Here is a 134,798-nt window from a genome sequence, read left to right as displayed (position 1 = left end):
CATAACGGATGCCTACCACATCTGAAAAAACCAGAGCAACTCAGTGGGTTTTTACAAGCAGTGAAGCCCACCACTCCTGACTGAAAAGACCACATCAGTTAAATGTATTCCAGCTGATGAGCATAAACTGTCTTAGAAAGAATATTATATTACATTACATTTATATTCCCCCACTACAGAAGGTTCCAAACTATAGCTGCTACTCTGAGAGATGTCTTCATTGCAACCTAGAGAAACACACAAAGTAATTGACATAAGAATGCAGTAAAAATGTCTTCCATTAGAATATTTTTATGTGCTGAGATCAAACTCAATTATGCCTTGATGAAACTAAAAGTAAAGCAGTTTCTTTTTGCTTCAGAATAGGGAGTATTCCTCATGAATTAACACATTGTGACACATGGAAGACATCTATCTGTCCTGAGTCTTGAACCCTTTGAGATCTGCCACCTTGCATCAGCAAACTCAAGTGCTGATAGCATCATCATAGGCAAGCTTTAAAATAAATAAGTAAATTTCATTTTAAAAAACTCCTTTTAACAAGATTTTACTTATGTCTAGATCTGCTGTCACCTACGAGGGGATGCAGAACAAACTCACACAACCTGGGGCCTAATATTCTACATAAGAGTTCTGGCCAAGGTGAAAAAAACACTCCACATTAAATAATATTTCTTTCAAAGTCTTACCAAAAATCTGTAAACATTCAGTTTCATCATACTGAGAACTTGTATGGTAGTTAACTAGAATATACAAGAAAGTGAGCATTGTTACAAATTAAAAGCTTTGGAAGAATACAACATAGTATAGTTCTCCTACCTTCTCAGGCATGCCTTCCCATACGAGAATCCTATCGCTTAGCAAATGTAGATCTAGGTAATAGTTTTCCTGATGATGGAAGTGTTCTTTACTACTAGAGGCAAACTTCTATTCCTGATGCTAGTGACTGACAAACTCATGGAAGACTTAAGTAGCCAGGGGAAAACGAGACTTTAGAACTGCCTTCAACTGTTTGTTGGGTGATGCTACGCCTATTTTACACTCAAGAAAATGGAGATCTTTAGGGGCAAATGTGCCTCAGAGTGTGTGTGTGTTACACCTAAACACCGATTCTTCCAGGTTAGCCTTCTCCCTTTCCATGCAGCCTACAGCACGCTGCTTTACAGATAACAGATACTGCTTCCTATACACAAAACCACGTAAAATGAGATCTCAGGAAATAATGGATTTTTCTTTTTAATCCAAAAAATAAATCCCACACACACTCCCACCAACTGGTTTTCTGTTTAAGACTCAGACTCCCTGCAGGTACTGCTGTGCTCTCTCTGCCTCCAGGAAAGGAGATAAATCTTATCAAGAAGTAATTAGAACTGGGAGCAAACTGTACTGTCAGCTGAGCCAATGCAGGTATACCCTGTTACAGTTCCTTCGCTTACCACTGCTTACTTGCTAAATAAACTGACCCAATGAGTCAGTCATTGCAACAAAATGATGTAATGCGTAAAAATTCTGAACTAGTAACCTTCAGTATTCTTTGAACACTCGGGAATAACCCCTGCATTAGTCAGGGAGCAGCAAGTACAAGCTGCCACTGCCTTGGTGAGTCATGAACAAAAGAGACTTGGCATCTCTTACAGCTTTGTGTAACCCTCCTCCTCATGTTCTTCCACTACAAGCCAATGTTTCCCAAACTGGACACCAAGTACAAGCACATCCAAGATGCTGCTACATCCCTACCACATCCTGCCAATGACTCATCTAAGTGTGCCCCAATCAACAAGTGCTCCGTGATCTGCCCTCCTCTGTTTACATATATCTATGCATTAAAACAAATGCATTTCTGCGTTGGATCTTTATCCAGCTAACCTCCACCTGAAGACAATTCAAGTGTCTAAGTTAAGCCGTCTAGTCTTATACTTCCTGTAGGTGTTTTGCATCAACAGAATTCATTTCCAATCCTTCATTAAATCTGCTGAATTACAAACAGAACTTTTCCAATTATGCAGTCTTCACTGGCTTTGTCAGTCCTTCCGTCAAAAGGCAAACTTCAAAACCTACCGTCTTGGGAGATGTTTCTGAAAGCTTTTCCTCCAAGCAATAGGCACTGTAGATTAACACCAGGCCTACTCAAAACGTCTGGATATTTGTCAAGGCCAAACACCCGCCAAATTGTCTCCCAGAGGTCTTTCCCTGCAGGAATTGCCAACTGAACCTTTTGAAAGCTTCTAATTCACTTAAAATAAGCACTAAATGCAGTCTAGAGACATCTGCCAGTGTCTAGGAAGGAAGGGCCTCTAGAAATGCAGGATGTACACTAGAGTTACACAATATTAATAGTTTTAGGAAGCATAAGGCAGGATCGCCCGTTGTATTTAATTACAGACTAAAATGGGCTCAGCCAACGTTTAGATGCATGTATCGCTGGTAAGGTCTGAAAAGGAGGGGGTCAGTTTGTTTGGTTTGGGCTTTAGATTTTTTTTAAGTCAGAACTGGTTCAGGAGCTGAGCATGAGAGAGTTAACATCTCCAAAACAGACAAAGAATGCCAGCTAGAATAGATGTTTACTTCCTACCAGTGCAAGTACTCTTCAAGTTGGTATTTGTCTCCTTCACTACACATAGCAGATCTCAATGGACATGCGTAAGAATTTATAGCTATTAAATTGAAAAATAATTAAATAAAACTTCCTCTCTCTACACAAAACAAAAAAAAAAGCAAAGGTTTACTCTACCACCCTTCCTGATATTCTGTTGCTGTATTTCTCTGCGTGGATCACCAAGATAACAAAAAGACTGAATCTGCAGCGATCTCTCAACATTCCCAGCAGGCAAGTTTATGCAAGGTAACTCTGTGCAAGAAGCTCTTATGAAAAAAGCAGAACAGAGAAGAATGAAGTGTATCATCGAAGCCAGCAGAACCCTTGGCAATGTGATCTGCAATTCAAACAGCTGATTCTTCGCAAAATGAACTCCCTTGTTTCCTCCCAAATCCTCTGTAGCCGCTGGCATTACCTAAGAATTTCCCATTACACTTTGTGATAATGTACCTAGATGCACTGCAGAGGGAATGTCCATCTCTGTGTCTAGGAACTACAGCTGCTTTCTCGCACCAATATACACCAACAATACTAATCATACTTTACTTGTGATAATTGGATTCACATACATTGCTTTGTAATCATTCACTGAAGATGCATAGGACGATAAAAGCAGAAATGGGAAATGCATTATTCCATGCAGGAATCTAGTAAAGAACTGAAATGCTGTTTCCTACAGGATATTTAGAGAACCTTTACTGTGAAAGCAGAAGCTGAAGCTGGTTCTACCACCACTTCAAAAACACGTTAGAAAAGAACTGCTAATTCTACCCCTAGCTTCTTTCTTTCCAATTATTCTTCCCATTGAACCCCAGCTCTAAACTGAATGTAGGAATTCCAGGTATGTTGCAGAGGGCAAGCAACTTCCCCCTTGCACTTTGAAATGGAGAATCCTCCTTTTGCTGTTCCAGGTCACAGTTAGTCTGACAAAACCAGAAAAGCCTTCTCTGATCCCAAGAATGCTCCACTTTTCTTCTTCATACAAAACATAAGAGATTTTAACCTCTAATTACTAAGAATTTAACTCAAAATTGCAAACAGCTTTCATAAAAGATGCCTGGCAGAAAACACCTTGGTATTTGCTGAACTACATAAACATGTATTCACTTATTTTAAGGCTAAATACTTGAAAGCTGGCAAGGCCAGGATGCAAGGCAAGCTGTGCTGTTTTACCTGCCAGCTCCAGTAAGCCCAGAGAGTTACCTTCTCAGCAACACAGGCCCAGATCTCTTAAATCTGGGGTGGAAAAAAACAGAATTAGCATGGTCAATTAAGAAAAATAATTTGCTGTTATCCATGCAGCTGGCAATTTGTGTGTATTTGGACAGCAGCCCTGGGTTAATGCTTCTTTAGCCTCTACAGTTTATACCGTTAAATCAGAGTGGTAAATAAGCTTAAGTGAAAATATTAATTTGTTATAATAATAACAAATATTAATGGATAAAAATCTCAGACCCTCAGCAAGCAGTTTCTTACACTGCTAAACAGAGTACCCTCACTAACTGTGTGTGCTCTTTGCAGTGACATCTGCCTGACACGTAAGTGGTTCCCAATATCCTCTGAGTCACCCGAGCAAAGCTGTGGCTTCTGCACAGCCCTGATATCCGGTGTTTGCAACAAGGCTGTGGGAGCAGACTAATGAGGGGGAAGGGCAAACAGCTGAGCAATTATTTCCCCTCTGATCAGTACACACTGGGCTATATGGATCACCTCCCACCTAGAGACAGGAGCCTCTGAGAACCCTCGGCTCTCCATCACTGGAGACTGATCTTAAAGGTCCCTTCCAACCTAGACAATTCTATGATTCTATGATTCTATGATCTCCAATTTTTGCTCTGCATTTGTGCAACACTCTTTCTCTTCCTCACCAGCAGCTTTGTGGACTTCCATTTTATTAGTCTTAATGATGCAGATAGTTAGCCTGACAGTGTTTCAGCTTTATAAATATCAGCTCAGGACCTTTGCACTGCTGGGCCTTGATGGGCATAAGCACATTCTAGAAAGGGTTGGAGGAAGCATATCTTGTCTTGCCAACTTTCAATAAAAGAAGAAAACACATTAACCTCACACTGACTATTCCTTACAGAAGTTCTCCATTCCCTTAGTCTCTTTTCTAAGTAAGAAGCAGAAATGGCTTGTCCCCAGAATCACTGGTGGCTCAGTAAGCATTCCAGCTTTCCCTCTCAGCATTCCAAGGAGAGGAATCAGTCACAAAGGTTTTGGTTTTTCCCTTTTCCTCTGATTAACACACACACACAAGTTTACATGTGGCGAGCCCCACACGTATTTTGGTATTGCTTAAGAAACATCTGGGTTAGGCAAGCAGAGGCTGGAGCAATGGAAATCGCCTTACTAGTTCTACTAGTAGACTAACTACAAAAGAGGCCATGAGGTGAGGAGAACATTTCTGAAATTAACACATTCATCACAGCAAGGGGAAGTTGCAAAGCGAACTTGAGCTGCCTGCTGTGACAACTCCAGAGGTTGTGTGCTGGGCCCAATGCAAATGACTGCTCTGACTTCCCAACAGCACCACAAGGAATAATGGCAGTCATTGCACAAGCACAGAAAGAGGTAGTCTATCCATTGCTGGTAGCAATAAAGGAGTAGATATTCTGGACCCCAAAAAAAAAGGATCCGTCTAATTCTGTGTCTTGCCTAAGGGAGTTGTCAATACCATCCTCTTAAAGCAGGATGCAAAAAAAAGCCCTACAGATAAGAGCTTTCCTCACAGAGAAAGAGCTAACCTGGTTATCGAGCTTCCTTTGTGCAATGCCCCATCACTTTGAGCCAAAAAGGCCAACACCACCCACTGCACTCTAAGTGATCCTCCTGGCTCCAAGGCCTCTCTCTGATGTGGAGAAACCACCACCAACAGACTTAGGCTAGAGCCTCTTACAGGTCCAGCTCCCACATTATAACCTTGGCGAATGTCTGAGCAAGTAGTTTTACGACCAGGGAAAATTAATCCTTCATCAAGGACAATCAGCAAGTGACCACAGGAGTGGGCCGCTGGTGAAACAGGATTGACCATAGGTGGAAATGCCAGTTCTAAAGAAATCCTCTAATGTGGGGTTTAGGTAACACCTCTCAACTGCAGGTAAGATACAAGAATATGGCTGAGCAAGCTGCCCTCCTATCCACGAGGGCTTACCTCTTCTGAAGATAATTTCTCTAGGAACTCTGCTGACTAGATATAATGGTGCTTTAAATACACAGTACTGCAAGAGCTTAGCCAAATAAAAGTAAGAATTGCTAGTCACAGGTAGTCTTTCTGGGGCTGGAGTCGTCCTTTGAGAAGGACTGTGAGCAGACTGCTCAGCGCTGCTGCTTCTGTACCTCAGAGCTTTGGGGCAACACTACCAACACAAAGCACTCATGGACTGTCCCCTCCGATACAGCTGGCAGGTCCCAGGAACAGTAAGGGTCCTCAGAAGGATGGCGGTGTGCTGGGACTCATCAAAGACAAGTCTGCAGCAGCCTTGAAGAATGCGTGTGGTATGATCTTTCTCGCTCGCTTATACAGATGAAGCACAATTGCATTTTCCCTGTTTCCACAGAAAAGCAGCACTGAAAGTGACACTTAGACTCTGCTTTTCTCTCATTTCTGTTTTCCAGTCCAGTTTCTTCAGAGACAGCAGCCGGATCTTACATACTTAAGAGGAGGGCTAGCCTCTCCTGAATCCTATCCAACCTGAAATACTGGCTTTGCTGGCCAGAGGCCCAGGTGAGGCTCTAACTGTGACACTACATGCAGTACCTTTGCTTAACCTTTTCCCTCCCACAATTGCCAGAATGCATTTCAGATATTTTGACATCTTAGCAACACAGATGATTTCATACACAGCGTTTTATGTCCCTCTCCAATTGAACATCCCTAATGCACAGCTCTGCAGCAACTGCAATCAGTGCAGTCCCTTCCAAACTGAGTCAGATGTTGGGCTGTCTTTAGTCTCTGCGGCATCCCTGGGGCCAGAGGCTGCTGTGCCAAGTGCCTTCAGCCTGTCTCGGGGAGCGGCTCAGCAGCACCCTCACCTTTGGCCAACTGCTTGCTCCGTTCCACCCCTCCTGACTCAACCTCAAGGAAAAGCCAAGTGAGCAATGTCCTTCTCTCTCTTACTGTTGGGTCCAAATAAGTGTCTGTAGGCTTCCACACACAGAATCTGGGTTCTCTGTACAGACTGACTTTCAGACAGAAAATCCCACAACTTCATGGTAACTTGAAATCTTTATAAATGTTTCTCTAGCCATGCCACAGCTAGCTGATTAAAAAAAAAAGTTAAACTAAATGTTCAAACAAATTCCTGGGACATATTATCAGCAGCTGGGTCTGGCAGTTGTGAAACTCGTCCTTAAACACAGGAGCCATTCAGGAGTTTCTGTCCTTAGCTCATTATTGGGGAAGACAATTTCTTCTGAAATTGTAAGAGGGCTTTACTCACCAAAAAAAAAAAACAAAAAAAACCAACCACCAAACAAACCACAAAACAAAAAAAAACTTACAGTAATACATGAAGTTCCTCAAAAGTTAATCACTGTGTTGGTTTCAAGTATTGTGAAAGCAAGCAATGCACATAGATTCTGGGCAGGGTCATCCGGAAAAATTAAATTCAAGCAAGCTGGGCAAATGCACTCCTAAACCTTTCTGTTTTCCTGTGCCTAGTAGAAATTGGATGATATGACAGTTTAGGGTGGGAGACACCTCAGGAGGTCTCCAGTCCAAGTTCCTTCTCCAGGCAGGATCATCATAGCAGTTTACTCAGGGCTTGATTCAGTCTGGTCTTGAAACCCCAGGGACAGAGACTGCACAACCCCTCTGAGCTACCCATTCCAATGCCAGACTGCTTCACTGTGAGGAAGCTCCCCCTTACACCCAGCTGCAGGTGACAAAATGCTCTTTTCAACCACAGAAATTTTTCTTCTGGCAGTTTTCTCCTTTAGTTTCCTAATTTTCGTAGCAGCATACTCATCCCCTCAAGCCCCTGCTGCTCTCATCTGACTCCTACTTGCCTCCTCATTCCTTTTGCTTGACCATGACTTCCCACCTTCACCACACCATCCCCTACACCTAAAACAGCTTGCTGCTTTTTTGCGTAGAAACCTTCTGGGATTTCTTGCTCTTGTTCTCTTCTCAGTTTACTCCTTAAATCTTCTCAGCTCTAAGAATGCCTGCAGATGCCTGGAAAGAAAGATCCCACGTCACCTTTTCTGCTTGAATTCCCCAATGCAAAATGAAGGATGCCCAGGACTTTTCCACTCTGCAGGTAACTGCATCCACAACCAGCACTGGAGTCTCTCCTTTCTTCTGCAGCGTTCCTCATGGTGTCACAAAAAATCTCCCATAAACAGACACCATGAACAGCAACTACCTTGTTTTCAGCTCCTGCCCTGGAGGCTACTGGACAGAGCAGTGCAGATGAAACCACAACTTCTGCTGTGAGGCAATACTATCGCGACTCCTGTGACACGTGTTAATTTCTACAGAACTTTGGGCAGATGAGAGATGTAGCCCAGCTGCACAAGCCTGGGCTACAGGCTTGCACATTCTCCATTCACCTGAAGGAATTCCAGGTGAATTCACTGTAAGGTATGGAAAATGCTGACAGACTGCTCCCCCATCCCCACCCAAGGGGAAAAGGATTTCAACTTTACAACAAAACAGATTACAGACTGGGATATCCCAGCTACCTTAAATCCCACTTCAGCAGTCAAGTCTTACTTCAGGTGACTCAGGGTTATTCAGCTATCAGGACAAATTATCAAGCCAACCCTTTCACTTTGGCACCAAGAAATAATGACTCTCGTGACATTCCTTCCTGTTCACTTGCTTGCCAAAGAACATTGTTGATATCTTCTTTACAAAATAAACACCAGCTTACCAGAACCTGATGTACAAGCAGCTGCTTCAGCTTCTCTCAAGTACAGATAGCAATGGTACAGTCTAAGTAGTTTTCCAGAAACTCTAAATTCAAGTGATTAAATACACTTAATATAATTTTTATGGCATAGAGTATTCTTAAGCATCTCCATTTTGAAAGAAGCAAAGTGACCTCTAAAAATGCCACATAGCAAAAATACCCTCGAGAATCACAGCCATCCTGGAGCTTTGAGGAGATACAAAGCCCTGCTACATACTCTGTCCCAGCCACACGGCGATGAAGTGAATCACAGACCAGCTGGCCTTACAGATACAGATGGAGACTGGAAAAGAAAAAGCCTAAAATAATGTCTCTTATCTAGGCTGAGTCTAATTTATCCTACTATCCATGGCAATTTCAAAGCATGTGTTGAAGGGCACTAGGAAGTGTGTCAGGCATCACACAGCAACTCCTCAGCATGCAAACAGGTAGGGAAAGCACTATCCCTGGGATAGTTGCCAATATCCTTCTCCTCGAGCATCCTACAGTAGGGTTGCCTACTCAAGAACGACTTTATGCCTACCTGGCAACACGTTCTAATGCTCTACTGTAAATTTTGTTTTACACCAAACACCGTTTGTTTTACATAATACATTACACCTTACTCAACTCCATCTCTATGTACTGCCTCCGACAGAACCCACTAGCAAATATGGAAGTAAAACACATAAGAAATGGTGCAGAGGAACCTTCACCTTCTGTCCACTATCCGTTAAGGACTCAGCAGTCAGCTCCAGTGACACGTCACAGATGACAGGATACCTGCTCCAGGCACAGAGACACAGGTCATGTTGGACCAGCCCTTCAGAGCCTCCCTGAACTCGCCCTGCCCTGAAGGGAACCTTTGCTGGTGATGCTACTGGAACGCAGGCTGCTTAAAGCCACCCATTCTTTATGCCATGTGTTTGTTTTAAAATAAACCAATTCATGCTATAGACTGACTTACGAGCTTCCAAGCCTTAAAACGTAAAGCATACCCTCCAACAACTCCCAGAAAAATGCCTGGAAAGCAAACTAAAAAGCCTGAAAACAGCTGCCATGCTGACTACTGAAATCTGCTGGCCGTGTTCCCACTTATCATTCAAGTAGCAGTGGTGCCCCCACCCCAGCAGATGGAACAGCATCCTAACCTACTCAACTTCAAACTAATTGGCTGGCTGCTCCCACTAACACAAGCATACACTTGTATTCCTCAGCAATCTCTTTCTACACTGAAAAGGCTTCAAGAAGCTGAATAAAAAAAAAAAAAATATTAATTAATCTTCCTTTCCTCCAACCAGTAACATAGTAATCGCAAACAAGCAATAGCTGTTGCCACTTCTCAGAGAAATTTCTGTAAAAGCAAAACTATGTAAGTACATCAGCTTGATAGGAACTGTGGTTACATTTCAGTCATTAGCCGCACATTGCAGAGAAGTAACTCCTATGGCCTCTACTTGCTTTAGGAAGCACAGGCGCTTCAGTGCAGGTAACACAAGCTAATACACCCAGGGAAAATCAACATAAGCCAGGCCTACACAATCCTGAACCCAAAACCAGCAGTGACAACTCAGAACAGAGACCATCAAGTCATCCGTGACAGCCCTCCACAACCAGTGGCTCAAACTGGGGCAGCTGCCAAAAACAGAACACAAAAAGTAGAAGGCTACGGCCAGAGCGAGTGTCCGTCCCAGGCATGGCTCTGGTCTCTGCACCGAGGTGACACAGAGCGAACAGTAATGACAACGATGGAAGGAAGAGGGACTGTAGGGAGAGACTGACAGGGCTGGGATTTCTATCTGGAGGGGATGACGGCATGAGAGGCTGGATGGATTACGATCCAGGTTAACAAAACCCATAAAGGCAATAAACAAGCTGAACGTACAGCTCTTGGCACATGTAGTTATGTGCCAGACCCTGTAGTTTTAGAAGTGGGGGCTCCTGCAGAAACTAGCAGCAAGTTGGGTTAGAGCAGATAAAAGAAAACACTTTACAGCGTGAGCAGGGAACTCCCAGAGCCTGCTACCACCAGTGACTGTGGAAGCAGCCATGCTCAGCAGGCTCAAAATGGGACCAGATGAACGCATGGAAAACTGACCTGTAAGCAGAAAATACAGGAGCAGGCAGGGATATAACCCAGCTACAACAGCTGTGGCTTCTGGGAGAGCACAGGAGGACCGGACCGTGAAACTCTCCAGGCTTGCAAGCTTTCCCCAAAGTAGCCTTTCCTACTGCTTCCACAGGAGCCCAGCTACTGGCCTAGATGGATTGATGGTCTTGCCCATTAAAGCATTTCTCATTTTATTTTTATTCCCACACACAAATCTCTCAGCTTCAGTTGGGTCCACAGCCAAGCAGAAGATTCAAATTCAAAACTTCAGTTTGTGCGCTGTCTCGATATTCACACGCACACACAAAATCCTGAATGGATGCTACTTTCATTACACATACTTTTGGATTATAGAACCATAGAATTATCTAGGTTGGAAGGGACCTTCGAGATCATCTAGTCCGACCATCAACCTAACTCTGACAAAAAAAACCATCACTAAACCCATCTTTCTTTTCCACTGAAATACGAGCTGTCTTTTGGAAGCCAGCCAGCTGACTTCAGGAGACAATGCTGCTAAACTGCTGTCAGCTGCTGCACTGGAATACAATACCATACCATCTGACAGACAAGAAAAACAATTCTTAATGTGTTTACCACGAATGTGCCAGAGGTTATCACCGGTGTTTGGTGTGTGTGGAAGACAAGCAAATAAGCAGACAAATGCTCTCACATTGTGAGCATCTTGGGAAAGGGCAAAATAACATTTGCAAAGTACTGTGAAGCCACCCCTCTGCATGTGTGCATTTCTATACATAAAGCTTATTTTTAAAGTTATAAAAAGGGGATTTAAGAGAAATCTAACCTATCACCAGAAAAACCTGTCCTCTGTGCAAGCCCAAAATTCTCCATCAATATACAGACATCTTTCCCTACCAGAGTGAGGAGATACTAAAGTAACTTGGAGATAAGGCCTATATTACTAGAAATCATTTCACAGCAGAAACTTCCCGAAGGCTTTACTTTGAAACTACTGCTTCCAGCAAGACCAGAAAACTTGGGAGATGACACCAGAATTAGAAAGTGGTGGCGTGCCATGTCTGAGATTGAGCCACATACCTTTCCTTCCCCCAAAGACTATTTTGATAGCAGACTTGGTTCAGCTTATTTACAGGTTTGCAGCTCATTTTTTAACTTGTCAAAACATATGCCAGGCATGCGTGCAGCAGCCAGATACCTTATCATTTAAGTAATTTCTGAAAACAACATGCAGAAACAAACATTTAATACAGATGATTATCACTTATACTTTGATTTTGGCTTCATACTACTATCTCTGCATCACTGTATTTAATTACACTCCACATTTCCTTCATGATTCATAGTTGCATAACAAACTAGATAGCCACTTTATGGGTGTGTTACAGGTTTGCACAATTAACTGTGTCTATTGGACTGGAAATGACGATTTGTATTAACTGAAAAGATCATGTGGCTGTATAGTTTGTGGGTGTTGGTTTATTAGAATGGAAAGTGCCAATTAGAGAAGGAGAAAACAAAGACACACTCATTATGTTTTAAAGAGAAGTACCTATGACTTCCTGGAAATGTTAAAGTTTATCTGGGATAGGATTCCCAGTTGCTAAATTACAAAGAAAATTACTCTTCCTGTGTTCATGAGCACGTAGGAATGGTGAAGGACGAAGCGCAGGCGACAGAGGGAGATCCAGGAACAGGATGAGAGAGGAGTTTCCACACCATGGCCGCCTCCCATCCCTGCCCAGCACACTGGTCACCCCAGCAGGAGCGGGCCGCACGGGCTCGCCAGGGACCAGCCACTCTGTCCCGAGAACGTAAAGACACTCAGCAGATGCTGGGAGGAAGAGAAGACGCTTCCACAAAGAAATGGTAGCTCCCAAATCTGCAGTGAGCCTGCAGAGGAAGGAAGAGAGCATGGTCTCAAGAAGATGGGGCCTTCGGGACTGGTGGCCGAGCTGTAGGTTGCATGGAAGGAGCCGCGCCAGGGCTACCTACAGCAATACTGTTTTCCTCCCCGTATTTTAAGCTTAACAGCAAATTCGGTTCAATCACACCTTACTCTTCGCATCTACTTTCAACAGCTCCATCTCATTACTACAAATCTACGCTAAAAATGTAAAACTCAAATGCCTCTGAATTGACAAGAGGTTATATATTTGACTATGGTACACCATTTTGATTAACAATTAGAAGGTGCTGCTTATGACAGAACAAACATCATATAACTTACGTAGTTAAAATCAAAGATGTTGTAAAAACTCAAGCTGTTTAGTTACTCAAAAAAAATTCACCACCATTTGGATTCACCCCTCAAATCAAGTGTGAGATATTTCCCATGAATTTTCTACAATGTACTTAAAACCAAGGAATTGCATAAATGAATTATCCCTTGTAATTTTCTTAAATCTGAACACAGAAGGGAATTAAATTCTGAGTCGGAAAAAGTGCTTGATATATTCCAATATGGTATATTAAAGGAGGACAAGGTATTTTTTTTTGTTTTCTGTTTTGTTGGGGGCGAGGGGAGCGGGGAACCACAATCAGGTTATTCCCTTAATTTGTAATTTTACAATTCTATCCATGTTTATGTGAGGTGTGAAGATACTGAAAAGCAGACCAAGACCCTCAAAAAGTCGTATTTCTTGCTCCTAAAAAGCAGATTGTTATTCCTACAGCATTAATAAATTCTGGTTCATTGCGGAATCCTTCCCCCTTCCCGACCTCACAGTAGAGTCAACACACATAAAATATCAAGTGCACACCATGTAGAAATGCTCTCCTCAGATTGTAAGTAACCAGGTAGCTTATTTTAATGCAATTATGTGCGAAGGTATCTGTCTGACAGGCCTTCTACTAACTGCCAGTCAATACACCCCCAGCTTTGCTTTTCTCCCAACTTGCATTGGTGACAGCTGGAAATTCCAGGTTCAGGACTACGAACCAGGCACAGGAGCTCACTCCGCAGAATTTCTCAGTGCCTTGAAACAAGAACGGCGTTGGATGCAAGCGCAAGAGGAATCTCATTTTCTGTCCAAGTACATCAAGCTGGTGAATGAAGTTAGTAAATCAAACACTAAGAAAAAAAGGGGGAGACAAGATGGGAGATAAAAAGAGATCATGAAATATTGTACAAAAAGTTTGTTGAGAATTACTGTGATCACACCAGCTTTTTCCTCTGCTTCTAATCTGTTTGCACAAGCTATGCACAAGAACAGTTAAGACCTGTCTTGTACACACATGCCTATATATGTACACATTCATATGACATATACGTTTAAGAGTGAAAACTTATTCTCATGCCTCAATTCTTGAGATGCCCAATTTGAAATGTTTTGAGACAACCTGACCTTAAAGGTACGACCTTAGTTTTTTCTCTAAACCCCACAAAGGTTATTTAGATCACGTATATAAATCCGTAATTAGATACAGGGGACTAGAGACGCCAACATTTAAAAATACTTCTAAATAAACATCTTAAATATCAGCGATGTTGATTAATCTTTTTTCCACCAAAATCATTAGGTCCTGTAGTGCTGGGCTTCTCAGAAAACTAATGTTTTATTAGTAGGCACAAAGATGCACTCAGGTAAGTAAGCATTAGGCTCTAGAATTAAAGACGCCATTCATAAATAGACATTAAAACACATGTCAAATTTCAACATGACAAAAAACCAGAAGCAAGTTCAGCAGCACAGTCTTGCTTTGTTGGGGATGTTTGTGGCAAGAGATCAGTAATCAGCAAATACAAGCATACATCTCAAAATATAAGTGCTCAGCAGACTGTTGTGTCCCCTTCCACATGCCCTATATAGGCAGAATCTCAAACATGAATAAAATTAACTTTATACTATTTGGGAATCAAGTTACCGAACTATTAATTTCTACAATGATACACTTGGGACTGTTTCCAAATAGCGTTTCTATATATATAGCTTTTCAACTGAAATTACTTGTTCAGAACGAGAAGCAGCTGAGTTTTATCACCACTGTCCTTCCTCTCAATCTGCTCTTACCTCCCTGGCTCACTGAAGCCACATGCTATTCCATCTTCAGATCTTCTAAAATCTTCTTTCAGAAGACTCACAAACACCCACCTGATACATAAGGCATCCCAATCTTCCCTGGGTTATGTTTTCAATGGCATGCTATACTTCTAGGCTGTCAGTTTTGCTTACTATTTATTTTGTAGAGGTCATAAGCCACACCTAGTGATGATACTCTATAAATAAACAATTTTAGCAAAAGAACAGACCATGGCATTGCCTTTAATAGGTAAAAAGGATAGATCAAGCCACAGGAAAAGGCACAAAGAAAGCAAAGAGCTGACTGCCACCATTCTTTCCAATTTCAGTGAAGCCTACAATTACGACTGACGACTTCTAGGCTTACCAATACAAAATACCCAACAGCTATAGATGCTGACAATATTTAGTTATCTTTCAAGAGTTCCTGTTTGGTCTTGACAAACGAGGGTCTGGCCACAGAAATCCACGCATCTCACGCTGTGCAATGCATCATGGTGTGCCTGGAGATGGACTTGGTGGATGTGGGGCCTCAGCAGCACGTGCTGAAGTGCACCGGACCACCCAGACCGGCTCCTTCCACAGAGGGCCTACCTGATCTAATTTACATCCCTTACCTTGGTGTCTTTGATAGAGTAATAAACTTTACCTAGTGCGAGGACCAGTTCAGAGGCCCCTGCATCAGATACACTCCTTGCAGGGGACACACCAGTTGAAACCTCTTGGAACAAAGAGACAGAAACCCTTCCCTGGCAGGGATAAGAAACTACACACACACACAGAGTGTTTTGCAGTTTTCAGATGCAAGCTCACTTTGGATATTTATCAAAGCCAACATATAAGGTAGGGTGTAATGCCTCAAGCTGAGCACTGTGCCACTATTCACATAGCTGCTACCTGTTTTGAAGAACAGCCACCGCAGACACTTCTACCTGCAAAATACTGGGTGGATGCATCCTATCATTCTCGGGCTGATGACCACGGCAGAAAAAGCACACCGGAAAAGAAATAGCATAATAGAGAAAGGTAACAGAGTATGACATGTTCTCGGGAAGGATGAAAAGGAACTTCAGCGGTGCTGCAGACCCTAACACTGCTAGTGGGTCCTAGATTCCTAGGACTTCCCCCAAACTGTCATTATGCGCAACACCACACTTGAGTGAAATATGGTGCCTAAAGGGCATAAAAACATGGCTGAGCCGGTCAGCTGAGAGCAAGCAGGCCCTCTGGCTCTGTGAGGAGGGAGATGGATGCAGCAGGGCAGTCAGACTGCGATTTGAGTCAGCTCCTCTGTTTCTGCCGATCCACCCAGCATCCTGCAGTGCTGCATCTCTCAACACTACCCTAAAAGCATTCAATCTAACAGGGATTAAAGTGAGGTCTGGGTATTTCACCAGACTACAGCTTGGATTCCTGATGACCAGTTTATATGCCTGAGAGCAAGGATGAACTCAGCCTGGGAGGACTGTTTAACAACGTCCCGACAGCAGCAGGATGGATGTAACATCTCTGCGAGGCATTCATATTACAGAATGGATGGTAAAAAACAGATGTGGCTATGGCCATTTCTGGGAAACACAAGTGTGAACAACTAGCTATTTTTAATTTATCAAGTTCCATTCCAGTCTAAGCTGCTACAGAATCTGTGTCAATCTTTGTGTCCTTTTTTGATCTCTTCCCTCACTCAGTTTATGCTTATGTACTGAAAAAGTCTGAGCACATGATTACCCCATCCAGGCAACATGCCTTTGAAATGGCTTTTTAATCTAGACTATCCACTCCCTGACAGACTGACTTTTGCAGTATGTCTGTATTTGCTGTCTAGACACTTGAATATGCTAACCTCTAATTTAGCCCTCCTTTACTGACCCATGAGTTTCCTCCCTTCTGTGGGTCTTCTGGCTAAACTGGAAATGCAACACACTCATTCTGCCCTACACCTGCCTGGTGTAACTGCATTCATACAAATCTGACCAGCGAAGTAAGCAAATGTTCCTCATTCACAGCAATGATAAAGCCTTACACTGAGAAAGTTTTGTAGTGCTCTCCTAATCCTGTTCCCTTCTTTGCTGTCTCCAAAGAACAGCGCAGTCCTTTCCTGGAAGGGTTCAGGACATATCTGCAGAGACAAGGACCTGAGCCGAATTTTGTAAGTAGAATTAAATCATTGTGTACTCAGCTACATAGGCAGAAAACGATGGACAAGTCCAAATGAAATATGAAAGGGAGAGCAAAATATGGATGTATCCTAATAGCAGCCATACTGCCTCAAATCCCAACGTCCACCTAACCCCAGTATTGCCCTAGCATGGGGGAAAAAAGGAAATGAAAGTTTAAGGCAGCGGGCAACATTCTCTCCCAATTGCCAGCAGTCTGATACAAGGCACTTTCTCTACAGCCTTAATTGATTTTTCTTTCATCAGGCTCTTCGTGCCTAGTTTTTGAAGCCATGTAAAACTTCTGCGATTTGCAGCATTCAGAGAGAGATGTAATCAAGGTACACAGAGGAGAGCTCACAAAAGCCATGCTGTACTTCCACTTCAGATAGTATGTTTGCATCACAAACCACTTCCATATGCCCGAAGCATAAAAGATTTGCTATCTGTGTCAGTTTCTACAGATGACTTAAGAGCAATTTAGTGTTATCCAATTGCTTTAAAGTCTTGTATAGGGTGAATTCGCACAAAGCCTGAGTAATGGCCCCTGTACGGGGCTGGATTTCAGCATCAGGTCTGCACAGTAGTATATTGTTACCCTTGCAATGCGAGTCTGCGCTGCTAATCTATGGTTATGCCTTACACTCATTATCTCTGTCCCTTCCTTGCACACCTACACATCTTTATCCCGCAGTTAAGTACCACGGTACACCGTACAACATTCCCTGTACAGTAAGACTAGAAGACATGTAACATCTAACTGCTTGTAGTCTGGGCCATGTGATTTCTCCACTCATGTACCAGCATGAGTTTACCGCTGCTGCACCAGTCTCTGACTTGCTGTCAGTTCAGTGAGACTACAGCAATTCTGATGTGTCCAGTATGCATTGTTTTTTCCCTCGAATTAACAGACACTCAAGTTTATTTCCCTCACTTCAGGGTGATAGATGTTCAAACTTAGGTAACTAAGAACTTTATTATCTTCGTACTTTGTTTACATTGCCATAATGCATGCATCACTAGAGTAAGAGAGTACCATCAGACTACTTAATCTCAATATTCATATGTAGATCCACTCTGTCAAACCACCACAAAATAGAAGATAAAGAGCTCAAGAAGACCTACCAAACCAAACAACCTAACAATCACACACAGTTTAACTTCTAATGTGCATATCTTGATTCTGTTTGAGATAAAGGCTGTGACTTTTCAGAAAGAGGTAAGAGGACATGACAACTCATTCATTTTGGAAGTCAGCCAAGGCCAATGTGTTGAATCTATCTTTGATAATGATAGAATTCAGGACTTCTCATGATGGAAAGATTTATTCATAGACCATCTTCGCATTGCTTTTTGCTAGGTTTGCTTTTCCCAAGCAATCCCTTACTAACGGGTTCATAAAGGCTACATCTGAAATAACTGAAGTGATGGATGGTCTCAGCTCTGCAGAAGCACCTCTGGAGGTGCTGTAGAAGTGCATCTACACCACCCTCATCCACATAACTAGTCATGCAAAAACTAGCACCGCGGAATCCAACTTACACTTTGTTTACCTCTTCAGAAAAGCTTTTCCTCTCTGATGATTTACCACAATTACCTTTTCTAGTCATTAATAAGGCAGAACAGTGTCTAAGCTACTCATTCCCTTTCAGGTAACCAGACTGGAGGCGCACTTACCAGAAAACATGGGAAAAAATCCCAAGCTTCCTGCTCGAGAGCAGCTGCCACAAATAAGCAGGATTAAGCAATAATACAGCAGCAGCTACTGTAAAACAAAGTTATTGTTTATAGAAGTTGGGTCACCAAAAAAATCATGACCTACAGAGTGACCATACAAGAGCTATATTGGACATTCTATATTAAAAATACGTATCTATTACTTCCCACGTTAGTCTTTCAGTATGAAATTTTGCTTTCATCATTTTTTAGCTTCCTAGAGATTCTGCCTTTCGCTTCTCCAGCTGCTGCTTACATTTATGCTTTTCTCCTCTCAAGATAAACAGAAATAGCAACCAAAAATTTTAACTGTTGAAAATGGAAAATATCAAGGAAATCAATGAAAAGGCATACGCTGCAAACAAGCTAGAAGTAGGACCACTCTGATCAAAGGACATCCAGTATCACAGGGATTTGTTCCCTCTGCGAAGGGAATCCTTGAATGAAAGGAAATATCATGAATGAAAGTCCATGATATCCTTTTTTCACATAATTCAGACATTTCATTAAGCAGACAAGTCTGCTATCCATCTCCAAAACAGGGTACAAAAGAGGTTTAAAGCGTCTTGTAAGACTACCTGAGCTGTTTTTTTTTAGCAGACTTGTTATTAACTAGTATTAACCAACCAGGATGTCCAAGATTACTTAGGAGTTAGTCTTTAGGGCAATTAGCAAATTACAAAGAGTGGTTTACACATGCCTACAGAACTGTGAGTCCTGAAATAACTTCATATTGCAAAGAAGGGAGAAAGATGAGAATGTAACTGCTGGTACAGAATTACATTTCCTCTGTGCACAAGTCAGCACAAAAACTATTACCAGTGACACCATTACTAAACATTTTTATTCAGTAGAACAATCAGAAATTTAAGGCAGTGGGGGTTTGGTGAACAAAGGCCATCGATAAAGTCATTTAATGGTAAGAGACAAAAATTCCATATCATTACAGGTACACAAACTAATTCATAAACTATCTAACAGAGTAAAAGCAGGCCTGCTGACGGAAGTACAGAGGCCACGGGGTAACATCTGCAGGGAATGCCAGAATGACCTTTTCCTGGACCAAAGATTTTCCGTTAAAAAGCCAAACATCATGGAGGCACTGCAGGAGTTTGTCCTACTGAAGCCATGTCAACACTCTGAAATGCATTTTAAAAAAAATATGTTTGTCCTTTGTATCCATTCACAGTAACATTTAGGGCTAATAGCACTATCAGCAAGAGCGTACATCAACATACTAGAATTAAAGGGGGAAAGAAGAAAAAAAAAAAGAAGGAGAGAGTAAAGGAGAGAAAAGGGGAAAAAAAAAAAGAAAAAAGGAAAAAAGAGAAAAAGGGAAAAAATAGAGAGACAACTTCTCAACACATATATGCAACCAGGACAATTTAAGCCTAAGATAACTCATGTTGCATGCGCAGTTCATTCCCAGAAACAATTAGTCATGATTTCCAAGTCCAGAGCAACAGAAGCACGGCAAAGCATTTCGAAGAAGTCTTTGGGCACGTACAGTTCAGCACAAGTCGTCATCACTACTCACAACCCCCTCTAAGCATGTGTCCAGAACACAACACAACATAGCACAGTCTCACCATTAACACAGTGTGCCCTAATTCATCAAAAACACAAAACCTCACTTGTCCGCTCTCCTCCTTTCTTTTGATAGCTTCCACCCCCCCTTATAGTTCTTTTTACTTTCCCTCATCTGCATAACATGTCCAGCCAACTTTAGAGGACCATTTCTCACATCCAAGGAAAAAAAAACACAAACCACCAGAAATCTCTCCTAGTTTATATTCCTTCTTCTCACACCACCTTCACTTGTACAGCAATACAGCAGTTCTTATGATACAAATATGCAGTAGGAGAGCTTACTATCCCTAAGAACAAGGGCAGAGCGGGTGCTTTCACCAAAGGTCAACAGAAATTCCAAGAAAGAAAGCAGAAGTCGACTGCAGACATGCACCACATCGTGCAATGAAATCAAGCATTCTTCCCTCTTAGCAATAATATTAACCATTATAGCTCAATGAGTATGGCGGACACATTGCATTAATCCTATTCTTAGCAACTCTCAGTGCTGGGAGCTTGAGTCCCACATTGACATTTCTTTGTCCAACAAATAAATGATTGCACTGTACAGCAAAACTGATCGGAAAACTGGTTCACATTGTTTATGCTGTAATAAACAGTATCGCACAGCAGCTTTCACTGAGAACCCTACTGCTGTAACCACTGCGTTTTACCATCACAAACGCTAAATTTAGACACAAAAGACATATACGATCACTCAAGATGCCCAATAAATCATAACACGTGAAGATAGATTTATTCCAACAAAGTTCAGTAGCGCGGACGATTCCCCCAACAGCAAGAGCGTTGTTTTTTCCTTCTGGCGGTGCCGAAGGACGTGCGTTTCCGCCGGCCTCAAAACGCCCGGACACCGAACGCGTGGGGCGGGGACCGGCCCGCCGCCCGGGCCAGCGCCGCCGGCTCGTCACTGTCCGAGACGGAGGGGGCCCGTGGAACGCCGCCGCCTGCGTCCACCGGGTGCAGGATCGGGGCGGGAGAGCGAGCGCTCCCCGGCGGCAGCAGGCCGAGCGTTCCCGGGGAGCGGCTCCCGAGCCTGGGGAAGGGGCCTCTCGCCCCTCACCCGGCCACTGAGCGGGGTGACCGGCCCTAGCGGTGTCGGGAGGGGGACCTGGGGAGCAGCGGGACGACTAACGGCTGCCACCGCCCGGGAAACGGGGGCCTGGTAGCACACGGAAAGGCACGGGTGGGAGCACGGGCTCCGCGGGGCCGCGCGCGCCACCGTCCCCAGCCACGGGCGGCAGCTGCCGGCCCGGCCCCGCGCGCCGGTCACCCCGCCCGGAGCCCGCTGGGCGGAGGCGCCTCTCGCTCGGTCCGGAGGCGGCCGGCCCCGCAGTCCCGGTCGGGGGGTTGGGGGCGGGGCCGGCGGCGCTGTCTGGCGGGCGCAGCGGCGGCCGTTTCCGCAGAGGGGCCCAGAAGAGCGGAGAGCGGCCGGGGCCCGCCGCACCCCCCACCCGTACCCGGCTAGGCCCGCAGCCTCCCGGCGGGAAACCCCCGCAGCACCTTTACCGGCCCACCCGCGGCCATCGCCCCTTTAAGGCTTTTCACGACGAGATCGCAACGTGCGGGGCGGGACTCCCTGGCGGCTCCGCCCCCTGGTATAAGAGGGGCCGCCGGCGATCGGCGCGGCAGTGAGCGGGTGCTGTGGCGGCTTGGCGCATGCGTGTCGCGCCGGCGACCGCGCGGGGACATGCGGAGCTGCGCGACGCTTTGGGGGTGAGTGACGGCCCCCGGCGCGGCGCTTCCTGCCGCTCCGCGCTCGCGCCGCGCGTTGCCATGGCGGCGGAGCGCCCCCCGCCGCCGCGGCCTCCCGGGGCCGCTTCCGCCCGCCGCGCACCTGAGCTGCCGGCAGGGCTCGGCCGCGGCCCGAGGCCGCCCCGTACCTGCCACGCCAGGCCCCGCCGCCGGGGAGGTGAGCGGGGGGGCGGTGCGGGCGGCCGCCGGTGGCACCTGCGGGTCGCCCGGGCTCGGCTGGGCCGCGGCGCCTGGGTTCGCCGGGCCCCTGGCACGGAGCCGCGGTCCCGGCGCGGCCCACGCCAGCGGGCGCGGCCCGGGAGGCGCGCCGGGGAGGAGCGGGAGCGCGTTTTCTTGTGCTGGCGGGAGGGCGGGGGGCACCGGAGGCCCCGAGTCGGAGCTTACCTGCGGGGTCGGGCGGGAGACGTCTCGGTGCGATCTCCGCCCCGCTCGCCGCGGCGGGGCGCGGGGCGAAATCAGAAGCGGCCAGGCGGCAGGAGCCCCTCCGGGCGGACCTGCCCGCGGGCAACGCTGCCCGTGGCCGCGTTCGTGGAGCCGAGGGCGGCACGCCGTGCTGTCCTGACCGAGACGGTGCCGGTGTGTCCTCTCGCTCCTGTGAGTAAACAGAGACCGCATTGTGGGCTCAGGCTCTGCGCTTCGCAGTCTAATTTAGGATGGCTTAATTTAGAATAAACATTTCTTCATGACTTAATACCCCAGTACACACTTATCCTCGATTTTCTAAAATAGCCAGTCGGTGGTGTTTAAATCTGGAGACACCACTGCGCTCTTCAAGCATTGGCAGCGCATCTCATGCTGTGCCCGCTGCGGACACGCACGTCCAGAGCCACGCGGGGTCTCCTGGCAGAGTACAGACCCTGTGCAGTACTGCTGAAGCAATAACCAAAACAATTGTTATGCTTGATCTAAAGATAACAGTACTTAATTATATATTGATCGACTGGATGGGAAAGGCTCTGGGGGCAAGGTCTCTTTGGTCAATTTGGAGATACTTGAATCTTTGTCATACCCTCTGCATCACAAACACATTTGTGAATTTCATTTATAAGCTAATAAAACTTTAAAATAGGAAACCAACCTGCTCAATTCACCCATGTTACTTTATGCACAAACCTAGTTTTCTTTCCTTAGCAATTTACCTATAGGGGACAATTTTTTTAATTTTTTTTTTTTTTTAATAGAAACCCACTTTTTGAGGGGGGTGTATGTTCTTGGTGAAGCCCTTTGTCTGCCATCCTCTGCAATACAGGAATTATTTCAGAGGAAAACAGTTCCACTTCTCTGTAGTGGAAAACAAAATTAAAACTTATCACAGCGTGTCTAACACTATGGTTATGACTCTGAGTCAGCTATAAAGGAATTTTTATTTCCTGAATGTAAGCTGGCTGTATTCACATTAAAATTTTCAGGAGGGTGAAGTACTATACCTTAAGCATGCATCTGAAATCTGACAAGCAGAGGCAAGGCAATTGTCTTGCTATTTAATTATTAGTTTTCTACTGGCAATGTACAGGTTCCTCCCAGTGCTGTGTAGAACCGTGAAATGGTAGCCCAAATTTTAACTGAACTTAAACTCCTTGATGGACTGCAGTTCTTTGAATATATTCCAAAATAGCTGACTAATATAATCTAAATACATTGTCTGCTGTTAAGTAGATTTGTCTCTTTAGATTTATGCCCATCATCGTTTGGGGTATGCCTATATAATTAATTTTATTTGCAACCTCTTATGATTTGAGCAGCATTTTTATCCATGTTCTCCAAGTGATCATAGTCTTAATTTTTCTGCCGCAGAATGGTCCATTTCTGGTTGGCAGAATATGTAGAAAAATCTCTCAAATTTAAGAAAATGCCTCATTTTATATAATAACTTTAAAGACTATAATTCCCATAAATTGAAACCTTGTCTGAGGCCTGTATCTGAGCATGATTTGGCTTGTAACTTGAAGGAATACTGAACTGCACTCTGAAGGTTTCATGCATAGTAAGTAAGATCTAATTATTAAATGAATAGATTTGAACTAACTTTCTTGTGAGGCTGTTTCTGCTAGGTGTTGGTTGCTAAGTATTCATCTAGTTGCAAAAGCACTTAAGGGATGATATGATCACTACAGAACCAGGTATTTTTTTTTTTCTTTTTGGAAGTGTGTGGAGTTCCAGAAATTAGAAGTTTGAAATACTTAAATATTAAAAGGGGTGGCTCTATCTTAAGTACTTACGTTAAATAGAAAGTCAAAGGAAAAAAAAGGAAATTACATCACATTGTCAAATAAGGAACAGCTAGCTGGTGGATGACTTGTAGTGCAAAAATGTGCCCCTCCTCCTGTGAATTGCTTCTGAGATTTGCTAAAGATACGTGGTGGCAAGGTGAGCAAAAATAGGTTGTGCATTTAAGGTAGCTGCATTTCTTCCCCTCCCAATAGTGGTAAGTAGGTCTCACCTTTTTTTTTTTCTTTCCTGTTTCCCAGTTCTTAGAAGAAGCATATAAGCTGCTTGTTAAGAGCATTGCCTTTATAAAATCTGTCCAAAATTTGTGCAGGCATTCATAAACCCGTAAAGCAAATTTCTGTATTCCATACCCATTAAGTGAAACATTTTAGAGCATGCTTTGGTCTACTGTGCATACCAGAAAGATTTTCTTTATTATGAACCTGACTCGCCTCAAATATTTGGTTTCATTAGGGCTCAGAGAGCAGGGAGGAGAGCAACAAGATTCTCTGTGTGATCAGTGGTAGGTGTTGAACTAAAATGTATGCAAATGCTTTAGTTTCTAAATAAAGGATTACTGTTGCTATAACACAACATATCACAATACTCAGTGATCTGTATGAGTATGAAAACCTGTATATTTGGGATGTTTCATGTAACTCAACTTCACGTCACAAAAATTTACCTATATATTCCCATATACATTCCTCAGTATGTAGATACCCTACTGTTTGTGGATATATTTTACATTTTCAGCTTACACATATCCATCCTGTCCATCACTCATCAGTTCAAGTCTGAAGGTATACTTGGCCTTGTTAAAAAATAAAATAAAATTTAAAAAAAAAAAATCAATCTCCAATATTTAGAAAAATTAGTACTTCTTAATGTGAGCAGGCACGAAGGATTAAGTAGCAGCTCCATTTCACAGTTACTTTGCCTTACAGTGGATGGTGTTAAGAGCTTCCTAATGTACTGACAAACCTTTGAATTGCCTTGCCTTGTATCTGCTCTCTAGAAATTACTAGCTATAGTTTTAGCTTGAACTAACTCAGTTTCCTTTGAATAACACTGAAACTGTAACATGTTGAAAAGCGCTCAAAGTGCTTCGATCTTTCTAATTGCCATAATCTATGTATAACAGCCAGACGAGCAGAGGAACTGGAAACCCATTCTGTGCACGAGCAGCAAACAAGCGTGAGATTCATTACTGCCCAGTGTCCATTTTGTTTAGCAAACGTAGTTTGATTTTATTTATGGTTAAGTCTTTAAGGAGGCAGGATTGGGCCAGCAGTTAAAGTGGAAACCATTGGTGTCTATATCTTCATGACTGACTTTTAAAGCCAATTACTAGAAAATAGTAGCCTCATGAAATATGTACTGCTTAGCTTTAGTAAGAGCACACTGTATAAAATTTGAGGAGTTTGTCCTCCTCAATTACATCTCCTCATGGCACCCTCTTTAAGATACTGTATCTTCAAACAAGCTTATGCATGTTTTAAAACACAAGCATCAACTCTCTAGACTCCACTGAAAAAGCAACAAGGTGATCTGGTGAAAGAGCACATGCCTTACCTCTCTTGATACTCCTAGATTAAGGCATGGAGGACAGTTTCATAACTCTTATTCACAACTCCTCACTGAAATGTTAAGGCAAGTCACCTTCTGTGAATTCACAAAGAGGTTATTGTTAGAAGCAAGCAAGTTTTATGGCTGCAAAATTTGTCTGTGCTTTATTTTTAAAAAATAAAGAGTTGATTGAAACAAGTAAAAATTACCTTTTCCCAGAGTATGTAAATATTTAAGTCCATTTCAGAAGTTGAGTTTAGCATTCCAGAGGGATTTCAGAGGGGGGATTGTGCAACCATCGGTCTTAAGAGCTGAGATTTAGACAGCGTTCAGAAAGCTGACACAGTAATTACTAGCAGTGGTTTTGGCGTGGGATCTGATGGAGGTTGGACTTCTTAACAAGCCCTGCAAGGGTTGTACGTTATCATAGTGAGTATATTACCTGTGCTCTCAAACTGCAGCAATGCCACCCCCCCTTCCTGTCTTATTTTTTATATCATAATCAATGTCTCGCTCATGGTCTTGTTGGATCTTGTATGTGTGCTGAGGTGGAGTACTATCATTTGCTGACTAATTAGTGTTCTGTATCAGTGATTTTTCAACTTGTGACTTGCATTTGACTTCAAAAAAATACTGAAATGCAAGTGCAAACTCCTTCATAGTCATTAGCCTTAAGGTCAATAATTCAGTCTCCATTTCTTTTGCAGATTCATTGCTAATAGGATAGGATCTGTGAGGCATGAAAAATCACTGCTGAATATAGCTGTGTATGTTGATGGATGTTTTATTTGTGAATTGTGTTAATGTAATAGGAAGTAATTTTAGAATTTGTGCTATACTTGTACTGTGCTGCTCAAGTCATTTTGTCAAATGGATTTCTCCAGTCTTCTGCTCCCCCACAGACAATGGTTCTGCTTGAACCACCACAGAACTGGGAGGAAGAATTGCTGTTACAGGACTACTAGAGATTTTAATTCATTTGCTAATCAGAACTATGTTATTGCTTCCTGGGGCTGTATGTTTATATTTAATTTTACTATGAAAGATCTGCAGTTCACATTATGTGTAATGCAAAAATTTCCAGGGTTAAGCTAACTTTAAGGAGATTGTCTGAAAAGGAAGAACATAGTCTTTCCTAAAATTGCGAGGGCTGAAGTAAGTAGGACTAAGACTCTAGTGCTTTTCTGCAGCAGACATAACACTAGTTTGGCTCTTGCTCACTTCTCGTAAAAGCTAATAGCCTCCTGTCTACAGTTCTTCTTAAATGACTGGCTAAAATACACTGGATACATGGTAGTAAGTAAATAAATAAAAAAACCACCTCACTTCTGTTGACACAAGAGTGATCACTGGTAGTCACAATCAATAAATCCACCACACTCTTAAAGAGAATTTGATTAGGTCTAGCACATGATAAACATACATACAGTCAGAAGCTATTTTGCATCTACTGTTTGCTTCGGTGATCAATACCAGACCCAATTCAAATTTGAAAAGCCTAGCAGAGTTGCTCTTTCTCAAACAAGTGTTTATTAAAGGCAAATAGTGGTGTTAGGTTGCAAATTAATCCTGAGGCACCTGTTTTACAGTCCTGCTTAGGAGCCTGCCCATCCCTTGTGTTGCAAAGTAGTATAATTGATCTTTCCTCTTAAAGGAAAAGGAAGATTACACATCTGCATAGAATGCCCATTTTTGAACGGATTTACAGTAAGCATAAGCTATTACTTGTTTCTGTACCCCATTTTCTTTTTTTTTTTTTTTTTTTAAACGGCCATATAACACCATATTGTACTTGCTGAATTTAGGGTATTTGTGTAGATGAAGCACAGACCCAGAGAACATCTGTGCTTACAGTCTTGCACTTAATTTCTCCTGCCTTCAGAATGTTCACTACTTTTATACTGTTCCCCCCGATAATCCATTCTGAATTTCCTCAACAAAGCCCTGTGAGTCAACTTGTTCCCTAGACTATGATTACTTATTCAATATAAAGCAATTGCCAACACATTTTTCTGTTGTAAATGGGCCAGATAAAGCATTGTTCACACATTCAAAATAAATCTGAATACAGCAGAACAGTTTAAGCTGAGATTATTTCAAATCACTAGATTTCCAATTTGTTTGAAATAAGCTAGAAGACTTCAAGCCGATTAAAACTATCTTAATGCTTAAGTTAGTTATAGAGACTGCTTTATATAAAAAGTTTTTGAATGCAGATTTAAGTAGTTGGTAATTCTGTTCATTGGGGCAAAGGCCGTTTGTTAGGCTATTAAAGGTAGGCTGTTCTATGTTGGCTACACTGGAAACCGTAAACTCATTAGCAAAAAGATACAACTCAAGATAGATGGCTACTAGAAAGTTAGAGCTCTGGAAAACTCATTTTGCCTGAATAATTGGCAGTTTATCGACACATATCAATAACTTTACTGAACATATTTTTCTTTTTTCTATACAGTTTAATTCTGTAAAGGAACTTACTTGTCCTTTAGTTTTGCAGTCAGATACAAAATAAGTTTCTTAAAGTTTTCCTATTAGCAAGTATTAGGACAGACCGCCTTTCTACAGAGCTATTTAATTCCTATAAATACTGACATTTCAGTCAAGAGATGAACTCATCAAGTTTGCATTTCTGATATTTATGTCCTTCTCTCTTTTTGAAGGGAATGAAAACTGCAGGAAACCTGTCAAGGACTGAATTTCTAGGGTCGTGAGACATCACCAGAGAGCAGGGCATAATGTCAACTGCAGGAGTTGCTGCTCAGGAGATGAGAGTCCCATTAAAAACTGGATTTCTTCACACTAGTCAAGGCATGGGGAGCCTGAAAACCTGCTGGGGTAGCCACAGTGGATTTGAAAAGTGAGTGAGGCTATAATTTGATCTATTGCATCTTCAAGTATATGAGATGAGCATTAAGAATACTTGTACCAGTACCAACCTATGGTTTACTTACAGCGAAGGCTTTTTTTTCTTTTTTTTTTTTTTTTCCCTTTTTTTTAGTACTTTCTTTAATGTCGACCCTATAGCAGTGGCATATAATTTGAATCCATCAACAGAGCAACATTTACCACCCATTGGTAAGTATAAAGACTAACACATATGTATTTCGGTAGCATAATGGAACAAAAAAATATCCTCGAGTCTTCACTAAGACACTAAATGCTTTCTCATTCTGGATATAAGGCTGCCCTCTGGTGACGGAATGCAAGCATTTCAATAAAATACTACTATTCAAGCCCAACAACAACAACAAAATTTAAATAACGTGGTAAAGTTAAAACAAACAAACAACCCCTTTTCGTTGTACTTAGAGGCCTCTGAGTTGCCATTACACTTCTGACAGAAAAGCCATTTAGCAAAATAGCACTTGTTCTGTCGTAGTCCTCTGTTGGGATCTTTGTAGCTGTAGCTCTGTTCTGTTGCGGATGCTTGTGGTCTCTTGAACTACCTCATTTATCTGGAGCACTGGCCTAAAACAATAAGGTAATTAGCTGCTTTCTTAACTAAACACATAAACCCATGACCAGAAAAGATCTGTAATAGCTAAGTTTTGTTACTGGAGTCATCAAGCAGACATTACTTATTGTTGCATGAGAAGGAATTAAATAGTTAAATATGCAGTGGCAAAGTCATGCACTAGAGTGTTACTTAGAAAAGTGTTTCTAAGACTCTCTCACTTTTTTAGGGCACTCTTCCAACCATACTTCCATGAATGACCACAGCTTTCCTGAAAGTTGCATTCAAGTCCCATCTCAGAAATCCAGTCCCCCTGCTATAAGTCCCAAAAATGAACAGCCGATTTCAAGATACGACGACCATCTGGTTCCTGGCTTTAGTAAACTGTCATTAACCATGGGCAGTGTTTCTGAAGAAATACCTCCTCACATGCCAATAAAAAATGGGCCAATTCAATTTTTGTCTGCATCTTCCAATGACCGTAGCTCCAGACCGCTACCCCCTCTGCCTATTGCTGAAGACCTTGCTCCAGATGAGGTTGACAAAGAGGTGGAGTTTCTGACTAGCTCAGATACTGACTTTTTGCTGGAAGATTATGAACTTCCTCCTTTTAAATCCAGTGTTCCAAGCCGGCGGAGCTTTAGAGGCTGTGGACAAATCAACTATGCATACTTTGATACTCCAACAGGACCAAAACCAGAAGATGCCAACCCTACACAAAGCCTAAGTGGATACATATCCAGTATTTATCCTCCTCCACAGCAGCTGCATCGACGTTTGCGAAGGTCCCATTCTGGGCCAGCTGGATCTCTTAATAAACCAGTAGTAAGACTATCTGGACACTTAAACAGGTCTTCTCCGAACTCTGATGAAGATAAACCAGAGATTCCACCAAGGATTCCCATACCTCCCAGGGCACTCAAACCAGATTACAGAAGGTGGTCAGCAGAAGTTGCTTCTAGTGCGTACAGTGATGAAGACAGGCCTCCAAAAGTGCCCCCAAGAGAACCTTTATCACGCAGCAATTCCCGTACGCCAAGTCCCAAAAGCCTGCCATCATACCTCAATGGGGTTATGCCCCCCACCCAGAGTTTTGCACCTGATCCTAAATATGTCAGCAGCAAAGCTCTACAAAGACAAAATAGTGAAGGATCTTCCAACAGGGTCCCTTGCATTCTTCCGATCATTGAAAATGGTAAGAAGGCCAGTTCAACTCACTACTACCTGCTGCCTGAAAGGCCTCCATATTTGGACAAGTATGAGAAATTCTTCAGAGAAGCGGAAGAAAGTAGCTCTAATGCAGACATTCAGTCCTGGTCTGGTGACTGCACAGCCACTTCAGCCCCAACAAAACTGGACTCAAAATCTAGAATGGATATAACTGGTCATCTGAAACGGAAACACCTCTCTTATGTGGTTTCCCCATAGTGTCTGGGAGCACAGTCTCAGCTTAGTTGTTCAGGATGGAGCTGAACCTTATCATGTTACAAAGTTCTTAAGGTTCTCAGATAATGAAGTAGGACTAGTTTGTCCTCCGAGAACTGGAAAGTGGATGGTAAAGTCCTCTTATGCTGCATATCTCTGATACGTTTCTTAGGACTGTTTTTTGTCTTGGTATGCATAGCTGAAAACCTAGATTCCATAGAAACATATGGAGGGATAGTAGTCACAGTTGGCCAGTTATATGCTACCTAGGTGAATGTTTTTGGTAGTCATGTTATCAAAAAAAAAAAAAAAAATCTAGCTTTGCTTACAAGTCACTTATAAAGCTGACAACAGAGCAGATAATGCAGTACAGTTTCTGTATCAGGCATTTCCAAAATTTCTTTCACACAGTAACTCTGCTGAGAACAGACTCTATCCTCTGACTAGGATATGCCAACCTGGTGAGAAGGTAACTGCAAGATCTGATATCCACTTGAAGACTTGGCAAGCATATTGGAAGTGCATTTCGAAAGCTTAATCTGTTTTACAACTTAATTTGACACTAATAGACTTTTAAAGTGAGTTAGGTTTTGTGGATTCTTTCAGTTACTAGACACACTTGGCTCAATTTTGCAGTTTTTCCTAGGAGAGACTTGGACCAGTTATTGCTAAGCTGCTGCTGCTGCTGCTCTTTTCCTTCTGGATCCTAGAGACGTGTGAAAGTGTCCTGAAAGTGGCAGAGGATACGAGCAGCTTATAGGGTTGCAATTAAGTAGTTAGTAACAACTACACGCTCACCTAGAGTCTTCTGACTGTATTAACACAGAAACACAGCACAAGCTGGTCTTGTGTTCTGGTTTCTATTCAGTATTGTAGGGGAGGAGGAAAGTATGAGGAAAAAAGATGATTCCATTTATGAACAGTGTCAGTCCCATCTCTCGCTGCTTCAGATGCTGCTTCTTGCTGTTTAATTTTTCCTCATTGTGCCTCAATGATCCACTAAAGTTCATTGAGGTGCCACATCTGCATTAGCAGTTTCTTATGCTCATTGTGATTACATTTATCCTCTTACAGATAAGCACAAGAGAAAGGGTGCTCATTAATGGAGGTACAGAAGCTGAATGTGTTCCTCCTAACAGAAATAAACAAGCTGTTTACAGTTTAAACTGCTGAATGAGGTATTTGAGCTATTTTAAAGCTTAATTTTTATTTGTTTTAGTATAAACTAAATGAAGGTGAAATACATGCTATAGAAATGCACTGATATTTCTGCATCATGTACAGTATTGAATAAAGAATTCACTTTGTATTTTGAATATTGTCATGTCTTGAGTTTAATAAAGTTATAAAATACTTATTTATGATACATTTTGGTTTTTGCTTTATTGAGTAGTATATGCAATTGTGCATTTGAGTTCTGCATTTACTGGAAAGTTCAAAGTGAGTAATGTTAAATGTGCAACAAATAATGAATTCAGCTTGCATTTAATTAAAATTAAGATTTGTGCAGAAGTGTTCAATAACTCACATTGCACACCATTAATTTTAATTCCTTCTTATTACCTGGTAGTTTGGTGTCTATCGATTTGTGCTGACAATAAAACATCCTGTAAGATTTAAGTTATTCAGCCTGTTATTAATAACCTTTGTTATTTCTAGAGTCACCCATAGCATGTTAGGCATCATTGTACAGAAAAGAAAGGGCAGTAGTGTTCCTGTCTTCAATTTATCACCTGTTAAAAAAGAACTAAATTGTAGATTAAGGGTGACTGAAGAGGAGCTACTCATATTCTGAGGGTAGAAAAAAAAAAAAAATCTTCAGCATAGCGTGGTAACTTTGTTTTTCTTAAGAGGAGAAAGAAATTGCAAATACTCATCACAAAGCAAGTATATTTAACCGTAGTACGTGAACCATGGGTTAGCTTTCTGAGGCTATGAAGCATCACACAACTTTGATCTTTTAGCTGTGCATGCAGGTAAATACTTGCCTTGATCTGGCAGTCTGAAGTCTTCACTTTTTCTGTGAATGAGTTTATTTCAGAATTATACTTGATGGAAAAAATGTCAGATGTAGTTTTTCGGTAATACCTAATTACTTGGCTTTTATAGCTGGGAAGATTGCTAAGCTTTGTTTATGTTAATGCTTAAAAACCTACTGCTGTGCCATAACACTGCTAAGAACCCACACAGATTTGCTTCCAAAACATAAACAAGTTATCTAATCCTGTGCAAGGCTGTTGACTATAATATTCATCCTACTGAAAGCTCTGCTTCTCCTCCATCGGCTAGATTTTTCTAAAGTGGAAAAAGTCAAATCAGTACTTGCATCCTTCCCCTTCAATCTGAGCAGCTTTAAACCAGGGACCCCAAAATAACAAACCCTTCTCAGTTACACAATCGCAGCTGCAGTTTATTCCTTGTCAATTGCGAGCCTCAGCACAGACTCAGTAGTTATCATTTCAGTAGAACTCGGTCTAAAACCAAGCAACTCCCCTGCAAATCTCTTCTAGCTTTTGCCTCTGGGTCCCACTCCCTTCCTGATACTTGGAACTCCCCTCTAGCCCAGGCTCCTGTGCTTGAACAGGCTGCTCTTTTCTCCTCACCTTGAATTGTCAGGCACCAGTACAGGTTAGGCGTGGACCTGCTGGAGCCAAGCTCCGAAGAGAAAGATCTGGGAGTCCTGGTAGACAGCAAAATGACAATGAGCAAGCAATGTGCTCTTGTGGCCAGGAAGGCCAATGGAATCCTGGGCTGCACAGGGAAGAGTGTGGCTAGTAGGTCGAGGGAAGTCATTCTCCCCCTCTACTCTGCACTGGTGAGGCCACAACTGGAGTATTGCATCCAGTTCTGGGCTCCCCAATTCAAGAGGGATAGGGAACTACTGGAAAGAGTCCAGCGAAGGGCAACAAAGATGATTAAGGGATTGGAGCATCTCCCTTATGAAGAAAGGCTAAGAGAGCTGGGACTCTTTAGTCTGGAGAAGAGAAGGCTGAGGGGAGACCTTATTAATGCCTATAAGTATCTCAAGGGTGGGTTGAAGGAGGAGGGAGCCAGACTCTTTTCAGTGGTTCCCAGTGACAGGACAAGGGGCAACGGGCACAAGTTGGAACATAGGAGGTTCCACTCGAATATGAGAAAGAATTTCTTCACGGTGAGGGTGACAGAGCCCTGGAACAGGCTGCCCAGGGAGGTTGTGGAGTCCCCTTCTTTGGAGATTTTCAAGACCCGCCTGGATGCAGTCCTGAGTAGCATTCTCTAAGCAATCCTGCTTCATCAGGGGAGTTGGACTAGATGATCTATATGGTCCCTTCCAACTCTAAAAAATTCAGTGAAATTCAGTGAAATTCCCCAAGGCGTTAAGTCTCAGTTCTGCCCTTAATAGCATTTACTCTCAAATCAGTAGCAAAGCCACTCTTGGATGGGAAAAAGAGGAAAGCTTCCCCATGCAGATACCCCACAGTAAGTGTCTCCCTGGCTTTCAGTGAGACTGTTTTGGCTTAAAGCATTTGGGGAAAGGCCACATGACTACTGTGCATGCAGAGAAATGAACCCCTCAACGGGGGGCCAGTGGGACAGCGAGTCCGAGCCATCCACTCGCTGCCAGATCTCGTTCTCTGTGAATACCCCAATGGGACAAACTTTCGCTTTCTGTCTGAACTCGCTGCGCTTCACACCGGCCTAATGCTATTGCTTGGTGTTTGCATGGGGCAAGCCAAAGAGACTTCTAAAGAGACAGCTGAACACGTCTTTGGTATAAAACAGGGTGTTTGTTATAGTTTTCCCAGCCCCACACCCCGGCACCTATTTTCACTTCTTTTAGCAGTGGAAGTTCCCTAGTCGGGCTAAAACCTTTTCTGCTAATGTAGCAACAAGATACTTTTTTTTACTTCCTCAGAATAAGACCTACTTCTGAGTACAAACCGTTGTCATATTTATAGTGCAGAAACGTTTAAAAACCTTATAAACTGGTGCTTTTTAATGGTCTTACATAACCTTTTCTGAAATTCAAAAAAGGTGCAAGACTTTTAACCTAACCTCCATTATAGTTTCTCAAAAAAAAAAAAATCATTGCATACTCCTTTCCTGAAAGTAGTCATTGTCTACTCAGTCCCGAGTATTAAAAAATAAATTACTCTGTAGCGATGCTATCTTTCCTACTGCATGTCAGCTGAATAACAGCACAGTCTCATTCCAGAAGTTAAACGATGAACTTAAGTTTAGTGCAACTGTAAGTGAAGTAGAACAGACTGAAACTGAATTGCAAATAGTGACTGGAACTGTTTGGCTACGAGCAAGACATTCGAGCAGGTTACAGATCTCACATGCCTCTTCAGTATGAGGACAGTCATTTATAAGCAAGGCTTACAGTATTTGAGTAACTTGGCCATTTTCCCCTTTAAAAAATCCAAAGTAATAACATTTCACTGAGGACTTCAGTCCACAGTTCAGTGATTCTCTCTGGATGATGATGAGGGGGGCTCTGACAAAGGCAGGCGGAAGACTCACTTGTATATTCTTAGACACAGATTCCTGTGCTTTGGGGGACAAAGTTTGCACGATCCAAAAATTCTATTCCATTTTCCAAGTGAGTAATTAAGGCTATAGAGCTGTGGGGAAAGCTTTGCAAGTTCTGGCCAGAAGAGATTTCTCTGCTCATCCCCTGATACATGATAAGACTTGTCAGGACACAACATGCTTTTGCAACAGCCTGATCACAAGTTTGAATATTTAGAGCTTGCGCTCACCTGGGCAAGGCCTGACAGCTTGCCTCTGAGGAGGAAGCCCCTTGCCAGAGAGATTTGACTGGAATAATCACACTTCAAAGCAGTTATGACTTGATACACTTAAGTCTGAGGAGTCAAGGAATTCATGTTAAAGCAGGGAAGAAAGATGTGCAACTAAGGAAAGGCAACACTTCCCACAGCCTCCCGATTCAACAAGCGGGCTACGCACACCCCCAGAATTTCTTTCTTGCCTTGGCAGCATGGCTGTAACCACCCAGCCACGCTAGTGAGGAGCCACAGGTCCAAGAGGCAACAGGAGTCACACAGCAACAAACAGAGGGGCTGGATCCAGAGCAGCCTCACAGCAAAGATGGGATGTGGCTGGCAGCAAAGTGGTGAGAAGCCTTTTCCTGAAAGGAAGAGGCTGCGTTAGTACCTGGTGACCTGAAAAACCCATTAACTTGACTTCTCCACCACGTTAACTTGCTCTTAAACAGATAATGTCAGGAAATAATACGCAGTTGTAGTGGGAGGTAATTTAAAAACCTCTTGGTCGTCAGTTTCTCTTGCATCATAAGGGATAAATCAAAACAGAACATAAACCTAATTTGGAAGCATGCTGATTGACAACATAATTATATTCTGCAGTCATTTAAAGTCACCAATCATTGTTGCTGCTGTCATTATTAGTTTTCCATTCACTCCCAGACTGCAACAGGCTCAGTTGCTGCTGCACTGAAACTGCAGAAGAGCTCTCACTGCGATTGCAATTCCTCCTGCTGCAGCCTTGGGTTTGTTTTTAAAGAGCCAGAGTGAAGTGGCAGGTTTGACGTGATAAAGGAAAGCATCCATCCAGTCCAGGACAAAGACACAATATTGCAAGGGCAGTTATTACAGCAGGGAGTAGTTGCTGATGGTGTTCAAACTGAGCCTTGGCAGGAATTTGGGGTTAAGATGATGACCAGATCAGTCATGGAATTTCCACCCTTCAAACTCATGATTACAGACTGCAACCCTTATAAACACTTTTAATAGTATCACAAGCTGTATGTTAAATACATAATCTCTAGATTACTGTCAAGAAGGAAATGTGAGATGGAAGTAACAAGGTGCATAATTTTATCTGGTTGAAGGGTCTCTGCAGTTAGGTGAGCTATTGATTTTTTGTGTGTGTGATGAGTGTTCCTGGGGTAAGCTTTTCGATTTTTTTAAAATAGCCTAATCTTTTCTTTTCTTGATAGCTTGCTTTCTGAAGCAGGTTATATTAATTTAAAACTGAAAACATAACAGCAATTTTTCTGTTTCTCATAGATCCTTGGCACTGAAAATCTAGCACACAAAGTTTAATTATACTTATTAATATTTGTTAAATGGTGCTGTGGAGATTTCTGGCTGGTGAGCATGTGATTACCATTTGTAAGCTGAAAGAGGTGTTACCCCCACCCATCCTGCATTGTAATTCAGGCCTTGCATAATCCCCACCCAAATGCCTATTTTCATCCACGCAGCTTATTATTTTTTCTGAATCATATATGGAAGCCACACCCGTGATTGCTCATAAACTGTTGCTATATTATTTATATATTGGTGTGCACCTTGATCCCAGTTGCGGTTAATTTTGGAAAAGGTGTTAGGTATTTCAGATTTCAAGTGACATGCCACTGAAACATGGGAACCATTACTGCTATTCATTTCCTTACAAAGTGATTCAGAGGAAGAGATGCTTCTATGTTTACAACCTGCAGCTTCTTGCTGAAGATTAAAACTGTCGCCCACAAATCATTAGCATGTGAAAGCCGCAAAGGAAGAAGAGTGCAAATACACTGCCATGAAACACCAGAGAAAAAAATATGACAGATTACCCCACCATCGCCACCCTGAATCTGATCGCAGGTGCTAACCACTGCACATCAAGCCATCGTGACAAAATACTAAAAGGCCTTCCATGCACAAAGTTTTTGGATCAAACATAGGACCATCAGGCCTGACCCAGAAGAACAATCTCCTACCCACCACATACCCAGGTGACAGAGAGTCATGTTCCTGTTACCCAAAATGTTTATTTTATCATTGTTAATGTGTTTATTGTGCTCACAACTGCCTCAAGGTCAGCACCACTGAGTGCCCTTCTGAAGGCAAGTGGAACATACAACCAGCCCTACACACTTAGCAGTCTTTAAGGAACTTATCAGCCTCAGGGAAGTTCACGCTAAGGACACATCAGCTCATGCCACGCCGAGTCCAACTGCCTCATGGCAAGGTGCAAGGGAGACACAAGCAAGTGGACCTTTGCAAGGTTACTCATTGCCTCGCAATCCCCATGTTGTCATTTACCGGCTGTTAAGCAAGGTCCAGAGGAAACCTGAGACTGACCGTATTAGGTTGCTCTTGGTGACTTCATTTGTCATCTATCATGTTGACAAGTTATTCAAGAAAAGTTTTCCTGCATCCTGGTTGCACGCCCCTGCATTTAGAGCTTAAGCAATTTGAATTGGGATTGTGCCCTTATGATGCAGACTGTACATTGCTCCAGCACAGCCAGAGGCACACGGCAACGCAGAGGCCTCGACTCAGGGCGGAGATGAGATTATGGCGCACACCCTGACACACTCTGTTGCTCATGGAATTAAAATAGCCTGAACTGCTTTTGCTGGGGGCAGGAAGGCTGTCTTCTCACAGAGCATCATCTCATCATGCTGAAAAAACCTAGTGAACCAAGGTGAGCACTTTATTAAAAGCCACAGGGACAGACGGCCCTGTCTGAGACACACACTTTTAGAAAAGGATGGCAGTGAGGAGAGCACTGGGGAGCTCCTGCCTTATACAGTGGCTGATAGATGACTGGCATCTGAAGACAAAGGGCTAGCCTGAAGGAAGGATGAACATCCTAGTTTAGCTCCTAGCCTCAAATTATTCCTAGAGTTCCCTAGTACAAACATCCATTTCTCTTCTGCACAACCAAAAGGAAAGGAAAGGACTCCTTTGCAAAACACAGTGGAAGAGCAACCAATTAACACATCAGATGTGGCAATGAGAGAAGTTAGCACAGATAACTGCATCCTCTGTTGCCTGACAGCAATTCCCCACCCTACAGCAGATTTCCTGTTAAAAATGCAAATGAGAGTGCTGTGCCCATCAGTGGTCAGACTCATCACCGCTCAAGCAGCTTCCCTCCTACCTGCCAGTCACCATCTTGCCTGGCTGGATGACTTCACTGTGAGAGGGATTTTTCCAATTTATATACAAAATAATACAGGAGAAAGTGGGAGTCTGGGACTAGAACGGCCTGTATGTGGAAGTAAGCAATGCTTTCTTAGGAGAACTCATTTTAACTTGGAAATGTTTCAATGTACAAAAGCAGGGAGCTCCCAGAGCAGACAGTACTTAGAGTGCAATGCAAGCAATTTAAAAAGTGGTTTTGAAAGTACATAGAGATGAGACTCCCAAAATAACTCCTTGAAACTTAACAGCACAGAGAAAGCAAACACCTAGTTTAAAGAGCTCAAACTGCAAAAACCTCAATAGAAATATGCCTCTTAAGAGTCCAGCAATTCAGAAATTCCTAAATTCTATAAGCAAAGATCCATTAATAGAGCCTTTGAGAACTGAAGTTCTTCCAACTAAACTACAGAGCAGAAATTATCCTTGTTACCAAGCTTAGAGCCAGTAAACGACACTGTTACTGCCCAGCACCAAGCCCCATATTCTTGGGGCAGGGAGCAACAGCAGCAGTTTTTCCACCAACAGCAAACATCCAAACGCCACCGCGTCGGGGGCAGAGCCCCAGTACCTGATCCAGGAGAGCCTGTGAGTCCAGGGAGCCCAGCCTGGCCATCCACCATCCAGCAGCTCTGAGCCGAGGCAGGTCCAAAGTCAAACCAAAGCCCCCTCAGCAGGTCACGCTCATTGAAAACCAGAGCTGAGCCTGAGCCTCTACTTAAAGGAAGCTGCTGGGCCATGGGCGGAGGTGCCGAGAGGGCCCAGGTGAGGCTGCTCAGGGCCATTATGGGCTCTCAGTGACCACAGCTGCTGCTAAACCCTGTAAAAAGTACTGTTTCCAAGCTGTTTGCAGGAATGATGGCCACCGCTTAAGAACATTTTCATTTTTAGGAACTGGCAGCAAATTTAAGCCATTACTTTGGGTATCCTGAAGTAGAAAGCAGTCCATCTCAAGCATGTGGTGCTGCAACGCACATGGCTTCAAAAGCTGTTATCAAAACCCTGAAAAGTGACTCTGGGAATTCTTTGTCAGAATACAGGAGACTGACTGATTTGGACAGCTATCAGTAGGGAACTTCACCGATACTTTAGAGATTAGTGTTAGTAATTAGAATTACTTCTCTTTTCACAAGTCTTGAACAGCAAATAAAAATGCAGAGTTAAGGAAAATTCAATTTGCTATTAGACTGGAAGAATTAAGTCAGAAAATTACACTTTAAATTTATACTCTGCTGAAAAATAAATGTCTTCAAATATCTGGGGCTATAGTCAATAAAGCTACACGGTTAATAGCGGAAGAAATCCTCTGTTCAACACACAGCACATGAAATATTCAACACAGAAGCACCTGCAGAAACACACCCATTTGCATTCAGGGGATTCCTTTGGTTCAGAACAGCAGCTCTACAAGATTGCAAGAAGAGTGAGAATCCCAAAGGAAATTCTACCATAACCACCACTGAGGAAAGGATGGCTTTAGAGCTGTTACTGAACCGAGTGTACACCTGAACTGCCGGCAAGTTCTGGCTGCGGCTCAGAGTTGTTGCCAGTGTAAACCGTAAAAATAGTTATGCCATCCATATTTAGAAATCAGAAAGATTTGTTCAGAAAATCATTACGTCCCCAGTCCTGCTGGGAAACTTCAGCAGCTGACGAAAACTTCAGTGTCACCACGGCTACAGAAGTCTCTCTAGGCGTACGTCTGCTCTTTACAAGTGCTCGCATGAGATCCTCGGACACCTTTACTTCTTCCTCCCTCTACTGTTGTTGGAGTGCCCTTGAATTAAATTGTTAAAGGTATCTACTAGACTCGAAGGGTTGTAAACCATACGTAGGGAGGAATTATTTAAGGTTATACAAAGGGCATAATTAGAAGCTTGTTGAATGAAGTTAAGTAAAAGAACACCAAGCCCGAGTATAAAAGCTTGCCTCTCAATCAGTCACACCTTGTAGCACTCAGAATGATTCTACAGAAAGCACAAAGGCTCGAGAGCTGCTAAAGAGACCGATCACGGCACAGAGACTGCAATGCCTAATGCTGTGCCACCCGGTGGAGTCCTCAGAGCACCTGGACAGCACAGAGGAATTACATCACCTAAAAAACAGGATACCAGGTTTTTCAAGTCCGAACCTGCTTCTGGAGCCTGTCATCATGTATATCAGCCCCCTTTCTCAAAGCGTGGCCAGAAAAAGACAAACCAACAATGCTGCCTAGTCCCTTAACTAGTACTCTGCCGGTTAGAGTACTCAGCACACAGGAGACCTGCCTTCAGTCTCCTCCGCAGGGAGCTCTGCCTGGGTGGAAAGGTGGATGCTCCTCGACAGGGAAGGTTCACACAGAGGAGATCTGGCAGGTCTGGGAGGGCAAGGTCTGCCTTGGGATCCCACCCCACTGAACACATCCTAACTGAAGGAGCTGGGCCTCCATCTAGGGTGGCACCTGCCACGGCCATTCACACAACCTGCTCCAAGCCCTGTCCCTTCCCTGGATGCCTCTCCAGAGATGACAGGGAAGGGGCTAAAGGCGGATAAACTGTTCCAGCAGGGGCAGCCTGTCCCTTTTTGCTGCGCTTCCTGGAAACAGTTTACCTTCCTGCCGTGTGACGATGCTGCAAGACCTACAGAAACTCCACGGAAGCTCAGAGCCAGGCAGTGTCAGCAGAGCAGCCATCCCCAGAGAGGTCTGGGCAGGCACGTCTGCGTGGGGCCTGCTTGGCTCTCTTCTCACATATTTTGCTTTCTTTCCATAATGCATTTCACACAGACATACCACGTGCAAGACCACATTCTAAACTTGCTAAACTATTATTTAAAATTTTGGGCAACAATTTATTCATTCAATCAGTGTTTTGTTGCTTATTTTTCAAACTTCAAACATTGCATCCCATGTCGTACTAAAATGTAGTCTCCAAGTAACAGCAAGGTATCCTTTTTTTCTGGAGGTACAGCATGTGAACATAAATGACAGTATGGATGCGGTGCTCGTGATTATTTCTGTGGCTGGCATCTTCCAACGTCTCCGTTACATGCTTATCTTTCCAACCAAGTCACATGTCATCCAGACTGCTGGAAGACAGCTCTCTTATAATTTCAGGATTGTTGCTTCTATCTTGCATCACAATGCATCTTTTTGTTGAAAGAACAAACAAAACAATCTGTTTAAGTAACTATTCTTTGCTCTGACAGTGACTATGGGTTTCATGCCTTGTAGTTAGGTCGTACCAAAGAGCAGGGCTAACAAGCTGTCCAAAGCTTCTAATTACTGGAGGAAGCATATTCCCTGGTGTACTTTTACAGCTGTAAGTACTAGAGTACAAGCTGGTTTGCATCTGTTATGGTTGTGTTTGTCTCCACCTATTTGAAAAATAATGCCTTTCTCTCTCTAGAAAGGGATCCCTTCCCCATTGCTCGGAGGGATGTATTCCCGAGTTGGGATTTGTGCCTGCTCACACAAATACAAAGTACAGGGCTGTGTACTTCACTTACTCGTTTTGGAAAGAAACATGTCAAAGGACTGCAGCAAAACCAGACTGCTCACTTCTTCGCTGCTTCTGGTTCAGAGCTGCTTCTTCATTTGTAAGCTCCTTCATTCTAAAGGAAAATATTTTTCAGCATTGCAAGTATTTGCTGCTGGCACTAACATCTATGCCATCTTGTGTACATTCCAGTTCCTAAGTCATATAATACCTCTCAATTCAATAAAAGAGCTCACTCTCAATTATGCATTCAAGCTTACACAACAACCAGAATCAAGAGGAGAAGCCCCACATTATTCTTGAGAGAGGATATGAGGCAAACAGCAGATGCTGACTGATGACCTTCTCAGCAGGAAAACAAATCCACCCCCAAATCCTTCAACTGTCAGGGAACAAAGCTAGGGAAGAGTGGATGCATTCTCTTCATTTTAAGCCAAGTTTTGTGGCAGCAAATATCCAATTACCATAGGCTCTAAAACTAAAGCTTGCCAATAATAGAAGGGCACAAAGTTTCTAGCATTCATGAAACACTGAGCAGAAAAGTACCTCAGCTCATCTTTCAGCAGCAGATAAAGGGGATTGTAGGGAAAGAGGTATGTAACAGCTAGGGAACCTCTGTATGAAATAGATAAGGAGAGAGGATAAAAACATTTCCCAAACTGGAAAGCAATTTTTTTTTTCTCAAATCAACGAATCGCTTCTCAACACTTCCCCTAAGAGGAAAATTAGCATAATCCTAATAGATACACCTCCCCTAACTTAAAAACTGAGTTAATGACGCCTTGGCAGAAACAGAAAATCTATGTAAATTCAGATTTGCTGGACGTCTGCAATGTAAAAGGTTGAGAACGGGGTCAGCTTTATGAAGGAAACTGTGATGCAAGCAGCATTACCACATTTCATTAACCAAGTCCTTTTTGCTGAATGCAATGAAAGAATCTACAAGTTAACCAGATACAATGGGCTCTAAGGTCATTTTACCAAGTGCTTTTCCTATTACTACTTTAATAGGTAGGAAAGCCCAAACGTACACAATGAAAACCTCATTTGTGTAAATGAACTCTCTCAGCCTTAGAATAAAAAATAAAAATATACAATCAAATTTCTGGCTGCCTCGTTAATGCCTTATATTAAAAGATTTCTAGAAGCCTTAATGATATAAGCATGGAAGTATTTTCCTTCTAATGCTATAAAGCAGTACTACAGCCCAGGAATGCACAGCTTTTCCTGTATTCTGAATCATGCACATTTACAAACCAAGTGATTATTCCAGAGTCTAGGACAAAGAATCTTTCCATCATTTGGTTTACATTTGCATGGCAATACCAGTTAGACGTGCAGATTTAACGAACAAACATGTCCAATCTTACATAGATTATAACTTTTTGCATATCTTGAGCATATTTCAAAGCTAGAGAAACATATGGAAGATTTCCTAAACAAATTAGAGGCAGAGCATACAGCTAAAGCAGTTCTTCCAGTAGATACTAACAATGTAGAGACATTTCTTAATTCTAAATTTGCAAAGGTACCTATGTATTTCATTACCAAACTGTAGTAATTGAGAATGAACTTGTTTCCCTTACAATAAGCAAGCACACAGGCACCTATGCAGCCATTTTCTAAAGTTCAGCCTGTACACGTCAGATGTATGTACACATCAGATAGATGCAGAACCAGGTCTCCAGATACTGTGGTAGCTTCAGAGTCCAGCGAGGTGCCACCTTGTAAGCGTGATTGCTGATAACCAGGTAACAGCAGAGTTATTTGGTAAAAGAGAGGTAGCAAAGACAAAAATTAATCCCAAACTCTTAATTCTCATGGGGATACAGCTCCACTACTTCCTCCAGAGACCTGTCCAGCGACTCCTCTAAACTGACATACGCTCTCTTAAGCCTGGCGTGTAGCAAGTTCCAATTTATAGTAAGCAGAAACAAGCACTGCTACTGGTGGTAAGCTACCAAGTACAAACTTCCTGCTTTATGCTGATTATTAGCTGCCTAAATAGCTCAATGGATCTGCAGTCATTTAATGTAGAAGACAAACTCCAACGGTATCATGGATAACCTGCTAGCTAGAGAACTCTAGGGTGCTTGACAAGGTAAGAATATTCCCACTTTTAATTTAGCTACATACTGTCTTAGAATTAATACTAGTTATTTGCCTTATTTGTACACAGGAAACTAAGTACTGTTTTAATAAATTCTAAGTTACAACTTAATCTATTTCACAGAACCATAGAATATCCTGAGTTGGAAGAGACCCCTGAGGATCATCAAGTCCAACTCTTGACTCTGCACAGGGCAATCTACAAGTTAAACCATATATTTAAGAGTGTTGTCTCAATGTTTCTTGTGCACCAACAGGCTTGGGGCCATGACCACTTCCCTGCGGAGCTCGTTCCAGTGCTGGACCTTCTCATTTCAGCTCATACTTCAGAAGAACTGTGTGAGATTCTAGACAGAAGTTAGTTTTGAATAGTACATTGCTAGCCATAGCGGTAAAAAGGTTTCATAGGCCTGAATCAGGAGAAAACACACAAAGAAACAACACATGAACAGGGTTGCTTCATTTTTATTTACTCGGCAAACATTTGACCATGTGATTTTTAACTGCCATCCAAGAGCTAACTAAGATTATTACATTCTGGCTGCTTTTTTTGTGATGAAGCTTTTTGCTAACAGGATCTTTTTCCAGAAATAATGACCATTAGTTTGTTAAGGTATCACAGTTTAGGTAAGTACAGTTGCTAATTTCACCCACAATTAAATGGTATTTACAACAGTGCATTTTACAGTTATTCTACACAGGACAAGACTCTCCATCTGAAATTGTGCTACTCTCTGTCCCACACCAGGATTTCACTCTTTCAGTATTAGGGGGGCCTTCACCTGTTCAGCCACTTCTTTCCCCATCAGCGTCTCAACAATGGCCAACCCAAATTCAAAGCTGGTACCGGGGCCACGGCTGGTGAGGATGTTCCCATCTTTCTCCACGCGGCTCTCGGAGTAGCTGTAGTGTGCTTGGGGGGACACACAACAGGAACAGGGTCAGTCTCCAGCACAGTGCCCAGCACCCGCGGGCTACGGCAGCCGAGGAGCGGTTCCCCGCCGACAGGCATGCTCCACAGTACACCCCCGCCCCTTGGAACCCAGCAGCTCATCGCTGCCCACAGTCCTCAGTGGGGGAAAGGGCCCACAGGGAGCTCTGGCACCTCATTCCCATGGTATGGGAATACAGCTCTGATTCTACAAGCTCATCAAGAAGCGCTTGCTGTGCCTGTCAGTTCCCGTGAGGTTACTTTTGGAAGTCATTCTGCTTTTGTGTAGCTGCTCACAGCTTTCTTTTTTCCAAATGCATGCAGAGGAATCTGGAGGAACCCTCCCATCTCCTGCTCACCTTCAGACTTGTTAATGCTCACAGAATCGACTTCTTAACAGTGCTTCACCACCACTTCCTTTAGGTATGAGAAAGAAGTGTGGATTCATCAGCTGCTCATGGCACTCATGGCAGAACAGCAAAGTGCTACTGGGACCACTGAGGCAAAGAACCAAAAGGGCAAGAGGTGGCTCAGCCTCAAGAGCATAAGGGAAAAAGTGCTCCTAGTATGACAGCAGCAGCATATTTTCCCCAAGGATGAGAATGTTAACATAGGCCTGTATTTTCAGGTTAAACAGACTTAGAAATACAGTCTTAGCATCTTCAGTTGAATTTTGATTATGTTCGGGAAAGCTTGAAGGTAATTCAGAGATATAAAATAAGATAAAAATGCTATTTTCCTTTCTTTAAAACAAGGCTTCAGCTAAAAAAAAAAAAATTCTGAGAAGAGTTTAGCAAGAAACTTATAAAAGTTGTCACATACCTCCATTCATCATTTTATCTTTGGCCAAAGGATGTGTTGTGACTTTGCTTCCAAACCCTATCCCATGTGCCAGAAGGGCAGTAGGACCTGTAAGGACACAAAGGTGCACCAGTGAGGAACTGTTTTCTGCTACAAACACTTTCAAGAACACATGTTCGGGCACTAGGCCCTCAAGGGGCCAAAGCTCACTGTGGACAGACTACTTTTTATAAAACTGATGCCAGCCCTATCTCTGCAGCAAAAAGCCTCAAAAGAATACAGCTGTATAATCTCTCCCGTTCTATTACACAAACACCCTGCGCAAAAAAAAATGAAGAATAGAGAAGGTTTAAAGAACACCCAGTTCACGCAGCTGTTCTACCAGTGACTATGCTGCCTTTGAAGGAGTCAAGAACAATGGTCATTTTACTTCGAAATAATACATTTTTTTAAAACTGCCTGAAACTAAGTAACAAAAAGTCTGCATTTCAATCTGAACATTAACTAGGTACAATTACTTCACAACCTTGTTAAAGCCTTGAAGAGACTTGACTGGTATAATTATATTTGAGTAAGCCTTTACATGCTGGAATTGTGTGCCAAGCAGTACTTTGGACACATCATGGGCTAACCATTAAGTTTTTGGTTTTAACAGTCTTTATCTTTTCTTTTCATGCTTCCTCCTTGGCCTGAACTGAGGAAGGAGTTTGTGTCAAGAAGTCTTAGGTTATCTGACAGAAAATCCTTACGGGAATTCCAAAAGAAACTGAAGGCAGGATTTGCCTAATGTGAGTTTCTTTACATTTGTTTACATTTGATTCATTTTAGATGTAGCCCAGGAAATAACCTTCTTTGCATATAGCTGGAATCGGCTACTAAGAAGCATTATACCTAAATCAATGAACTGTCCCAATTACAAACAAAGGCCTTTTTTGGGCTATCATGAATTTGCAATTGTTGTGCAAGAGATACAGATAGAGACGTAGAAGCCTACCACTGCCTGGTTCAACTCTGTATGCATATCGCCTAACTGAAGAATGAAAGCAAAAAAACCAGCAATGTATGAGAAAACAAAAGTGAAAATACACTCCACAAAGACACTATTAGACTGTCTTTTACACGCTCATCGCCATCTCCTCATTCTCAGCTATGGGCACCTAGGCCAGCCTCTCAGTTCAGCTGGGAGTAATGACAATTGTTCTTCCTGCTTTTTTTACATAAAAATCTTACACAGAATGAACTGGATACCTAGCTGTGCAGAATATGTAAGCCGACAAGCCTCTCCTCAGAGTGATTCCATCTTTTGCCATCACTCAGATGAGGAAGGGTGAGCCTGTAATTCTATATTTACAGCCTTCCTTCTGAAGCTAAAGGGCAGGAGAGGAGATATGAGATAAATTTACAGCAATGATGTTCTGCCAGCACCGTGTCCTCGCAGAAAGATCACCGGAATGAGCAAATATTTTGTAAAAAATGCTAGCACATTACCTTTCACTTTTTATTTTAAAGACAGTAACACAAGTGATTGAAAAGAACTGAGTACCAAGCAGAACTTGCAGGCTAAGTGTTCACAATATTTTAGAGATTCCTCTGCTATTAAATTTACCATAAATGTAAATGCTGGGGGGTGCACATATAATACAAATCCCTGCTACTAATTACAGGAATATAGACTTCTAAGACAGGAAACTGTCTGCATGCCCCTTCCAAATATCCAAATGCTTTACAAAGCAAGACGTCTTGTTAACCCACCTGCACATATAGCAGCAATCAGGCCCTTTCTGCTTTCCTGGTCCTTCAAAATGTCTTTCACAGCAGGAGACTGTATGAAGAAACCATATCACAAGTCATTGTCTGGGGTTTATTATTTGAAGCATTGTTGAAATACTTTCCACAGCAAATTAATAAACAAGTTTTACAAAGACAACCAGCTGACAACTCTCCATCCTGCCTCAGAACAGGGAGCAATGAAAACACTAAAGAGCAAAAACCGAAACCAATAAATACTTGCCCCACAAGGAAAGACTAAGGAAATCATAAGGAACTGCAAGGAAGTACTTGGCCCACAGAAAAGCTGGTTAATCCATGGGCGTAGAAAGTTGATCAAAAACTTCACAAGAGAAACAGAAAAGAGTATTCAAGAGATACCTCCAGACAATAGCTATCATTCTTAAAAAGTTTTATAAGGGATATTTGTCTCATATTCCAGAGCTTACAAACTGTGTGATACCATCTAAATCCTATCTGAGAGATTGACTTGTTTGTCCGTCTGCCTTCCACAAGGTATTTATACCATCACTACAACAGTTTTGCACCAGAAACAGAATTCTTAAGCAACGGAACAGAGTCCTGTGGGTTCAGCCTGTTTTGTATTTCACGGAATTAAATATTCATTTGCCACTATTTCACCTTCATATGATTATGAACAGGTTTCCCCACAATACCCTTCCATTTTTATTCTGCTAGGTACTCAAGTTCAAGAATTTGCCCAGTTGTCCCACCTACATATTCACAAGAAGGCTTAAGACAATTAACAATTAGTTTACTGATTCATTCAGAAGAGAATTTTCAGATGCTGAACTGAATCTGCAGGATTACTAAGCAAGTGTAGACCACTCAGTACTCATGAGGATGCCCATGCATGTTTAAGATACCAGAACTTTACCTCTGACAAGTTCTGAGCTCCAAGGTTACCCCCAGGCAGGACCACGACATCGTAAGGCCCCTAAACAAACAAAAGATAAAACTGTTCTGTTGAGCAGAGGCTGGTACATTCATTATGCTGTTTTAAGGCCATTACAGCTGAGTCGAGTGAGAAGCAAAGGGATCTGCCTCTTCTTCCACTGAACAACACCTTCTGATCAGAGAAACAGTTCCAATTATGGAACAAAATACTGTTTCCTATTCCAGGAAGAGCCTATGATTGGTAAAGTCTGTCACAGAACTAACTTTTAAGCCCAATGCATTTGAGAGCTTCAGCAAGCAAACAGCAGCTCTTGCATTGTAAGGACAAGTGGGTTTGCTCCAGTCCTACTGTACAGGTCTAACTACAGCACTGTTTAGCTTCCCATCAGGACTTTTGGTTATTCCAAACCTCAGTATTTTGTTGGGCTGACTAACATGCAAAATAAAGCTCTATATTGGATGCTTTGCAAGAACAAATACCCATGCAGAATTAAGAAATCCGTCTGATCCTAGCATGCTATGAAGCAGGACAACGCTGAAGGGGAGCACTGTGCAAAGCACAGTTCTGTGACTCACTACTGCATAGAGCTAACATAACATGCAACATCTGCCTAAAGGGAATGCACAAGTTTTTCAAATTCACCTCTGAAACTGTGACAAAGGCTAACCAACCTCTTTCCTAGCATCTTCAAGACTGGCATCAGGACAAATGAAGACATCTCGACTGCACTGCACCGGTTCTTTTCCTGTTAGGCCTGCAACAGTCACCTTGATCTAGTAGAATATATATATGATTACAATTCAAGAATTTAGGGCATTTTTCTTAAGTGTTAGTTAGATCTAAATGTTAGGTCTTCAGTAGTAAACAGTATGAGTGAAGCACTACTGAAAGCTGTCAAGAACAGGGCAACACTTAAGCTTCTCCAACCCATGATTAAGTCCAAACGCACAAGGTAAGCAGCGATATTCACCTAGAGATTAACAAATACCTCAGTTTAACTTTTCAAAGGACGTTTAGAGAATATCGAATCTCACAGGTTTTAAACAAAACAAAACAAAACAACACAACCCAGGAGCGCAAGACTAAGTAGATCAGATAATGAATTAAAGCCTCTTTGCATGCTGAAGTGATTGTCAAACACACTGACAACATGTTCAATTTTCTCCCCTGATTTTTAGATGCCTGGTCATAATATCACAGATGTGCATGGCACAGCTCACACTCACTAAACAAGCAGACAAGCTTGTGCTTCGTATGACAGACATCTCCCCACAAATGGGGAGTACATTAATGGAATGACAAAGGTGGTGTGAGAAAGTAATTTATTTCAGTTGCTTCTACACATATGAAGTTGGTGTATTTACTCAAAATCTTATTTTTGTACCTAATCAACGATAACACTGTGTACCACTACAGTTGCAAAAGTAACAAACAGCATGAGGAATCCCACCATACAGAATTGTAGTTAGTAATAGAATTTTAACAGTAGCTCAAGAAAAGCTATGCAATGGCATGAGCTGCAATGTACCAGGCTGTTCAGACCCTTACAAAAAAAGCACTTCCTGGTACTACACATGGAAGTAGCCATGTTTCTGAAAGGGTAAGATGCACTTGAAACATCCGCTCAGTTCTACATTAGGCTCAGTATTTTAAAATTTTATCTTTTGCACAAATGTCATCATGCATGCTTATCTGGGGCATGGCACAAACATTTGCTAACCAGTAAGAAGGCACAGGTAAATTTTCATCTCATACAACAGACAACTTGAACTCCTAGCAATGAACATCAACTTGAGGCAAAGATTTTTCCCTTGACTAATTACTCACAAAAGGTTTTTTTTCATTATCTGCATACTCACCCCAGCTCTTCTCATAACATCAGTGGGGATTACAGTTTCCATTTCCTCTGCCCCTTTTGCTAGAATCACCAATGCTCTTTTCGAGGCCATATCTCGAGGGGTTGCTATTAGGTGTGATGGTTGTGAAGGGAGGCTGAGGGGGTAGAAAGCGACAATGTGGTTAGAAGGCAAATCCCCCAGTACAAATCCTTCCCAAGGCTGAAGTTTACTAGCGAGCAATTTGCATTTTTGCATTATCTTTCATTTAAGCCACCTCAAAATGGTTCACTAGCTTTAATTAATATTCACAGCAATCCCATTTAACTGAAGAGCTTTTTACAAAGAATGCATTACAGTATTCAGGGATTAAGACATTTGTGCAGTGGGAGGCACACACAGCAGCACCAGAACGGGAAGCTGCTTAGCCTAATCAAGACTCCACATGGCCCGAGTCCGACAGAGGGGTTCAAGGTGGGCGGCTGCGCTGTTTTCAGTTTTCACGCCCTCCCTCATACCCAGATACTGACTCCTACCCAGGTCAGCATTTATAAAAAGGGCTTGCATGAGCTTTGACCTCACGTCTGGCATTTAGTTTCCACACAGCACACTTCATGAAGAGTTTCCTGTGACTTTTAACGACTCGACCAGTGCCCCTGCAAAACCTGAGCGATAGATTTTCTGGGTATTTCACAATTTTGTGGGGGAGAAACGTGTGCGCACATGTGTGATGGGGGAGCAGACCACAGAATTTAGCAAATGGAACAAATTAGGCTTAAGACCTTTTTTTAGCTCCTAAATTCAAGCTGAGGTGAATAGCCAAATTTCCATTTAAAGGTTAAGTTAAAGTAACTTTAATTACATCATATAAAACACACACTAACTCATACTGGTCAGACAGAAGTCTGAAAGCATCTGTGGTGTGAGAAGGCGTTTCACAGGTCATTCACTCTATGAGACAGGGATTTTTTCCTATGTAGGGGCTTTCCATCCAGAAATGCAGGTAGCACCTGAGAGCTCTTTATAAAATAAGATCCACCTTTAGTTGCCTACACAAATCATCCCCTCATCCTGCTTCAACTTCACCTATTTTCACGTTTGCTCCCACCTGTTGGCCTTGTTTAGAAATACACTATTTCTCGAATGTAGTAATACACAGTAGAAAGTCCTGCAGCAAGCAGAACCAGCCCAAGCAGACTAATTCAGTGTGTCAAATCCTACTTTTAGGGCAGCTTTATGTACTGTCAAATGCAAGGCCAACTGAACAAATACATTCAAATCACAAGTATTAGCAATAACTTCAGGACAACCTGGAGCTTCTTGATAATTTGTCTCAGAGGTATATGTTGATACTGCAAAATTATTTTTCTTAAGAATTTGACTAACTAGCAACAGGCTACCTGAAGAGCCACAATGCAGAAAAACTGTATTTGCTTCCTGTTGTAGAAAAATACTCTAAATCATAGTTTGCATCCCTCTTTTTCATTAGTACTTTAGATGCAAATATACACCTGCTCCTGAAAGCTTTTCCCTTTCCCCTAATCTAGTGAAATGCAGCCTCTCCCTACTGTCCTTATACATTTATTGTAATGCACTGACAACTTCTCGAGCATTAGTACTGTTCGTTACGTGGGTGCATACGTAAATAGCTGTCACGCTGTAAATGCTACCAGGGCAAGACTATTTTCCCAGAAGGAAGAACCAAGTTACACAGACCTATCAGCCACTTCATTTAACAAGTTATCTATGCATAGTAAATGCAAGCCTTCCGTTTGCTTCTCAGTGCCCGCACACGCTGCCTCAAACCTCTGAACCAAACACCCTCTATGTGGGTGCGTGCCCGTTTCTCGGGATGGCGGCTTCTGACAGATGTCTGAAGCCGAACTCTAACACGGCCGGCTTTATAAATTCACACCCTTCATTACACCGACAGAGCCGCTGCCCCCAGAGGCAGGAACACCAGCTCGGCCAGCCCGATGGAAGGCCGCGTCCCCACACGTTCGGGTATTTATTTAAGGACATGGTGCCACTTGACGTGGCGAGACCCTGAGGAGACCGCGGGCAGCGGCCCGGGCGACGCTGTGGAGCCCGCAGCCGCGGGGAGCTCGGAGGCCTTGTCCCGGGAAGACAAGGGAGCGGCCCGGCCTTCCCACCCTGCCCGCGGCCGGGTACCGCGCCGAGACACCACGACCGCTGAGGCCCCACCAAACCTCCGCCACCGGCCCCCAGGGGCTCCTCCGGCCAGAGCCACCGAGGAGAACCGAACCGAACGCGCCGGGCCGGCTCGGGAGCAGCAGCGGCGGCGGCGACGACGACGACGACGACTCACCTCTGCCGAGCGCGCAGGCGTTTCTGGGAGGCCCCGCCCTCCCCCGGCCCCGCCCCCGGTGGCCGCCGGGAACACCCCGCCTACTTCAGGTCCCCTCAGAATGCAACTTCTTCACGCTGAGAGCACTGGGGCGTGGTCTTAGGCTGCCCAGAGAGGGGGGGATGCCACGTCCCCGGAGGCGTTCGACGCTAGGCTGGACAGGGCCCTGCGCAGCCCGGTCTAGTGAGCGTCTCCCTGCCCGTGGCAGGTCCTCCTGCTGGCCCCTTCCCACCCGAACCGCTGGGGGCTCCCCTGGCCCTGTCCCGGACTGGGGGTTGCGCTGCGCCAGGCACGCGCTGCCGGCGGCCGCCCCCGCTGGGTTACAGCGCGCTGGGAACTGCTCGTGCTCTCACCCCCCGACCCCCGCTCTCCCCGGCCCACGCGCCCGGAGGGCACCGCCCGCGGCCACGCGCCCGCGCAGAAGCGGCGGGGATTGGCTGCGGGGAGCCGCAGGGGGCGGGGCGCGGCGCGCGCCTCCCGCGCAGGCGGTCAGTGGGCGCCCCTGCGCGCGGGGCTGTAGCCGCCTCCCTTAGGCCCGCCGCCGGGCCGCAGCGCTCCGTTCCCGCCGTGCACGGGGATCGGCCCCTGCCCGAGTGGTTTCAGACACGGTATCTCTGTCCGCAGCGGCGGGGTCGCGGACATCAGACATGCTGGTACGGCCTGCCCCCTTCTCCCTCACCTTTCGGGGGGCGCGGCCGAGGAGGGGCCCGCTGCCCGCGGCGCTGACTGGCCGGGGCCGGGCGGCCGCGGGGTTTCCGCGCGGGACTCACCGGGAAGCCCCGGTGGGGAGCGGCGGGCGCTGCCCGGCAGCTGTGAGAGGGCTGCGGGCGCTGCCCGGCAGGGCCGGGGGTCGCGCCGGGGGGGCCGGAAAGCCCCGCCGGGCCGGGGTTTCCCCTCCGCCCCCGGGCTGACGCAGCCGGGCCCTCCGGGGGCGGCCCCTAAGGGCCGGCTCCCGCCGCCCCGCGCACACTCCAGTGGTCCGCGCCGCCGCGCACCGATCCCATGGGAGCGGCAGCAGCGCGGGCGGGCCGGGCGCTCCTGCCGGCTGCTCTGCTGGCGATGGCGCTGAGTCCGCCGCACGCCGCCGCCCTGCCCTGCGGCGCCCACTGCCCAGCGGGTGAGGGCCGGGCCGGGCCGGGAAGAGCCGGGGCGCCGGGCGCGGCTCCGCGGCAGCCACCCTCTGTCTCCTCCCGCAGGTACCTTCGTGGTGAGCGGCGGCTGCGGGCACGGAGCCAGCTGCCGGCAGTGCCCGCCCGACACCTTCTCCATCGCGGCGGGGCTCAGCGGCTGCACCCTCTGCAGGAAGTGCGAAGGTACCGGGGGGCGCGGCGGGGACCCTCTGTTACCCCCCCGCGGTAAAAGACGGTGCGCGAGTTTGTCAGGTCGCGGCGAGTGAAAACGGCACCGGCCAAACAACGCGGGGCGGCTGCAGGGCTGCTCGGTGATGCCACCGGCCTGATTTTTGGAAGAGCAAAGGCCGCTGGCCTGTGCTGCACACACTGGGTCTGCCCGAGCGCTTCCACAACCTAAGGCTCGTTTCCACCTTACAGGAAGATTCAGGTACTTAAAAGAGTGTTCCTCAAAAAGCGATGCTGAATGCACGTGCAAGGAGGGGTATCGCTGCAGCGGTGAGGGCTGCTCCCGCTGCGACCGAAGCTGCGGTGTGGGCCAGGAGAGCATCGGGAGTGGTAAGGCTGCCTTTCCCCCCAGCTTAAACCTCCTGCGCACACTGCACCAGACGTACCACTACCTCTTGCACTGTACAGAAACAACTAGAGTAGGAACCTCGCAAGATAAAAGTTGCACCTGCTGCTAAACAGTTTGGATGGTGCCTGTAGCGAGCACCGGCAGCAGACAAACCCACCGAACTCTGCACCCTGCTGCAGCTCAAATCTCACACCAGTTAGTTCCCTTTGCATCGCAGCTGTTTGGTTGCCAGCATGTGGGAAAGTGAACCGGGAACTGTGGAGTTAGACATGATTAGTGTCATCTTGTGCCAAATAACCTGGCTCTGTAGCCGAGTACTGTACCGGTCCATAGTTCACAGGGAAGGACTTGCCTTGCATATTGAGAGCAGCTTATGAAATAGTAATTCTATGAATGTGGATCATAGTCATTGTACAGACAGGCAAAAATAATGTTTCATATGTTGTTTTAAAAGCTTATCTCATACAAATTTACCTGTCCTTGTCTGTCAAAGGTTGCCAAACTTGTCGCTATGGAACTTTTAATGATCAGCCCAATGGCTCCTGTAAAAACTGGACAAAGTAAGTAATCTAAAAATAAATGTATAGCTATTACACTTGACTGTATTTTTTCCCTTTTTTTTTTTTTAAACATGTTTTGTTTTACTTGTCTTTCAGGTGCTCTGCAGACCAGGTTCTGGAGCCTGGAACTGCAGAAAAAGACGTTGTTTGCAAACACGCTTCAGATAATCCCACTTTAGTCACTACCCTACCTACCACATCTCCTGCAGTTCCATTTTCTATCACTGTGCCAGGTAAGTCATTGTATAATATTGCTTTTAGAACTAAAGAATTATGACCTACTTTGAAACATACTATAGCTCATTCACTTGCCATTTAAAGCAAGAATCTTTTCCTCTATTCATTTCCAGTGTTGCAGACTTACCCAGAAGCGATGTTGGAGACAAAGTTGTCAGCTAATTCAAGGACAGTAGAATTTTGCTCTTTACCACTTCTTAGAGAATGTTATTTGCTTCCTAGGAAAGGACCTCCAGATGGACATTATCAGAATTTCTCTAACTGTAGCTGGGCTGTTGTGCATAGTGTTTCTGCTACCTTCGTGTGTATGCTTCAGTATCTGGCAGAAAAAGAAACTACATGCTGTCTTCAAGAAAAGTAAGATAGATGGACTCTTCAATTTTTCTTTTTGAAAATAGATGGAAATCAGGAATCCAGGTTTTTAAATATCTTTCAAAAATAGTTGCAGATAACTTCATTTTTTGCCCTGAAAAAGGAAAGCAGTTTTGGAATTTATTGCAGAAAGTACTTAATTACCTGTGGATGTTCTATCAAGATTGCAGGTTAACTGCACACATATCCATAGAAGTGAAGTATTCATGGGAGGTGAAAAAGCTCAGCTGAGCCTTTCTGATCTGGTTACGGGTCAGTTCTGTTTATTACTTCTAAATACCATCCTCGGCATGCCTGGCAATAGCACTTTCTAGTTCTGTCTGCTCAGAAACAGTATGTGTGGCCTGGAGTGAGTGTCTGTGAACGTTGGCTGCAGTAGAAGAGGGGGTATCAGTCAGGACATGCTGCTACACAGATGCAGAGTCAGCCTGAATCTAGCACTGCCTCTCAGAGCTAATAAGCCGTAGGGAAGCTCAAGGGTTCAGCACAAAGATGAGGTGGAATTGCGTCCAGCATAGTTTATAGTTGGGATTTTTTGTTTGGGTTTTTCTGATTATCTCTCTCCCTCTCCTAGAGATGCGGGCTTGATCTTCTAGTGTAATTCTGAATGCAGGAGACAATAGTGTTACTCCAAAAATCTAACAACTCCATGTTGGTCTTCCTTTCCTATGGCAAACAGAGCACCAGCAGCCCCTGTTGCATTAGGGAAAACAAAGTATTATAAATTAGCTTTATCAGATATTTTCAAATAATAATTTCAAATTATTGAATCATTTGGAAGAATTGTTCTTGCTGACTTCCTGCAGTTGTGACTGAGAAAGGATGAAATAAGATAGCTGAATAAATACAACAGAAAGTGATGATTTGATTTTTTTCTTTAGTGCATACCACACCTGAACAGTCAATTCAGGAAGATGATACCTGCAGCTGCCGCTTTCCTGAGGAAGAACAAGGTGAATATCAGGTCCATGGCAAATCCACAGAATTCAGAGATCTCTTGGTGAACTAGGAATTGGACTGTCCAGGTCAACCACATTTGAATTTTCTTTTGCAACACAGAACGACAACCTGTTTACATAAATAGAAAGGGTATCAGAATCTATGAGTTTCAGAGCGCTAAATAGCCTAGCCACTGTGGAAAAAGTGCATCTTTTCTATCTCTTAAAAAAATAAAAATAAATAAATAAAAATATCTAGTTTGCTGACTTTCTTCCTCTAGGACTAGGAATCACATTTTTAAGAAGTAGTACTCGATCTACATATAGAAAGAGATACTGCATTTAAAAGCAATAATAGAAGGGCATAATAGTTTCATAATAGCTTGCATCTGCTGCTGTCATATTACAGTGATTGGCTTACGAGAGGCAGTGGAAACACTGAGAGAAGCTGTGGTTGACTTGATCTTAGAAATAGATGTTACTGTGCAGCTGGACTGCACCACCTTCAGTCCTGCATCATTCAACTTTGATCTTTTAGGTGATGTAAACATACCATACACGCTGCAGATGCGGTATATGTAGCTGTGATACATTTCTGGTACTATTTTCGTAACTCTGAGGTTGGAAATATTTTAACATCAGACACTGTATCTGTCTCTTTGATCAATTACTGTTACTTTGGTCTTGAAGAGAAAAAAAGAAAATGCATGTTTGAGTCATGGCATTCGCAACATCATTTTTAACCTTTTACAAAACCAAGTATTTTATTTCTTCAGTAAATGTTATTCAAAAAAATAGAATGAAAACCCACCAGTATGTCATGTAAAGGGTGATTTTCCCCTCTGTGATCTCAAACTTAGAGAACGCTCTTCTTGTGTTTGAAGAATGACAGCCCATCTCTCCAGCAGAAGATTATGATAGCAGATTATTTTCACCAACCTACACTTCCATGTTTTGATAAACTTTTATACAAGTAAATATAAAACAGTATATGAGAAAATAAATGTCATACCAAAGCCTGAACTGTGAATTTAAGTTTATTTAAATCTTTCTTTTAATCCCCAGCCCAAGTCTCCTATTAGTACTTTCAGCCATGAGAACTAAGTGACTATTATGTCAGGTTCACAAACTTAAGAGATCTGGACAGGACACATGAAAAGCTTATAAATCAAAGAGCGACCTTTGCACCAGTGGATGATACCTTAGGACAGGATGAGAGAGTTCTGCTTGTGATTAGTTTCTAATCCACACATAAGGTATGAGAATTAGTGTACACATCCTGCAAAAACTCAAAACATCTGGTGTTTTCTTCTTGGAAAAAGAGATACCAGTTGGAATTTTACATTTTGTTGGTGTATTCTGCATATATTTTGAAATGCTCTGAAGACAGCGCAACGCACTTATTTTCCTTTTCTGTACCTGAAGCATAAGGAAATCTACTTACTGAACAATGAGGTGCTCCTTCAAACACTTTTTCCAGACAGAGAAGTGGCATAAAATTCCCATGAACCAAAAAAAAGCCTATAGAGGAAAAAAAACCACACCACCTAAATAAGTGCAAATTGGTTTCTGAGAATAAGGGACATGTTTACACCAAAATGCTATAGAAATGCAATAGGAATACTCATCAATTAAGTTTGTTTGGAAGTTTGTATCTGAAAAAAAGGCACACATTTGTAACTTCCTGGTTTTTTCCTTTTTAAATTAGTCTTCTGAAAAAATCAATGGCAGCTAATAGAACTTCAGTCAAAGCTAGATAATGTGCAGATCAATAGTTGACAAGTGGCTACTGTACAAGCCCCAGAAGCAGAAATGGTGTAGGTCCTTCAGGATGCCACATGCAATTTTTCTGAATGTTTTGTTTCTCAAGTTTTTGTAAAAATGTTGATTTCGGGATCATCAATGATGAGATTAAAAGAAACGTCAGAATTAAGCTTCTACGAGCTTTCCTGAACAGAATTTGTAATTGAATTTGGCTGTTTCTTAACACACAGGGTGACAGCCCTCCTGCATGTTGAACACTATGAAATCCTTCATCCATCAAGGGTGAGGGGGAAGAAACTGCACTATGTATCTTTGATGATTGGTAATTAAGGCAAAAGGAAGGAGTAAAGTCTGACTGACTGTAATTCAGGACCAGGGCTGTGGAAAAGCAAGTATTTTTTTGGTGATGGCAAATAATTGATAAATCACGTGCATCTTGGCTTCACGGGGAGGTTTTATTGAACATATAGATTCTTTAATACCTGAAGAAACCTACCGGTTCATATAGAAATAATGCAGATCAGTCCTTCTAACTCTTTGAGATCTAAGTGTTTTCTGCTTTCTGGGAATGTCTCTTTTCTCAACAGTCTTTTTAATTTATTCTATAGCAAACAAAAGGGAACTGGGAATCCCATGATGACTCTGAAGCAGCCCAGATGGCCGAGGATGAGGTAACAGGCCAGATGCAAGATTTTTGCATTTCCATTTGTTTTTCTTGGAATTCAGAAAGTGTCCTTTCAGCCAGACTGTGCGGAGGGCCCAGGTGATGTCAGGCAGAGTTCTGAAGGCATGGAAAAAGGAGACAAAACTTCTTTAACGATAAGTTTAAGCAAGGGAGCCTGCTGCTTTTTTATTGCTTCCAGAACCAGCACCATTTCCTGGCACAGTTGCTGGCATCAGTAATTAAAACCGTGTTTGTCACATGTCTTGGCTTCATAATTTCTTGCAAGAGGTGTGTGGCTAAGGAAAGCAAAAGGTTTTCTGTCTCTCACCTCCCTCTCCTACAGGCACGTGTGCTTTTCTGTGACTGATACTTCTAGATGACAGAATGAAACTGTCATAACTTTCTCAAAGATATAAATGTCGTATCATTTTTTAAAAGCAGAATATGATTTCTTATTTTCAGTCTTTCTATCAGATCCTTCATAGGATAGAAGCACAGTCTTCTCTGACAGTTACTCTGATACTAACACTAATGATGCGAAAGCCCAATCCACGACACCTCCACAGGAGATGGTCCACTCTGAAGAGACTTAACATAGTAAAGAGAGTCTGAAGAGACTTTAAAGAGTATTAAACAGGGAACTTGTACCACTCTGCTTGCATTTTAAATAGGTGATAAAATGTCAAGGTAAGTTTCACTATTAAAATTATACAGTCTGATTCTGTCACCAAGTGTTACCTTGGTTCCTCTCTCAGCAACCATCAAGCCTTCCCCAATACAGCACTTTCTTCAGAGCCTGTTAAAGGGGGTTCTCCATCCCACAGGTTTTGTGGTAGCTGTGCGTCAGGAGCAGATGGCTGAGCATCCTTCTATCCTGGAACTGGCATGGAAAAGGCTGTTGGATACCGTCATTGCTCTCACTGTAAATAAGAACTTTTAATACCATCTACAAAGAAAATGGAAATTCCCTCTAACCTCAATTTGGCAAGAGTTTGTTATGATATCACCTACTATGTTTCCTTTCACCTTCTAGATCCTGGGTTCCTGCCAGTTAAAGCAGCAGACTATTCCTGTGCTACACTGAAGCAAACTGGATTATATTTTAATGAAAAAAGCACCAGCTGAACATCCATTGAAATCAGGGAAAACCTTTCCTGTTTGTCTAACCTGTTTGCATTAAGAAAATAAATCGGGTTTTATTTGATTTTCCAAGTGCAAAACCCCATACAATGAGATCTACTTCAATTTAAGGATGACAAAATGTCAAAGTTACTAATTTAAGTCAGTTTTAAAACAAATCTTAGGTTGCATTAGCTCACTTTTCTCCTGTACACAAGCATTTCATCAGGTTTAGAACAAATGCAATTCTGGAAAAAAAGGAGGTGGTGGGTGGAGAGGTGAAAGAGACATTTTGCCTTTAGCTACAACACTATAGACTTGAGAAACTTTTATATTAAAAAAAAAAAAATCCTTCTAATATTCACAGCATTGATATTTGATACTTTCTATTTAGAACAAGTATGAATCATTTAACCTGAAGAGAACACTACACGGTCCTGTAAGCCGGCATAAAACCAAACCAAAAAGTATCACACGACTTTTACTCAATGTAACTTTATACAAATTTTAGAGCAACTTTGAAGGAGTAGAACACAATTCTAAAGAAAATGCACATGCATGCCTAAAGCAAAATTTAGTTAAGTATCTAAAGCATAATATTTTTCTTAAACTGGAATGGAAAATACAGTGAACAAGGATATGAAAGGAGGGGTGGAAGGAAACATTGACTCCAGATGAGCTGCAACATTGCAGTTCAGCACCACAGTTGTCTTACCAAGCTTCAATGTCAGAAGGTCAGAGATTTTTTCCCCCTGATTTACAATATCAGTGTTACAGCCACCCTTAATAATGCATCTTTTTGACTTGTGGTACACCTTAATAAGTGCATTACCTTAAAGAAGTAGAGGTGTAACCACAGAAAATGCTTGATGGTTCCCTCAAACTTAGGAGTTCTAAGAAGAGTAAGCTGCTGCTCTTCTCTTTAGCTTGAGAGTTAAAGGATTTAGAAGTCTGAAGAGGGATCCTCCTGAGGAAGTCAGCGGATATGACAGCAACATTCTCTTGTTGTTGCATCTCACTGTGTCCGCACTCATCAATGGGGTAGGCTACGATCAGAATGCTTCTTACATGGAACAGGGAGGCTGAAACACAGATCATTTGTGTGCTTTTCAAGAGTGATTAAATATGCCTCAGGGAATTACAGAATAGGGAAAGGATTTACTGTGCTGTGGCAGTACTAATTATCCTACCTTATATATCTGTTTCTGCACCTTCTCCCAGTCATTCCTAATGACACAGAAAGAGATCACCATGTAAATAAAACACTAGTATGGTGGCAGAAACAAGTAGTAAATGAAGGCGGCTTTGGAGGCTTCCCACACTATCCTATTTCCACAGATGGTGGTTGGCAATGGATTATTTCCTTCTAAGCGTAACTCCTGCGTGTCCTGTAGAGGATTCTTAGAGGAGCTACACAGGTGCTGGGATGGGACTCTATATGCATGCTCTAGGGTTTGTAAAGCATCCCTCTTCCTCAGCTGAAAAGGCCAGGAATACAGCTGAGCAGTTACAAACAGGCAGAAATACCTCCCCGTCACCCTTCCCAGCTTAAGGAAGGAGAAATGTCACAAGGATTATTGGAGAAATAAATGGAATGACAGCAAGAGCGTAAAGGGCATCTAAAAGCTAGTTTGAGTGTTGTTGTTCATAAAGATCTGCAGCATTTCCTCTCCTGGTCTTACATATCCTCACCTCCTGCTATATAAGCATTCTTCTTAACCAGATTGTTCTTCTGTACATTAGAAGAAAGGAGCTACGCAGCTGGCAAGCGAGACCACAAAGAGAAAAGACAGGACTGTGCTAGAACAAGCACATCAGATATATCTCCTTTACGTGTGATACAGGTCCTAATCCCACTCTTCAAGCATGGAAACCATATGCTTCCATGTGCAGGGGGATTTTTCTTATTTCCACATCTCTTCTGTAGACTCTGCTCAGAAGTGACCAGTTGTTCCTCTCCGTTACAAACTTTACTCATAAAAAAAATAAAGCATACGTAGCAAAGGAATAAGAATAACAGACTAAATACTGACTGCTCTTCAGAACTCTCTTATATGGTAAATCTGCCTTGGGAATTCTTGCAGGAAATGGGATTTTGCTCCCATTACTTCATTCTAGTGTAGCAAGAAACTCCCATCCCCAGGGACAGCTTTCCACTGTAGTCAAGATCAGTCAGAAAGTCAGTCAGTCTTCACAGAGAAAATGAGTTAACGCTTGCACCAGGAATTATTTGATAAACTGGAATCCATCTCTTAAACAGTGAAGGGAAGATTCTACATGGCTGACTGCCAAGAAACATGCATTCATTTACAAAATAACCTTGAAAGAACCACTTTAAACCTCAAGTTGCCCAGTGAGACCTATGCCAACTTTCCCCCTCTTAAGTACACGCATTTGTCCTGAAATGTGAATCACTGAGCCTGCAGAGATTCCATTTAATTAATAAAAAAAACCTCTAAGTAGTGAAGGATTAAAGGGATTATGCACTTGGAAAGCAAAGTAAAAAATTAAAGTCTGCTTTTGCGAGCCATTCATTTACTGCCTACACTAAGTAGGACAGTTAATTGCCAATGATTATTAGGATACCTCTTTAATTAGTCAGTGGCTCCTGCCCACACACTGAACTTCTACTGAACTACCCGAAATTTGTCCTATAATATCAGTTGGGGATATTGGAGTGGTAAGTGATCCTAATCCTCTGTGGTAAAAACAGGAAGAACGTGTGTACGTACACCAAATGTGAAAATGTGGACAGGAAAATAAAGAAAAGCATAAGGACACCTCTGACAAAATTGCCTTTGTTCCACCCCCAGTGTAGATGCAAGCCCTTACCCTCCTGCTCTTTTAGATAACAAGAAAGGGCACCATCTTCAAAGATAGCAAAGTCTTAATAAAGTTTCGGATAAAATGGTTTGTAACAAGAAAATGAGGCAGAGCCCCGTGTAATTAACAAAGTATGAAGTAGTCTCAACCAGGGAATTCTGGAAGACAACTCTTACGCACCATCCATTTCTTGCAATTTGCTGCTTTAGTACTTCTGCAATTCTTCACTTTGAGCCAGAAAAAATGCAAGACGGCCTGGCCTGCCCACCCCATCATTCAAACTACTGAGAAAAGAATCAGCAGGGAATTGCTGCTTCCCTTTTTGACATTAGTATTACCATCTTTTTAAAAGTTGCATTTGAAGCCTTAGGAGACAGAAATATTAAAGCTGAAATTCATTTCTTCAAATCCTCAGCTGTATAGATGTCTGTGTGGGCAAGCTCCAGGACAATAACTTGCATGGAAAAAACCCTCAATAATCTACTTAAAAAAAATAACAAATGGTTTAAGTTTAAGAACGTAACAAGAGTTAAAATATCATAGTAGGCAGCAGTCACCTAGCTCTGCAGCAGGATTAGCTTGATAATTTCTTATTACAACCTAAATTAAACCTCAGGAGGACTGCACTATTGTTTTAGAAAGAAAAATATAATATCTACTGCTGATAAAACTATGAATATACATATAGAAATATAGCAACAATACCTACACAAAAGTCCAAAATACAGAGACACCTTAGCATAGAAAAACTACTGTGAATATCCAGGAATACAAGGTACACGCGATTCACAGTTGCAGAAAAAGGCAGGTTCTTATATAGTACTGTAAACAAAACCAAAAAAGGTAATAATTCAATTTTGTTTAGTAAGTTCTGTATGTTTGTACTGCAACATATACAGATAGAAGGGTACTGTTAAGCTTGCATTGTGTTTGGCTGTTTTTCTAAAGGATCATGCTACTAATCACCCGCAGTGAACATAAACTTGAGCATTTGTGAGCTTTGTGTTGTAGAAAATCAATTGCCTCTGACAGAAGATTCAGCATGGCTGTTCCCATCATCTGTAGCAAAAACTGCTATAGACACATAGCAGGCACAAAACTTGATTCCTTCTCTCCAAGACAGTCCTCAAAACTATCTCAACAAGTATTGCTCCCCGATATATCCCCTCGACCACATATGTATCTTCATGCCATGCTCAAGGCCTCCAGCCTGTGCTTTTCTTTGGCAGACAATCAATCAAAAATTGATTTAATTAAATCATAATAAAATAAAATTTGTACAATCTGTCCTGAAATAGTATAGTGATGGACAGTAGTAGAAAAAAAGATCTAGCAGTTTTATATGAACCCTGAGCAATGTCACGATATATATCAAACTACAGTTTTCATTGTCTTGTCCTCAGAGCATAGGGCTATTCCTTCATGCTCTTCAGTTCTAGAATAAGCAAGAGTTCTCTTTAAATGCCTGTCCAAACTAAATGCTAATTAAAAATAGCATTTGGTTCCTACCAGTTAATTTAATGTTTAAAAAAAAAAAAATAAATAAATAGCTATCAACACGACACACTACATTTTCAGTTACAAAGGACCATAGCTGATGGGATAATCCTGAGAACAAATGTAACAACATTACTAGATAGTTTGGCAACAATTCCCCACTGCTAAGATCATCCCTACTGCTGCTATTGGACACCCGGAGAGTATGGACCAGCAGGGGCAGGACTAAGGCTGGCTGGAAGGTGGGATCTCTCGAGACCAGAACTGCAGGGAGGCAGAGGCGTGAACAAGCTTAGCGCTCAAGGATGGAGAGGAACAGAAAGCAATGCTAAGCCTCCGTAGGTCTGTTTGCTGAGGACATCCATTTTCTCACCAAACTAGAAGATAATTAGTAAGGGAGGGGGAGGGGGGAGGCGGGAAGAGAAAAACGAAGAAAGAAAGAAGAAGGGTTTATTTGCTGTATTCATTAATTCACACACCATAAATACAACCAGCGGCCTCAAGGGCTCCAGCAGCGCCCGTGTCACCTCCCACCCCTGTCCATGGTCCTGCGCCGAGGCCGAACCGAGGACCGAGTCCGGCCACCACCTTCCCGAGCCCGCCCCTTAAAACCTCCTCCCTTCTTTCCACTCCCTGAGCTTCCACCTACAGCAAACAGACAGCTGAGGCTGAGCACTGCAGAGGAACAGTGCCGGGAATGTCACCAGAGCACAAGCAGGAAGGGAGAAGAAAGGTAAACAAGTACATGGAATAGAGCAAAGTGTGAGAAAGGACTAACAAAGGGGCTGCTACATAAAAGCCTCGTGGAGCTCAAAATCCTGCACAAAATGCTTTAGCTGTGATTTCAGAGAGTTAAACCAGATAATAAAGGCAGACTTCCAAGCCTAACACGGGAAGAAGCCTGGACTGCTTCTAGAAATGCTAAGACAGCAAAGGCATTAGGAGAAGGAAAAAGATGGTCATAGTAAACAAGAAAGCAGAGTGGGTCATACCACTCTTCATCCAAGAACCATTCAAGAGTGAAGGCTCTGTCCTGAATCGATTGTTTTACTTTGACCCACATAATTGTGGTGCTCTTTAGTAGGCCGAGCTTCTAATGCAATTCCAATACCAGCAGTGATGCTGACTGCTATCAGCGAAGTTACTCAAGAAAGACTAATGTCTAAGAAATACATTGTATGGATATTTCCTCCAGAGTAAACATTCCTTGACCTTATTTAATCATTCTTCAAAAAAAAAAAAAAAAAAGTAAGAGTTCTTCAGCTGAGAAAGCTCTAAGTATGTAAGAAGGGAAGAGAAATAAAACCTTTTTTCAGAAGAGAAAAATGGAAAAAAACCCACCCCCACACGAATACCACACGGTTACTTTTCCACAAGTTAGTTATTTTTTCTAAGTCTGAGTCTACACCCCACTGCTCACTCCAGGGGACTGGGTCCTCCGGCCCTTCCAGGAGGTTTCTCAGCGCTACCTCCAAGGGCAGGAATTCCAGTGCCCTGGAGCCCACCCAGGGACAATGCCAGCACCAACAGAGAGAAGGGATCTGTTCTCTGCAAAGCAATCTGAGAAAATGAGGTACCTGTTACTGGTTGAGGCACACTGTTAAAAAACACAGCCACGGAAAAGTTAGTGCAGCCCTATTCTGAAAGCCAAATAGAGAAATGTAGTCATCTGCCCCAGTTCTCTCCCTTCACAGTCCCCTTCACAGGGAAGGAAAGGATTGCTGCACTATGGCTAGGATCAGAGCTGATTTGGACTACTCTGGATTATTGGAAGGTCTCTAAAAATCCAGTGCTTTGCCTTGAAAATACCTCACAACAGACTTTTCTGCAATAAAGACAACCAAATTGGAAACTTTTCCTGGTTTGCAGTGCAGCAGTGTTGCAGAAGCAGAAACGCACCTCTGAAAAAAGGTGAGCCCGGTTCTCCAGCTTGCTCTACAGCAGGAACTGATGATATGGAGAGTCACCAACTAACAGCATATGCCTTTCAGCAAGGCTGCTTTGTATTCCTTTCCGTGCATTTTGCTGACCAGAAAAATGAGATAAAGAAGTTTTTATTCTGCTTTTGTCCAGATCATAATTCCTTATTAGGGTTGAACAGGTTATTTGCGATACCTTGGGAGAGCAGGAGAAAAGTATAGAGAAATTTCCATTCATGCTGCAGAAGCATTCCTCTTTCCTTATACTGTCTGGTCTCATAATTTCAGTTTTAAAAATAAACTGTAATTGCATAGTTAGTTCCATTACATTTTTTGTGGAAGAAACTTTATTTCAAGATCTGGTCTCTTCCCCCTCTGTTTGAGGCTGCATTATCCAGAATCCGATTCCCATAAGATATCAATGTGCTATATTTCCAAGTTCTAGTCATGCCAGACTTACTTTCCTTCATGTCAAACAGTGTGAAGCTTCAGTTTGCTAATTCTGTAGTGCTGAGAGGACAGGGGAATTAAGTACCAGTTTGTCAAGCTTCACTTGGAGAATATACCCAGACTACAGCGTGCCAGGCGAGCAGGGCCAAAAAGCAGGGTTTCTTTCCCCCAAACTGGTGGAAACTATACTACAAAGGAGCAATGTTTTGGCAGCTGTGATGCTGTACTAGGGAATTTTTAGACCACTTGCCAATTCTGTAGCAAAATAAAATATTTTCAGAAAGGCCTACGAACCTGCCATCTTCATTTACGCAGAGGTACGCGTTCAGTTAATCACACATACTCACCCCTGCACCCTCAGCCCACCACAGAAGAACAAGAAAACCTAGGTCAAAACCTCTCAGAGACCTTACATAGTTTTAAGAGAAATTCAGAAAACAGAAATACTACTGTGCATACCCAAATACATCACATAGTGCTATTTGGTTATACAGAACATACACCACATTCACTACATTGCAGTTTGGACACAGAGGGCAGAAGCATCATCTTCAAAAAAAGAAGTTAACAGCGAGTGCCCAAGTTGTGGTTAGTTTTGAGTGTCCCAACAGGCTATTTTCAGTACACTTTAAAATGCAGAGTATACATAAGGCTATAAGCTAGTGGCAGGAAAAAAAACCTTTATTGCACATACGATCTCACAAGGCAGCTATTTCAGTATGCAAAATAGATCTGATAAACATGATAAGAAGATGAATAATTAGCTAAAATTAGAAATTTTAAGTTAACTTTAACTTCTTAGGTGTTAATGAGGACAGTTATCTGCTAAACCAGCAGTGACAGCAAAGGAATACTCCCCAAACCCCTAAATGATATGCTAGACCCTAGCAGGGAGGTAAATAACATTACAAATATTTTTTTCTCTCACACCAGTCAACACGTATAACTCATTGAAACAAGACATTAAGTCAAACATTCTAGTAAAATTCAAGGAAGAGCTGGACATTTATATAATAATGAGCTCTTCTGCAATTACAGTGTCACTACAAAAACATTCTACTCCATGTCTTTCTTAATGCAAACTAAATTCAAGCCAAAAAGTTACACCAAAAGTTATACCCTAGGAAAAAGTCCCTCATACGAGTGCTACTGCCAAATCATGTCTTCTCTGAAATTCCTGGTTCTGCCAACTGTCACAATACTTGACTAAAATAACAACTTGCGCTTACTTATCATAAAGCAATTTAAAACAGGAGAAAGAACTTTTGCATTATAGATTAGATTTCATCCTCACTATTTTACTCAGAAGGTGGATAATTTTGGGGGGTGGTTTCGGTTGGGTTTGTTGTGTCTTTTTTTTTTTTTAAGTTTTCTTGAATTCATTAGCAACTTATTCTTCATGAGCCACTTAAAATCAAGAATAGCTGTTGATAATTAAGTATAATATTTTGTGATAGGGTAACATATACTTACTATTCAGAGTTTGCTCAGTAATTTATCTGGACTACTGCTGGCCTGTTATTTTAAACTGAAACACTTGAAAGAAAGTCTATTAGCATAAATAAGAACTTAAAAATGTCTTCCCACAAAATAGTAGTTTTGATAAAAATTAAAAGATTTTCTTGTAAATCCATTTCCAAGTTTTCAAAGTGCAATTCACATTTACTTCTCCCACCCGTGTTTTCAGGGTTGTACAGATTTGTTTAGGATGAGCTGTTTCTTTGCTTTGCATGATGACGTGTGCGCTGTCCCCTGAGGAAAATGCCTTTGACATTTTGGTAGAGGAAAAAGTGTTTAAGTGACAACCTCACATCTGAGTAAAGGCAATAAGCTGCAGGCAAGCTGCCCAACTTCCACATGACGCACATCATGATGGCTCTAAGAGGCTGAGTCTTCCTTGAGAGAAGACAAAGGACACAAGTTGCTTGTGAAGAGCGCTTCATTAGCTTTCCTTGGAGGGGGCTCAGAGTGAATATTGATAATGCCATTGTCATTGATAGTTCACTGAAGGAGAAGCACTTGTACAGAGCATCCAGCACCAACAGTGAGATCATGCATCAAATCAGACCTAATTACTGTCTGCAGTTTTGGAACGTAGAGTTGCATGACTCAGATGAGGAGAGAGAATTCCTCTCTAGCTACTTATTTCTCTTGTAGGGAAGCACAGGGAAAGAAGCATATAAAATGTATTTGGTTAATTATGTGGAGAAATTATTTTGTCATATATCCACTCACTTCAGCAAAGAGAAGTCCAGAGAAACAGGATTTGTATTTCAGACACCTGCAGCACGTGTTCTATAAGCCAATGCTAGACCTCTCTGTACACACAGGATGATAGAGAAGTTTAGGTTGGAAGGACCTCTGAAAGTCCTCTCTCACCTCTCCCACTCCCCATTCTATGCACTCAAAGTAGAGCATTTGAACTTATATGGGGATGCTCAGGGCCTTTTCAAGCTTAGTTTTGAAATTCTGTCCCATTCCATCCTTGAAGCAATTCAAACTTGGACAAACTGCTCTGGCTGGCCCTGCTTTGAGGAGGGGGTTACACTAAACAATTTCCAGAGGTGCCTTCTCACCTCAACCATTCTGTGATTCCCAGAGTCCACAGCTTTTCCATACAACCTGTTAACCACGCACGTGCGGGGCATGCTCTCTTTGAATTAGACCTGCAGCAGAAATACATCTGTTCTATGTGACCAATGTAGCTAATTTGAAGTTAGTCCTAGGAGCCTAATTCACAATATAAAAATTAATCTTCAACAGAAAATGTTAATAAACGAAAAAGGAAGCAGATAAGTTCACTCCTTTTGCAACTTAAAATTATCACACAATTCAACATAGGAAAAGAAATTGAATAACATTAGTTGGATTTCATAGTATTTTTTAAGAGAATTTGAAGCCACAAACATTTAATTAGAGAGGCAGGAAAGAACATTACTGAACCTGTTTATCAACCTGTAAAGGAAAGAAAATTGTCATAAACTTACTTTTTTAATTTTCAAGGCTCTATACAGTTGGATATGATGCTTCATTGAGAACAAAGGTGAGGGACCAGTCCAGCCAGTCCTTGATCTTTGATATGAAAAATGAAATTTTAAGTAGAGAAGACAAAATATGCTAGATGAAGGGAAATAAAGACTGAACTTATGAGATTACACACAGTAACTGCTGTGTTAGCATTAAATAATAATAGCATTAATAAAAAAGACTACCTAGCACACACAGAATTAGGTAGTCAGTTCCAACCGAAGGAAAGAGAAGATAAGTGAAATGGAAAAGGGTCTTCCAGTCTAGTGAGTGACCTGTGTTTAATATCAACCAAAGTAGTTTATATGTACCAAGCAAATCTCCAGATGGAAGCTGTACTTTCTCTGCCAAGACAATTCTCTAGGGCAACATTGGATGAGGTCTTCTCAAATAAATAGATGTGAAATGCTACAAGGAAAAAAAAAAAAAAGAATTGAACTCCCCATACATTCTCTTTGTAAATTAACTAGATGTTTAACTCCCCTTCTTTTACTTTTTCTGGCACAAGAACCCCAAATACAACACAACGCATCCATCCATCTCACAAAAGGAAAAAAAACGCATTTCATATCAGATGCTTTGCGTCAAGCCTGCTAAGGCTCATAAATCAGCTGTCTTAGTGCCCTGGTCATTTCAACCAAGGTCTGACCCTTTTGTTAACTCATGATTTATAACTGGAAGTTTTTTTTTTTTTTTAATGCCAGATTTATAAACTTTACTGTGCTTGGTTTGATATAATATCCATTTTGTACATCAAGCTATAAGACAGTAAATTTATTGTCTATGAACTGTTACCTTGAAAAATTACATCAATGCAAAGTGGTTTCCATTTAGAATCAATGGGCAATAAATTCATTGGATTTTTTTTTGAGGGGGGGAGAGAACATGATGATATTTATGAGGTCATGAGCGGCTATATAACGGGTGAAACTGGGAGCAGAGGCAACAGTCAGACAGGAGTTCTGAGTTACAGAGGTAGACGAAGACGAAATATATTCAGTACAGCAACGATGCATAAGCTGGTATTCTGCTGTCTCATTATTGTCAGCTTCTCCTGTCCTCTCTCATCTCTGCCCATCATCAACGCCAGCGAGATGTCTTATCAGCTCTCAGGTAAGAGTCTTTTGATTTTAATGGTCATAAAGCAGGGGCTGGAGCAGTAAAACCAGAGGAGAAGCAGGTATGCTTTCCAAGGGGCCTTTATCTGTGCTGATCAGCTGCAGAAAAAGCAGGAATGTCTTGAGAACACCAGCAGCACAAGTGACATCATCAGTGGGTGCTAGTCTTGTAAAGTTGGGAGGTTGGGTGCTCTAAATATTTATTCCTTCTGCTTTAAGATCCAAGAGACAAAGGTATTGGAGCCTTTCAAGCACAGAGGGTGAGCTAGCATATACAGTGTCTGCCTTTGAAGCAGCATTAGTAGGCATTGGGTAATTTAAAGAAACTTGACTGTACAGGTTCTCCTCTTGCTGCACTTTAAAATGAACTATGTTTAACTGAAAGTGTATTCAAAAAGGGGAAAATCCACTGCAGATTAATGCAGTCCTACTTAGATCAAGAACAGGCAAGTCTGTCTTACACTACAAAAATAGCAATATATTGAGCGTGCTGTTTGTTTGCACTAATGCAGATTCCATTCAGTCCAGTGAAAGAATAAACCTTTGTTTGAAAAAGCTGTCCTCAAAGTTTGAAATTATAGTATAAGTCAAGACTGAAATGGCTCAGTAAAAATCCACAACAGAGTCTGGAAAGTTACTGTCATCAGATCTGTCCTGTGGTAGAAGAGTTTCTGAAACAAGTTTTGAAAGAACAGGCAAATCAAACCCAAAATTATTGCATAAAGCTGACTATTAAAAAGTGGCTGTTCTTACCTGCTTGGCAGGTGCAACAGCCGTTGTGCTGGTCTATAGGTATCAGTAGATCCTAGTTTGCTCTGAAAATCTTGGACTCGTGAAGCCAGCATCTTCTCAAGCCTTCCACCGTGTAACTTGCATTTACAGGCAACTGTGACTCAGTATGGATAATATCTATCACATCATAGGGTGAAAAAGCTGGCTCTAACAATTACCGCATTTGTTTGAAGACATCCATTAGCTTATTAAATCTTCCTTGCTAATATAGAGTCTCTAGGCTGGGTAAGATAGAACTCTGTATTAAAGAGGGTTGTTTTGTTTTTTTTAAAATCTCAAAGCAAACTTACCTGCTAATACTGCTCTGAATTAAAAAATAACACATGATTAGAGGTATGAATTGTCTTCACATAGCACAGAAAAGTTACAGTATTCTTATTCAGAGTCTTACACTGGAATCCCTGCTGTCCTTTGCAATTATCCTTTTGTACAGTGAACAAGCTAAGAGCGTGAATGTTTAAGGTCCTCAAGCTCTTGACCTTGGTCCAAGTTTTTGAAATACTGGAGGATTATTTTCAGCAGTTTCTTATATATTCCCTATGCAGGAGCTATACAATCTCACCCATCCCTGCAGGTGAGAGCAACTAGAACTCCATAGTATCATCTAAAAGTGCAACTTCAAAATGATATTAATCTACAAAACTAGAGTTTGATAGTAGTACCCTCTTGTTGTCCACAATTTTGAATGTCTGCTATATATTAGCAAAGATGAAATTTACTGCTCAGATTACAAACGCCTTATTTACCTCAAGTATAACACTGCTAGGGGCTCCTGTTGGCAACCTGCCTTGGGCTAGTTACAGAACTCTAAATTCTCTGTGCACATACAAATTAATTCCATGAGGTATCAGTAATCTGTTGTTTCAGAAAAAGTAACAGTATCTGTGCTGGTAGGCACATTAAATGAGAGATGATTGAAATGCACTGAGAAGTATAGCTGCCAAAATATGTTCTAAGATTTCCTACATTTATTCCTACCCTTCCTCCCATTTTATTGCATTTAATAGTTGCAAAACTGAGCGGGTTAATAGGCGTTGAACAGGAAGTTTTATCTTTATTCATAGAAAAGCTCCAGCATAGGAGCTTGTTAATAAAGAAATTGACTAAAAAAAAAAAAAAAAAAAGATAAATTATATACAAGTCTGGGTTGTCTACAGCAGGGTACCAGAAGTATTATGTTGTGAGTTCTCCAAGCAATAGGAGGGTCTGCTGTTGCTCAAAAAACATTCTTCAAGAAAGATTCACCAGAGAAATGAGAACCTGAGATTAACGTCAGGAATCAGGTATCTTTTCAGGAAGGTATCTTTTGTCAAAACTTTGGAAGGAAAAAAATCCTCAACAGCTATCTCTTATTACATTCACTAAATGAGGATGGATGCTTGGTGATTTAACGATAATTTTCAGCAAGTGGAGCCAACAGACCTGATCAGAAATCATCTGAGACAGATTGAAACAGGGATTCAAAGCAAAAGACTTACCTTATGCCTGTTTCTGTCATCTCCCATTTGCAGCTGATGAAGATTCGAGATTAAACCTGGAGCGGTTGGGCAGCCTAGGAAGCACGTCCCTCCTCCAGTTTTTGCCAGAGCTATTGGGCACAGTGGCTGAAGACAACAAAGCAGGTGAGGATTTACCACAGCAGTTTTTGGGAGAGGGCCCATGGTTTGCAAGTCCAGCTCCCACAGATACTGCGCCCCGACTCCTGGGCATTTGCTTAAATACAACATCATGTGTAGGCAACAGACAGCTGTCATTTAGTTATCCAGGAGCTTGGGGAAAGCTGCTGAGCAGCCATGCTTGCAGGTCAATACTAGCTGGAAGTCTTCAAATTAGTTTAGCAAAACCTCAGTATAGCAAAACCAGGGCAAGGCAAAGATGGGCCTAGAAGCAGACAAAACAAAATAGCACTGTCTCTTAAAAAACACCAACGCTTGCAGAAAGTGCAGAATCAATAGCAATAGATGGTTTGGGGGGCAACAGACATAACAGATACCTGCTGAAGAGAACAGCCCAACTTGCACCTTCAGAGTCCCACATCCTGATGGAACTGTGTGCCACAAGGACTGCCTGTCAGGCAGAAAAAGGGTTTTTTGTCTGGTCCTCTGAACGCTCCAGTTCGAGGCTTCTGCCGGTTATAGCATTATGGCACACAAGAATGACTCGTGCAGGTTCACGATTTTTAAGTGGTAAAACATTTCATTATGTCTCCCCTCTACCAGGTCTTAGAACCAGCAGCTACAACCCAAGGGAAAATATCAAAGAGGTAAGTTAATGACCATCTGTCACTGAAACAAGAAAAATAAGACTCCACATCTTAAACTGCATAAAATTGTTACTGAGACATTATTTAAGATCCACAGACTTCATAAACAGTATAGACTCTAATATGGCACAATGTTCTTGAAGCTGGAATCACTTAGCAGCTAAATAAGCAGGTAAGAAAAAAAATAATTAAAACCCAAATAAACAAAACAACACAGAAAAAGGAGAGCATTTCATTCCAAACGCCCCCACCTTTTTTTCCCCCCAAAACCAGCTTTCTAAATAAAGGCCAACTTCCAGCTTCACCAGGCTAGGCCAGTACATTAACCAGTATTAGCTGCATGTCATTTCCCCCCCCCTGCTAAAACACAGACTAATAGTATTATCAGGTTTTTTATGAACCATTAGGTAAACGGAGAACGTAATTCCTGTTCATTTGTCTGCTGAATTAATTATAAAGGCGGAAGACAGGGACTAGTTTTAGCAGATCACCTAAATCAGAGGGCACGCTGGGCAGCCACCGCTCCTTGCCCCATCAGAACCCCGAGCTGGGCAACCACTTGGGGCAGGGAAGATCGTACTTTCCTGCTGGGAACATTTACCATCCAACAGTAACCTCTCTCGTGCTGTTTGTCTTCAGACTTTCTATGGAAACCACCCTGGAATTGCTTTGCTGGGCCGCTTCTCGACCAAGGACAGGAAACAGTACAAGAAACGTGGGAATCTTTCCGAGTGCTTCTGGAAATACTGCGTGTAAACAGGAGAAGAAACTCTCCCTGACTTTGGCTGCATAATTTATACAGATGTCTGAAAACATGTATATAGATTTGCTTGATTTAAAATGAGAATGAAGAAACATGGAGACAGCTCCTAACTTTAGACTCTATGCTACTTGTAAATTAATAAATTCTTGATGTTTTGCAGTTATGCTGTGAGCAGTGTGCTATTTTCTTAAAGCTCAGCACAACAGAAGAAAGTAATGGGACAAAATGATAAATATGCAACTTGAAGAGAACTCGGGCAGGGGAAGCAAGATTCCCGTGGGGTCCCATGAAAGCTCCCAGAAGAGCGATGCCTCGACTGCCTCTAAGTTCAGAGACAAGAGGACTTTGTCCTTTGTCACTTGCCATAGGTTGGGGTGCCAGATAGGAAGGGTCGCTGCTGCATTCCCTGATGATGCTGAGCCAGTGAGGGATGGCAGCTGAACAGTGCCCGCTCGCCTCTTGCCATCCCAAAGGCATCACAAAAACAATAAGCACGTGCCAGGATCCAGCATCTGCTCCCACTACCGCTGGAGAGAGAGAACTGTTTCTCTTGGTCCCTCATTAAGACAGACCCACAAATCTATTTCTTTGCAGCACCTTCTCTAGTCCCAGCTGCCCATGACAAAAGGATTGTCTGTGCATGGCACGGGCTTTACCAATTGTGTCCGATTACCATCAAGCAGAGCAGGGAAGGTAACCATTACAGCTGCCAGTGTCAAGGCTTTACACCCAGACTGCAGTCAATGCAGGCAGACTGGGACAACATGACTTAAAAGACTTGATGAGTGTGACCTGCGCTTGTGTGGCTGCACAGACACAGGCGATACATGGACACAGGTCACAGGTGTTACCAGGACAAGCCACCTCCTGCTCGGGCACTCAGGGGGAACAGGATTTGTTCTCCTGAGCCACCGCATGTTTTTTATAAGGTTGTTGTATCTTGGCATCTAAAGTAAATGAGAGAGAAGACCAAAAAGCAGCTGCAAGACAGTTCTAGTCTGACTCCTTTGTATTCTTTCCGAACCCCAGGTACTTCCTGACAGCGTCTGCAATGAACAGTCAAGGAATTGTCTCTGGGGGATGGCAATCTTGGGAACGTGCGCAGTCTGAACTGTGAAGTCCGACTTTGTTCAATACATATTTCACCGAAACCTTGGCTAATCAGGGCTCACAGAAAGCTTGAAGTAAACTTCACCTAACAGTGATAGACATGCTACATTGATCTCAATAATATACATCATAAATCTGACTGTGCTTTTTAAACAAGGCCTACAGGCCTGATACAATTTATGTGAAGTGAACAAGCTGTAAGACAGATGAAGCCAGGTATAACACAAAAAACGTCCTTACAAATGTAGAGCAGCTGGATGCTCTGTGCAGCTATTTGAAATCTTCTGAACATCCATCCTTCTCTAACACAATGCAGCAAGTCAGTGCCTGCCTGGAAATTACTCCTTTGCTGCCACCTCATCAGTCAACAAAAACTTGTAAGAAAAGACTTCAACTTTATCTAAATGAATAACTGGCCAAGATAGATTTATTTCATAGATGGGAAAAGCTGTAGAGCCTAGAAAGACTGGGAAGAAAAATATATCTGTTCAATCCCACTTCAAGAATTGCATAAAGCAAAATAAATACAACCACAATGATTAATAATTAAAAAAATATTACAAGTATTAAAAAAGTTCAGTAGCCATCTGCATAAGAAAATAAAGGAATGAAGAGAGCTGTCAGGTGGTGAGGACAGAGTTAAGACAAGGCAATTAAGCTATAAACTATCAAACTGTTTCAACTTTCAATACTGCAAAAATACTCGCTAGCAGTTATTCCATCTAAAGAAGCGATACTCAAACAACTTACTGTGTCCAAGCTAGGCCAGAGCACAGCAGTGGAGGCTGGGGGGGAATTCAGCTAATTCAAATACAGCAGAATTTCAGCAGAGTCTGAAACTTCCAGTAAATTGTTTCTCAGCAATTAGTTAAGAACTTTATTGCTCTATGAGACTTGCCTATGAACTAAAGCTATGAATGTTTTTCTTTGTACTTCCTCTAGAACAGAAACTTTAAGGTGGTGGAGCCAACCTGCTCCCAGGGTGTGTATTATTTACCTTTTCTAACAAAATCAACACAGACAGCAGCTTTAAATCCTGCAAGCCAAGCCCTAACAGTTTACACATTCAAATATAATCCTTTACATTCAAAAGGCACTTGCCCTTCTTCGTGGGATGCAATTAGAAAGGAAAAAACACATCCTGAAACAGGGTAAGGTAGAGCGAGATATGAAAAAAACAGACACACACACAAAATGGGATGAATGGCAACTACATCACCATTTCCACTGTACCCACAACCTCAACACCTACATACAACCAGGAAAATGTAATGAATATTTTCTTAAAATTCTGTTTTCTAGAAATTACCAAACAACAAAAGTAATCACACCCTTGAAACAGTTCTTTGCAGCATATTTTTCAGTTTTATTTATAAAAACAGTAGCTCCTCTAAAGTGTACAGTTAAAATCACAACTGTAAATTCAAACACAGCTGAATATTATTTCAATAAAATATTCCTATCAACTGATGTAAAAAGTCATTCAATTGTGATTTAAAACTCAATTCATCTGGAAGATAAACTTACCAATACATTACATATTCAGCAACTATTTATTGCACACTGTAAAAATACACTGGGGTCCCTCCTGTTCATGGCAATGCCATGAAAATATTTGCACATCAACTTATCTTTTAAAAACATAATTTTATATTCATGAACAAAAAAATTGCCAGCAAAATCCACCAAGGGTTTCCAAACTGCTGACACCCCCACAGGGGGTAGGTAACTGCATCATTTACTGTATTTGCATGTTTTCCCTTCGATCACCAAAAAAGTGACCTTCCAAGCAGCTCTAAACTCTCTGCAACATTTTAATTATGCCAGGCAAAACAAAGTCACATAAACGAAATAACAAGTGCAAATCTGGCTGCAATATTTACTCCATTGGTCTTTCAGATCAGAACTGGATCTCATTTCGACTACTCCAGCAAACTGCAAAGGTTAACGTAAGCTGAAGTAACAACTACCAGTTCCTGAAAACTTATGGAAACGAGGTCCTTCCCGAAAGGCTTGATAAGGCATTCGATTGCAAGATGCTGTGGTTCTAGCAGGGTAAAAAGTAGCCTGGGAAACTGTTTTTTGTTCTAAACCTGGTTTTGCAACCAAGACTCTTTGTGGTTTTGGGCAAATCATTTAGTTTCATCATCACACATGGCACAGATTCACCTCTTAATTTCACGGTATTCTTCTCCACACCATTTCTTCTGTAACCCAGGACTAGCATAGCCCCAGACAAGGAATCTTGCACCCAAGATTTAGCCAGAATTACAAACTTTGAATTCAAACTCCTAGGCACATGCACCTTCATTACATACGGTCACAGGGTAAGGTGGTCACAGCACTACAAACACAGTCTAGCATTTCTGTTGCTATATGATCCTACTGGGCACAAAATTCATAGTAGTAGGTGCTACAAGAAGGGTTAACATCTCCAGACAAGAAATACATTTAATATGATCAAGTTTTTACGTACAGGTCAGCGTCTTGACCACTGGTAGCAAAGACAGCACAGGATACAGTGAGTGAAGATCCCCAAATTATATTCCTGGATTTGGTATGAACTGGGGCTACACATCTGTGCAAGTCCTTTGTGTCTCTGCCTCTTTTTATACAACCGGGATAATGATAGTCATCTTTTTGAAAGTTTTCCAGACCTACAGATGAAAAGCATTATTCAAGTGTTAGGTACATTTTACCACTCTCCTGAACTACGTCCCACTGTTTTATAGAAGGGATGACATCTATGCCTGCTAAGACATCACAAACCATCTCATTTTCATACTCAGGAAATAAACATTGTAAATAATGTACAGCAAAAGAATTGTTTATCTAAACTTTGCTTCTGGCTTACACTTTTAAACTATTTTGAAGGAGATGGCTGTCCTTACCTGGAGTACTCAAATTATTTCACTAAGTCTCAAAAGACTTCGTGAAAAAAAACAGTCATTTTAATTTAAGCATAGCTAACTAGAATGGATTCTAGTGTATCAGTCTAATTTGACAGTTAAGTTAAAGAAGCTTCCCAATTAAGAAAAGAACCTATACACAAAGCATCTTATTACATGTTTTAGAGCAAATATTTTAGGCAGTGTGGCTATAAAGCAGAGTATCATATTGGAAAGTGCTGGAGACAGGTGTAAGGATTGCCCGCATTTTTCTACTTGAGTACATAACTTGATAAATGTAAACACCTATTGAAGGCTCTTATTTCAAGAAGTGTTTAAAGTTAAACACACAAAGTACCGAGGACGTGTGGATGTCTGCTGATTTACAACACTTAAGAAAAAACAAGGTCAAGCTGAAAAAAGTGAAAGATAAAGAAACGCAGCTTAAGAATAAATAGAAAGCAATACATATAAACAGAGCAGGCAAGCATACTGTAAAAAAATAATTAAAAAAAAATAAATCAAAAGAACACTGCCCGAGTCAAATTAACCTTGAAGACTTAAAATTCTGTAAAAATAACTTTCCTTGAAATAAGCCTTAATGACAAAGATTGTCACTGAATTGATTTTAAAAAGTAACAAAACCTTTAGATAAATATAGTTTTCCTTCAATGATCTGCAGATCACAGTATTTTTAACTTATTGAATAACTTGAAAGTTGTACAGAACAAAAGGGTGAATAATGTGTTACATTCTAAAACTCTTTGTTGAGAAGGCTAAGGTGATTAACACCACAAGGAAAATCTGATTACATCCAGCTTTTGATATACCAAGGGGAAATCAGACAAAATTTCCTATGTTTTAGTGAAGTGTGTCCTGCTTGAAGAGCACTTCGAGACATTCAGCTTTAAGCTACAAGTTTTAACACGAGAACAAGTCCTTTTACAGACTGAAAGTGGCTACCACTTTCTGAGTAACAAAGCCACACTGCACAAACTAATTTTTTGTCCATGGATTTCAACAGTCAGAGACTCCATTATAAAGACAAAGGTTAAAACTTGTATGGGAAGTCAACAGTGACAAGAAATAATGAATATACGGTTTGATGTTCAAGTTTGGCTCTACAACACGTGACTTTTAAAGAAAGCAGAAGAAATGAAGCTCAATCTATTTTTTTCTTGTTTTGGCATCATCACAACAAAAACAAAACAGGGAAATGGCTCAAAATTTCCCATTCACTATGTCTGGATTCACATCATCTAACTACTCTAATACTACAACAAACAAAAAAATAATTAAGATATAAGTCTCCTTCCAGAGCACTAGCAACAAAAGAGAAAAGATAGCATGTAGCTACTTGAACTGATAACTAGGACATAGTGCCTTTACAGAGGTGGTTTTCCACGTCTTTCACTAAAAAGCAGATCCTGTGTAAGGAAGTAACTCCTGACTTGTTACTTCTATTTTTTTTGATTGCTATTTATAATTTAATCTCTAACAGATACGTAAACTAGCTACCCTTAATTAAACACCTATCTTGAGAAACACAGCTTTAAAAGCAAAACCTATAATGCAACTTGTTTCCAAAACACTTATTTGTTGGGCACAAGCTGGCGAAAGGCATTTTGATGCAGAATAACTTGGCCAGTTTTCAGCTGCTCATTAAAAAGCCTACTGGATCCTCAAACCAGCTACAGTGACTTTAGAGCCTCAGAGTACTAGGATCTTCAGTTTAGGCCTTTAAATATGGAACAAAAAAAAAAAAATGAAGAGCGCTCTGTTGTAGCTTGGTTTCAATGCTCGTTTCAACACGTCTGCCTTACTCGGAGAGTGAACGTGCTCTGATTTGTCAGGTTCATCACTGTAGGTTCTTAACCACTGCATCTTTTCAGACTCTTACTTGCCAAGTTCAAACAAACAAACAACCGAAACAAAAAAAACCAAACACCTTTGTATTTTGCTCTTCATTGAGCAACCAAAAGTTAAAAACATAACCCATTCTGTGTCAAGTCTGTGAGGTCGGGAAGGGAAACAGCCTCCCAGTGAAACACCGTCTTCGAAGCCATGCCAGAGTGGAGGAGTAGTAGAGGAAGGTTTAGTTTTGCATGGGCAACTGCTCGTGTTGGGAAGAGACAGCCAGATAGATTCACCACTACTGTGCAGCAAAGCCAGAGGAAAAGAGAACGGGAACTGCACCAAACAGTTTTACTGACACAAGCGCTGATGCCTTCAGCATTGCAGGAGAGGCAGCGATTTTCCCTTGTTTTCCACATTGTTATCAGCCATTGCAGCCTCACAACTTGCTTCCCTGACGTCACATGTAACACAGCCCTTTAAAAAGGAACAAAAACATAGTAATTTAAATTCTCCTTTTTATGAGTATATTTCAAAGAGTCAAATCCTGATAACATAATATGTTGCAATCTCTTCAAACCTCTCACCAATGGACTGAAATCTCTTTAAAAGCAGAGATTATACAGATATTTTATTTTCAGAAGCAGGTACTTCAACTTACCTCGTCTCAGAAATGAATTCTTTGGTTAAAGAAACTTACAGTTTTAGCTTTGAGATAAAAAGGCATATGGCTTCTTGAATTTGAAGGCCTTAATCTTTCAGCTTCATAAGCAAGCTACTCCTTAAGGATTTGGACTGCAAACTGAACAGCAACAACACCCACCAAAAAAAAAAAAAAGGCTGAACACACGAGTGTATGGACAGACTGGATTTTTCTTGTTCTTGAGAAATGGCAGTACGATATTGAAATAAAGTATTTAAACAGAAATCCTGCATTTCTTTCTACTGTCAGAAGCCTGGTTGCATTCACAAAATGACAATCTATATTGAAAACATGACCTAGTGCTTCGGAACAGTTTTAGTACCTTAGATATCAAATATTTATAATTGCATACCAACACATCATAACATTTGAGATGTAAAAATTCCGCAGAAATTTCTGCAAGACCACTGGACACCATTTTGCTATCTGAATCAAACGTGTTCCTAACCACAAGATTTTTATCAAGAAGGTACTAAGAAAACAAAGACTAATTTTCTGTTCTTTTTCCAGTGCCAAGGACATAGATTTCTCAAATTTTCTGCTCTAAGAATAAATACCACAGCTCAGAATGCCACATTTGAAAATATTAGCACACAGAACATGCAGGGCTATAACAGACATTAGATTTTTCTGCTGCACGAGTACACAAATACAGACCACTCTGCCTTGAAATTTTCTGTACAAATCGTAAGTGGAGCTCTAGATCTTTGTAGGGTTAGTTCTGCCATGCTCTTTTCTTCTCCATAGCACGTGGGAGCACTTTAAACTGATTACAACATTCTCTAACACATAGTAATATAAACCAGAAGTAGTTTATCAGAGTGCCCAAGAGTTATACCAGATAAAATAATCAGGCATAAGATACCAAAATTCTTGAGGAATTAATCCACCTACAAAAAGCCAGCTATTTTTCTGTTTCTTACTGTATGCCTGAGCCTCCTCTGTGACTATGAGCATTTTTCAGCTTGAACACACTTGCTCTAATCTTCATTAATGTTCCAGTGTTATATGCTATTAAATCATAGCAGCAATCAGCTTTGTACGAAAAAAAGCAAAAAGCCTAACACCAATAGAAAAACTATCACTAGATATGGACTCATGCGAGAGCATGACACTGTTCCCATTCATCCAACAGTATGACCAAAGGGACTTTGCTACAGGTGGTTCCTACACCGTATTTGCGTATCATGCAAAAAATACAATGAAACAACCTGTATTCTGGCATTTCTTGTCTGGCTAGTGTACTCGAGCTCATTTCCTTCTTATATTTACAAGTAATAACCATCGATGTCCCCAGTACTGTAAGACTGCACTGATTAGAAACGGCACTGCCCCTGGTTCACCAAGGCATGGACAAACTGCTGATTCCTTCCCAGCTCCTTACTTGGGTGCTGATTTGCAGAGGGACAGTCTGGGTCCGGATCCACGTATGCACCTCTGCAAGCTCCTTCTTTTGCCCATCCGTAAACCACGGCTGCTGCTTCCGCATGACCGTCAGCTTCTCCAGATCCTCCTTTAAAACTTCCTCTTTAATTCTGCAGGCAACAGACACCTGTGAATACAGCTGTACTAAATGAAGCAAGGCCAGCACTGATTATAATCCCATCCCGAGAGTCTGTTCAACAGCATCTATGGCTGAAGTCTAGACATCACCAGCCATTGCAAAGAAACTATACTTTGTTATATCTTATTGCTTTGTAAGGCTTCTTTCAACACTGATCTCACTGTCGGGGGGGGTGTGGGTGAGTGGGCTGTTGTTGGTTTTGTTTGGGTTCTGTTGGTGTTTGGTGTGGGGCTTTTTTGTTTTGTTTTATTGTTTTGTGTGTTTTGGTGTTGTTTTCTTAAAACATGGAATCTCTTTACAAATTATATATAAGCTAATTGCAAGCAACTTGCAAATAACATGCAAGTATTTTTACCCCTTTATGCATTCAAAGTACAGGACAATAACCAATCCCCTTAACACTTCAGCAAAAAGGTTACACGATACCGTATTTTAACTGATGGAGGAAATGGGGAAAAAACAGACAAAAGGAAATAACCAGGGCATAAAATGCACAAACAGTAAATTAATACCAATGAAACTCGAAGAAGGTGTATGTCCACTGTCTCCATGGTCTCATTTTTAATTCTACAGCTCTATGCACAATACCAAACTACACGTCAGAAACTGTTGATGTTTTCCAACCTGTTAGGCATTTGATAAGTCATTAGAACTCTCTCAGGTGTGTGATCCATCATCACCCAGGCTGACTCATGTTTGGATTTATGAGCTGTCCCTTTTTCTTCTGCTTCCTGATTCTTCTCTTCTTTGGAAGCTTCAGAAGAATCATTACTGGCAAAGTACTTGCTGCTTTTGCCACTACCTGCTGAGAAGTACCATGAAAAAAATGAATGCAGATACCCGAGAAATCCTAGTAATTCAGCTCAAAAACTAAAAGAACACCAGTATATTCCTGCGAGCCAGTTCTGTAATATGAACACGGGTACTTCCAGATGACTGCTCGAGCAAGTGATTACTACCTATTGAGAATTCAAAGATAAAGTGCATTCTATGAAGTTACTCAAAATCTCCAAAGCACTACTCTTCTCAAAATTAACTGATTCAACTTCTCTGCTTCTGTTTCAAGAGTTCCTGCTCTAGGCAGATTTACCTTTACTCAGATAAGACCTAAGAGAGTATCTAATGCAGAGGAAAGTGATAACGAGCAAAATGAAAGTGACTTATAGGTTAAAGGAATAGCTGCTTAGATTCCCATTTCCAACTACAGTGACTGAAACAAACTTGGCTTCGAACACTGCAAGCTGGTGAAAAGGAAAGACCATACATCCTCTTACTGCAATTTCCCATCCCATTACAGTATCTTGTCATGAATTACCAACATGCTGGAAGCCATCTAGCACCAGCATCCAAATCTCGAACTTCCCTACCTGTGCCACAAGCAGAAGTCTTGTTGGAGGGAGAGCCTAAGGAACCAGATAAAGCTGATCCACTGCCTGATGCTGCTGAACCTGTACCCGACTGGGAGTCCTCGTACAGCGAGCGGTCGGTAAATTCACTAGAAGCACAATGGCTGGCACTGTTACCGCTATCTTCTGGATCACTGTTCTGGAGACCAATAATCAAAACAAACACATCCATGGAAGTTACAATTAAGTTTGAAAAACCTCATGCACATACTGAATTTGTCACACGTTGACTAAGTTCTCATATCAATTCGCTAGGTTTAGAGTTTCTAGCTCTGGAAACAAATGGCCGTCTAGAGCTCAGGATAGCACTCTTCGGGGGCGAGATCAACAAGCATCTGGACTCTACTGATTTCTGCTGTAGATTCTTCCCCACTGGGTCGAGATACTGTACTGTTGCATTAAGTTAGTATTTTCTGCTGACAAGAGAGCAGGAGTCAGTTCCCTTCACATCCTGTTAGATGACATGAAGCAGCCAGACACACAAGCATGGTGTGGACTACAGGGAAAATGAGAGTCTTCCCCTGATTCACCCTGTGAAGCTCACAGCTTCAGCAGCCACAGGAACACAACTCCCCTTTCGGGACCCTACCCTGCAGTTTCAGCTGATCCAGCCTTTCCAGCCCAATCTGGATTCAGGAGCCAACATTTTTTTCCTTGCCTGCAGAGCTCAGATTCCTGCCTCTGAGTTTACCGCGGAAGTTGGAGAGGCTTTTTCTATGCCCATGTATGGAAACAGACCCACACGGATCCCTGTTCTTCGTTCATTAGCTGCATCCCTGGGAGACAGAGGGAGTAATTAGAAGCGTATCTTCCCTTTGTTTTGGTTCTCCACAGAGACTGTGGGACTGGGTGAAAAAGGATGCAAATTGCGCAGCACTAGCCAAGTTCCACATGCATAAAAGCCCCAAACCCAAAATTCCTGCCGGCAATTTAATTGAAAAGGCTGCTGCCAAAACGTTGAGCAAAAGCAGCTTGTGGCAGCCTAGACCAGAAGATGTCACATTTCTGTCATTTGCCCAGTGCCAACACTGTACTGTTAAAAGTTCCCACGGGTGCAAGTAAAAACCGCTTTCTCCGCCTCCTGTGCTCTTTGTGCCTGCAGTCTACATAGCACAGCCACCGGTAAAAGCAGCTAACAAAATCTGGTAACCCTGAAACACAGATCATCACTGGTTTTGGTGAGCACCACGAAAATTAGTTTCTCCTCTACATTAAAAATGTGTGTTACTTACACATTTAGTTTCTGCACGTGCTTTAACACCAGTACTAATGGATAACTCCATAGGTTTTGGCAGCTCTTCCTGCAGCAAATTCAGCTGAAGTGGGGAGCTGCTGCGGGAGCTGCTGAGCAGTAGGGCCGGGTCATGTTGGGCCTCCACGGCTGCGGCAGGAGAGGCTGGAAAGGGCTGACCCACGGAATGCGGTGCCACTGCTGACGGAGCAGGGGGGGGCGCTGGAGGTCGCGTAGTGCATGGATAAGAAGAGGGGGGGTAAACGTACTGAGGGCTGGGAAGAAAGACATATTGAGGCATTTGAGCATACATGGGGAAACTCTGAAAAAATACAGCCATAAATGTGCCTATGTTTGGGGGATAAAGTGCTGGACACGACTGTGCTTCACAGCATAGGTGTGACAATGACATGGATTCAGGTTTTAACGAGTGCATGGGAAGCTCCTCTCCTACAGAAGAGGCTGGAAAACGAGATAGTGGATCCGAACAGCCAGGAAATCCCATAGGAGGAAGGACAGTCATACTGGAGGAGCTCAGATAGGACACTTCTGAGGGAGACAATGACTGTTTCTGAATCGTTCTCTTCTCACATGGAAGACTATTTCTAATTTTACTAGAAGAGTGGCTATCTGAGGACTGTCTCTGAGCTTTCTGGCGCTTGAATTTTCCGTGTTTGCCTTTCTTACAGGTAGCTGGGTTCATCTGCTTTGAAGGGGAATCTCCTGAGGAAGAAAAACAGACACAATCACCGAAATGACTGACCTAGAGGGGAAAAAAAAAAAAAAGAAAGAAAGAAAAAAAGGAAAAAAAGAGAAAAGATAAAAACATCCAGATAATTAAGTGTGGCTTATTCTGAGAACTGACTTTCCTCTGGACAATTCTTCCATACACTAGTGATGGATTTTCTGACATATCTACAATATTTTCCTTCACGTCATCAATTTTGTTATCGATCATTCTGGCTTATCCCAAACAGGTCTTTCACATTCCTTCAAGGGCAGCCAATAAACTACTTGGGATTTGCAGGGTTTATTGCAATAATTATCTGCTTTGTAAAAAGTCTAAGATAGCAACATCCAAGACGAAGCAGACACCTGTGTGGGCAATGCTGTTGTCAGGCCTTGGCAGTTCAAAGGAAGTATTCTGTTTACAGCCATAGTGAAATAATCACTAAATCATACAAAGAAGAACCAGACTCCACTGCTAAATTGGTCTTTGTAAGTCATCTAATAGGTCTGTATTTCTCAAAGCTGCTGCCTACCTTGGCGACAGGAATGTCCGTTGTTACTTCTGCTCCCCTGTTGAAGGTAATTCCTAAACGGAGAGAGCAAGATCCTCTGGCGGAACTTGTCAACGTAGTTCTGCTCCTCCTTTTGAGTGTGGGCCGACAGCGTCTCTTTGGTTAGCCCAACTGGCTTGAAGTCCTCGGGTAACATAGTAATACTCTGAGCATTCACAGGAGGCAGCTCAATTTGTTCACTTCCAACAGTAGTATCCTCCATTGTAGTCACTTCTTTGACGAGGGAAGAAAATAAATCACTCACTCTTTGCTCTGGCCTTCTGGTGCGAATTCCCACAACACCCAGAGGGTTATACAGAAAATAATCTTATCTGAGCTACTGAGCAGATATAGGCTGCAGAGGCAGCCTAGAAGGAGAAAACACCCTTTACACTCAAATATAGTTACACAAACATCAACTGAGCAAATTACTATGTATGGTCTGGAAAAGTTAAAATTCACTTTTTCACTTTGAAGTTACAGAGGCACTTCTTTTTTAATGCTTCCTTAGTACAATAGCAGTTAAAAACTCATTTTTATGCTTTTTATCTGCGTTAAAAAGAAGCAACACTGCCCCATTAGTCATTTTTATTTTAATCCTCAATAGCCAAAACCCCATTGTTGTGTTTGAGATATATGTGATGAAGTTAAAGGGGAAAGAAAGTAGCGCACTCTGTTAAAACTAGGTTTTATTAAAATACTGAAAAAAAATTCAGGCTCAAGTTTTCTTCAGTGTACCTAGAAGTACCTAAATTATATTTCAGAGTTCATATTCATGAGAACGTATCTCAAATGGACAAAACTTTCTCACTGTGTACTTCAGTCTGAAAACATCGTATAAATTTAAAAATTAGTGAGCCAGGTTAGTGTGTTGTAAGTGTGAACAGTACCTGATTCGGGGTGCGGGACATGCACTATGGTGCTGCTGTAACTGCACTGGCTGGTGACAGACACCACGCTCGGAGCCTTGGTGGACAGGGCCAGGTCTGCCAGAGGAGCTCCAGCCACGCCTGCAGTTGCCTGGTCTCTCAGCGTCTCTTCCCCATCAGCAGATACTGGAGTTTGGGAATTAAGTGCTGAAAAGATAGTGGTATCTATTGGTAAATGACAGTTTCCATATGGAATTTCATTCCAAGCACTGTGCTCCCAATCCATCAAGTCTGACTTGTTCAGAAACAACCAGTAACTATGCAGACTATCAATTAACATAGTCTTATATACAAATAAATGTAACATTCAATATTCATATGCTAGTGCAATGTCAGCACATACTAAACACGGCACAAAATGACCGAGCAACAACCAACAATACATCTTTTGGTGCATTCTACCTTCAAAGACTTAATATTGTAGCTTACGCTTAATTATGAGATCTAGACAAGATAAGCAAGTATTTACCACATAACCAATATATTCATGCTGTTAGTGTGACAACAATTCAAAGTGGACATAAACCTTGGAATGCACAACAGTGGCACATAAAAAAAATAAAATCAATCAGTTGTTGCGGTTCTATTACGATTGTCAGTACACTCTGTGTTACCTTCCAATGCCTCAACTTCCTGATGACTTTGCTGGACTTGCTTGTCATCTTCTGAAGATGATGATGATGTATTTGCAGAAGATTTACATTTCCTTTTCAATGCTGGAATGCTGCAGCTCTCTAGATATCTGAAATAAAAGCATATCACAGGAAGCTCTCTACTTCGTGTTTTTTCTCCATTTGGAGAGACAAACATTTGAACAATCCAAACTGGAGATCCAGGGATCGTTAACTAGTATTTTAAATTCACTGCAGGAAGCTCTGGACACGTATCTGCCTTCCAAGGAGCATTTTAAATAAAATCTATCAATTACTCTTAAAAAAGAAAAAAGATTATGTTATCCACTGGGTTAAAAGTTACTGACATTTTATAAATTACATCAACTTTCTGCTTTATATGGATGATCGAGACGACATTGACATATGCCCATGAAAATTCTCTTAGACTCCTATTGCACCAATGGTGAAACTACCAGTAGACAAACATCAATAGCTGCAAACAGAATCTTAGGTCCTAAATTCTTCATTACTTTGTAATTCAGATTGACTGAGCATTGGGATGGATTTTCTGCCCAGAGAGGCAGAAAACTTTACAAACAATCCCAACTTTATCTCACAACTTAAAACCCAGTTACCTTCCACCAAATAATCTTAATTTTATATCACTAAGATCGCTCCATAGTTCATTACCTGATGATACTATCAACACAATTGATCTGCTGATAGGAAGGAACACGCGGAGTCTTCTTTGAATCATCATAAAATGCATTGCCTGGTTCTTCTATGCTATCACTTCTCAATGACTGAAGAAAAAAGGAAGCAGCGTGCCTCTTCCCTAGAAAAGAGGAAATCCTCAAAGAGTCCTCTCAAAGGCATCTGAACACTACCCCCATCGAGACACACACACACACATATACACCGAAAGATACACATATATATATTATACAGGGATATATGGCCTATAGCAGACACAGCTCTCGTTACAAGTTATTCTGCACTTTCATCTCAACTGACATGTTTCAGGGCAGGGGAAAGAATGCCTTAAAAGAAAAAAACCCACACAACACCTTAAATATCCACTCAGAACAACTAGTAAACACAAAGAAAACAGCACAGAAAAAAACATTGTATTTAAATTGTAAACAAAGCTGCAATTAGTATTACTCTTCTCTTGATTTCTACATCACAGAATCTAACCTGTAATTTAATAGTAATTTACAGCTTTTTATAGCATAGATACACTGGTCAGAGCAGTACCAAGATTCACAGTGCAGTCCTCTTATCAACAAGACTAGGCGTTAATTATAATACTTTTGTAGAGAGTAACACAGTGCAAAATGTTTTAATACAGATTCCTACGACATTTGAGGAAGTATCCAGTTTTCTTCATGTATTTGTGCTAGGTGCTAACTGCAAATAATGTGCATTAGCATAATATTAAGCACTGAGTCACTAAACCACTATTTCAGTGGGAAGTGGGGCAGTATTTTCCAACATATGGATTGTTTCCAAAATTCCACATCAAGTATCTAAGGGAAGCTTCCATAGTAGACTTACACTTGCTACAAGCAAGTCTGCATTTTCACTAGAAAATGTTAAAATAAAAAAAAAGTAGAAGTAATATTAACCTAGAAAGAGACACATATGTTTCTCCATATCTCAGGGAACAGTTAAAAAGTTATTGCATCTGCAGAGAGTTTTTTTTTTTGGGTGGGATTTGTTTTTTTTGTTTCATTGGATTTTGATTTAAAAAAAAAAAAAAAAACAAAAACCAACAACCAAACAAAAAACCCCAAACAACAAAACACTTCCCACATTCAAGCCATGCTAAAACACTATCTTAAGTTCTTCAGCATAACAGCAGCTAGCCAGACACATGGCTATAGAGGTACAGGATAACTACATTAACTTACCTCCTAGCACTTCTGAGCTCACAGCCGGTTCATTTCCATTCTGTGGCTTGCTTCTTGACGCAATATACAGCTGCTGTCCCAGATTCTTTATTCGGTTGACATCTGCACAAACTTGTTGCAATGTCATCTTGAAATACATGAAAACGTGAAGTCAGAATAAAATGAATAAAAAGAGGCCATAGGAGACCATTAAGATGAGTTTGGGTTCTTGTATTCTCCAAACTGAAAAGGAGTAGACTGTCAGCCTACACCTGGTGTCCACTGGTATTTGTAAATTTAATGAATCTAATTATCATGGTTGACTTAATTAATTTAACTCAATAAATAAAGCTCAAACAGCCTCATCATTTGAATGTTTTAATCATAGAATCATCTAGGTTGGAAGGAAACGAGTCCAACCATCAACCTAACACTGCCAAAACCACCACTAAACCATGTCCCTCAGCACTACATTTGCCCGGCTTTTAGATACCTCCAGGGATGGCGATTCCACCACTTCCCTGGGCAGCCAATTCCAATGTTTGATAACCCTTTCAGTGAAGAATTTTTTCCTAATATCCAATCTAAACCTCCCCTGGTGCCACTTAAGGCTGTTTCCTCTGGTCCTATCGCCTGTTACTTGGGAGACTGATACTGATGTGAGCCTTGGGAGCGGGAATAAGCTGACGACTTACTCAGGACCCTCACAAGGAAACTAGGTAATTGCCGTGGTTTTTTTAGGACAGCACTGTTTCCACTCTCTTCTACAGCAGTCTACACTGTACCTCTAGTGCCCTTTTTAAAACAAAACAGAAAATCCCAAGCAAACAGAAACCCCTTCACATGCATCAATCCTCTTTCTGGTTGCATGGTTCTACTTTTTTCTCCACTGGTCCTTTGAGAAGGCTGATCTTAGCAAGTCTTCAACTTACTTTAGTGAACTACTGTAGTAATTATCTGGTCATTTTAGTCAGCAAAATTAAGAGCAAGAAACAAAAGCTAGCATTCTATAATTAACCAGGTTAAGTACATTTAGCTTGAACAAAGCTGTATCTTCCCACTTCAGTAAAATTCATGATGTGTAGTGCATATGTAAAAGTAAAAAATACAGTTTTAAAAATGAAATCTTTACTACTCTGCAGGCAGTGACACATTTATAGACTTACTGGTTCCGTTATTTCTTCTGCACAATTCCCATTGGAGTCACTCGAAGATGCTATGCTGATATAGTGCTCATAAGAGCCATTGCTTCCAAGGCTTCCATAACCACTGGAAACATTGCTGTGAACTGGCTGTATGAGGGGGAAAAAATAGTAATTAAAAAAAATCATCCTCTTAGAGTACAAAAAGGGAATAACATACTTTGCAACACAGACCTTCAAGTAAACAAAGAAAATTAAGTGAAAAGTCAGTATTGCTCTGTGCTCTACCACTTGCTTGGGAAAAATTCTCTACCATGCTTAAAGCTGTTTCAGGATGCAGATTTATCTTTCAATATAAAGGCTTGGCAAATATGTCAAACAAAGTATTTTTCTCTAATGAGATGGGCTTCCCAGAGCCATATTTTTAATGATGTCACACAAGCCTGTCTCCAATTAGAAATTTCCTTCCAGACCTTTTAAAGATCATCCCCAAACAGACCCAAGTTTCTTTAGCCTCTCACTCAGAAGGCCAGCCACTGTTCTGAAATTCTTTCATCTTCTTTACCTGCAGAAGCAGCTTGTAAATTTGTCCTTGCAATTCTCTTATCTCTTTCTCAACACTGCTCGTTTCTTTACCTCTTGCAGCAAAGACATCTTCATTCAGAGGGCTTCTGGAGAAAGCCAGAAAAATTTCATTATTAAGTTGATGAAGAAAAGGTAGCTATAAACAGTTAGAACATATATATATATTTTTAAATCATCATTATTTTATTTTGACTGCTTTGCTGAATCAACGCAAAGGGATGCAATCTGTCCCACGAGCAGTTCTGCAGGGCAGTACTTCACGTGAAGCCGCAGGGGAGTCAGTGTACCCCCACAGTGACACGAGTAAAGGCTGACAAGCATCTACCCTTCTGCCTCCTTCCCTCAGAAGTCAAATTCACACCACATAAAATCTTGAATAAAAGATCACTTTGAGAAGTCAAAAGGCCACCCCAAAAAGCCATTTCCTGCAAAAGAAACCAAGCAAGAGGAAGGCAGACAGTCATATTTCCAAATCTCTTTGAAACTAAGGAAAAACATCTGAAAAATTAACTTGCACATTCAATACTAATTGCATTTTTAAAAGAGGTTACTTTGGTAAATATTTACATTCTGTATCAAGTGAATGTTCCAGAAGAAAACAAGCCAGAAGGTGATTTTGGCTACATGTCTGTCAATTAATGTTTTGGGTTTGCTTTTTTTTTTTGTGAGCCAATCATGAATGAATGTCAAGTAATTATTTGTTAAAATGATCTACTTTTTACATTGCTTTTTAGCTTTTACTCACCTTGTCTAAAACTGGTATTTTGATTATAGACATGTCCATTGTCACAGTATTTGGACATCAACCATGTATTCAACGAAAAGCACTTTAATAGATCAAGTCTACAATTGACTTACGTCCGGACTTTGTGTCGGCCAATGATGAACACCACCTTCCTGCTCCAAGGATTCACAAAACTGGACCAGCTGGTATCCAGTATGACATAATCCCCATTTTGAGTACAAAATCTAATAGGCAGATGTTCAAAAGGGGATTGGCCAGCAAATTTCAGGACTGAAAAAAAAAAACCCACAGTCAAGAAACAAGGTTTATTTTATATTATGACACAGCAGTGCAAACGCAAACACGACTGAGGTCCTTTAAAACTTTAGGTTTGAATTTGCTATGATTTTAAGATGGTTGTTTCAATTCATTCATTAATTTGTTTTTGTCTAGACTGCAGATCAGTCACATATTGAGCAATATGATAATGAAAAAACGTTAAAATTAGTAGAAATTCCTCTTAAAGCAACTGTACTTACTTTTCCGGTGAACAGCAATCATCAACGGACGATCTTCTGGGTGCAAATACATCAGTATGGATGTTCCAATTAAATCCTGAGGTAAGTAACCCAACAAAGGCACTGCTCTGGAACCCGAACACATTATCACTGATTATAATATAGTTTTGAGTATTTACATCCTTAACTCTTTGCTTTTCAGTGAAGTCCCCGTGCACAATCTACAATGGCAAGAACTAAGGCTACAGAACATTTTCCAGCCCATCTAATAATCCTCCAGTCCAGTGCAGACCTGTAAACACCAATGACAAACATTTCTGTGCCTGGAGATCTAACAGATTTTCACATTTGCAGGCAGTTTTTTGCTTGTCTAGACACAAAGGGAAAAAAAAAAACAAAAGAGAAAGATCTTGAAGAAACTGGTCACAGGCAAAACATCAGTAAGAAATCTGACATGGATGCTGCAAAGTGTGTTGTAAAAACACTCTTGTGGTTTTGCAGGAGACAGCTTTAGTCTGGCCACATTTATTTGACCCAGCTCAGTACAGCTGTATCTCCACACTGTCAAACCCAGAGCTCTGTGTTATGCGGGTTTTCCAGTGTCTGTGTTACCACAGGTCCCCACTGCCCTGGATAAGGAAACCTGACTGCAGTTCTGTTTAATTCACATTTTAAGTCAACAAAAAAGATTACATCCATGGAGTAGTAGATGATTTTCCATGAGCGGACTAACACACTACTTTGCTTAACTATTGCCACCTGCACAGTTCAACTACTTTACTTGGGTGTCCAGCTGCATGACCAAAGGATTTTTTGCTACCTCTCCATACACACCTCACAGGTCTTAAGATTCAAATCTCACCTGTCATCTATCTCAAGAAAAACACATCCAGGGGTGTGAGTGGTGGTGAAGATTCTTTTATCCATAGGAATTCGAGGAGCTAATAGAAATAGAAATATTTACTGAAACAAAATATGCACTAAGACAGAAAACCTAACCATTACTTTTGCTCATGACAGAAAGTTACTGGCTCCTGAACTTTTTAGCTGTTCACTGCTTTCTGACCAGTAACTCTTAGAAACAGGTGCTACAGACTTCTCAAAAATAGCCATAGTGAGAAGAGGTCAAATGCTTTGGGGCCTTGCAAAGAAGGCACAGATGCTCCAGATTCACATGCACGCACACAAACACGACCTGCAAGTTACACGGGTGACACTACCCAAGCACAACTTCTAAACAAAGGATTCAGACTTTCATATACTGCATTTTCCTAGTGGCTTGTTTTTCCACCAGTGTCTCCTGACTTGCCTTCATATCCAGAGTGAATTTTCTCAGCCAAAGCTAAGCAGCAGGACTCTGCATCCACGTGGACAGAAGTACAGACATGGACCAAGTATGGGGTGATTCGGAAGGGGTAACAACGTGTTTCTTGTTCTTGATCTTTACCACCCCTGAGAAAAAGTAAAAGGGATTAACGCACTGGTTTCAAGACTCAGATACTTTATGCCAGGCTGAGCACCCTGCACAGAGAAGTCACACTTGAGCACACAGATCCAGACAATCAGAATCTCCCCAGGTCCTATACACACTCCTTTGCAATCCAAGGCCAACACTTTCAGCAATACTCATCTCACTCCCCTTAAAACCAAGTAGGTGTTTTGCCTCCAATACTTGCATTCAGAGGCTGTTCTAGAAATGCCATTACTCCAATGCTTAAAGACCACCTTCTATTCTCAGTCCGAATGTATTAATGAGAACCACTCATTTGATCTTGTGCTCTCCTTCAAGTTAAACAATTCTTTTTCTGTTCGTTGTTTATTCTGTACCATTTTTAGGGAAAAAAAGTAATACTCTGTCTCTCACAAGTATTGTTTCACTGAGCTAGGTAAATAAAACTCCTCCAGCCTCAGCTCACAAATAGCTGTTACTCTTTGATTGTCCTCCCATGACAATTTGTCTTCCTAGAACACGTGCGAGCAGCAACAGCACATGACATCCTAGATGAGATCTGAACCAGGGCTTTGTAACTGCATTCGCAATTGCCTGTTCGTATTGCAAGTGCTTTTTCACCTATTATAATTGGACATTATCACTTACACTAAAAGTTACTTTCTTATTCCACACTTAGTTTTTCAAAATGTTTGTAGAGAGAAGTCAGTCATAAAAATACTACTAACAGCTCCCCCTTTTGGATACAAATGGAAATTAGATACAGCAGAAGTTTAACCCACAAAAACCCATTTTCAAACTTTAATCTAGTGTGTGCTTGTGAAAAAACATTTCTACTCATGAAGCCCACATAATCAAAAGGATCTGTTGTATAAATGAAGGAGAGATGTCATACGAAAATCTGAAGAAAAACTATTGCAAAATGTCTATGTATCCTATGTACAAACAGTTCCCCCAACTTAAAATTGATGTATGTCCTGCTACATTGATTTCAAGTGCCCTTACACAATTAAAGAGACAAAGATGATTTTAGAGCTCAGGTTTTTGAAACACAGGTGAATGAATCAATGATTGATTGAAAGCCTTATACCTGCTCAGAATTAAACAGTTCTTACTGAAATCAAGAGACCACTCAAGTCTGAAACAAAACTGCACTGAAGATTACAGGCCAATCTCAATTTTTTTTATTTCTTTTAGCACCAAGATTAGCCAGGCACAAAGCAACAAACTGCATCTATAGTGACAGCAAATAGTATCTCATGATTCAGGTCTCATATGGGGACTCAGGTGACTGAGTTTCTGTTACTGCCTCTGTCACAAACTCTTGAGCAATCTTAAGCAAAAACACCCCTTGCCTCCACTCTCAAACTGTAAAAGGGGGAGCAGCAACTTTTCACAAGATCATTCTTCTCCTGCACAACAGTACTGAAGGGAATGGATAGGTCCAAAAGAGAAACGTATGAACAGTTTTCCTTCTATCCCCATGCAGGTTTAAGCATCGCTATGGGAAACATATCCAAAATGTCCTGCTGGATGCCAATATTAAACACACAAGCCAATTTTGTAATGGAGTTCCACGAGCTCACATTGGTCAGTTGTAACAGAACACTCTTTCAACCCAGTATTGTACCCTTTGCCCAGCCTTCACAAACATAAAACTATATTAATGTACTTGCCTGATTCTGCAGAAAAAGGATTTCACCTGGGCATATTCGTACGGAGAAGCTAATAAGAAGAACACACATTGAAAGTACCAGTTAATATCCTTAAAAAGGTCACACCTATCAGAACTATTTTAAATTCTGCATTCTCCAGACTTTCTGATCAAGACCAAAGTCTCACAACCTGCTCTTCATTAGCTACTGAATTAGCTGTTCAACAGTCTGCTCCCACCTCAAACATCATCTCTCTTCTCCAGCCCACTCAGTCTTGGAGAAATGACTGACCTGGAACTAAATTCAGAGGAAATGCATATGATCTAAACCACTCCTTTTGCCAGTGCATCACCATAGAAAGGCAAGGCAAAAATTCCCAGCTTTATGAGCCATGTACCAAAAACTATACACAGTCAAGACTTATGGGGAGAGCAAAATTCAGTAACAGTTCACAGCAAGAAAATAACAACTGTATAGGGGTGCCGCTGCTCTGCTGGGCAGGCACACGACTGGCTTACAAGTGGTGGAATCCCCAGCATGTGAGCGTTAGCAGCCTCTGATGTCTCACATCCTTTGGTAGGAAGGATTCTGGACTTCCCAGCTCTGACAGCAGAACAGCCCCACAGCAAGGTGAGCACAGACATGGTCTTGGCACGTGAGCTACACTTGAATTGCTCATAAATAACGTAGGACTCTAAAGTCATCAGATGTAAAGTCATCTGGCACCAAACAGCAAGTCGCTTAAAACTCGGGTTCAGTGAGCTGTGCTCACAGCAGGCTGCAGGCTGACCATAAAGACAAAGCACCTAAGCAACTGTAAGATGTAGATTAAAGTTTAAACTCACAATTAGATCTTTAGCTCCTTTTTAAAAAGCAGAACTATTTGCAATGAGTAAGATGGTACGCAAAACAACAAAGTATTTGCCTTTACTTACCCCAAGTAAGAGCTAAGCCTCTAGCACACCAGCTAGGACTAGCTGCATAGCTACGCAAGTTCTCAAAGTGGAAATGGAACAAGCGTGGCCCGTGTACATTGCTGGCATAAGCATTTAAAATGAACAACTACTCTATCCTCATTCTGCAGAGACAGGAAGACACATACAGCCTTTAAGAGCACTGCCACGTCCCACCTGCTTGAGTTTCCATGTTCCAAAGCGGCAGATGGGACTGATCGGTGTGTGTGTAGAACACACTCACATCCTGAGGCACCAGCAGTTCTACAAACCGGGAGGAGTCCAACACTTTCTTCTTACAGTTTAGAATGGAGGCTGCCTGCTCAGAAATATGCACCATGCGTCCCGAGAGCAGGGAAAATACTGCCACAAACGTGTCCTGCAAAACAAACATTGTTAAAGGCAAACCTCCGCTAAGGCGCGATAGCAATATTGTAAGGATAAAAAAAAAACCAAACAAAAAACCAAACCAAAACAAACAAAAAACCCCCAAACCTACTACACGCCGCAACCTAAGGCAGAGGTTCAAAACGTGTTAAGTTAGTGTCCAATTAAAGTTGTGCATGAGCTACTACAATCTCCAATGCTACAGCAGCTTACTCACGATTTACAAATGCTAATAAGACTGCAATATTAAAACTGAAACAGATTACAGTGATGCTTGCCAGTGTCCAGAATGACTGGTTATCACTCCACACGCTTTTCCCCAAATTTCAAAGTATTCACCATAATTCCATATACAAAAATATTCTGAGAACTTTTAGAGTAGAAAGCATTTGCAATATTTCTGATAAGGCATCTAACAGTACTCAATATCAAGAAACATTCTTTTCATTAAAGCACAGCCAGAAAGCATGACACATTCTGCAAATTAGGAAAAAAAAAAAATTAAATCCAGGAGTACAAACAGAAACCAAAGTCCCTCACAACTATGGGCTTGATCAGTTTTGAAAACATTCTGCTAAGTCTGTCTCAAGAGATTACTATGCTGTAAGTGAATTCTCAAATAAGATTCCCAAAGAGAGATTTGTTGCTTCTGGCAAAAAAAAGAGAAAAGGTATGTCTTCACTTACTGCTGTTGGGTACCCTGAGTCAGCACAGATAAGAATTAGTCTGATCTACCTTCAAAAACACAAACGACTCTCTGGCTAGACTTTAAAGGCTTTTTAATTTTACACATTCTATTTCCACAAAATGACATAAGGAAACTATTTTAAATAGAGAGTGAAACAGCAAACAATGAACTCCTTCAGTGTGCCTGAATTCCTTACAGTGTTTTTTGGAGTGTGCTCAGATGCAACTGCCACCAACTCTTCTATGCTGTATGTCATCACATCTGTCTGAAACACTCTTCGGTCATTCAGAGCCTGGAAAAAGTCATTGTTTGCTAATTGAAAAAAAAAAAAAACAAACAGGAAAAGCAAAACAAACACAAGGAAGTCAGTAAGGAGACTATTTTGAAAGTATTTCTTACAGCCCTTGTACTTTTGTCATCTTTTTGGTCAAGTCCAAAGTAAGACGAAGAAGGTCTGTGTAGTGACAAAGGAAAAAGGAATACTGATTATACTACTGGAGTGACCAATTTATGTTACAAAAAATGAGCATGAGGAAATAAAAAGGACAGAACATGATGGCAAGAGAACAATTTTAGCTACTTAGTTCTCTTGGAAAACACAGACTATCAAATAATTTTTCAAAGTGGGACGGGAATGCTGATTTTTCAATATATACACAGAAAGTTATCAATAGGCGTCTATTAGCTATAGGATTCTGAAGAAAAGAGAAGCAGTAGGTGGGCATTTCAATAGAAAAGGTAACATCATTATTTAAAAAAAAAAACAACCCAACCCACAGTGCTTCAGAAAGTCAATTGTTTGCAGGATAACTGGAATGTTTTCATTTGTTTTTATGTTATTTGCCAGACACGTCCATTCAAACTAAGCTGCTGTACAGCTTCTATGCTTCCAGATTTTTTCCACACATACCTTGGACCTGCTGGACACACTGCAAGGCATAGTTGAGAGCACTGATGGTACTGGGCTTGCTGGAACTCCTTTTCTCTTCAGGCAAACATCTTTTCATTTCTTGGATCATCATGATCAGATCTCTGTGAGATTGGCTCCAATTCAGCTGCTCACTGTAAAATAGAGGCTAAACTTTACCAGAGAATTCTGGTATAGGAGCTTCTTTTCTGTCAACTATTTAAAATTATTCACTAAATTAAAACTTTATGGGCTTAGCTGCAGAGTCACAGGAGACCCAGAAATGTCCTAATGCTCATTCACTGTATTTCCTGTTGTATCTTTCTCACTTCTTTGCTACTTAATCTTTTCTCCTCTACCTTCCTCCTTTTCAACTCCAAAGTGTCATGGATGGCAAAGTCACATCCTAACCAATCTGCTTGGTAAAATGCTTAGCAACTAAAAATAAGCTGATGTTTACTCTAGATTTTCTAGATCTCTCTGGTATTAAAATAATGAATAGATGCTGATTCCTTAAGCATGCACGTTTTTCTAGCCTCGAAGCCTGCATCTGATTATAAGCACTTCAGGGAAATGTACGGTCCTCAAAATACACCCGATTCAAAGATTTCATTCCTCATGCAATTCGGGACTCTTCACTATACTCCTAAGAGAGTCGTTGGCCTCAACAGCTGCAAAATCTCCCTCTTCTTACTTTTACTTATTTCACTGGCTGAAAAAACAAGCAGTCAATATCCTCAAAACATGGATTGATTCTAATCCTACAGATGAGATATGAACACTGTTATTTAAAATATCTTTTGTCCATTTAGCATTCTTATTAGTATCGTTCTCTTACTATGTAAATCACTAAGTAAGTACAAGTATTGTATGTTAACTTTCTGTGCCAGTTCAACATTGCATAAATTATAGCTCTTGAACTGCTTTTAATGAAAAAAAAAAAAAAAAGACAAAACAAAAAACTAGCACCTCATTGAATTTCTGAACTTTTGGGAAAAATACTATTTAAGTAATTTCTGCTTTACTACTGCCAAATGCAACCTTTAGAGTAAGTATATATAGAATATATACTTGGGGCCAGTGACGCACCTGGATCAGCCAATCTAATGATTAGGCGATCAGCTGATGAGGACGCGCAGAGCGCTCGCATCTACACGCCAGGCCGTTACAAACGCCGCGGTCCCGGCCCGGGCGGGCTCCCCCGCTGCCCCGGGAGCTACCGCGGCTCCTCCGTCCCCAGCTCACGGTGCAGGACGGCCGGTCCCGCACGCTGCCACTCACGCCTTACCTGGTAACTTTGCTTTGCCTCGCCAAGCTCCCCGCCGAGCAGCCCCTCGACCGGCGGCCGCAGGGATCGCTTCTGCCGGAGCTCGGCCCGTGAAGCCGGTTCGCGCCGGAGCCGGTACCCGCACAGACGGTGCAGCCGGAGCCCGGGGCCGCCCCTCGCTCTCGTTCCTGCCCGCCCGGCCCGGCAGGGCTGACCGCCTCCTCCCGCTCGTCGCCGGCCGGTGGCCAAGGCTCGCCGTGCTCCGAGCTGCCGCCGCGGAGCTCGCCCACGTCCATCGCCGGTCCGCAGGCCGCCGCGGCCTGGGCTCCTCGGCCGGCCCGAACCCTCGGCCTCCGGGACGGGGACGGGCCCGGCCGGTCTCCTGCGGGAGACACCAGCACCGCCTCGAGGGGACGCGGGAGGCGCCAGCCCCCGGCCGGACGGACCCCTCCTCCGCACCGCCCCCCTTCGGCCGACCCTCCTACGCGGGATCTCCCTTCCCACAGCCCAGCAGCGCCTTGCCCCGCGGAGGCAGACCCCGGCGGCTCCGGGCGGCCACCGCTTCGCCCTCCCGCCCCCCAGCCCTACCTGCCGCGGGCGGGCCGGCACCGCCAGCCCCGCGCGCGCCCCCGCCCCGCCCTTACGTAACGGCAGCCGCACGCGGCGGCCCCGCTCCCACACACGGCGGCCACGTGCGCCGCCCCGCGGGGAGAGGCGGCGGCGGGGGGACAGGGGGGAAGGACGGAGGCGCTCCAATAGGAGGGAAGGGCGCGCGGCAGGGCGGAGCGCGCGGCCGCCGCCCCGCCCCTCACGCGCCGCCGCACGCGGACCCCGTGCGCGCCCGCCTGCCCCGCCGCCACGTGCGGCCCCGCCCCCGCGCGGAGGAGGTGGCACCGGGGCGGGGCCGGGGGCGGCCCCTCCTGACGGCAGCGGGGCGGGCCCGGGGCCCGGAAGGCCCAACCCCCGGGCGAGCGCGGAGGCCGGCAGCGCCCCGCTAGGGCCCAACCCTCCGCCGCAGCCCCGCCCCGGCGGAACAAGGCACCGTGCGAGGGGTGGGCTGTGCTTGTTAGTCATTTATGGCAGGAGTGTCTTAAGGCAACCAGGTGAAGGAGCTACATCTCAGTAATCGGAACAGTTTGGCCTCGAAGAGCAGTAACCGGCTGGAGATAGGGCCGGCGGGAAGAGGAGAGGCTGGACATCGGCACCGTGGGTTGGTCTGAGCTTCCTCCTGCGACTCATGAAGGCACGCTCAGGACTACAAAAAGAAGAAGGTTGGACAAGGGACAGTCTCTTTCAGCCCCTCCCCATAACAATCCCGCATTTGAAGGATTTACGGTACCAGAGGTAGCTAAAGAGGCATTTGAGAGCTGCACATGTTGCCTTTCCTAGTTTTAGTTTTCCTTTGTGCCTGCACACTGGCATTTCTCCCCCAGGACGATGCATCTGTTGCCAATGGTTACCGCAGTGTTTATTGCTGTCTTACAGCTCCCATGTAATGCTCGGGGAATTACAGGAGAATTCCAGCCAAAGATGAACTGTATGTTCCCTGGCTTGCTATCCTGACCCAACATTACTATCATTTCAGCCAGCAGCAAAGTTTCTACTTTAAAAAAGCCCGTCTGTTACGGCAGCACACTCAGGACTGCCTCACTGAAAAGGATTCATCCAGCAAGAAGCTGACGGATGAAAAACAGTTCTCAGAGAAGGGAGACTCCGTAGGAGTTTCTCCTCATTCTTCTGCAACACACAGCTGTAAGAACAAGGCTGTTCCTGGTTCCCAAATCCTCCCTATTTCCACTCTCCCGTTTCACTCCGCACAGGTGTCTGAGATCCTTCTCCCACAGTGGTCACAGTTCACCACTCGCTGCAGGCCACCATCGTTAAAGTGGTCACTGCTATTTCAAATTAATGTTGTATATACTTCCATTTGAGAATCTTGCCTTTATTTAAAACTGTACCAGTCAGTGAATTACCACCATCTATTCTAACTCTACCAGAAATCCCCATTTCAGTGAAACTTACCAATAATGATGATGATGATAATGATAACAACGGCTATCAATATTGCCCACATCTGTGGAAAAAAAAAAAGCCACACAACACTTACTACAAGCCATGTAGCAACATTAACTGGCCTTTAGGGTACAGGAAAGCAGCACCTGCAAGGTACTTTTGCACCGGGTGCTAGATCAAACGTGGCAAGTGAAACTTCTTTGGTAATCAAGCTCGATCCACCACCCCGCTCAGAGGCAGCAGGCTGTGCACACAGGCAGAGCAGAGCAACAGGTTCTTTTCTACTCTGCCTCCACGCAAAGCCCATCTCAGGTGGGAGTACAAGCAGGAATAAATAAATAAATAAAAAATGTATTAAATATCACTTCCACTCTTACCCTATACCACATCTTTCACTGTCTTTGCTGTTCACCAAAGATGATTCCAACCTTTGCGAACAGCCACAAGTACAGGAGTCCGAGTGAGCTCCTTCTGCTTTCTAATACTTCCTGCACATTAACTCAACCTATGCATTTTTGGCCTTTTAATTCCTGGTCCCTGAAGCCTCAGATTACTGAGGTGTTTCTCTCTGGCCATTACCATCTTAGATGAGGTCTTCTTGCATCAAGCAGCACGACTGGTAATCCAGCTTTTGGTTACTTCACCTAGCCACCATTCCATGTTTAAAAAAAAAAAAAAAAAAAAAACCACACCAGATGCGCTAACTTAGATAACATTGGCTAAAGTCACATTTATTTCTGCTTTTTCAGATGCTGATTGCAATAGTGTTAACGGTAATACCGCCTAGTTAAGAATACAAGCCACGGTTACCTTACAGTTCTTCCACCAATACTTCCTTTTCAGCTTGGCTGCACTGGTCTCAAACTGGGAAGCTCCTGCTTGCAGCGCGTCAGCACGGTCATCCAACTCTGACAGCTTCTGATCTCGCTCCAAAACCTTGTCCACATTCACTCGCATGATGTCAACCACCTACATCAGATTAATGCTTATGTTAAGTTACCAGTTCTATCACCCACTGTGGAACTTAATTGCAGACAACAGATACAACACACGGTACTCAATGTTTTCGTCCCAGAAGTAGCAGTTATTGCCTTTCAGTATATCCAGTCACAAGCTTAAATAAAACCGTGACATTCACCTGTGGCTGGATGTCCCCAACACCTACTTTAAAAAGTCACTAGTGCCCATTGTGCTAGCACTCCCTTAAACTGAGAAATAATTCCTAACTCACTTCAGAAGAGGTTGAGGCATATAAACATGGTAGTCAACCATGTGTCAAAAAAATACTGTCGGTAGCCACTCTGGCTTTTGGACTCCCCAGAAATCTGTGGATGTCATATTTGGCAGTCAGCCTTCATTGCTGCTGATGAGAGAAAAGCTTGTTGTCTGGTCCAACAAAGATTTTCATCTTTACTTATGCCAAATCCTCAAGCACCAAGTTTGCAGCCAACGCTTGGTCACTGGTAACTTCCCTCTATTTCCCCACTCCAGTTGAATGGATTTTTTTAATTTCTTTTTTTTTTTTTAATCTTTGCAAGAGTTAAGATGACATAAGTATAATAAAGCAAGATGAATGATACTTCCCCTTTCTATAAAGAGGGGGAAATTGCTTTGAACAAAATAACCCTTCCAGTTATATAGGTTTCCTGAAGGAAAATGATTACACTGCTATCAGACTAGACTTTTACCTCATCTACTTGGTGTTGAGTCTGCTGAAGACGGCGATTACTGCCAGCAGCCGCATTTGAGCTTCCAGGGACACTGGCTGACCTGCAGTAAAGAAAGTCATCATTATTCTTCTTAGCTTTGAATAGGTTGTGTTTTCAGTTTGAAGTGGATATGCTTAGAGTACACAAGTTATCTGACGTTCCTGAAAACAGTGAACTTGTGTCCTTGTAATAAATATGGGGCAGTTTCCTACTGGAAAAGTGATGTTTTAACAGCTGACAATAGGAGTAAGTCATGCAGTGTCCCAACATGTTGCCAACAAATCGCCTGACATGCTAGAAGACAGCAGTGGCTGGCTAGTACTGTAGTTTACAATAATGAACATTACAACTCCTCCAATGGTTCACAGGGCTCAAACATTCAAGAGTTTGGACTCAGGGGTGTTCTTATCTCCCAGTACAAACACAAGCTACAGTAGTTTACAAAAAATTAAATACAGAAACTTAATGGTTATTCTAACTATGTGCTCTTCCAGTGGTTGCCTCTGTCTCTGTTCTTTTTTAAACAGTTGACGTGGGGCAAGAGAAAGCACAGGGAAGAAGCAGCAAGCATTCAGGATACACAGCAATTTACCTCTGGTCAGCTTTGAATTCATGACCCCAGGCAGTCGAGTTCTTTTTACCAGCTGCTACACCCTGCATCTCTACAACGGATGCAGGAGCCTCTGTACACACTTCTCATACCTTTTCACCTCTTTGCCAAACTTTTGTTGCACATCTCTAGAACCATCTGTACTCAACTTGCTTTTCCATGTTTTCATTTCTTCTGCATCAGGAGCATGCACTGTTTAGTGCATCCTGAACTCAGGAGAGCTCAGTCTGAGTAATGGCTGCATTTACACGCTGCACATTGACTTCTAATTTATATTCAGTGCACAACAAGCAAACCAGGAAGCCTGTGACACGGCTCAGGAGCAGCCCGTATACAACACAATGCAACTGCTCCTCTTCTGGCACTTCAGTCACTCTGCGGTGCTGCTCCAACGCTGGCCCCAGACTCAAGGGTTCCGGAAGCAAAACCTCTTCCCGAGAGCCGCGGCTCCGGGCACAACGACAGACCGGTCACCACAACTCGCTCGCTCAGTGCTCCGGCTGCGAGGGCACCGCTCCAGAGAGACGCCCGAGCGCCCGGGCCCCCCGCAGAGCCCCGGTACCGGCCCGGGCAGCGCCTCGGGGCCCCCGGCCCTAGCGACGGCCCGGCCCGGCGCCACCGCCCACGGCGCCACGCACAGCCGCTCCCGGCAGCCCCCGCCCGCGGGCGGCGCCCTCCCCGGGGCACCAGCCGGCCCCGCCGGGCCAGGCCAGACCGGGCCGCGCTACGCAACAGGCCTGGCCCTGCTCCCACCGCCACTGTCCGCCTGGGCGCGGCCGTGCCTGACGCGGCTCCCCGCCAGCGGGTATCCCCAGGCGCCCCGATCCCGCACTCACATCCTGCCGGCGGGATAGGGCTTCGCAGCCACAGCGTCTGGGCGGCTCCCGGAGGGAAGTGCGCGCTGTCCCGCCGGCGCCCGGGATGTGACGGGAACCGGGGCGGGGCCTGGGCGCCCCCGGGGCGGGGCCTGGAGACCACGCCTCCAGATGGGCGGTTCGTGTGGAGCCACGCCCCTAATAGAGGAGTGCCCCGAGGCCACGCCCCCGAGCAGGGCGCGGGGAAGCGAGCGCGCGGTGCAGCCGTTGCGGCGCGCGGCGGCGGGGGGTGGGGGGGCCCCCCTCCCCCCGGCCCGTTCCCGCCCCGTTCCCGCCCCGCATCCCCCTGAGGGAGCCGAGCCCGGGGCGGGCCGGCGAGGGCTGCGGGCGGGAGCGGGTGTGGAGCCGGCTGTACGCGCCTGTGTGTACCCGCCCGTACAGCTGATAGCGGTGCTCATGTCCCCCCGACACCACCCCCACCCCATACCCAGGCCCCCTCCCACAGCCCCCCCCCCCCCCCGCCCCATCCCACACGTCCCCTCCACATCCCCCCGGCTCTCAGCCAGTTTCTGGTCGGGGCACCGCCGGCTCCCCTGTGCCTTACTACGGCTTGGTGTCCCTGTCAGCGCTGCCGCCTGCGCGGGTGGGACCCCAGCTCCCTGGGGGCACCCTCAGAAGCGGTGCCGTTACGTTGCCTTGCTTGCAAACACCTGGCCTAAAGTACTGTTCCCACGCGGTGATTTTGCGATATTGTGCTTATGCAGTGTGGAACGTGGGGGTTTGGTGGCTGGGGTTTTTGTGTATCTGTGTGCGTTCTTGTTTTTTAACTTGTACCGGCATGTGCCGTGTCTCGGCTGAAGGCGGCGCGGGAGGGTGCCGGCCCCCGGGCCCGCTCTGCACCCGTGGCTCCTCCTGGTCCTGACGGGCTCTGAAACCCAGGCCTGGGCTCATTTCTCAGGGACCTGGTGGGGTTACGCCTGTACCGGGCCTGGCTGGGATGGAAGTGGTGTTTTTCATCGCAGCCTGTATGGTGCTGTCATTGCAATTTCTGGCCAAAACAGTGTTGATAACACAGTGATGTTTTGGCTGTTGCTGAACAGTGCCTGCACAGCACCAAGGCCGCCTCTGTGTCTCATGCTGCCCCCGCAGTCAGTAGGCTGGGGGCAGGTGAGAGGCTGGAAGGGGACACAGCTGAGACAAACAGCCTGAAGGGCTAGTCATAGCATCGTGGACTCAGAGAATGGTTTGGGATGGAAGGGACCTTAAAGCCCACCCAGTTCCAACCCCCTGACCTGGGCAGGGATGGGGCAGCCACAGCTTCTCTGGACAACCTGTTCCAGTGCCTCCCCATCCTCACAGGAAAGACTTTCTTCCTGGTATCTCATCTAAATCTCCCCTCTTTCTGTTTAAAACATTACCCCTCGTCCTATGGCTACACTCCCTGATCAAGAGTCCCTCCCCAGCTTTCCCGTAGCCCCTTTCCACGCCAGGTAACATCATCCTCAGCAGTGAAGCTGGGTTGGGGGGTCTGCGGTCTTTCCAAGGTACAGGCAGCTGGTGGGAGGCAGTGAGGGACTGCCTTTGCATCACTTGCGCTTATTTTTTGTTCTTTTCCTTTTTCGCCTTCACTTATTAAATTGTCTTTATCACACCCCCCCTTTTTTTTTTTTCTTCACATTTGCTCCTCCAGTTCTCCTCCCCCCATGCTGCTGGGACAAGCAGGGAAACAGAGGAAGGAGCATGCAGCTGGTAGGTGCTTACTTTCTCACCAGGGACAACCCGCCATGACACTAAAGGAGAAGCCAGGAATTAACAGGCATGTAAAATGGAAAATTGGGGAGGTATCATCTGTGAGCAAACTGGGGAGTTAAATGCTGGTTTATTCTTAAAGAGAAACATAGAATCATAGAATAGTTAGAGTTGGAAGGGACCTTAAAGATCATCGAGTTCCAACCCCCCTGCCCGTCAGGGACACCTCCACTAGAGCAGGTTGCTCAAAGCCCCATCCAGCCTGGCCTTAAACACTTCCAGGGATGGGGCATCCACAGCTTCCCTGGGCAACCTGTTCCAGTGCTTCACCATCCTCACAGTAAAGAATTTCCTCCTAATATCTAATCTAAATCTCCCCTCTTCCAATTTAAAACCATTACCCCTTGTCCTGTCACTACACTTCCTGACAGAGTCCCTCTCTGGCTCTCCTGTAGGCTCCCTTCAGATATTGGAAGGCTGCTATGAGGTGTCCCCAGAGCCTTCTCTTCTCCAGGCTGAACAACCCCAGCTCTCTCAGCCTGTCTTCACAGGGGAGGTGCTCCATCCCTCTGATCATCTTCGCGGCCCTCCGCTGGGCCCCTTCCAACATAATTAAACTTGTTTCTCTGTAGTCCAGAAGAAACATTCCTAATGGAATCTCATCTTCTGCTGTGGTCCTGGGTTTTGGAAGAACTTACTCATAATAGTACTAACATAGTCTTTCACAGACCAGATGATTAATTTATTAAAGCTGTATTTCCCTGCTAGGCTAGCCTTCTAGTCAGGTACAAAATTTGCATTACTGAGGGTTGGTTCATGTAACATGTATTTGTTCAGTGCAATAGCTAGCTATTAAGTCTCAGTTATTACTCTGTTATTGTGTGATCTCTTAGGTTTCTGCCTCTGCTGGCTTCTTCAGTTTAAGATAGGCCTCTGCTGTGCACAATGCAAGACTTAGCATTCTGCTGGTAGGTGTGCATGGTTTCTCATGGAAAGCCCAGACACCCTGCCCTGAAAGTGGTCATCTACTGAAGAGGAGATGAAAATAATTTGATCTCAGAAAAGCTAGTCATCTGTAGACGAGTATGTATCTGCCACGTATATATATGATTGTATAGAACTGCTGTCAGTTCTGATAGAAACTCTAATCGGAATTGAGGCCATCAAAGGGCTGGGGAAATATTTATAAATATGTAGTATTATGTCACCTTACACAATTTCACGGAGTGTTTCCAAATTTGATAAAGTGCAGCATATCACCCTGAACACCAGGCTGCTCACTGCAGCTGGGCAGAACTTGCGTTTTATAAACAAACGGCGTTTTAATGCTTTCCTGTAGTTACAGTCATCTTGGCAAAAACTTGTAATTTGAAGCTTGGGTATTATGGGTAGGTGGGTACCAAGCGTCTGTGGTTCTAAGAGAGCTGAAAATTTTCCTGTCCGCTGCGAGTGTGCACAACACTCAAGAGGAAAAGCTCCTGCGTGGGGTGAGGACCTCGGGGGGAGAACCAGGGCGGGCAGGTGGTGGGTGCAGGCTTCACCCAGCAGCTCCCGCGCCGGCAGCGCAGAGCGGCGTCACGCAGCTCTGGCATCGTCTGAACCGCACAAGGACCGGGCACGCAGGGACCCGGAGAGTTTGCTGCCCGGGAAATGAAGTTCTCTCAGAGGTGCTGCTTTACACACCAAAGGCTACAGCTGGAATGGAGCAGCAGAAAGGGCTGCGGATCCAGGGACTGTGTCGCTGCCTTCAGTGAGTCCCACCAAGTTCGTGGGTTGTTCAGATTATAACCCGTAAGAAACTAGATGCTACTTACATGCAGGTTGTGTAGTAGAAGAAACATGGTTTTTTGTGGTTACTTACAGTGATTAAAGGACTGCATCGCTCTCTTAAACTAGGATGGAAGAGATGTTTATAAAAAAGGCACACACTTTGTATGGGGAAATTTTCTTTGTTTTTAATTTACAGCAGAAAGAATATAAAGCATTCAGAAAACATTTTCCATATTTTAAGGGCAATTCAAAACATTTTGCATGGTTCCAGCAGCTGAGTTCTTCAACAGATCCATTGATTCAGTGATGCTTTACATGCACGGTTACAAAAATAAAACTTACAAAAGAGAAGACATCTATACTAGTTTTACATGCAAGTCTTGGGGACCCCCCCATTGGGCACCAGCTATTGTGTGGAACTGCCATAAGCGTGCAACCAGAGAGGGGGTTCATGTTATATTCTGTATTTCTTTCACACAGTATTACTGCTGTCGAATGTGTTTCACAAAGGAGCAATTCCATTATCAGAAGACAGAAGATCTGGCTCCTGGCACTTGGGAAGTCGAATTTTCCCGGAAAGCTGCACTTACTTATCTTCGTGAAAATTAAGTTCCACAACCAAGGGAAGGGTGAGCAGAATCACTTCACTGCGGGGGGAGCATCCAGCTCCCCAGGGACACACTGAGGGGTTATGGCCCGACACAACAAAGCACTTAGGGGCTGTACTTGGCTTTAATCACGCGAGTAGTTCTGCTGCGCCCGAGGAACTGCCGGCGTGTTTAACAGCAAGTACACGCTTAAACGTTTGGCTGAAGCAGGATCTAGATTAGTAGATACACCACCAGGCCCATGGATCTGGAAGAGTAATTTGAAATAGCTCTGTATATCACTGAATCATTTTCTGTAAAGACAGGGAGTTAAAACATTTCCACTGAGGTCACTACTCTTGTTAGGAAAAGGTCGATTCTATATTGTCACGTATTGGTTAATGGGAGCAACATTTCGGTTTCAAAATGTCAGAGTTCTTCCAGGATTAATACAGAGCATTTCCAATTCATCCCAAAGGAGATTCTTCGGCATCTCCTGTTCTGTTTTTGTGTGAGAGGAGAATTTAATGGTTAAGGTCCCAATCCCATCCAGTAAATTGAGGCTACGGGGCTGCCCACAGGCACAGCGTGAGCGCCAGGCCGTTCATTTTTCTGTTTTCCTTTTTTTTTTTTTTTTTTAAATTGAATCAGGTCATAAAGCAGCAGTTCAGAAATGTACAAGAGAATTCTGATAATGAGCTATAGCACATCTACTGTAATTCAATGCTGGCAGTGAAAAGAAGTAATTAAAAACAGGTACAATTATAGAAAAGGCACCAAGAGCACTGACCCCAGTTTTTTTTGCCACAATCTTTGTTTTTACTCTTCTTTTAAAGACACCAGTTTAAAAGCTTCTTATGTGTGAATATTTTTAGGCTTCACAACAAGCCTTGCGTTTAAACATTGCAGTTGGTGGCCGGGATCAAGCAAGAACAACTATTCCAAAACTAACAATCTCAAATTTACACCAGTCTGTCAGAAATTTTAAACTGCCACGAGCAAAACACACACAGGAGCAGTTTCTGATCTCAGAGACATGTACGTAACCCACAGAAACGACACGGACTTCGTGAGTTTCTTCCCTTACATTCTTCGGTAATAAAGATCAGAACCTGGTTCCCATGGTCGAGAATTTGTGACAGTTTTAAATTAGTAGTTCAATTTAAAAAAATCTAATTTCTTTGGCTCCTCACTATGTGGAAATAGCAATATACCATGACACCCCTACAAGATCAGTTTGCATCTTTTTTAAGTTTTACTTAATTTTTTTAAAATTTTTTGTGCAATTTTTATTACATTTTCTGACTTCCAGCAGGAGATATGAAAATGTGAGACGTATTTTTCTACTTTCGTACTATTTCTTTTTTCTTTTTTTTTTTTTTTTCATTTTATGTTCATTCTAAGTGTTCTTTATTTGAGTGAGTGTATGGTGTTAAGCTAGATACGGTTTTTGTACTCTTATGATTATCTGCTTTGCAAAAGTAACTTAATTTTCTTAAGCAATATTAGCATTCACATTACTTGGCACCATTGGCAAAAAAAAAAAAAAAAAGACAGGGGGAAAAAAAAAAGAAGGAAGGAATAAATAAATAAAATCCAACCAAACCAAACTCCTGGTAGCCAAAATCAAATGTAAACATATCCTTTTTTTTTTCTTTCTTTTTTTTTTTTTTAAAGTAATGTTGCTCTGCCTTTTTTTCCTAAGTCTAAATACAGTAGCTCTTTTTTGCCATTTAGTCATGCTTTAGCAAAAATGTTCTTCTAAAGAACATTTAAAATAAAGTTTCTTATAGTGAAATAAAGTTTTTGTTTCATTTTACAGACCATAGCCACTAATGCTTTGCTTTGTTCATTTCTTTTTCTTGAGTTCATGCACATATCTCTTTGTTTTAATATATACAATATGTACAAACAATACATCCACACTCTTCTCGTTCATTCAGACAAAACTATACAAATAATAATTTTATCTTGCCAAGTTATTGACCCTTTGTGAATAAAATATTTAGTAATTAATCAATATATTCCCTTTCAAATATTTTTTTCTCATTTTCCATTTCTACCTTCTATATATACAGAAACTGCCCAGATTTTGATGAAGTAGCCAAAATAAGAAATTTACTGGCCAGAATGCAGCACCACTCTGATCTTTAGGTGGTATAAAATGTCCAGGCAACAAATGTATGTGACTCTGCAAAATGACAAGAGGTTTGACAAGTACTTAAGATAAAAAGCTACGTGTTTTACAAATTATTTGAAGAACTTAATTAAAGTAATAGTACATGAAAGTAAGGCTAGAAAATAAAGTGCTGAACATGAGAGAAAGTACATGACAATTGATATATTTGCAGGTTCTAGTAAAAATACCAAAAAAACGTTTTAAAACTTGCTTAAGCTGCTTTCTCTGTTCCTCGTGCGTTACCCCATCATCTCATACACCAACCCCCTCTTGTAAGTTCCCACGGGATGTATTAAAAACCTGCAGATTTAAAAAGTTGCATTAAGTGTGCTGTAGAGATTTAAATAAAACACAAAGGACAGAAGTGCGAAGGAAATGAGGATGCATGGACCCAATAAAGATGTTCTGATCTAAGCCCCTCCACTGAGACTCTCAAAGCTTCAGTTTCTTGGAGATGACTGACCGGTGCAGGAACAGCATTCTTGTGTTGCTTGTGCATTCCCACCTTTTCTTAACAATATTTTTGGTATAATATTTGTACAGTTCCACATGTTGTTTAATACAGCCCTATATGAAAAGGATAATTAATCGCTTCTTCCTTCTTGGAGAATGAAGCAACTCACAATTTCTTCCTGGTGTCTTTTGTTTTCCCCATGATCCAACAGAAGATTGAGTTCCAAGATGTCTTGCTGAACAAATTAAAAGTTGTCCATGAAAGTGCAAATGCAATGACCAAAACATTACTGTTAAAATCCTGCAGCTGGTATTTCCAGAACTGCAGTGGGTATTTTTGTTGTTGTTGCATGTCTCTGCTAAAAACAGAAAATGAAAACAGTCTGAAAAGCAATGTCACATTGCTACGGGATGCTGCTGCGTATCTTCAAGTTCCTTGGCCTTTTTCAATTCTTTCACTCTGAAAAAACAAAGAGGAGCTATATAACACTTCTATTGCAAATCTCTTTCAAGTCAGAAAAATCAGAATGATTCCTCACTCCAACCTCCCGTGCAAAGAGCCAGCGCCCAGAGGAACGGCAGGAGGGCGACACCTTCCTGACACCACGGACAGTTGGAAGCGCAAGAATGGGCCACTAGAAATCTGAGACAAAACACGTTTGGAAAGAGACATTTCCAGCTACTATTGTTTTCCTGATATTTGTAACCAGAGCTGGACTTTGGGTTGGTATTGGCCTATTCAATCGCTTCGGGTTTTTTCAGACTGCTGTTCAGTAACTGATGTTGCAGCTGCCTGCGGTTCCAGCTGTTACGGCAAAGGGCTTTTCGGTGCTGACCCATTCTCCCTACGTGGCTGAAGCGGGGACAACCTGACGTTGTGCCCAGCACAGGGAGGGTCAGTCGGTCACACTTAGAAGGGAGGTGTGATGGTGGTACAGAATCTCACACAAGAAAGCATTGGTATGTGAGTAGAAGAACTGGTATGGGTGCAAAGGAAGATAATTTACCTCACACTCCTCCCAGCTGCTGGCAGCTGTTTTCTAGCACGCTGTTGGCAGCAGACTGGTGTTTTTTCCCAGCCAGCAACGGACACTGCGTGCCATGGGAGAGGAACCTACAACCTACAGGAGTTGCTCTCCCTGGATGGGGCCTGACGGTTCAGTTCTCAACTCTTTAAAATGCATGCAATACATTACCTCCTCTAGCACTTGTCAGCATAAGAACTAAATCATCACTGAAAGCTGAAATAATTAAAAATTAAATTAAAAGGATGAAGAGAAGGGAATCATTTCAATCCCATCAAGCAGAATTCTGCATCAGTTCTGGATCAGCAGCGACCCTCTGCTCGGGCTGACGAACTGGCTGCGTCCCAGCAAAGCTCCCTGTGAAGGAGCCAACTCACATCCCAGGGGCTCCACACGGTGCCCCCAAATCCGAAGGCAGGTGCCCCGCGGAGCTTGGCTCTGCCCTTCCTGCAGCACCCTCCCTTTGCCACCTGGCTCCCCTCTGCTACTGCCAGGGCAGGACCCGCAAAAGGAATAGAAAACAGCCTAAATTAAAGTGATTTTAGAAGCGTGTACGTGCCCAATAGACGTAGCAAAAACTTGAAAGGGCAAATAACAAAGATATGGTACAAAGAATTGCGTCAGAGCTCCAAGTCTGTAACACAATCCAACTAGGAGTGAATGAATTTAACAAAGCCCAAGTAAATACAGACAGTAAAAGATGCCAGGAGGGCTATGCAGCAGCAGCAATGCCAGTCTGAAGCTTCTGTGCGAGGAGTTCCCCTCACACACCCTCTGGCTCCTGCACCAGCCTGCTGATAAAAGGACACGATGAAGGCTATAGATGGACCTCTATAAATACACCTCCATTTCACTGTTTTATTTATTCATTTTCCTGCATGTAGTATTACTCAGAACCACAGTCAAAAAGAAGCTGGGCTGCTTTTAACTTCTTTAGCTGACTCGAAGCTCTAGCACTTAAAGGCATTCTCTGAATTTGGGAAACTGGGGGAAACAGGAGTTAACAAATAAATCACACTAACCAATATGCAGGTCAGACCTTTGCTAATTACCTTAATTGCACCGAACTGTTTGAGAATATCACGTATGGAAAGAGAGAGGGCTCTGCTAGTCCAAATGCACACGCCATTCGTGAGCCTGAGGGGCCGCAGCCCCCTCCTGAATCCGGGTCCAGAGAGGTGACCCAGTGCAGCTCCCCCAGATGCCGAGAAGGGCCCTGATCCCTGGGCTGAGGAAGGGCAAGGCAGCAAAAGCAGCACCACAAGCTCTGAATTCCTGCTACAACTTCACAGAGAAGTTTTCTACGGGGAAATTTTGGCTCTAGGCAAGCTGGTGTCCAGCGACCCTGCTGACAGCAGGGAGCGGGGGCTGGAGCAGCGAAGCCCCTGCCCGTCCCCAGCGAGCGATGCCCAGTTACGGGGGCACCTGCTGGGTCGGTCCAGACACGGGGGGACTGGTGCAGTGAACTGAAAATGCTCACAAATGACAATCTGATCATCTTTGGTATTTTTAGTTTTCTTTCTTTTCTTGCAGCAGAAAAGCAGCCTCTCCTTTATAATTATTACTAGTATTTTTATTACTGCACTGCTTAGAAGCGGAAGGTGAGCCAAGATCCTGCTGCACTAGAAAATGTGGTGTTCCTCTGTGCACTAGGAAACTTTCAAGTATTAGATTAACTATGTTCAGGATACCATCAATTAATGCATGATTTGCAGTGCAACTTCCAAGCGTTTTCTGTTGCACTTCAATACTGTAATGTAAAATTAACCTGTTATTATAGACCTCTTGCTGAGAACATGCACATTAGATAAGCTGGTGGCTCTTTCACTGAGACATGCTATACCTTAGTTTAGCACTTCAACATGCAAGGGCTACGCTAACAAAGCACTTTTGCTGGAAGAATGCAAGACATGCTCTGCTGCAAACTTCAACCTACGACATGCAATATCTGTACTGGTGCAGACCTGTTGGATCTGTTTAACTGGAACACACATGGCAATGAAAGCTAATTACTACCGCACTCAACATCTGCACTAGTACAGATCTGTTCAAAAATACGCAGCACCTTCCTTGGCCAAGTGTGCTTTACGTTGGTTTACAGATTTTCAGGCTTATAAAAATGTTGCAAGTGCAATGATAATTACTGCTTAAAAACACAAGCACATACTGGTACAGAACTTCCCCACAGCAAAGTCACAGACTTTGCAATTTGTCATGGGTACGTTACTGAAAGATGCTCTTTAGTGTATAATGGCTTAAAACAACCCCTGCATTCCGCAGCACTTATGAACTGAAGCTTCAAGATGACGACCACCCAAGTTTATTAAGCTACTACATTTTTCGTTATTAAACTAACCTCTGTGCTCAGGACAGGCAACTGTGCATGTGCTACATGAAAACGGGAGTGCAGCAGGCGCCACAGCCCGTCCCCTGTGCAACACCCTGCCACAGGAATGCAGACCCGCGGTCTGGGGCTGGGACCTCCCCTCCTGGCCCACCAGGGCTGGCACCGAGAGCCCGGCAAATTCCCCCGCTCGCTGCAGGGTCTGCATCGTTCCACAGCCCAAGTGGACCCAGAGCACCTCCAACCGCTACTGATAATCCAGCAAATCCCCGGCCAGACCGACATGTCATCGTGAATGCCCCCAACTTCCCCAAACCAGGGCTCAGCGTGAAGTGCCAGAACCAGCCTCCGCATCAGCCTGCGGACCAGACCAAGGTAATCCATTCATCTTATTTAAAATAACTGTTCCTAAACAAGACTCCGAATTGCTTTACCAAGAGAACCTAAAACTAATTGTTTTCAACCAACTATTTCTTTTTTGGATAGTCTGCACTGCAGCCTTTTCCTGTGTCTTAAAAGTCCTTTTAGTCCTCATTTAACACTTCTTTTCGAGTAAGTTCCTTACTCAGTGGTACTTTGATTTTGTTACAACAACAGGAAGTATTAACATGACTGTGGGTCTGGTATTTCCTCTTCGTTAATGCTCAGTGTAATAAACTCTCTAAATTTTCAAATGCAGTAAAAATACAGTTTGACCAGGGAAGAATTTTGCACAAATTAGGACCCTTGAAAATAGAAATCCACCGAGTAAGTGCTCCTAGGAGAGCTTCTAAGCGAACAATATAGCGTTGCCATCACGCTAAAGGCGATCTTCTTTGGTTCCTATTTTCCACTCTTCAATTCAGTCAGGGGAGGAGGGCCCACGCGAAGCATTTGCAGTTACAAGCATTAAACAACTGCTCTAAGGAAAAGAACATTACTGGGGTTATAGATTGGTACAGCAGAAAGGATGTTCCTAAAAAAGATATTTCAATCCAGTTTGGTAGACTTACAGTGAGACCTTTTTTAAAAAAAACTAAAAGCAGAAAAAAACCCCAAACAGAACAGAGGGATGGGAGCGCTAAGAGTGAGCCCCAGCAGCAGCCAGCGCTGGTGAACGGTGCACGGACCGCCCCCCCCCCCAGGGGCCACAGGCACCACTCTGTGGGTCGGCACCTCTTCTGGAAGGGCCTCCAGCCGCACGGGGACCGGAGTGGGGACAGGACAAGTGACACACGGCCACAAGGCAGAGCCCACAGAATGGAAACAGGCTCCGCTGCTGCCAGAGCCCGAAGGAGAAGCACCATCCTGCTTCAGCTGCCACTGAAACCATGCACAGAATTGCAAGGACTGTAAATTTGGTTTTGCAGTGATGAAGCCTTCAACAAAAACCTCCTCAGATAGCATTTCCTCTAGACAGTAAGTGCCTCTAAGGGACAACATCATTCCCTCAGCAATTGCTGAAGAGCAGATGGAGGGAAAAAGCACGTGCAATAGAGATGGCCACTGATACGGTGCCTGAGTCACAGCTGTGGTGCTGATGCACAGAAGGGGAAAAGAAGATGATTTCAACGATGAGCTTCAATCCCTGACACTCGGGAGCCATGTCCCGGATCCCAGATGGCTCCCGCCAGACAAAGCCTCTGCCCCTCGAAGAGCATCACTCACTCGGCCACCGCAGAGGAGGTGGCACCGATACGCGCTGAAGCGATGTAGAAAGCAACAGCCCAGAAGCGAGCGGCAGCTCCTCTCCCGCGCCCTCCCCGGGCTCGTGTCAGCAAATGAGTTGGGGATACTCAGAGAGAGTTACAGCGAATGATGGCTGCGTGGGTAAAGCGTAACACAAAGCTGCTTCGTCAAATTTACTCCACAATGCCCAGCCAGGGAAATGTTTAATGGATCTGAATGCTGAAGATCAGCGTAAGGGACAGGGTGTGGAGCCAGAGGCGGCCGTCTGGCGAGTTACCTGTTGCTCTGAGAGCTGAAATGGCCTGTGGGACATTTAAGAAAAGAGAGCTCTTGCCTTTTTCCAGATATCTCATTTGGGCAGCAAAACAAAAAAGACAGAAAGGCCCAATAAGAACGACACCCCAGAGCACGCGGTCTGCGATTTAACACACACATTTGAGCTCCAAATACATTCAGCCCCTGCAAGAGGTAAATGAAAAAAGAAATTACTTTGAAAACTTTTGTTGCAGGTACAGTGACGCATATCCCAATATCACATTTTCTCACATAGTCCTGAACTCAAACAAACAGGACTTTTCAATCCCTTAAATTTTTTCACCCATTCTCAATCTTACTAAGAGATGTAAAAAACTGGGTATTTAAATGCAAAGGCTGCTGCATAGCACATCTTAAAAACACCCAAAAAATACAACTCCCAGGTGCACAGTCGTAGGAAAGGGTTTGTGTCTGAAATGCCAAGAGGGGAGGGTACGCAGAGAACAGCAAAATGTAGTAGATGCTGTTTACTGGAGTATGAAATAAAGTTGTACTTACCAGAGGAACTGACTTCAGGTGTTACACGCACACTCCCCAAACCGGAGAGCAGCATTTCATCAAACCGTAAGAAACAGGGCGGGGGGGGGGGGGAAGGGATCTACTTTTAAACGAAAGATGCTGTATATGAAAACATTCTTTATTACTCGTGATCACAGATAACAAGTGCACTTGTTCTGCCCCAGAAAGGACAGAAATTTTCCCGTAGGCAGAAAGCGATGGGCTTCGCCCAATGCTCCCCATGATCTGCCCGGCTTGTCCCCCGACTGGAGCTCGCAGGGAGCGTCACCGATCAAGGGCCGTCTGGTTTTGTATCCGGACTTCGAGCAAAGCTCTCCTCCTCAGGAGGCCACAGCGGATGGTTCAACCGATGAGCAGGGACACATTTGTGCAGCAGGGACTGGCATTAGCTGAAATCTGTCCACTACAGCGGGCTCCCCTGAGATCAAAACTACTACTTAAAGGCAATAGGAACTTTTTATTTTCTAGAAAGTCTTTTAATTTCTACCACTGAAAGATAGCGAGTTTTGTCTCACATAAGTTGGTCAATAAAATCTCCCACTTCTCCCTCTTTACTGATCCTGCTGCAACGTAACCCATGTAAATCCAGAAAAATTAATGAAGTCCATTTGAAAAAAGGTTTGCAAACTGAAAGATGAAGGCAAATGCTGTGACCATTTATCTGCACAGGCAGGCTATAAAAGCACAGTGTCAGTGTATGGAATACACCAAATTTGTTATTTACAGACAGACATGTTCGCACGCATTCCCCAGCATAGATGGACCTGTCAGCTTGCGCACATCAGAAGGCCCAGAAATATTTTTCCTGTGTGCACACCGGGCAGCAGCGTACGCACGTGGGTTCCTATCAGATGCAAAGCAGCAAAGAATCATTTGCTGCAACAGACTTATTCTGGCAGAACAGCAGCTAATAAATTTTGTGACAGCTCATAGCTTACTTTTCCAGATAAGCAGAGAACTCCCTGATTTCCCATCAATCCAAGACCACTCGCCTTTCAAGGCAAAATCTGCAAATGCTACTAAACTTCCAGAACCCGCCTTCTGCTAATTTCTCATACGCTGTTACACACACAAAGCCGTAAGTACAACACTTATTTCTCCTCCAGCGCTGCCACCCATCGGCTGCCCCCGGGGAGCGTGTCCTCGGGCCGGGGTCTCTGCTCCGCTCGGTCGGCGGCCGTGGCCCGGACCCCGGGCTGCTCCTCCTCACGGCCCCTCTGCTCCTGCACCGACCAGGCAACCCGGCTCTGCTCCGTGCACCCTGGGACCGCGTCCCTGCTCTCCGTAGAGACCCTGGCCTTGAGCAGAAAGGCACAGCAACACAACTGCTTTATTCTTCTACGTTCAAGTCATACAGTTCCCATTCTTTCCAGTTTTGAATCCAACTAGCCCACTTTGGTATGCACATTTTAAGTTTAAACTATTTTCCCTATTCACAGAACAGAGGTCTTAAAACCTCCCCTCCTGTTGGCACACACAGGGTAGAGCGCTGCCCCCAGCCTGTGGAGGGTCGAGCCCTCGGACACGGGGCAGACGGAGGAGCCCCATCAGTTCAGCAGGAATTCTCTGGAGAGAAGGAAGACTAAAAACAGAGCACCAAACCTGCAAAGATGAGAATAGCTGGAGCAGGAATGTATTTGTGCATACCAGCGTGTGGCTGCGGACGTGCACGCCAGTCCCTGTCCTTCCACACTGTGGGAGGGGGTCCACGGCAGCCAGACAAAACCAGGGAAGGCTGGGGGACCCCCCTGAGTTACCTCCAGTGTCAGAGAAGTCTCACCAGGACATTCCCCACTGCAGAACATTTGCTCTGACTCTTCCCACAACTCCTGTCTTGCACCGGTTTCTTCCAATTCTGCTGCTTTTGCAAGGGCTTCACCAAAGCAGCACTTAAAACAGTTAAGGCACATCTGGGCTTTTGTCCCCTTTCATCCCATTCTTACTTCATTTGTCATTAGTAAAGAACCCAACCTGTTACTTGTAAAATATTGAGCAAATGCAACAAAAATGGTAGTGCAAAAGTTGTAGTTTGGAAATAAATGTCATTAGCTATTTTGTCAGGCTGAATAGTTAAACAAATAACGATGCCTCCAGCAGGCTTAGGCCCCGATTCGTACCCTCCCTCTTAAGTCAAAAAAATCATCTCTGCAATTCAAAGTCAGTAAAACTCCATGATCAACAATTCAATTTATTTTCTGAATGTTACATGGAAGCAGGAGTCCAGGTCACCCCCCGCTCTGCCTCTCCTCCCTTGGTGAAACAGCAGTAACAAGCGCACAAATGGTGTTATTTCCAATTGCAGTTTTTGACAAAGAAAAACCCTGCTGTTCTACCACCTCTCAGATGCAAGATGGCACTGACTAGTCCTGCTGGCAACTCAGGCCTGTCTCATCCCTGCTCCCACAGGGACTGGGACAGGCCCCAGGAACGCTCCGGAGTGTTCCCAGCCTGCGTCTGGGTCCCGAAGCAGCCACCAATGGCACCAGCACAAAGGCTTCACGCTGAGAACGGGAGTCCTGACACAGCTCCCTGGGCACTTACTCTAACGCAGTTACAGCATCTTCATCTTCATTTCAGGTGTTTTGTTTTCCTTCCCACTACGTAGATGAACAGCCGAGAGAAGCAGTTGTCAAAAAGCTGGCCCTAGTAAGGTCACCAGACGGGTAACTTACTAAAGACCAAGGTCTAGAAGGTAAGAGCTGGTGCTTAACCACCATAGGGAGTAAAAAGCAGCCTGAGGAGCTCTTCTGCTGCCCTCTGGCTCGGGCAGAAGCAAACTCCCAGTTAGAGCAGGCTGCGTCTGTGCTGCAGCTCCTGCGATCAGCCCAAGTGCTGTCGCCGTCCCGTGACGAAGGACATCGTCACCCATCGAGGGTGTGTGTGCAGACCCCACCAAGTTCCAAAATCTACCAACAGCCATTTTGGATACTGAAAATATGTCCCATCGACACTGCCGCCTAAGCATGCCCATGATGAATATACATGTCCTTTTTCACACATTCATGCACTGGTAACATCTACTGCGGAGCTCTTGTCCTGTTACAAAAGCAGCAGTGTTAGTCATTGCAGTAGGGTTAGTTTATACAGGAGTCTGGTTTGTATAATTAATGGAGGTGAAACTTACTGGCATATCTCGGCTGCAGCCCCATGCAAGCAAGCAGAAAGCAAAAATATTTAAAATGGAAGAGAGGAACTGGCTAGCAGGCAACTACACTCACCCTTTTGTACAGCCTATGGTCCACCAGTGGGCTTCAGATTGCAAAACAATACCAAAGAGCCATTAGCACAGAGAGGGCAAAAACCGTACCTTACCAAGAGCTTCACTTCAGGGAGGAGGAGACAACACTTCTGCTTGCCTGGAGAGAAAGAACCCTTCACACTCCTGCCTACTGGGCTCCTCCTTCACCAGGGAAGAGTAGTCCTGTGTTGAGGTGTTTTAGGGCAGGAAGTAACAAGCAAGTAAAAGAAACCCAATACTGTCACCCCTATGGCATTGCTAGCTGCATCCTGCCTTTCCTCACAGCGACTGTCTGCTTTCTGTCTCATTCCAAATGCTACTCCATAAAAACATCGCAGAGCATAATCACAGCCTAGCAAGGGTGCAGATACCTCTCAGAAGAGTAAAGTTTTCCTGAGAATCGGAAAAGGAATAGGAAATGGGAGTTACCTTCCCAGTAAAAGCTGACAGTATGGACCAAATATGGATTCATCTCAGCAAACCCAGCTCCACTCCGGAGCTCCCGGATCTCCCTGCAGACATCTCTAGAGGTGTCATGTCTGTGGATTGCTAAGGAGGTGGCGTCTTCCCAAAACCATTAAATAAGCAAACCCTGGATTCTGACTCGCACAGGAGAGCGTGCTGGGAGACAGCTCAGCTCGCAGTGGGTATAATGGCAAGTTTTAGGTTGAAAGTTAGTCCGGTGCCAGCCGACAGGTCCCTGCACCATGGGAAGATGGGCAAAGCTCTGCTGGGAGGCCAGGAAGTTTCTGTTTCTCATTCTCAACAAACAACACTTCTGTGACAAGTCATGCTGATACCATGTTATGGCTGATGCATGTTTTTCACCAGATTTTTAGAATATGACAATAGATGGACAAATACTTCTTTTTTTCCCCCAAAGTCAAAAAGAAACGATACATGTCTGACCACCAGAATGACCGCTGCTGATGAATGACCACTTCTGTCCCCATGATACCTGGTAATATTCAGCTACTAGAGCACCAAAATCTTCTCTAAGAATACATTTGACCAAAACTTACATTTCTTTTCTGATTTTCATCAATGTCTACACATCTATTACTGAGCGAGGTCCAACTGCAGAAGGCAACAAGCATAGGTTCAGGAGATCAGAAAACACAAGACCAATGTGCCTGTGCACCCTGGGTCCTCAAGCTGACAGGAATCATGTTTGCGCAACCCAGCCTTTGCACCAAAAAGCTAATAAGCAAAACAGGACAAGAAGGCCACTTAAGCTGTTGTGAATGCTAGCAGAGAAAGAGTTCTCATAATTGCCTTAGAGTAGACTTCGATGAATTTAAAATGGGGAAAAAACCAACCAGATGGCTGTCAGGGGAAAGCCTGAGTAAATCTTGCCTAAAGGCTACAGAATAAGCTCTTAATAAGAGTCATTTATTGGCCCAGCAACTGAATTTGTTTGTGGACAAAAACCTAGGTTAAACAGTTTCATATTTTAAGTCTGAAATTTCTGAACTTTAACAACTTACTGCCTTTTCACTTAGCTCACTACCCTTATGACAGGCTGCAAGTGGCTTTTACAGCCTCCTCCCCCGCCTCTATCAGCCGACAGAAACCTGCTACAAGATCCCGTTTCTGTGATGTTCCTGTGCATGCTCTCTTTTCTCTCACTCCCTCAGATTTTCCAAAAATATCTGTCGTTTCTGTCCCTTCTACTGACAAGGCACTGTGCTTTAACAAGTGGCTCCATAGTGCCATTTTTACAATAGATGTTAATTGTATGGCTTGTCCCTGGAAGTTCAGGAGCTTGGATGGCCCAAATATTTCTTTATGGAGCCTGGGGCTTTCCTAATTTCTCGTTTATAGCAGCAGTGTGCTAATTTTGAGCATTTCAAGAGGAGTGCATTACAGGATTCCAACTAGCAGCACTCCCAAAACAGCGCGTGGTGTTGTTACCCAAGTACCAGTCACAGCATCATCAGCTGCATCTTGCGCGAGCGCGACACAGGATGCAGAGCAGACCGAGTGGGTGTAATTAGGAGGCTTATATAGAGGACGTTTTAAACTTACTTAACATCCCAAGTTTTGTTACTCTGTCCTTAGAAAGAGGTAAATAAGAGAAGTAAAGCAGTGAGGAATAAATGTAATTATTAAGACACAGAAAATTCAGAAAGCTTGAAGAAGAGCAGATGAGAAGGAACTCCCTCTTCTTCTACCTGGATCGTTCCCCCTCTGCTGCTTCTTTTTATTCCTTGTCTATAAATCCCCAAGACCTAAACCCATCTCCCAGAGACGCAGAGAGGAGAGAGGAGACTGACTACGGGCACAGGGACAGGACCTGCCTGCAAACTTCAGAGATGAGAACAAGCAGGGTCTCGCTCTGCGATGGAAACAGCTGATGCTGAGAAAACGGAAGGCAAAGAGCTGAAGGCAAGAAAAACTGCTGGAATTGTGGGAACCTTAAGCCCCGGAGAGTCCCGGTTACTTGGCAGCTGGAGACCTGACCGAGCGTGGATGAAGTGCATGGCGCATCCTGGACATTAGTGGGAAATCTGTGACAGAGCCAGTCGCGAGGGATTTATTCTCTGGGCTTGTGTGCGAGTTGGCTGTTAAGAGCCTCGGCCAGGGTGACCACACGGCTGGAAACGGCCACGTGGCTTCCCCAGGACTGCCTAGATCTCAAGCAGATTTGAGAGGACAGAGAAGTTCTGAGCCTCAGTGGGACATGCTGCCCAACAGACACCACAAAACAAACCTCTTGGTCTCTTCCACATGCCCTGCTGAGAGCAAGAAGCCACTTGTGCTTCTTCATGAACAACTGTGGCTGTTTCAAGTGCATTTGGAACTGGCCTGGACATTATAAAGCCCTCTTTCTTGTCCACACGTTACTTCCCACTGAACCTGCAGGTCCTTCCACAACACGAGCCACGCTGACCTCCTGAAAACTACAGCTCTGAAATCCTGCAAAAAGGACCCATCTGTTTCTAAAATCAAGTTTATCACATGCCTCTCTGCCTCTCAGAGTTCTCCTTGTTCAAACATCACTGGGCTGAACTAGACACGCTTCAAAACGCATCAGGTCTGACCAGCTCCTGAGTGGATGAAATGCATGTGTGGTGAGAATGGAGGGAGCAGAGTCAGAAACATTCAAATTCACTTTTTGTCTGGCAAAGTTCCAGTTTGCACCCTGATTGTATATGGGATCCTTTCATTGAAAACCCAAAACAAACGTCCTGCACGTAGCAGAGTACGGGTACAGCAGCGGTAGCTGCCATGTGAGCCCTTTGGGGAACCGGTGTGGGGTCCCACCATGGCAGAGATGATTTGTCTGTGCCTGTACTCCCAGCGTACGGAGGTGCGTGTGGAGTGGCTGACGTGAACTAACTTGCCTGATGCTTTTGGCAGATTCCACCCATCCACATTAAAAAGAACCCATATTTGATGAGAGTTTACCAAATGATCCTGTGACCAAACTAAAGGCATTTCCAGTGTATACCAGATGCCATCGCATTTTGCACTTTCCCATACACCATGAATGCTTTGTGCAGTGCTCACAAGCTGTAGCTAGGATTCAGTAAGCTTTGTTTCAGCCTTCAAGTCCAACTTTTAAAGTCATGTGCCTTGCCTTGCTCAAAGTTTCCTTATTCTGTGTCTCCCAACACAACCTGGGCAGCTTTACCACACCAGCAATGGAGCTGAACATGATTCTCATTTAGCAACAGTCCTAAATTAGAGATCTGACTTCTGTCAGTGTGTCTTGGAAGCAGCTGGGCTTTGTTATTTGATTAAAAGCTCTGTAGTGAGGTGATTCTGTTATCTTTCACATTGCACTCATCACTGACACATTTGACTATCGTTGCATTGCTCTAATGAAGGGCAGATACCAAAGACTGTGTCCTACCTGTGGCGGCAGCGTCGTAAAAACCGCATAATCTTGCGAGCAGCTTGATCCTGCTTCTTGGTAAGCAGACTGCTTCTAAACACACAAAAAAAAATCCAACGCTGAAGCATAAGCAAAACTGGGGAGACTAATACTAAATGCAAGAATAATTATCCTATGAACCGCTGTCCTTTTCCCACTGGCCTTTGTCTGTAAATTACAGCACAGTCCTGATGACTGTAAAAACAATATATAAAGATCCTGGTAGCATCTAACACCCAAACAGCTCACCTGAGTTTCTGTTGTACAATGGTGGCTGCCCGACGGTTCTGCCTCCTCTTCCCACACTCCTTGTAGCTGCGGTAGTACTGCTGGATCAGCATCGCGGCTCGTCGGCTTTGCTGGAATTTCTTCTGCTCATAATAACTTCGGAATTTGCTCTGGATAAGAATGGCAGCTTGCGTCATCTTTTTATAAAGTGCATACTATAAGAGAAACAAAGAGAAGCTGAGGCATTCCAACAAACCCATCAAGAAACAGGTTCCTACACTGAAAGACTCTTGTACTACTAAGACATAGTGAGAAGCAAAGGAGCATCTACTCGCTGATTGGGAAAAGGGCGACAGCAAACAGGAACAAGGGTGAGATGAGGTGCAGGACCTGGTCTGCATCAAGAAGCAACTGCCTGTTTTTCTGCCCTTGGAAGAGTTTAATGGGATTGGTTTTACTGTTCGATTTATTTATTTATTTCTTATCCTGGGTTGTGTTTACACAGCTTCGTATTTGTACCACCGTGGCTCTGCCTTAGAGATGAACCCCTGACCAGGTTGAGAGGAACTGTGTGTCTCCCTTGTGTACAGAAATCTCATTACAAAGTATGGGATGCTCATTTCTATGCAGTCATTATTTGTAAAGACTCTTAACAACAGCAGCAAAATATGCCCGAATAAGTGAATAGCAGGATGAAGCAGTGTGAATGTCGATTCCCAAATGCTACCAAATTAACCAAAATTAAAATACACTTTTTGTGTGTCTTCATTTAAAAATATCTTTTAAACAAATTACTTTAAGAACCAAATTTGCTGTTCATAAAGTGTATTCCACTTTCCTAGGACAATTAACTTTTAAACAGCTAATTTCTTGTTTCTGCGCCATAGCACAACACTGCAAAAGTTTTGATTGTTCATAAATATCCATTTAAATCCAAGCATTTCAAATGGAATAGCACCTGATGACTTAAAAAAACCCACACAAACCAAAACCAAATCCAAACAAAAACCAAACCCCACAACAATTAATTAAGCAAGTCTAATATTGAGCCTAAGTCATAGACAAAACTAAATCTCATTAGAAGTCTCTAACAAGAATCCACTGAACTTACAAATTTGCATAAGCAGTCACACATCCAAATTCCCTCTAGCACTCTATTATTTCTAGCCCCATGATTCCAAATAAAGCAGGCACAAACTTTTAAAAAGAAATTCTTCTTTATTCTACACCCTTTTCCTTTTAAAGCACGCAAGTAGATGCCACTGAACAGAAACCATGTGCATTCAGGCATGTTTTTAAAAGTCCTTTTTAAGATACAGGTGTAGAATGTGTACAGAAGTTACAGAGTGTACAGAAGTTACACTCATACCTCTGAACTAACACTACGACAGAGGTTTTCAGTGTTTACTGATTTCATTTTGAAAGTTTTAACATCTTCAAAACTTATGTGTCTGTTGTTCCTGGATATTTTATCAGCTATGACTTCTGCTCGCCTTATCAGACAGATGAGACACAGAAATAGCAGCCACTGCCCTGTACAGGGTAATGTCCTAACGTATCTCAATGGAGTTTTCCTGTCTATTGGGAAAAAAATCCAAAAAGCAAACAAACACACACCCCCAACATCACCCCAAGGCAAAAACCCCTCCAGTATCATCACAGACCACCATTTACCAAATTTCACTTTTTGGAATTGAAGCAGTCATTAGGTGCAGTTATATTTTGCCGTTTCTTTTGTTGTTTTCTTTTTAACATTTTAAATTAGATGGATCAGATTGTGGTTTTACGTTAGCTATTTTAAGTAAGTCCACTCATGGGCTCATCATGGTTTTCCTTCCAATTTTTAGCCCAGATGGGACTTCTGTGGCTGAGTTACAAACCCCTGAATAGAAGGGTCCAGAGAGCTGTGGCTGTTCAGATGCAGTCACACGCCTGTGCTGATCTCAGCAACACCGCAACAGAACAGAGGACAGGCATGAGAAAGAGGAAGCAGTGGTCACTGGGGAGATTAAACCCCGATATGCTTGCATTCAGCTCTGAGACCCACAGCTGATGAGCTGCTCCCTCTCCTCCTCCCTCCAGCTGGGTGAGGGAAGGAGCAGTCCTCCAGCCGCTGAGGGCAGAGCCTGGCCAGCCCAGCACTGGGGGCTCAGCTCACCCGCACCCACAGAACGGGGCTCCTGCTGGCACAGAACCGCGGGGCAGGCGGCACTGGGGACGGGATGCAGAATGCAGAGGACACTCCTGTGCTCCCCGAACGCCGAGGCAAAGATCACTGGGTGATGGCTAAAGGAAAGCCTTCCCTGCACCTCAGCCCACCACTGCTGATATGAGCACCTGCGGAAGCTGGAGACTTTTCCTTTTTTAAAATATTTTTTTAGTTGTAATACCACATTGAAATGCTGTGGCACAGCAGCCCCTACCTATATCCCATAAGGCTTGGTTTGTCAGTGATTTCTCACCCACAGGCATTTATTAGTGAATACTATTAAAGCATTTCTCTAAATGCCAGGTTCTCCTGGTTTGTATCGAATGTGACAGTTAGTGACCCACGGGGAACTGTTTCCAAAATAGTGTTTGTATTTGTATTACCTTCAAGGCTATCCAAGTAAGCTTAGGGAGAAACAGAAAAATACATAGTTAATGTTAGTTCTGCAAATAAAGAATGAAAAAATAAAAAACCAAACCATCTTCTTTCAAAAAGAAGTGATTCCAGGATCCAAGACAAAGCAGTGTGTCAACCAGTTTTTGAACGGAATTAAGCTTCCCTATTACAGGAAACCACTCCAAATGCCACCCATGTGACAGGCTGGATGTGAATCACGATGCAGTCACCTAACACTAGAAAGGCTTCCCAAATACATGTTTTTGAAGGCTGTAAAATAGCACAGGCATCTTGCCTTTTGCTTTACGTAACACGCCACCAGGCATCAGACAGCTTGAGTCTAGCAGGGTATAGAGAGAAGAGGGACACGGGCTCTAGCCCCCACAAAAAACCCCCAAACCAACAAAAAAACAACCAAAAGCCAAAAAGGAAAAAGAAAAAGTATCTTCTTTTTCTGGGGTTAAGAACTCAGCCTAAAAGTGTGTCTCCAACTAGAGTCTGGAGAACAGTCTCAGTCCTGGAACAACTTGCATCAAGCTAAAACACGTGACTTCACACAGTTTAAAAGTTTAGTATGTGCAAAATAAAACAACCTATTTTTCATCTTCACCTTTATCAAAGGCAAAACCAACTTCAATTTCACAATGAAATTTGGCAAGCAACTAGTCAGAGAGTAGTCTCACCAGGCAACAGCATGCATAAAGGCCAATACGGAATACATCATTGCCCTCTGTCTCATAGCAAAACCGCAGCTATCACAAACAAAATCCTTTCAAGGATTCCCTCCAAAATTAAGATTCAGGACAAGAATTTTCTTCCCTTTTCAATTTTGCCTGAGCAGGGTATTTCATCGCTGCATGCTGAAAAGCGTACAAGAGGAACAGTGGGGTAATTCCCATTACAAAGGGCTGTGTTCACAGCATTTACGTGCGTTCCATAAAATTTAACTTCCTTGATTACCTGTTTGTACTTTCGGTAGCAACGCTGAATAACAGCAGCAGCCACCTCTTGCTGTTCCCGGAGAGGACGACCCTGCATGGGGAAGAGAAGAAGCAGTAAGTAGTCAGAGTGCCCCAAAACAGGGGGGAAGACGGTAAGTGGCTCAGAGCAGCTTCAGGGCACCTACTTCTAGATCGCTCCCATCAGTGCCACCTGGTCTGGGCATTTCCTGGAGACATCGCTACTGTCAACTCACACAAGGGACAAGCCCTAAAAAGTGATCTTTATACCAAGCAGGCAACTAACCAGGACCTCTGGGGTGTATTTTGATGATATTCTTTGCGAGTGCTGTTCTAGCACAGAAGGCATGGCATGGCATGCTCTCTCCAGTTGCTGGGTAAACATCAACAAGCAAATGCCAGGAGCATTGAAAAGATTATGATAAGAACTGTACTTCTGTCCCAGGAATGGGTATTACCCACATTTTGTTTTGTAACAAATTACACTCTCTTCACACCTAACAAGGAAGACATTGGACATTTTGGCCACATACCTTGTATTTCCTGAACACTGTCTGGACGAGTTTGGCAGCTTCATAGAGTTCCCTCTGCTCATGATCAGACAGAGTTAACTGTGCAAACTCATTTTCTACCTTCTCGCTGGTGGATGCACTCAGAAATTCAGACCAGTCTGCTGCCGAGGGAAGGCTGGGTTTCTCAAAAGCTATTTCATTGATTGGTGAGCCTGCGGGGCTCAAGCTGGTGTTCGAAGAAGGGGTCAGGGGTTCACTATACAGACTTCTGAAATACCAATCACAGTAGGAATTATTGGATCACAGAGCACCTGGGCTGGCATCACAGATAAGGACTACAACATTTCCGAGTTCAAGTTCATGCTCCCCTCACTCTCTCCGAGCAACACCCCACATTCCTGAGCCTGCCCGTACCACATGGCACACACTTGGCACTGGAAGAGAAGCCACAAGTCAGACCTTGTGGCCACATTCCCCTCCTGCCTCCTCTTGCATGCACGCCAGTTCTCCCATGAATTTACAGCTGTGCTGGCAACAATATGTTTGACCAGGAGAGTATGGCTGGGCTTGAACACCAGCATCGAGCCCCACTGAGAAACAGCACCTGCAGACTAAAGACTGCGCGCTGCTGCCCAGCACTCGCACCACTCGAAACCCCAGAGCGACTCCACACCTCCCACTGACCGTATCTGTGCGGCACTGGGCAGATGGTCGACATCGGCGAGGTAACTGGCCAGCCAGCTCATCGTGGTGCTCATGGCAGCACCCTCCGTTCTCTCCACCAGTGGCGACTCCATTGGCACAAAATTCTCCCGCTTGATCCTGTCAGGCGTAGCTTCAATAATGTGCTCCGCAAGTGTCATCATGTTCACCTGGGAGGGGGAGAGGAGAGCAAACCGTTCCTGCCTGGCAGCGGGAGCCTTGTGCTTGAGTGCTACAGCCTAGCCTTAGACAGACTGCCCCATTGTCCCCAAACTGGAGTCTACTGCTTGTCTCGCATTGGAGAGAAATTTATTAACCAGAGCTCATTTGCTTTTCTGTCTCTTCTGACAAAGCACTGCAGGGTTTCATATTCCCCAGACCTGTTTTCCATTGAGTGTTTGAGGAGCCTAGGAGATCTGGTGAAAGGTTTATGTCACTGGACCTTTGCTGTGCACTGCTGACAGCTGTCACTGTGATCCTGTTCCCAAAGGAAGAGCGGCACTGCCACTCTTTCACCGAGACGTGCAGTAGAGCACGACAGGACAATAAAGGCACATCAAGAGAAGTTAAAACCCTTGGGATGACAGCTTCATCAGGAGCCCTTCTGAACCATATCCCCCCACCTGCCCAGGTTCATAGGAATTTTTAATACAGAGAACAGAAAACAGTTCTTATTTTGCAAAGATCTGGTTCACCTGTGTTACACCAGGAAGATGAGAACATTCAGAGATGCCAAGGCGGTGCATGTAGGCTGTGCTCCCAGTGCTCTCTTTGCTCAGAAGGCCAAACACAGTATCTTTTCCCCAGTGACTACTTCTGTCTTGCATCTGATGTGTTTTTATTTCCTCTATTCCATACCTGCTGGGATTTTTCCTTCCCCGAGCCCACTGTCTCTCCCCGTATCCACTCTTACCTCCTTGCCCTTTAAAGTGCAGTGGCTTGGCCTGCACCACAGCACTGTCTCTCCTGGTCACCTCGTCCTCAGAGGGATGGCTTCCCCATTCCCAAAGGGCTACAGGGTCACCTCAGCTTCCTTTACTGATGTGAACAGAAGGCTCTGATTTTTCCTTTTTCCTTGCACAATTCCAAACAATTTTGTGCATTCTGTGCACTGCTGAAGCGTATGCCAGTGCACGACCCTAAACACTAACCATTAGCCTTTGCCTGCGGTTGAAAGGACACCCTTTGAAACCAGGAGACAGTACACATTGATTGTATGACCACCCCACAGAGTCTCTACGTTTCTCACAGGCTCTTCTGTGCAGCCACCACGTTCTCCCAGACTGCTGATCTCAGTGCTACGGGCACGTTTACCTGCAAGTCATCCATGTGGTGTAAGCAGTCCTCCTCCCCTGCACTGTCCCTGTAGGACAAGAGCTCTGCATCCACCATCTCCCTGTCAGCCATCATCAGCACGTTCATCTGCTCCCGCTGGCGTAGCCGATGGGCTACAGTGTCCTTTCCCAGCGCAGCCCCCTTCTGGCTCCCCGACACCTGCACTGCAGACACACCAATATAAATGTCTTTTGGGTTCCATTTGATGCCTGCTTGGCTGCCAGAGCCCCGGAACCCTTCTTGGATGTGCTGGGAGAGCTCCCGGCCATAGTCCCTTATCCCTTCACTGGGGCTGATTGTCTCAGTGGCGGATTGCTTGGAGCTGGAGTTCTGCTTCCTGATGCTTGGCTGCTCCAGGCTCAGCGCAGTGGAAAGCAGCTTCTCTTGCCGGGCTTGAAAGTATTCAGGGCTCAGCTTATGTTTTTTGGGTGCAGGGTAATCTTTCTGAGTCTCACTGCTGTAGTAACTGGAAGGTTCTGATCTTGGTCGTCTCAGCTCTGGAAACAAACAGATCAATGGTCAAAACAAAACACCCAACCCGTGATGGCTGTGGGAACCACAACAGCTTCTGCCACCGAGCTGCAGGCAGATTTGCACCCTGCTCTGGGACACCCAACAGGATGAGCAAAGGGAGTAACAATCACCCCAGGAGGACACTGCCTCAACCACTCCTAAGGAACACGCACACCTTTTTAAAGCAGGCATTCACTCCTCTTCCTGATACTCATGCAAGTGCACAGAGCACATGACAGAGAGCCCACAAGGAAAGAATTAAGTGTGGACAGCTGGGCTACATGCGGCATCTACCATCCAGGGGAGCTCCTTCCCCCCAGGTTTTCACATGTTAAGTGTCAGCAAAGCGCACATGCCCTCAGGGCTGTTTTACCTGTGTTTGTACTGGAAATCACAGTGACTCCTTTCTGAGGCTCTTGAGAGGCAACAAGTTCACTGTGCCACTGGGACACCCAGTTCTCTGTGTTGGAGTCTGTGCTTGAGGGGCACTGGACCCTGGGGTTTTGCCCAAGCTGAGTTTGCTCATCGCGCTGGAGCTGCTCCAAGCACTCTGCCAACTTCACGTGGCCTCGAGAGCGGGCGATGGCCAGGGGCAGCCTCCCGAGGGAGTCAGGAATAGAGATGGCTCGGCGGTCCCACTTGTACAGCACAACGGCTGCGTCCATGTGGCCCAGGGCACATGCCCACATCTGGAAAAGAACAGATAATTGACCCACTGGGCGACCTGCCTTCTCCTTCCCTCCTAATGCAGTGGACTCTGCTCCCACCTGATGGAAAAACGACTCTGATAAGCAAAACCAAAACATGCTTGAGCTCCAGCAGCTGGCTTTCATAGATGTTCTGTTCTGACAAACGGCCATTACAGAGGATAAGACGGATGCTATTCCCTATGACAGAGAAACCTCCATCTGCCAAATGAAGCTGACAATTTCTTATTTAGTTTCTTATTTAGTAATAAATGGTTTTGGGATTTGGCTATTTTTGCCATTTTTTTTTTTGACACTGGCATCACTACATAGACAGAACAGCCTCACATGCAAAGGACTCTCTGAGATCAGAGACATGCAGACAGGACTAAAGGTCGAGAACAATAAAATCAACACTCTGCTGTTGTAAACTGGCACTTCTGGTTCCACCTGCTTTGGCTTTTTGCTTGTCTAAATTCTCAGTCACAATTTCATGATTCCAATGTCCAAGATATTGTAACGATTTTATAACCTCTACAGTCAATCAAAGAGAACAACTTGAAAGAAGGTGTGTAAAGTTCTCTCCCCAACATGATACTAGAGACTAGATTTTGGGTAAAACACAAACCTGAACCACCTGTCTGTCCTTTTCCTCATATTACTCAATGACAAGGTTTTTTCTGTGTGATCTCCCTCAACAAAATGCCAGGAGGCTGATAGTGTGGTGTCTGACCATTTGCACAGCAAAGACACACAAGAAACATCTACTCTTTGGAGTGTGAAACACATTAGGAAAATAACACATCAGGAAGAACTCGTAGGGTCCTCAGATTCTACCAGAAGTTTCAGTTTCTGCTCTTACCAGAGGAGTGCAGGAGAAATGATCCACATTCAAAGGGTCAACTTCCAGCTCCAGATCGATGCTGTCTGCGTGTTTAGTGCTGCAGAGGAAAGGACAGAACAAATGATGCTCTGCAGCCATGGTAGGGTCATTGCCCAAATGCACAGCTTTGCCCAAGGCACCACACCACAAAGAAGTGGCCACGCATATGCCCGTGACACATATATTTACTACAGATAGTGCCCCCACCAGAGACTTTAAGAGCATGATACATCCAGTGCCTGGACTCGCTCTCTCAAGAGACAGGTCCCACCAGATCAGAGGCACGAACAAGTTCAGGGACTTGGCTGTCTGTAAGGGACAACAAGAAATCTGGACCAAGCAGAGCTTACATATGCTTCTGCCATGCCTGTACTGACCCCCAAGAGTCCAAGGGCTGGGTCTTACCGCCATTTGATGAGGGTCTGGATCAGTGTAGCATAGCCCTGGGCAGCGGCTAGGTGGAGCAGTGTCATTCCTCGGAAAGTCTTTGAATGGATCAAGTGTTTGGACTTTGCCCAGCAAGCACGACTCATCATCTTCTCGCACACCACCACCACGCGGCTCTCAAAGCAGCTGCCCAGTGTCCCAGTCCCAGAAACGCACTGAAACACCACACACATCCCAGTTTAACCACCGAGGGGAGCTGCAACCTGCCCCGAGCAGGCAGTCTCCCACTGCCACAAGTACCCAGACAGTGGCAAATGCGAGTGAAAGCCAACTGCTGTTAGAGACACCCACAAGCCAGACTTGTTTAGGAAAAACTATAATCCTTTCCAGCCACCCCAAAACCAAACTCTGGTAGGAAAGCACAAAGCTGCCGTGTGGGGACACAGCGGGGCTCATACCTGCACTTGCGTTCCTCCGTTCCCGTTCCCGTTGCTCCCACCTCCTACTCCTTGTTTGTGCTGCTGGGAGCCTGTCATTTCAGCCATTCTCCTCTCCATCTGCTCAAGTCGCTCCAATATCGACATCCTGAACTGGTTATCTAGGTTAGAGGAAACCAGAATAAGGATATTTCCATGGAAAGAAAGCTCAGGTTTTGGCATCCAACAGCAGGAAGCCACAAACAACTATCCTGGAAGTCACACAGCAGATCTGCTCCGCTTGGCAACACACAG

The 134,798-nt window shown here is 43.5% G+C and overlaps 7 protein-coding genes across 12 annotated transcripts in view; 3 read left to right on the top strand and 4 right to left on the bottom strand.

Moving 5' to 3' along the window:
• Nucleotides 1-21,690: 21,690 nt before the first annotated feature.
• On the top strand, nucleotides 21,691-32,085 carry ERRFI1 (ERBB receptor feedback inhibitor 1). Of its 2 annotated transcripts, none has more exons than XM_074161634.1 (4): nucleotides 21,691-21,779; nucleotides 28,256-28,452; nucleotides 28,594-28,670; nucleotides 29,279-32,085. In XM_074161634.1, the coding sequence occupies exons 2-4, from the start codon at nucleotides 28,331-28,333 to the stop codon at nucleotides 30,475-30,477; spliced, it is 1,398 nt and encodes a 465-aa protein (XP_074017735.1). In that variant the 5' UTR covers nucleotides 21,691-21,779; nucleotides 28,256-28,330; the 3' UTR covers nucleotides 30,478-32,085. The 2 variants fall into 2 exon arrangements, with proteins under 2 accessions (XP_074017735.1, XP_074017733.1); XM_074161632.1 differs by lacking the exon at nucleotides 21,691-21,779 and adding an exon at nucleotides 24,110-24,185 and having other exon boundaries at nucleotides 29,279-32,079.
• Nucleotides 32,086-44,448: 12,363 nt separating this feature from the next.
• PARK7 (Parkinsonism associated deglycase) lies at nucleotides 44,449-53,032 on the bottom strand. Of its 4 annotated transcripts, none has more exons than XM_074161469.1 (7): nucleotides 52,585-53,032; nucleotides 50,280-50,412; nucleotides 49,092-49,193; nucleotides 48,400-48,459; nucleotides 47,487-47,556; nucleotides 45,756-45,842; nucleotides 44,449-44,915 (listed from the first exon to the last, which is right to left on the bottom strand). In XM_074161469.1, exons 2-7 carry the CDS (start codon nucleotides 50,367-50,369, stop codon nucleotides 44,755-44,757), a joined length of 570 nt encoding a protein of 189 aa, XP_074017570.1. In that variant the 5' UTR covers nucleotides 50,370-50,412; nucleotides 52,585-53,032; the 3' UTR covers nucleotides 44,449-44,754. The 4 variants fall into 4 exon arrangements, with proteins under 4 accessions (XP_074017570.1, XP_074017569.1, XP_074017568.1 ...); XM_074161468.1 differs by having other exon boundaries at nucleotides 52,466-52,585; XM_074161467.1 differs by lacking the exon at nucleotides 52,585-53,032 and adding an exon at nucleotides 51,140-51,274.
• Nucleotides 53,033-53,625: 593 nt separating this feature from the next.
• Nucleotides 53,626-57,452, top strand: TNFRSF9 (TNF receptor superfamily member 9). The gene is made up of 7 exons (XM_074161466.1): nucleotides 53,626-53,740; nucleotides 53,820-53,936; nucleotides 54,174-54,311; nucleotides 54,824-54,890; nucleotides 54,987-55,123; nucleotides 55,350-55,484; nucleotides 56,381-57,452. Exons 1-7 carry the CDS (start codon nucleotides 53,626-53,628, stop codon nucleotides 56,506-56,508), a joined length of 837 nt encoding a protein of 278 aa, XP_074017567.1. The 3' UTR covers nucleotides 56,509-57,452.
• A 13,258-nt stretch (nucleotides 57,453-70,710) lies between these two features.
• On the top strand, nucleotides 70,711-74,629 carry UTS2 (urotensin 2). The gene is made up of 4 exons (XM_074161779.1): nucleotides 70,711-70,813; nucleotides 73,122-73,232; nucleotides 73,830-73,873; nucleotides 74,513-74,629. The coding sequence occupies exons 1-4, from the start codon at nucleotides 70,711-70,713 to the stop codon at nucleotides 74,627-74,629; spliced, it is 375 nt and encodes a 124-aa protein (XP_074017880.1).
• Nucleotides 74,630-79,819: 5,190 nt separating this feature from the next.
• PER3 (period circadian regulator 3) lies at nucleotides 79,820-100,679 on the bottom strand. Its single transcript, XM_074161483.1, has 21 exons — nucleotides 100,405-100,679; nucleotides 99,120-99,271; nucleotides 98,406-98,521; nucleotides 97,312-97,513; nucleotides 96,203-96,251; nucleotides 94,386-94,528; nucleotides 93,939-94,017; nucleotides 93,098-93,204; nucleotides 92,693-92,849; nucleotides 91,815-91,920; nucleotides 91,274-91,399; nucleotides 90,129-90,255; nucleotides 88,906-89,050; nucleotides 88,216-88,343; nucleotides 87,563-87,748; nucleotides 86,655-86,906; nucleotides 85,394-86,115; nucleotides 84,123-84,300; nucleotides 83,380-83,560; nucleotides 82,576-82,726; nucleotides 79,820-80,965 (listed from the first exon to the last, which is right to left on the bottom strand). The coding sequence occupies exons 1-21, from the start codon at nucleotides 100,677-100,679 to the stop codon at nucleotides 80,864-80,866; spliced, it is 3,684 nt and encodes a 1,227-aa protein (XP_074017584.1). The 3' UTR covers nucleotides 79,820-80,863.
• A 758-nt stretch (nucleotides 100,680-101,437) lies between these two features.
• VAMP3 (vesicle associated membrane protein 3) lies at nucleotides 101,438-105,697 on the bottom strand. The gene is made up of 5 exons (XM_074161624.1): nucleotides 105,552-105,697; nucleotides 104,085-104,166; nucleotides 103,207-103,365; nucleotides 102,406-102,457; nucleotides 101,438-101,638 (listed from the first exon to the last, which is right to left on the bottom strand). Coding segments are annotated over exons 1-5 (315 nt in total). The 5' UTR covers nucleotides 105,554-105,697; the 3' UTR covers nucleotides 101,438-101,618.
• A 5,024-nt stretch (nucleotides 105,698-110,721) lies between these two features.
• CAMTA1 (calmodulin binding transcription activator 1) overlaps nucleotides 110,722-134,798 on the bottom strand; it is a 267,647-nt gene continuing 243,570 nt past the window's right edge. The window contains exons 12-25 of one of the 2 annotated variants that reach the window (XM_074161814.1): nucleotides 134,526-134,665; nucleotides 134,086-134,282; nucleotides 133,660-133,738; nucleotides 132,485-132,800; nucleotides 131,578-132,095; nucleotides 130,246-130,433; nucleotides 129,583-129,829; nucleotides 129,051-129,122; nucleotides 128,078-128,098; nucleotides 125,507-125,700; nucleotides 125,237-125,311; nucleotides 121,358-121,388; nucleotides 117,583-117,764; nucleotides 112,665-112,728 (exon numbers count right to left, since the gene is read on the bottom strand). In XM_074161814.1, the coding sequence (XP_074017915.1) occupies nucleotides 112,665-112,728; nucleotides 117,583-117,764; nucleotides 121,358-121,388; nucleotides 125,237-125,311; nucleotides 125,507-125,700; nucleotides 128,078-128,098; nucleotides 129,051-129,122; nucleotides 129,583-129,829; nucleotides 130,246-130,433; nucleotides 131,578-132,095; nucleotides 132,485-132,800; nucleotides 133,660-133,738; nucleotides 134,086-134,282; nucleotides 134,526-134,665 (2,324 nt within the window). Of the gene's footprint in view, nucleotides 112,729-117,582; nucleotides 117,765-121,357; nucleotides 121,389-125,236; nucleotides 125,312-125,506; nucleotides 125,701-128,077; nucleotides 128,099-129,050; nucleotides 129,123-129,582; nucleotides 129,830-130,245; nucleotides 130,434-131,577; nucleotides 132,096-132,484; nucleotides 132,801-133,659; nucleotides 133,739-134,085; nucleotides 134,283-134,525; nucleotides 134,666-134,798 lie in introns of those variants that run through there. The other variant, XM_074161815.1, reaches the window with a different exon arrangement.

This window comes from Numenius arquata, chromosome 20 (assembly GCF_964106895.1).
Source record: "Numenius arquata chromosome 20, bNumArq3.hap1.1, whole genome shotgun sequence".
NCBI classification, from domain to species: Eukaryota; Metazoa; Chordata; class Aves; order Charadriiformes; family Scolopacidae; genus Numenius; species Numenius arquata.
The sequence above is the reverse complement of the archived record's forward strand: the minus strand, read 5'-3'. Positions and strand labels throughout refer to the sequence as shown.

Excerpts from the sequence above, each read along its gene's own strand:
- PARK7 (XM_074161467.1), bottom strand. The coding sequence starts at position 51,201 with ATGACCTGTGAAACGCCTTCTCACACCACAGATGCTTTCAGACTTCTG. Across the intron at positions 49,194-50,279 it reads ATGTTATGAGAAGAGCTGGG|ATCAAGGTGACTGTTGCAGG; the intron begins GTGAGTATGCAG and ends ATATTCTACTAG. Across the intron at positions 48,460-49,091 it reads TTGAAGATGCTAGGAAAGAG|GGGCCTTACGATGTCGTGGT; the intron begins GTTGGTTAGCCT and ends TTGTTTGTTTAG.
- UTS2 (XM_074161779.1), top strand. The coding sequence starts at position 70,711 with ATGCATAAGCTGGTATTCTGCTGTCTCATTATTGTCAGCTTCTCCTGT. Across the intron at positions 73,233-73,829 it reads GGCTGAAGACAACAAAGCAG|GTCTTAGAACCAGCAGCTAC; the intron begins GTGAGGATTTAC and ends CCCCTCTACCAG. Across the intron at positions 73,874-74,512 it reads CAAGGGAAAATATCAAAGAG|ACTTTCTATGGAAACCACCC; the intron begins GTAAGTTAATGA and ends GTTTGTCTTCAG.
- PER3 (XM_074161483.1), bottom strand. The coding sequence starts at position 100,679 with ATGGACGTGGGCGAGCTCCGCGGCGGCAGCTCGGAGCACGGCGAGCCT. Across the intron at positions 92,850-93,097 it reads GATTGCTGTTCACCGGAAAA|TCCTGAAATTTGCTGGCCAA; the intron begins GTAAGTACAGTT and ends TTTTTTTTTCAG. Across the intron at positions 90,256-91,273 it reads CAGAAGAAATAACGGAACCA|ATGACATTGCAACAAGTTTG; the intron begins GTAAGTCTATAA and ends ATGTATTTCAAG.
- VAMP3 (XM_074161624.1), bottom strand. Across the intron at positions 103,366-104,084 it reads CTCAACACCAAGTAGATGAG|GTGGTTGACATCATGCGAGT; the intron begins GTAAAAGTCTAG and ends AATCTGATGTAG. Across the intron at positions 102,458-103,206 it reads ATTGGTGGAAGAACTGTAAG|ATGTGGGCAATATTGATAGC; the intron begins GTAACCGTGGCT and ends TTTTTTCCACAG.
- TNFRSF9 (XM_074161466.1), top strand. The coding sequence starts at position 53,626 with ATGGGAGCGGCAGCAGCGCGGGCGGGCCGGGCGCTCCTGCCGGCTGCT. Across the intron at positions 53,741-53,819 it reads CGGCGCCCACTGCCCAGCGG|GTACCTTCGTGGTGAGCGGC; the intron begins GTGAGGGCCGGG and ends CTCCTCCCGCAG. Across the intron at positions 53,937-54,173 it reads CCTCTGCAGGAAGTGCGAAG|GAAGATTCAGGTACTTAAAA; the intron begins GTACCGGGGGGC and ends TCCACCTTACAG.
- ERRFI1 (XM_074161634.1), top strand. The coding sequence starts at position 28,331 with ATGTCAACTGCAGGAGTTGCTGCTCAGGAGATGAGAGTCCCATTAAAA. Across the intron at positions 28,453-28,593 it reads AGCCACAGTGGATTTGAAAA|TACTTTCTTTAATGTCGACC; the intron begins GTGAGTGAGGCT and ends CCTTTTTTTTAG. Across the intron at positions 28,671-29,278 it reads GCAACATTTACCACCCATTG|GGCACTCTTCCAACCATACT; the intron begins GTAAGTATAAAG and ends TCACTTTTTTAG.